The sequence below is a fragment of the Pangasianodon hypophthalmus genome, chromosome 8, assembly GCF_027358585.1.
Source record: "Pangasianodon hypophthalmus isolate fPanHyp1 chromosome 8, fPanHyp1.pri, whole genome shotgun sequence".
NCBI lineage: Eukaryota > Metazoa > Chordata > Actinopteri > Siluriformes > Pangasiidae > Pangasianodon > Pangasianodon hypophthalmus.
Genome location: NC_069717.1, coordinates 13,413,219 through 13,525,153, shown reverse-complemented (window position 1 = coordinate 13,525,153; position 111,935 = coordinate 13,413,219). Strand labels below are relative to the sequence as shown.

Here is a 111,935-nt window from a genome sequence, read left to right as displayed (position 1 = left end):
TTACTGCCAAGTGAAACTAAAATGAGTAATTAGGAAATGAGTTCTCACTTTGCTTATCAGCATCAGCCACATCAGTCTCTGTTTCATCATCTGAGGTTAAAATCACTCTTGGCATTTAAACACAAGTCTCATCTTTGTCTCTTCATTTAACTGATCTCTGTTTGCTCTGACATTGATGGGAAAAAAATCGCTAATTAATTCATTCAGTTCTGTACTGTTGGCTAAATGTCTTGTTATTAATGTCTTTTGAAAAGTTCATTTAAAAAACATTGTCTGCTGTCATTTGTACAGCGTGTGTAAGCACATTTTCATTACGTAACTGCTCAAGAGCAACACTGACATTTTGACAGTCAGTATCTGAATTGATTACACATATGTCTGTTTAACTATGGCATGTAACTATCCAAAAACCTGATCAAATTGTGAGAAAATCACACTTAGATTGTGAGGTTTTTGACATCTTTAGGCAGACTGCCTGTTCTTACCACTGCGTTTGTGAAAACTTCTCCTTAAGACATGATCTTTGCAGGCAGACTGCCAAGGCAAGATTAGAAAATATCTAAATAAAACCATGTACTGTTTTGGGAAGATATTTTTATGTTTTCTTGAAGTAAATATGTCAGTGTATATTATTGGCATTAAAAACAACTTTTTTGTCATGTTTTCCAGAATTCAACCACAGGAATATCTGAATGGTTTCCCCAGCTGCAACACATATTATATTAACAGTTATTAAAAGCAAGATATGCCATGGTGTTGCAACCAGAAAGATACACAAGTACATAGAAGAAAACTTTGTCTCTTTCTCTATCACTGCAAATTGAAATTGATATAAGTGATATCCAGTATTAACATATTTATTAAAACAATAAGGCAATAACTGTAAAATGACACTGGTTAATTTGTATTAAATTGACTTATTTGTTTTATGTTTTGAGAACAGAATGGAGATCTCATTTTATTTGCACGATGGAACACCAGATATCAAATACCAACCCCCTACTACCAATAACAACAGAAACCAAAGCAATCAAAAAACAGAAATGATGTTCAACTAACCGGTCACCCAACACCAATATAAACTCAGCCGTGGGCTCTGTGGTCTGAGTAAATTACCACAAAGTGAAGGAATATCAGAGAAATCAATACCCTATGATACTTTATATCAAAGGATGTACCAGTGGTGAGAAGATTGAAGATATGATACGAGTTATACTGTGAGTTAAAGGTGAGCGAGTGAGAGATGGAGAGAGAGAAGGAGCGCACCCGGGAGAAAGGTAACAGGGGTGTTTTCGTTTTATTAGTTTACGCGTGATAATCTGTGTTCCTCTGCACTAAGCTGCTGCAGGGATCACAGTTGGCTCAGTAAAATGGTTTTACCCAGAGTGCAGTGGTGCAGAAGGGTGGCATAGGGATGGAGCTAGATAACAAGATATCTGCAATTCACATGGGGGACACCATCACATCTAATTTACCGTGGCATTGCTGTAGGTAGACAGGGCTCTGTGAATAATGCTTTGCTTTAGTGGCAAGGTGGAGGTGCAAGATATCATCAGCTCTACAGCCTCTACCCACACACACATCCCATATGATATGAGGACACTTTTTTACACATATTTCTGGCAAGATGTAAAATATCTGCAGGGTTTTAGTCTGCAGCCAATTGTCCCCTGGTTAGAGATCCATTCCTCATGAGCATGCAGGTCTGGCATGTGCAGCAATAAAGTGCACTGTGTGTGTGTGTGTGTGTGTGTTTGTGTGTGTTTTAATATATTCTACTAGCACACAAGCTCCTGCTCTGGCAAACAGCAAGCAACAAAGAGTTAGAGTGCCAAACGGAGGCACAGGTGATGGATAGAGAGAGAGAGAGAGAGCAGTAAATGTGGGAACGGTAGAGAAATGTAGGAGGGGGTAAGGAGAAGAAGGAAGGTGGGAGGGAGAGAGAGAGAGAGAGAGAGAGAGAGAGAGGAAGGGAGCAGGCTGCTGAGTATTGGCTGGTACTGCAGTGAGAGGAAAGAGAGAGGAGAGAGAGAGCTGCTGGAAAGCCATAATGGTCTCTGGCGCGTGCAGCGGTGCTGATCTGCACACTTTATGTCACTGAGCTGCTCTGCCTTCCTCTCTTTACAGACACACACACACATGTACACGTCGTCAGCACTGCTCTAGCGCAGCCTAAGAGGATCCGTCTTGTGGATTACTGCTGGACCGTCTGTCTTCTGTCCTGATAGACTGCACACTTGATCCTGATTTTCTCTCTGGAAGCGCTTCATTACCCTACGCTGGATTACATTGCATTTCAGAGCTGCATAAGGAAGAAGGGAGGACGAGAAAGATAAAGAGGTGGTGGCTCATCACCAGTTGCCTTTTCTCTGCCTAAAGGCAACCGGCTTTCTTCCACATAAAAAGGAATACACCCTGGACTTGGGTTTGTCAGGGCTTGAAGGAATATGGATACATCTCACACATCTCACATATCTTGTTCATTCACTAGTAAACCATGACTGAGCTTCAATAACAATCTTGCTATAAACGCCATTATTCATTCTCACCCACTGCATCGTATCATGCTTTTCATACGACTCTCTGTTACACAATGAACTGTGTATTTGATGCCGTACACACCAAAGGAGTTAGTCCTAAATCTGTAGAGCCATAAAGAGACAGGGAGTGAAAGAGATAGAGAGGAAGAGTGTGAAAGAGGGAGTCAGGGGGGAAGCAGTGGGGGACTGCCTCAGACGTGCTCTGACAGGTGCATTCACTCATCCAGTCTCTGGCATGCACACTCTGCAGTTAGTGAGAAGGAGAGAAGATGTGATTGCTGAATGACAGGGATCTGTATTGAAGAGAGTCAGAGTGTGGAACAGAGAGGGCATTCCATATTCTTAGTTCAGAAAGAGACATCTTTAATTGCTCTATTGGCACTATAAGAGATGCTTCATGAAAAAAAGCTTCTGAAACATGTCTGGAAAAATGGACAGTATATTTGCAAAGGATAAGTAAAGCAAAAGACTAAGAAAGTAAAGCAAAACTCAACAGGTCACGTGCTATTCCACTGACAGGTTGTAGGACGTCAATTAGTGAAAGGCGACATATACATGCTATAGAAACATAATAGACTGCACATAACTGGACTTTCTGATAAAAGCACAATGAATCCAAGACAGCAGTTATTTCAGCTGGGAATTCAGAGATCTGGCTGGTAAACACAGCATATATTGCAGGCAGTATTAATATCTTCTTTAACTAAACAGATTATGAAGTGTGAGTAAATGCACAAGGGACTTGATATGGATGCAAACAAAATTTATAACCAAGATATAAGTTGCTTGAAGCATATTGTTATATAATAAGGGTTTGCCTCAAGGACTTCATTTCATTTCATTTCATTTCATAGTATTCAATCATTTACATTGCTATGTTGACAGAAGGAGACAATAAATCATGATATAATGGCAAAAGCACAAATACACTACACAACCACAGTGTTTTTGAGTGCCTGGATTTAACCAATACACTAAACCACAAACCATTGCTTCCATCCTCCCTGCCCAGTCCTTCTACAAGAGACTTGACTGTCACTCCTGGACTTTTCTGAAGGCATTCTCTCATCCTGCCTTGCCGTTTGGTATTCTGACTGAAGAAGAGGAACAGACTGAGAACACAACTCCAAAGGCTTTTCATGGAAAGCAGAGTCTTAACCTGTAGGGAGAGATCTCCAGAACTCAACTAAGACCTTGTTCCTTTTCATAGCAGAGAACCAGAGGTTAAAAAACTCAACTCAAACCAAGATGGGCTGTAACATGTGTGTAGTAAACCGACCCGAGGAGCAGTACAGGATTATGTTCCAGGTGAGAATACACACGCTTCATTAGCGGTACTGTCTTTTGCAGCCGTATTCACACTTGACTGAGTTTCTTGAGGGAATAATGAATTGAAGCTGGCTGGTAAATAGGAGTTTATGGGCTTTCTCTCACATTTCTGGATAACACATACACCATTCAGCATTGCTCCAGGCTTGATATATCCAACACAACACATTTCATTCAGTGCTTCATTTCAGAAAATCAGCTTCGTATGATCAAGTGTGAAAAGTCTATGCAGTATCTCTTCACATTAATGGTTGTTGTTTTCTTGCTTTATAACTGAGAGCCCTTGTATATTCTCAATACCATGTGAAATGAAGGTTATTGGTAGGGTATGATTTAAACACTTATCAAGTCCAAAAGGCCAATTCTAATACAATACTTTAGAAACAACATGCTATATTAAAACAAGAATGGATATTTTGAACATATTACTCTCCATTTCCTCCATTTAGACAAGTATTATTATAAAGGCTAGAGTTGGCTGTTGATTTTTTTCTTTTCCTGACAGCAATTTTCACCCTCGCCAGCCCATGATCTTTTGGTGGAATTGTGCTATATATAATTTGAGAAGGATCTGCTGCTAGATCTCCAATATCTCCAATACAATTTCAAGAGCTTCCTTTATACTTCCCTTCCACTGCCTGAGGTGCCTGATGTGCTACGTTCCATAACTAGTTTTTCAGCATGAAACATGGAGCCCTCAGCATGTAAGCCCCCTTAAAAATGATGCTCACTGATGAGAGGAAGTGCTCAGAGAGCCCTTAACTCTTTCCAACCAGACGGCAACAACGCTTGGAGGCATTCTGAATCATGGAAATTAATGAAATACTGCATGTATATGATATATGTGTTCTCTGAGGTATGGTGGAGAATGATAAATGATCTCTGTAGCTGAGACCACCAGGACCCACCGTGTGTCTTTATCATGTGGATGTCTTCCTCAGTGTTTCATCACAATGTTTCTATTCACATTTCTGTTCCAGATGAAACCATTTTAAACAAAACACACTGGGCTGATTAGATCAACTCGTGTTGTCACATACAAGTTCGGTGACGTGATCAAGCATGGAATACAAATGTGATGACAAAACCTGAAAACCAAACATTTTTCATGCATTAAATGCTTTAATAAATCAGGTTCAGTGTATTCGTGGGTAGACAGCCACATCGTTAATCATTCTTTGGATACATCACTTATATAGTTCCAGGTACCATGACACTCCTCAGTGATCAAGGAGACAGAGACTTCTAGCTTTGCACCTTTTCATGTCCTTCAGGGATAGACATCAGTCACGTACACCGGCTCACACTCTACAGACATCACTCACTTCTCCTCATCCCCTCTCTCTCTCTCTCATGCTTTGTGAATCTGCCTGAGTGCTTGCTCTTCTCTCTGACCCATAGTGTGGCAATATAGAAGACCAGAAACAAGCACGGCCTACTGTCATCATCAGGAAATGTGACCATTTGGTTCTGCTAGCAAAGCTCACAGGTTACAGCAGCCAGCAGTGAGGCTGATGTCATTTATTTAACAGCTGTTTTTTGTGCTAACAAGCTAAACTAATTGCTGCAACACTTCAGGCATGTAATGAGGTTTAAATGCATGTGTCTCTATTGAAATCCATTGAATTGATGCTGAATACTGAGCTGCTCCAATATGCGTCAAGTATGCTCTTACTTTACTAATCTTTTATGCAGCCCCACCTTCCATGTCTAGTCGGTTTCGCAGTTTTTCTCTCTCTCTCTCTCTCTCTTTCTCTCTCTCTCTCTCTCCCCGTCTCCCCCTCCCCAACAACAAGTTCTGTCAAATGCATCTCTATGGGATGTGGTTGCCATGGCAACTGGGGTAATTAAGAAAGACTTATACGCTTTTTCACCGTAGTGTTCAGGCAGAGACGCAGCACCACACATCCAAGTCTCTTTCTCACACACACACACACACACACACACACACACACACAATAACACAAATGAACACAGTCCACTCATGCTATAGAGATATATTTACCTTTGACTCTGCTCACCAAGGCTAGAAGAGAAGATACAATACTCTTCTCCACCCTAGCACTGTTAAATACAACTAAATGAGAATAAATGATGATATTAAGACATCAGTAACCTTTGTTTACAGCCCTTCCCCATTCCCAACACAGCCCCTAGCCCTGTACAAATACAGATAAAACAACCATCAGGTTCACACCTGTCTGGTTCAAAGTACATCAATAGAACCTAGCCATTAATGGAGGTTAAGGTTCATTCTATGCTTGAGATAGTGAGAGACACAGAGAGATAGATAGAGATAAAAAGGTGAGAGAAAGACTGGAATCTCCTCTGAATTGGCAAGGCAAGAAAGGTTAAAAGAATGAGAGAGAAGCATGGTTTGTTGAACAATAAATAGTGATTAGAAAAACATGACCTACTTAACCAAAATGTGTCCAACCTTTATAAAAATACATGCTTGACATATAATTGGGTCAAGAGCACTGTGAAGAGAATGAAAATTAAAAATGGAGCATCATCCATTTCAATAACTAGAAAACCCAAACTCATTTTTTAGCCCCCTCCACTGGAAATGACAACATAGCAACTCTTATTTGCAGTGTTGTAGATAGAAAAGTATAAACAGAATACAGCCAGCAATGGAACTCTTCAAATTGTGATTTTGTCACTGACAGTAAGGAATTAGGTGAAAGCCATTGTGAATGCTAATGTCTGTATTTGGCAGTCTGCTTCATTAGACATGCAGTTATTCCGTAGGGGTAAATATAGTGGGTGAAGGTCAATAAAGCGTATTAGGTGATAAAGAGAGGTAATTGCTGTCTCTTGGCTTTGTTTTGACAAACAGCCTTGTCCTGGAGTACACTGTGTCCTATTTAATAGAAGAGAATAAATTTCATCACAGTGAATGTAATTTGTAGATAAATATATATCTATCGATCTGGCCAAACACCTCAAAAGAATGACTGCTACGCTCATAAATTCACATCTTTAAAAAAAAGGACATGCCTAGAATTTAAAAATTCATATTGAAAATATTCAAATAATCAAATGCACATTGAAAAAGGAAGCTAAAAATACCTGTTCATCACAAGTGTCACAAGCGTATATATGAGAAAACTATACCATGTCTATCAGTGTAGTCTTCCACTTCATCATGCTCCAGCAACAGTGTGCAAACCAGCTATTTTTAATCAAACCCAGCGACATGATCAATAATCCTACATACACACAGGGATAATAAATGGATTACTCTCTCGTTTGGACAGTCAAAAGCATCGCCTCAAATACTATGAAGGACTGAGATGAGGTCCAGTCTCCAGGGGTCAGTTATGGTGAGCATGAGCAGAACCAGAGTAATGAGACGGAGGTCATGGCAAAAGTGTCAGCAGGATTAAGCCTGTATTGATTGAGGACTGCACTCCTGCAGTATAAATCGACTGTATATCTGAGATATTTTGATCAGGACTGAGAGAGGGTGTTGGGGATGAAGGCTTGCATCACTGAATTAGTTAATGCATACTCCAGTTGGTTCTTCTGTAGAAAACGAACAACTTGGCAAAGAGTCAATGTAGTGGAAAATTGAAGAAAAAAAAATATGACAGTAGAGAGATTTGAAACAATGCTGAAGATGCAATTTGTCTGGATGGTATATATGTGGTGATGTTATTCGTCTGTTTGGTCACATTTTCAATAATGACTTGTTCAACAGAAATCTATGTTAATTATTAACATGTAATTATAATCCCATATAAAATATTGCAATGTATAAATGATTCTTTTTTCCCCTGTTTCACAAACATTAACTTGGGTTTATCTGTTCTTTTCAACAGAAGGGCAACATGATGCGTCCCATTGATGCTGAAATAAAGGTTGAAGTATAAGGTTTATATGACTAATATAGAATTGTAAAATAACGTATTTTCAAAATAGGGATCATTCAAAACTACCTTATAGGTAGTTTAATACATGTATGAATGATGAACTCAGTGTTATATAGAAATTATAATAGAATAGAATGTCTCAGGTTCTCTTTGACTAGTCATTCATTTTGCTGACTATTATTATGTGGCTATTGATTATTAAAACCAGACACCATGGGCAGAAATGGTGATTTTGCTTGTTTTTCTCTCTTCATATTAAATCCAGTATTGTTGAAAAGCTTAGTTTCTAAAACAGATTGTTATGTATTCCACACAAACATCCCCTTAAATGACATAATGATTTGTCCTGAAAGACAAATGTCCTGAAATCATTGTTCCAGGGACTCTATTGGTTACTAATGTTACGTTTATCAGACGTTTTCTCAGAATGACCTATGCTCCATGAGCCAAGTGATTTTTCTTAGCCTATAAATGTGAAAAATCCACATAATTTTACACAATTTCATAGGAAATCTCTGTCGAAAGGTTAGTTTTATGTAATTTTTTTCCTCATTTATGCTGTTATCCATTTAGCCAATCATGTGGCAGCAGCACAATGCAAAAAAATCATGCAGAGTTCCCATAGACTTCCTGCCTGATCATTTGTCTCTTGTTGTTTGCACCATTCTGTGTAAACTCTAGAGTTGTGTGTGAAAATCACAGGAGATCAGCAGTTTCTGAAATACTCAAACCAGCCCATCTGGCACCAACACCCATGCCATGATCAGTCACAGAGATCACACTTTTTTCTTTATTCTAATGTTTGATGTGAACATTACTCAAAACTCTTGACCTATGTCTGTATGATTTTATGCATTGTTATACATTGTGCTGCTGCCACATGATTGGCTGATTAGATAACTGCATGAATGTTCAGGTGTACAGGCGTTCCTAATAAAGTGGATGGTGAATGTACATGTTGATATAGGTAAAAGAGAATATAAGCCTAGAAGATTGTGGTACCTGGCCTAAATTTTTATTTATTATTTTTTTAAATTGAATTTTATTGCTTTGTAAAAGGTTAGATCAAACAACCATTATATAGTCATCTACAAATGATCCTCCTAATCACTCGTACCTTTTAACCTTTCTTCATCAGCTTAAAGGTAGAAGAACCTCTCACCTATCCCAAGATAAGGATGGCCATTCCCATGATCCCCTGTTGCTTCAAGTGGTCCGGAAGGGACACAGGAGGAAAGCAGGAACTGCCACAGGAAGTGCCAGACTTATGGCCATCACAGACTGTGTGGACAACTCCACACAGACAGACATCAGCTTTCAGAACTTTCTGGGTGCTGGTCGAGGGAACTACACTGGCTGCAGCTCTCCGAAACCCCCTCCATCTCCTCCACTGCCCCCAATGGTGGAGTCATACCTGCTGAACGACCTGTGAGTGCATTACATAAATACTGCTAAATGACCTTTAGTCTTGTGGAATGGAAACTGTAGGCATGCTGACCTGGAGGTCTGGAGGATGCAGAACAGCTGGAAGCACAGCTGATTTATACAAGCCAGCTTTCCTATTGTGAGCATCGTTCAAGAGCTATTCCAGCTTTGTATGTTCATAATGTACTAATTAAATTAGCAAATAATATGCATCCAGCTTGGGTAGGGGTTCTGATTAAAGAGAGTTTACTATCCATACTTTTAAGTGGCTCGATTTAAGAATGGACAATTTTTAATTTATTTTGGTTTAACCTGATTTTATCTCAGCGTGTGCAGACAAACTTTCATTTCTGCTCATGCTGCTCTCAGGAGTAATCCCACTTTTATTACTTCTTTCGCTGGCTCATGTTCTTTCCCTTGCTTGCATCGTCAACCATAACACAATGTTATCCAGCACAAAAAAGTAATCTGCATGACAGAAAAAAGTGGGATGATGCAATGAAAAATGCAGTCTGTAGAAACATGGAATCACAGACACATTATAAAGTATATTAATTCTACAGAGAACAAAACTGCAAAGTATGCCTTGGTCTCCACTGGCTTCGCATTTATGAATTTTAACGTAACAACTACAATGTAATATCTTCCTTTATCAGCATACAACAGCTTCAGCGTCAACAAATTACCATAAACAAACAGCTGTATATGTAGTTAAATCAGATACTTCTAATGAGGTTCCCACAAATATACCATAAAACACTTAAAATAAGGCTGTTATATACTAAATGCTGTTTTGAGGGCTCTTCTGTGACTTGTCTCCTGCATAAATTCTGTCCTAAACAGCTCATTAAAGAGAAAAAGGAGAAGCAGTATGTGGAAGAGCTGCCTACAGTAACATATCATTGTTAAATTCAGGTGGGTTACAGTATTAAACGACTCTCTTTATAGCACTCTGGAGCATGACTCTGCTGATCCCAATGACTACCTTGATGTTGTAAACCATGAAGTGGATCGACAAGAAGAGCTGGAATATGAGGTTTGAATGCAGCTACCAAATATTCAATTACATCCTAATATTCTATCAGCATGAGATTTAATTGCTTCTTTAGATATCAGTCTGTGAAGCAGTGTGTTTGATCTGTGCCCTGCTATGAGCTTCCCTTTTCTCGCTGTTAGGAAGTGGAGCTTTATAAGTCCAGGCAGCAGGACAAGCTTGGCTTGACAGTGTGCTACCGCACTGATGATGAGGAGGACCAGGGTATCTACGTAGGGGAGGTAAATGAAAACTCAACTGTAATGTGATTGATATTCAGCCTGCAAGTATGCAATTTTCACTTGACTGATCGTTTCATTTTCCCAGGTCAATCCCAACAGTATAGCTGCCAAAGATGGACGCATCCGAAAGGGTGACAGAATACTACAGGTAAGTGTGCACCAAATGCGAGATGTTCAAAATGAAAGTATTATAAAACAAAGAGATTGGTGAAGAATTAATGAAGAATCCTACACTCAGAGGATTCAACAACACCTTTACAGCTTCCCCTAGTGGGACAAACCAGAGACTCGGTTAAGGTGACAGATGGATTTTTTTTTTAAAGAATTTGGACTACATTACCCCAAAATATATCACAGCTCCAGGGTTCCTAGTTCAGTTGTGAGCTCAGGTTACTGTCTGTGTGGGGTTTTTGTGCATGTTCTCCCTGTGTCTACGTGGGCCTCCTCCGGGTTTTCCAGTTTCATCCCAACTTCCAAAAAAACATGCCAGTAGGTGCTCCTGGGATAGCCTCTGGATCCACTGTGACCCTGACAGGATAAAGCAGTTACTGGAGATGAATGAATGATGAATGACTAAAAATTAATTATTATTTCTGAAGCACCTGCCACAAATTGCCAAGTTTTAATCACCAGCAGATCCTCTATAGGTCCATAGCACTGTTGGAGCCTATTTTTAGTGTGAACATGTGCCACATTGTTCAGTGTAATTCTCAGCTACACTGAAGACTTTACTGTATATGACGTTAGGAACACTCTATTCACTCTGTGTTGATCCCATGTTTTCCAGATAAATGGAGTTGATGTCCAGAATAGAGAAGAGGCAGTGGCCATCCTTACCCGAGAAGACAGCACAAATTTTTCACTGCTACTGGCCAGACCAGAGATGGAGGTAAACACAAATATTGACATAGAGGTGGTTCAATATTCCACATGTATGCATACATGCACACATTACACTCACACCCACTCAAACTGTCCATGACAGATGCACAGCTAATACATCTACTCCATCGACTACTGACAACAGATCCCAAAATTAATGGCTTATTTTGCTGATGGGAGGGAAATGGAGCACTCACATCAGTCATGACTGAATCATGTGATCACTCTTAGTGATGTCTGTCAAGGCTTTAATGCAGTTCCATTAACGCTATTCCACAAGGAGAAGATGAAGAGAAAAAAAACTGTAGAGAGAAAAAACGCAGATTTTTAGTACAGACTACAGATAGAGTCATTAAAAAGACATGAGGAGAGGACAAAGAAGAAAAGGAAATGGACCTGATATAGAATATAAGACAAAATATACAATGATAGCACACAGTGGGACAGATTTTATCCTTGGTACGTTTTTTAAATTTTTAAGGGTATGAACCCCGCCACTCATATTTTAAACTTATGGTATAGCTGGAAAATAACTGGAAGTTGTAAAAAAAAAAAAAAACGGGCTCTGTTTGTAAAACTAACCTTTCATCAGGACCTAGCCTACACTTGAGGGGCTTTGCATTTAAAAAAAGGCAAATAATTAACAAATACTATAAAGCAAAACAGTAAGGTAGTGTAATGCATTAACAAGATTTCAAAAGCAACAGATCCTCTCCTGTTTCTATCATCTCCAGCAAGACAAAAGATCAAGTAATTATTGATGGGATGGGGTAAGGAAGGTAGTTGCCAAATCTGAAGGGGAACGCAGTAAGGAGGTGGTACACAGAGAGACTGAAAGATTGGAGAACATGTGGAGAAGAAAGAAGGCAGAGATTAAAGGCTTACTAAATAAAGATTATGAGAGAGAAGGTGCAAGTGCTTGAGACATGGCAGATAGTGAAGATAATCAATACCTCTTTTCTTGCAGTTCAGAGTACCAATCGGATGGTGGTGCAATCGATTACCACTTCAACAACCTCAGAGAGAAATAGTCAATTGATTCCGAGCTACATGATTCCTTAAATAATCAAGTTTTCAAACAATAATGTTTCAAATATGTTTATGGACCTATATTATCTCAGTCAGAACATGTGATATTGAATACTTGAATCCCAATATCTGTAGCACTGTACATTGATACTGCCATCTAGTGTTCAAATGTGTTACTGCATGCATTTGCTCAAAGAGCTTAAATAATATTTAAAGTTTTACATCTGTTCTGGCATAACAACCTTGTGCTATTTTCCTCTGTTCTTTTTTCTCTCTCAAACTACTACCACTGTTATTCTGCTACCATTCACATTCCTGTGACACATAAAAACGTAAGATGGAGACTCAAATGGATCCTGAGGACCTGGATTTCGAGTTACCAGTAGGCATGAGTGTGGACACTCTAAACAGCTCGCACTTATCCAATCTATACCATCATCGGCAGCAAAGAGCCCAGATGGGCATTCATGAGGTCCCACTACACAGCGAAACACCCTTGCTAAGCCTGACCACCCTCAATAACAGCCAGGAGCTGGACAGTGGCGTGGGCCGCACAGATGAGAGCACCAAGAATGAGGAATCATCCGAGCATGATATACTCCTTGGCGACGAGCAGACCAGTGCCTCCAATACCAACACCACTAATACACCACACAGCCTCCGCAAGTTCAGGCCTGGCAGGGGCAGTGGAGGTGGGGGGGATACTCCATCACCATTACTCCATATCAGAGAACTCCACTTCAGCACAGACTCTCTGGATTGTGGTGGCGCAGGGGGAGGATACATCCATGATCCAGTGAGTGCCATGATGATGCCCGGCCTGACTGAAGAGGAGTGTGAGAGGTACCGAGAGTTGCTAGAGATCAAATGTCGTTATGAAAGAAATATGAAGAATGGCAATGCAGGGAAAAGCGCTGAGGAAAGAAGGAAGAGGGAAGGAGAAGGGGAGGATGAGGAGGAAGAAGACAAAGAGGTATCTTTGGATGAAAACTCTAATGAGAGCCTGACTCCACATGAGATGGCACTCTTGGAGGAGGAGCTACGGCACCTTGAATTCAAGTGTCGGAACATTCTTCGTGCACAGAAGATGCAGCAGCTACGAGAGCGCTGCCTGAAGGCATGGCTGCTGGAGGAGGAGGCTTCAGCAAGGGGGTCTACTGACCTACAGGGCTCCTCACACCATGAGCTGTCAGATATCAAAGAACTCCCTGAGAGAGAGCGATCAGACAAGGACACCAGCAGTGCTTACAACACTGGAGGAGAAAGCTGCAGGAGCACACCTTTGGTGAGTGATCACCTCTCTCCTGTTGCTCAGATAGACGAGTCTGGTTGTCCTCTGCAGGTAAGGCACAGAGACCGACCCAGCTGGAGTGAGAGGGGTCGTGGCACACTCAGTTATTCACCCAATAGCTACAAGAAGTTCCACATGAACACCAATATCAACCAGAAGTTCCACTCTCTGTCTCGGGAGGGGACCACTCGTTCATTAGCGGATGGTGACACACAGGGCAGGAGCTCGAGAGCCAACAGCATTCATGAAAGAACTGGTGGCCGTAGTGCTGAATCTAGTCCTTACTTTACCCGACGACATCACTCTAACCGACCTAAGCCTGAGCGCTACCAGAGCTGCATGCAGCTAGGCTCCTCATTCACAGAGAGCACTATGGATAGAACTGTGGAAGGGGAGAGTGAGGCTCCAGTTGGCAGTAGTGGCCGGGCAAGCCCTATGAGTTTAGCAAACAGCACTCTTAGCCCCATGCTTCACACCAGCCCAGTAAAACACTCCTTGGATTTGCCTCTGCCACTTCCACCTGCCTCACCACGCATGGAGTGGAAGGTGAAGATCCGTAGTGATGGCACACGTTATGTAGTAAAACGACCTGTCCGTGATCGCCTACTGAAGGCCCGTGCCATGAAGATCTGTGAGGAGCGTAGTGGCATGACCACTGATGATGATGCTGTAAGTGAAATGAAAATGGGGCGGTACTGGAGCAAAGAGGAGCGAAAGCAACAGTTGTTGAGGGCTCGCGAGCAACGTCGACGACGTGAGTTTATGATGCAATGTCGACTAGATTATCTCCGTAATCGAGGCCAAGACCCAGGAAAGGATGGCCAACAGGAGTCAGGTCAGGCCGCTACCTCCATTCTAGAGATAAGCCAAAAGAAGAGTTCAAAGAAGCGCAACCGTCGCATCTTGGACAATTGGATCACCATCCAAGAGCTCCTGGCTCATGGTTCTCGCTCTCCAGATGGGACAAGAGTCTACAACCCCCTTCTGTCTGTCACTACTGTCTAAGAGAAAAGCACAGAAAAAGCTTGAACAATCTCACAAAATTCTCTGTAGCACATCACCATTACATAAAAGCAGCATAAAAGTAACAAGCACAATTTTTAGACTACATCTCTGGTGCTCTGCCAGTGTTGATTTCAACCAAGCCTTGATTTGGGGTAAATGTGCTTATTTTCCTAACATGTAGATGCTCTGGTTTTAACATCTAGCTAGCTGGCTATTTTACTTATTTAATTACTTACATAATATCAAACATAAAGCCTTATGTTTTGCTTCCTTTAGACTAAGAATATGCTTAGCCAATAGTCTGGATCATGTCTTTTATGAAACTACCAAAAACACAGGAAATATTAGACCTCAGCAACACCTTAAACATTTATCAAAATATGCTTTATTTAAGCATGTTACAGATGATACAGCATGTCTTAACTGGAGCTGTCTTGGTGCTACTTTCTAAGCTAATTTCACTAAGCATCAACTCCAACCTCAAAATAAACTGCAAAGTGACAAAACATGTAGTAGCGTCTACACACATATATAGTGACGCTGGAAAACTGCTTAGCCAATTTTATTACCCATGAGAACTTAAAATTATAACAAACGCTTGTAGCAACTAAAAATTCATTTATTAGGTTCTTATTTTAGTCATATCATATTTAATGGTATGAGGGAATCTGGAATCTAGGCACACTGGTCTGCTAAAGATGGCATCAGGTGCTTCTAAAATAACTTTTTCAAACTTTGCAAACCTTTGGATGGCAAAGTTACTCCGGCACAAATTTTATGACAGCACAATGAATACCCAGGCACAGAACCAGTACCTGTGTGTATTCTACCTATTACATACCCTCATACGTAAACTGTTAAGACAAAGTAAATTCTGTAACTAGACTGTTGTTTTGACAAATATCTGTGGTTTCCATCAAGAGAATGCCAAGTTACAACAGAAAAGCACACAGCAAGAAAGATCTAAATTCACTCCATGTTTCGTGTCATTATACAAACAATTACAAATTGGAGCTCCTTAATACTGTAACTATAGAATCCTGTAATGGTTATTTAACTACCCTCAAAACCCATAGCAGAAAAAAAGGAAGTAAATACCAGTTCGTGCCAGAGACTACATTTGAGAACCAGTGAGGTTGCTGAGACAACATGGTGCTAAATCGGCATGGTGCATGTTGGAAAAAATACAGCCTATACCCTATAAACTAGGACAAGGTGAATGTGCTTGAAAACACCAAGACCAGCGTAACATGGACACAACGGAGCAACGCCTTTTTTGTTCATTCAGAGTAAGGTTACACAATATGATTATATACACAAGATTATATTGCTACATATTGTGACTGTGGTATACCTTGCAATATGTTAAAAACACTGATGAACCCTTAATGTGACATAGTTAAAGCCTTGAAACACTGGTGTGAATTATTAACTATTTATGATATTGGTTGGCGTGATTCTTCACACTCAAACAGAATGGTAATATTGGTTAAGATAATCACAGCAGACAAATAAAATAGGAATTATAGGGATAATTTCAATGATATCAGTGATATCATCTGTTATATCAGTATAGAAAAGGCAAAGATAATATTAACAATGCGATACACTGTGAGTGATACACTCACTGGCCACTTTATTAGGAACACCGGTACAACTGCTCATTCTTGCAATTATTCAATCAGCCAATAGTGTAGTAGCAGTGCATAAAATGCACTGTATTTGCATAAAATACTGTGCAAATACAGGACAAGAGCTTAATGTTCACGGCAATTGTGAGAAAGTGGAAAAAATGTGATCTCAGTGACACTGACTATGGCCTGGTCTGAGTATTTCAGAAACTGCTGATCTTCTGGGATTTTCCCACACATCAGTCTCTAGAGTTTACACAGGATGGTGCAAAAAACAAACAAACAAAAAAAAACCCCAAACACATCTCCTAAGCAGAGGTTCTGTGGGTGGAAATGCCTTGTTGATGAAAGAGGTCAGATGGATGGTCAGAATGGCCAGACTTCCAAAAGCTGACAGGTGAGACAAATAAACACTCTTTACGACCACACTGAGCAGAAAAGCATCTCAGCACACTGAATCTTGAGGCAGATGGGTTACAACAGCAGAAACTGAACATTTGGAGATTGAAAAAAGACCAGGCAACCATCTTCAACTGTCCTGTTTCCACTGTAAACTCACATTGTTGTATTGGCTGACAGGACTGAAACTCAGCGTGGTCTTCTGCTGTTGTATCCCATCTGCCTCAAAGTCCGATGTCCTGTGCATTCTGAGATGCTTTTCTGCTCACCACGGTTGTAAAGAGAGGTTATTTGAGTCAATGAAATCACATTTTTTTCCCCCATTCTGATGTTTGGTGTAAACATTAACTGAAGCACATGACCTGTATCTGCATGATTTAATGCACTGTGCTGCTGCATCCTAACTGGCTGATTGGATAACTGCATAATCGTGCAGGTGTTCCTATTAAAGTGGCCAATGAGTGTATATTGTGCAGCTCTAAATGGAAGGTGCTGAGAATGGGTGTACAGCCATGTTGTCTAATACCTACAGCAGACATGACCAGCTGCAACAGCTAAAGCACAAGACCAAAAAAAGGCCAAATCTGTATTTATCCAGCTGAGTGATGCCCCACAGATCGATGAACCACAGCAAGAGTTAGGTGTTAATTTGTAAATAATTGTGTGAACAAACAGGACAACAGCTTTGCTTATTATTCTGACCACTCTCAACCTATCCACTCTATGCGTACAGAGTGACTTTTCTGACTTTTGGACTGTGAAACATTTTTGCATGATTTTAATGAGAAGTATAGCACACATTAACAGAAATATTCTATGGATTATATTGATGTATATCCATTGCTCAGTATAGTATCTATGTGATCAGTGTTTCTTACTTCAGTTTCTATTGATTTGTCGGTGTGTTAGTTACAAGTAGATTTCTATTATATTGTTAGCGCAGTTGGTACCTGTTGATTCATATCAGTGGTCCTATTTACACAAGCTGTAACATGCATTCGATCTTAAATGGTCATTTCAGTGTGCTGTTAACATGGTCTTAATCCATGACATTTTAGGGAAATAAAACCATTTTGTATTGCTTAGTATAAATGAATTTGTCAAGCAGATTATTTTTGATCATTTCGCAATGGGATTTGAGGCAACAGAAAAAAACCCACTCATACACACGCAAACACATACACAAATCAACGCACACATGCTCAGTAAGTACCGAAGTAACTGACTCATACAGATGACAAAGCAGAAAAAACAACAATTTCCAACAGCAAGAACATATTTTATAGAATAAGCGCAATAAATAATCACATAGAATTTCTCTGAATTAGGTTGTGATGGAAACGTCATACATATATACAAATAAAACTTCATACAATGTCATCTCTTTAAATATAATTACTGCTCTGAAACACATACTGATACATTTACAGTTACATTTTGTTCCCCAGTCCCTAAAGTGTAAACAATAGCTCATCTCCCTGCTCCCAGCCAGTTATAGACATTATAACACAGCCCATTCCAGAGTAAATACAGAGTATTTATATTAGCTTATATGTACATTCAAGTTTTTATACAGCGTCATTCAGTTAAGTGCAGTAGAACATGCAACACATTGGCACACTGGCGCAAGACATCAGCATATCCAATCAGGAGTAAAGACGCTTTCCAAAACTACTGAATCTACTTTAATAGGTCTGTTAGTCGGCTGTGATTTGTTTTTGAACCTGTTGTCCTTCAGGTCTCATGACACTTAATGCAAGCACAAATGTGAAACAAACTAGCTCAAAAGAGGATCAAGGGTGATGGGAGAATGCTCAGAGTTGTGCTCAAAATTTAGACGGCATCCTACAGCCACATAGTTCACACCTTGTTGAACGTACGTCCTTTGCTAAACAGCCCTGTAATGACTAACTGTATCGTATCCCACATTAGATGACAGTCTAATGTTAGATTCCACACAGTGATACGTAATAAACTATGAGAAAATAAACGTTAAAAATCATATGAAGGTAGGTTTGCTGGTTAAATGTTTTTCAAAAACTTCTAGAGCCATATTCAGAGTTGCCGCTAAATTAAAAATAAATAAAATAAAAAAAATCAACAGATACACAGGAAAAATCCTTATACAGACTTCATCTAAACAGGTTCTTTACTTGATTTTTTTTCAATTCATTGAAATGACCTGTTTAGTGATAATGCCTGGGAAGTTCCTCACTTGTGTCTTGGTCGCTCCCTTAAAAACACGTATAAGCCTTTAAGCCCAAAGAAAATATATAAATACAAAAAATATACAAAGTCAAATAAACTTCGAATAAGTCAAATAAGCTGTAGAGCAAAGATGCCTTCAAAAATAATGAAATTAAATATTTCTACATTTAAAAAATACTATAAAGAGCAGTAAACAGTAATAAATGAAACAAAGTCAATATTTGGTGTGAAGACCCTTTGCTTTAAAAAAAAAAAAAAAAAAAAGTTTTATAAGGAAATGAGCTGTAAGTTTTACTGAGCATCTTGCAGAACCAGCCGCAGTTCTTCTGGAGACTTTGACTGACACACTTGCTTCTTATTTTTGCAGCAAAACCCAGCAGCCTTCATTATGTATTTTTGTCTGAAAAGTGTCTCTTATGTAATATGCTGCTTTCTTTACTGACATACAAACATTTTTCTGTAACATTTAATTTTGTGCTGGAAAACTAACGTTTGGAAATCTAAGAGGTTTTTTTGTACTGACTTGATAATATAGAAATCATAAAATAAAAATCTATAACAAAGTATGTACTTAAAAAAAAAAAAAAAAAAAAAAAAAAAAAAAAAAAAAAAACATTAGGGTGCCTCAGACTTTTGCAAAGTACTGTATATATATCACATAAAAATATATATCACATATTTATGGGTTTAAATTTCCCCTTAATTTTGCATCCCATATTTTGGTGTGTGAAATTCCTCCAGGGAAAAAGAACTGTCCTGAGTCATGCAAACTCTGATAATTTGATAATTAGATGATTCTGAAGTCTGAATACTGCTGTGCTCAATTTCTGTATTAACTCCTTACAACACTAACTAAACTCTGAATATGGCCCTGTATTGAAATAGCGACAGAAAGCCAGAGAGGAATGGGGAGGTGTACCTGTTGTGTGTGTTTGGCGAGTGTGTTTGTGGGGATGTGTTTGGTGTGTGTGTGTGCATATATTGGGGTGCTGGAGACGGGAGATGATCTGCTAACAAGGCACTGCACTTGTAGGCCTTGAGTCTTTGTGCGCACAAACTAAAAGCTCTTGTTTTGCACCTAGAGCAAACACTACAGAAATGTAAAAGCAGCATACAAATAGATGCACTGACAACCAAGTGCGAAATGTATTAGCTGGTGTGCACAGATGCACCAATCATATTAGCATGCTTTTCATATATAAACAAAAGGGCAAAGATATGTAACTTGATGTAAATTCACATTCTTTAAAAGAGTGACTGGCTTAAGTACAAGTGTATGGCTTCTGGCAATGGGTTTGGTGTAAAAGACCGAATTTTTTTCCAAGCAAAACTAGCTCCTGAAATAGGTAGCCCAGTTAAGTTCCGTTTGTACACATGAAATACCACTGTGTTAGACTGAAAAAAGGCTAATAGAAAACAAACCAGCACAGAAACAATATCCATATTAGTAGTAAGTGTTACATCAAAATATCAAGGATAATATCGGTAATATTTGACATCATAATATTAATAACGGAAAACACACTTGAATCATATCATTCTTGTAAATTGTACTGTACAATCAATGCTAAGAGAATGTCTTTATCTATTTATGCTTATAATTCAGTTCAAATGACCGTTGAGTAAAAAATAAGTATTTATACAATTAATTCTGCAAGATTTAAATTAAAGAACAATACAGTGCTCGCCTTGCCAGCACTGTAAGTATATCACTTATTTATTTATTTATTTTTTATTTTTTGGGAAATTCAGTTGCTGCACATTTAGGATCAATTGATCCTAAAACCTTACATCAGGCACTAAGGCTATGCAATAAGTTGCCAAATACAAGTAATTAGCAAGTCATATGAGCCTGTTTGAGTACTTACTGATAGTTCAAAAGTGTGTTAAAAAGAAAAATAGTCATTAAAACAGAATTACTGGACAAGTCAGACTTATCAAGTAATTTTGACACTTACATCACAATTACCTAATTATTTCATTCTGGAAAAAATAAATATAATTGAAACATTATATAATAATTATAATTATTATATAATAAAAATATTAAATTTTTCACCTACTCGTAGACACAAATCCATGTCATTAAAAAAAAAAAAAAAAAAAAAGCAAAGCAAACTGAACGGAAAGAACTAAAGAATATTTAAGAATTGAAACTTTTTTTGGTTTTTAAATTAGTGGGCTACGCCTAGATTTTGCAGATTTGAAATTGAGAACACAACTACATACTACATATGATGTTCTATATTCAAATATTTCCCCTTTTAGACTCCAGACATAGAATTAAATACTGGAATGCTGCCTCCTGAATGGCTCTCTCTCCTATAATGGTCTCTTTCCACTAAAAAATGTTTTATTACAAAAAAGCCTTTAACATAAACAGGATGTGTTGTGGTTCAAAGTGTGTGGCTGAGTCTTTTAAAGCTGTGAAGCTGTAGTCCAACATTGACAGCCATTTAGTCCAAGGCATGGGAAGGAATGTGGAATGTATCACTAAATTCTGTTAGAAAAAAAAAAAAACACAAAAAAACAAACTTGCCTCGACCTGGAATGATTGTCATTTGACGTTAAAAATTAAATGCTGAAATGGAGAAAACAGGATTTCCATGAAACCTCAGTTGCTTTAATTGTCCATGCTTTTTTTTAGTGCTGTTCATGGAAACTTGATGCTTCTTTTGTGTTCTGCACTCTCCTCAGGCTGGCTGGTAAAGCTCGCTTCCTGATCTCCTCTGTTGCAGGACAGTTGGAACTCTTAAAATTTTGAGTCTTTGTCTCTCGCATTGTAGGTTGGCAGCAACCTCTCACAATTTCCACCTTTGGCAACACTGCACTTCCAGCTCATACGTCAACTTCCGAGGAATAAACGAATCAGCTCTTCCTTCAACTCTTATCTCCTTCAGCCTCCTGATTTTGCATTGATGAATGAGTTTGGATGTTATGAGTACCAGCATGACACGACAGCAAATGGCGTATGCATTTAGTAGCCCATCTATAGGTTAGCCTCCATCACCCTCACTCTACACATGTGGGAAGCGGATGTGGAAGTAGCAAAGTCGGACCACAGTGTGTTTCCGCTTACGTGGGCTTCGGCTCCTCCTTGGGTGAACTCTTGCCCTGCGAGCTCTGCCGCGTCTCAAACCACTGTACTGATGCGGCTGATGGGCTTTGACTTGGAGCTGCCGCTTGTGCTGGCGCTGCCCCCTGTGCTTCCTGCTCCGGGCCCCTGGTTGACCACCTGTGGTGGCAGCGGCGAGAGAGGTGTAAGCGGTGTAAGAGGGGTGAGGGGGGAGGTAGGAGGGGGTAAAGGCGAGTGCGGCGGAGGAGGCGGGATGGAGGACAGGGGCGGGTACTGAGGCAGATAGTGTACGGGGGCCTGGGGCACGTGACGTGCTGTGATGGCGGAGGGGGCCTGTGGAGGTGGGGCGAACACAAAGTGAGGTTGATGGGCGGAATGGTGCAGTAGTGGATGGGGACTGTGGATGTGGCCGATGTGACTGTGGGTATGAGAGAGAACGTGGGAGTGGCCGTGAGGGTGGGGGTTGGGCTGGGAGTGAGACAGTGTCAGTGGCAGCTTGGCGGGATGTGGCAGTGGGGCATGAGTGTGGAAGAAGCTGAATGGGTTGATGGGTGAATGTGGTGAGTGAGGAGACAACGGCGGAGGGGTGCAGCCCATGCTGGAATGGCGGCCATGCTGATGCATTGCATGATGGGAGTGTTGCTGCTGAAGTGGAGCGTGGGAGGGTATGGGTGAACCACGGCGGGGAAGTGAGCTGCGCTGCAGAGTGTGATGCATAGTGTGTGGATGGCCAGCGGCTGAGTAACGGTGGTGCTGATGATGGTGGTATGGAGGTGGAGGTGGGCCAATATTGTTGTGGCAGTACTGTGCGTGCAGCGCCTGGATTTTGGAGGGCCCGCCGAGGTCGGACTGACTGAGGGAGGAAGGCGAGGGAGGAGGCGGGCCACCGGTAGTAGGCGGGGCCACGGGAGCAGGGTACGGCGGCCCTGGGGGAATAAGTGGGGCCGGGGGTTTGGCACGCTTGCTGCCAAACAGAGAACCCAGGAAGGAGCCGGAGCTGCCCCCTCCGGACCCTCGGTCGCCAGTGTTGGGGAGCGCTCCTGCCCCAGCGTTCCCTACGGCGTTGTGTAACTGCCCCGGCCCACCCCCCACCCCTATTCCGGGGCTCAGGATGGGGCGGTGAGGCCGGTAATCTTCCAGCCCATAGCAGCTGGGAAGAGCGCCCCCCATAGGCAGACGCTGATGAGGCCGTGGGCTGTTAATGATGGATCCCTATAAACACAGGTAGCAGGCCAGAAATAAATAGTAAATAAATTCTGACTAGATTTCAAAAATGTAGCAAGTAAGAGAATGTACTAATACATGCACTCACACTTACATATTGTACACATACAGTTTTCTGATGGAAACAAATCAACAAATAATAATCCTAAGACCCTTACAGAGGACACCACATTATGTAAAAAGGATTGCACATACCACTACAAGTTGTTTGTTTTACAAACAGGAGACAGTGAGGACAGAGCTGTGTGTTTCACTCAACCACAGAGACCAGTACAGATATCAGACAACATTAACGGAAATGTGGCACAGGACAACATACACAAAAAAACTCAAGCAGTGCTGTTTTAGGAGCCATGCAGGGAATTATAACATTCGAATGTAATAACGGGTGGAAGAAAATAATTTAGGACGCCATCAAAAACTTACTTCAATGGTACTATCCAAAGAGCCAACACTGTTTCTGCGGCCCCGCTTTCCTGTACCCAGTCAAGAAGAGTAAAGTTGTGTGTCACAATTATAGTCTGCTTTTTTATACACTCTACATTTTCACACTAAATCAGTATTTGTCTTTTCACTAGTCGACTTTTCTCTCCAGGGCTTAAAGCCACTTGATCACTGTGTACTCATCACAGTCTCTATTTTACTCCTGATAACACATAGCATTTTTCACATCCTAATTTTCACCCCTAAAAACAGATTAACAAACACCTTTTCAAACACCTTCTGAAAAATCAGGATGCCAAGTACGCTAAAGTGTAGTCTGAACCACACTGTAATTTTATATCTGTGTGTATGATAAAGAGACTGTGTGTCTGTCTATTAAAAGAAATCACTATTTATTATAACAATTTTATTTATAAGGAAACCTGTTAATGCATGTTATTTGTGTGCTTTCGCGTGCTTTACCTGTATCTGAGAGATCTCTGAGTGATGAGCTGAGCGCTGTTCGCTTAAGCCCATCCCCTGTGGCATATGTGTCATCGAGGCTGGGCCTACCCAGCGTGCCATTCACTGCCTCAGTCTTTATTCCATCCACCCCACCACTCACATCTCCACTCATGAGTCCAGGCCGCATAATGCCTTTCTGCTTCTCCAGCTCCGCTGCAGAGACACACATAGAGAGAGAGAGAGAGAGAATAAGGGAATAAGGGAAACTCCATACAGTCTCAGTACTGGTGTAGACACACAAATAACAAAATTTACAAATTACTACTGCCTAATATTCAGCAAATGGTAATTTATAATCTTTGGTGAGAATGACAGCGAGAACTTGGGTGCATAAGGACCATTTGGAAAAGCAGAGAAAAATTCTGGCTCACACTCTACTCGATATTTTTCCATATCTTGCACTTCAGCAATGCTCTCTCTCAGGTCACTGACAAAACGTGTCCGATCTTGCTGACTCGGTGCTGTGAAGACAATCAGGACCTTACGCTCCCCTCCTGGGATGGCTGAGGTTAACCGAATACCATGAGGATAGTCTGAGAGAGAGAGAGAGAGAGAGAAGGGGAAGGAGGGAGAGAGGTGGTGAGGGATGTGAAAGATGATACATCATGAGTATCATAAATAAACCACACTCCATACACTTGAAAGCTCATCTGAGGAGACAGCATGATTGATCATAATGAACTGTGGATTAGAAAAAACATAAATGCTTAATGAGCTTTTGACTGTATTCCAAGATAGTATACAATCCACCATAGACCATAGAATTCAGTACAAATAAAACATGCCACCCAAAATATTTCCCTGTTATACAAACTGCAAAACACAGTGAACCAATATATAAACAATAACAAGACATGATGAACTGGATCTTTTTTTTTTCTTTTCCTTATCTGTCATCAGCAAATGCACAAGGGCCAAGAGAGTGTGGCTAAATGTCACACTGAAGCACAGAGCCAGAACGAAGTGATAACATAAATAAAGAAGGAGGGACAGATGGAGAGACAGATGGAGTAATGAATATACTTACAGGAGTTTTGGAACATGTGAACCTGCATCTCCACTAGAGGAAAAGACTGTCTGAAACTGTATGTCACTGATGTCTTCTTCTTCTGGAAGATCTTCGTGACCTACACATGGAGACATGTAGGTTAAATCTAATAAAGCTATTAGATTTAGCTTTAATAACTGAGATATTTAAAGGGATATGTAATTGATTGTTGGATAATATGGTGTTGGGAATAATAAGGCCAGCTATATAAGCTGGCATAATTACTAAAAGATTCTTGTGCCTGTTTGAGACTGCATTCTTTCTGAAAAACCTTACTTGTAATGTACAAAGCTGCCAATCAAGCCTAAATGCCCAGTTTAATCACCATGTGACACTGCGTTTTTCCCCTTCATACATATGCATTTGAGGAAGGATTCTACAAAATAGTGGTAAATCAGTGTAAAAAAGGGTATGAAGAAATAGGACGTGATTACATTTTCCCTTTCTTGTACTAAATATGTAAGCAATTAGAGCCATCCAATTTGTGAGTGATTTTGTACACCTCCCAAAGCTAGCTGTAAATCAGTGCTATGTATGTTGCTTGGAGTTGTAGTGTAGTCAGTGTTTCCAGGTGCAGGTTTTGTGCAGATCTGGACTAATTATGAAATGCCATTGTGGGACTGTATTATTAATTCCAATTTAGAACACTTATGAAGGAATTCTGACCTGTCCTGCAGTTATTTCTGTTTGTACAACCCCATGATGCTTTCTAATGAACTTGGCTAGTTGTATTTCCCAAAACATAAAGAGGTAACTGATTTAAAGCACAGCGACCCTGACTAGTAACAAGCAGTTTCTGAAGATGAATGAAAAATGAATGCATGAGTAAAATCCAATTTACACCAGATGTGGTAAAGATACCGTGCAGCATCACAAGAGCACCACGAGAGCACCGGCCCACATCCATTATGCTCCCGTGTTAATCAAAGTGGCCTTTCTCTGGCTCTGAGTGACGTGTCAGAATAACGTTTGCCCTATCGATGGTATATAGCATGTTCAAATCTCGACGATGCCACAGCCGCCTGTCGCCAGGAGTCCAAGAGAGCAAAACTGCCCATGCTCACTGATTGGAAGAGGTGGCATTAGGAATGGAGTTAGCACTTTCCTCTGATATGTATGTGTGTACATTTATGTATAACTGTTTTTTTTTCAGCGTTGCATCTGTAGGCTATAAGAAAATACATATAGAGTTCGTCACTCTATGTACTGATTTTCAGAGAAGTAGAAAAATATTCTTACCACCAATAGGTCATTAAAGAGAAAGACTTCTCTCTGATGAACTCCACTCCGCTGTGGCCTGTTAGGATCAGGAACCTCATAAAGCTGGCAACAGCACACCAGTCTACGGTGGGGCAGAGAGAGCACCTGACCACATAAAACACAAACACATCCGCAAGAAAATGGGTAACTACTGTATAAATACCACAAAGCATAATCAATTAAAAGATCCTAAACAAAATTCAAACACTTTTGTGCACTTATTCACACAAGGAAGATTTCTGAACTCACTGGTTTTTTGCCCACAATCACTCTCTCCACTGCCTGCACTTGAGACACATGATCATCATTGGTCCTCAGCTCCCATTTCTGAATACGATGGTAGATTCCTACCAACAGGTCCCTCGGGATGTCCTGTCCATTATCCACTCCTAGCATGCATAAACAGAGAGAAAGATATTGAGAGCAAGAGGGAAAGATTTAGGTAAGACCCTTCTACTTTAATTCCAACCTAGCAGTGTTTATCAATCACTGGACGTTTTACTTTGGATTGCCACCAATCATGATTCTATTTAATCATATTTTAAAAGTCCATCAATACATAAACCACTTAACATTTTTCTAAAGTTGCCCTGAACCCAAAATGTGACGTTTGACAAAGCAACTCCTTCTATGTAATTGATTCTACACCATTATGTGTTTTGGGCCAAATATGTAAGCTTTGGTTCAAATTAAATTCATGCAGTTATCCAATCAGTCAATCATGTGGCAGCAGCGCAATGCATAAAATCATGCAGATACAGGTCAAGAGCTTCAGTTATTCAGTTTGAGTATTTCAAAAACTGTTGATCTCCTGGGATTTTCACGCACAACAGTCTCTAATGTTTACACAGAATGCTGTGAAAAACGATTCTGCGGGTGGAAACACCTTGTGAGGGAGGTCAGAGGAGAAATGGCCAGACTGGTTCCAGCTGACAGGAAGGCTATGATAACTCAAATAAGCACCCTTTACAATCATGTGATAGACTATATGACTATATGGTGTTCCACTCCTGTCAGCCAAGAACAGGAATCTGAAAGGCTACAGTGGGTACAGCCTCACAGAACCTGGCAGAAAGACCAGGCGATGTTTCCAGTCTTCAGATGTCCAGTTTCAGTGACCGTGTGTCCACTGTAGCCTCAGATTGCTGTGCTTGGCTGACAGGAGTGGACGCCGATGTGGTCTTCTGTTGTTGTCTATCCGCCACAATGTTTGATGTATTGTGCGTTCTGAGATGCTTTTCTGCGTATTATTAAGCAGATCAAAATTGGATGTTTATTGTTTTTATAAAGAATTGTTGCGACTTAATTTTAAATTAAGTAAGCAAGCAAGTCAAGTCTCAAGTTGTAAATAACAAGTTCCATTACAAGTCAAGAAAATCACAACTTCAGCTGAACTTAAGTCCAGGATTTGAGTACCATGTTACTGCTCTCATTCTGAAATAAAATCCACCTTGTCTTTAGAGGCAAACAGTAACCGCTGTACATATGAAAATTCGGTCTTTTTTGAGGAACTGGTACCTCTTAAGTTCTTGATAAAGTCATCCAGCTTCATCTTCCTCTCTGGTTTGACGTTAGGGCTGTACATGTCTGTGTTGAGAAGAATGATTGCGAAGGCCAGGATGAAGATGGTGTCAGGGTTCTGGAATTGCCGCACCAATGCAGGGTTACACACACAGTACCTCTGACTAATGGAAAGAAAGAAAGAAAAAAAAGAACAGAGAGTTAATACTATGCCCCCTTTGAAACCATTAAAAACAAATACACAGGTATTTAAATTGCAAATTGTAACACTAGACAGTTTATAAAGGATAATCTGAGGGCACCTGAAGGCTTCCACCAGCCTCTCCACTTTCTGTGCTTCTCCTTGGACCTTAATCTGAGCCTGGAACTTGCGCAGAGCATCATCCAGATCCATTCCGGAGAAATCCATCTCATCCAGCACGCAACTGAGGAAGACAGACCACTTATTTATCTTATTATTTAACCTCCTGCATGCATTTCAATATTTCATACTTTAGCATATATACTCTGACTCCTTTTTAGAATTGTGCAACTGAATTGTATTTCAAAAGGAGGCAGAGGAGACTAGGTACAGAATTATGGCTCCCTATGAATGTTAAAGCCTAGTCCACCACTCGCTGTCTCTCCATCTATAGGTCTGAACCCACAGTGCTAGCTGCTGTGTGCCTGTCCAGAGGCTAGCATAGCTAATGCTGCTTGGGCCATCAAACTCAGCATGACCCTGGCTGAACTGTTGGGGTTCCAAAAACTCAGGGTGTGAACATAGTAGCACTCACTCCAGCACATCCTTGTTGAACTGCTTCTGTCGGTTGCCCAGGAACTCCCCGATCATCTGACGACTCAAGCCTTTCCTCTCCAGGATAAAGCGTGCAATGCCCACAGGGGTGTCAGACATAAAGCCCCTCTCTATCAGGTACTGGATGCCCTTCTCTGGCTTCCTGAAATAGAGAGAGAAAGAAACAGATAAACAGAGATATAGAAAGGGGGGGAGTTAGTGATAGGGGGAGAGAGAGAGAGAGAAAACTGAGAGGCATGAAAACATTGCCAGCCAAAACACTCTTCACACTGAATGCCTTAACACAAAGACACTGATAAAATTGTTTTGTGTTTTTTTGTGTGTTTTGTGTCTTTATCCCATCCCTCTTTCTTTGCTTTCTTTGACCTACACTGGCAGGTCTGCTTGGTGAGTGCGGGTAGCGATTCCCTCAAGCTGTCCCGGGAGGATGCTTAACTACAAATAGCCTTTTTTTAAAATCACTACCCAGCTTTTCATCTGCAAGTGTTTTGATATTGTTATTGATATTGCTTTGATATTGTTTCTGCAATATTTATTACTAAAGTGGTGTGTCTAGCAATTCATTACTCCTGTAAAAACTGAAACTGTTTTAACCATTCATATCAGATCAATACTAAGAGGTTATTTTACTGAAGGGGCTAACACAGAAATTACAATGAGTGTTACGTGATCATGAGATCACAAAGGAACAAAAGTGTGGAGCTTTAAGCTGTAAAGTAAGGATACCATAAACCTAAAATCTTATTGAAATTTAATTCTATCTGGAAAAACATATGATACCTATGTCTCTGACAGACATGATTTCACCCATGCTCCACGGCCCTTACTTGTTGAAAAGGTTGAGACCAATGCGGTACTGCCTTCTCTGCACCACGTCGTTGTTAAATGCGGGTGAGTCCCAGCTGTGGCGGCTCTCTCTCTGGTAGGTCTGCTTGGTGAGTGCGGGTAGTGGTTCCCTCAAGCTGTCCCGGGAGGATGAGCCTGAGCTGCAGTTAATTGTCTCATTGGAGTTGGTGGTGGAGTTAAGAGAGTCATTGTCGCCATCAGATGGCTCCAGGCCAGTAGAGGGCAGCGGCGCTGATGAGGTGGAGGAGAGCGGTGTCAGCGGGGGTTGGGTAGGTGATACAGATGAGTCCGGGTATGGGTGGTGAAGATGGGCCAGTGGGTGGTGGTGGTGATGGTGCTGCAGCGGGTGATGGAGGTGTGGGTGGTGCTGTTGGTGCAGCAGGATTGCATGGTGTGGTGGTATGTGTGTGGGCAGGGGTGAGGGAATAGGGCGACCCATAGGGCGAGTCTGGCCCTGAGCTGGGTTGTGTTTGAGAGTTCCCTGGGGTGAACCTCCTCCTCCTCCTCCTCCACCTCCGGCTGGTTCCTGCTCATACAGCAACTGCCTGCTGAGGGAGCCTCGGTCCGAGCGGTCACTCATGTCCACGGAGCTGTCACTGGGCGGCTCAATAGTCAGAACGGGAAGGTGGGCGCCACGGAGCCGATGGTCACGGCACTCTGTGCATGGTGTGCTACGCCGGCTGTTGCTGCTGCCTCCACCCTCTGCATCTCTGCTGTCTTCTCGTCCTACTGCTGTGCCACCTAGCCCCCAGTACTCAGTGTCAGTGCTGCTGGGTGCACGTTCCATGGAAAGCGGAGATGAAGGCATGCCGTCTTCCATGTAGAGAGTTACGTCACTGTAGGATGTGGCTGTGCTGTCCTCATGCATGCCCCCGAGTGTCCCCGCTGTCCGCTCTCGCTCACTCGTCGGTACTCCACGCCGAGATGGGACCTTGCTGCTCCAGACGCACTCGCTGAACTCCTCACCTTCGCCTCCACCATCACCCTCCTGGGAGTCGCCACGCCCAGACTGACATGTTAGAGTGTCATCCATGGAGTCTGCCAATGATGTCACCTGAGACACACATACACATGTAACATTTAAGGTGGAGGAAACACCATTCCAACTTTACTCGGCTTTTATCCTGTATCCTACTTGGGAGTTTCTTTTTAATGAATTTTGTCCATACTAATTCTTCCTTTTTGAAAGTCAGACCCACAAAAACTCCACCTCACCATGGACCCTGGCTCCTCCTGATCATTATCACCTGCACTTGATCTTTGTTCAGTGTTCATTATTTACATTTACCTTTATGGCATTGGCAGATTCCCTTATCTAGAGCAACTTACATTTATCTCTTTATACAACTGAGCAGCTGAGGGTTAAGGGCTTTGCTCATGGGTCCAGCAGTGGCAGCTTGGCAGTGCTGAGATCGAAACTCACGATCTTCCGATCAACGTCCAACGTCTTACAAACGCCTTTAAATTTTCTGTCCTAAGAAAGCTAGAGTGACCCACAAGGTTTGAAAACAGCCAAATTCCACTGTGTCTTGCCCTCAATATCTGCTTATGCTATACCAACAAAAGCATTTTTATTCGCACTATCAGTCGCTTATCAATCTTCTACCACTGGTCAGATGTTTTCCTTTATCATACAATGTTTTTAAACAATTAATAATTCTCAATACCATATCAGAAACTACTGTCAAAAATCATAAATGTACTATATGTCTGATTTAAATCCTGTCTTTAATCTACACCACACAGAGAGTTCTCACTTGTTTGGTAAAGGCATCGTCTGCGTGTGAGTAATCCTCCCGGTCAGAAGGGCAGTGCGAAGGTGATTCTGTCTCCTGCTCTGTGTCAGCCGAACTCTGCTGGCCGGCCATGGCCAGGGAAGAGGGATGGCGAGGAGGGTAGAGCTGCTGCTGTTGTTGTTGGGGTGTTTCAGGCTGCACCTGTGATACCAGCATAAATAATATTGTATTTTTTACAGCAATGTATTGAGTTTCACTATATTGTGCCTCTCAAATAAGGGTTAAAAGTAGGGTATGACGGCAATGAGATGATGCTATATCGTACAGTCCATAAAAGCAGCTATGGCTATGGTCAGCAGCAAGCAGGAACTGGAAGATTCCCCCACATCTTTAAGGTCTGGCATTTGGGAGCACTTCTGCCTCTGTAGGATTATCTATGGGGCTGGACATATTTGTAACTGTAATCTCAAAATGCCATTTCTGGATGAATGCGTTTGGATTAGGTGCTCTCTAAATAACAGGGGAATTAGTGTTAGACTAAAGTTGAGCTCCTGACCATGGTGCATAATAAATTGCCCAGAATGAGGTACCTGAGGCTGACGCTCGTCAAACGAGTACTGCAAGCGCATATTAGAGAGGATAATACGGCGCGTCATGCGGTTTTCTGAGGCGGAGCTACGCAGCCGCTGGAAGTTCTTATTCATGCGGTACTGCCGGAAAGCAGTCTGGATGGTGCGTGCTGCTCGTCTGCTCAGGAAGGAACCACCATATTTCTTCTCCAACATCTCCACCTGGCAGAAAGAGAAGAGAATCAGAAAGGTTATTTCCAAAAGACATTTCCTATCCTCACTACACCTAAAGATGTCTAAGAAGGTTTCATCTGTAAACCAGTGTGAGTTTAAAAAATGTTTCTGTAACTTTCTGTAAGACAATCTTACATTCTGAGACAACTCACACCATGTAACTGAAAACATTAATTGTATTGATTTTTCCATAATTCCTTGTTTCCTTGTCTTAACTCCTTGTTTCTTGTCTTGTTTTTCATATTCAGATTTGATGCTCATATTACTGAGGACCAAAGCATGTTTGCGGAACTGAGAGAACTGAAACTCCACTCCATGATTGGCTCGTCATGTTTTTTCAATGCTTTAGGAAAGCAGAGAATTCTGGGTGTTACTGGAATGCAGTAGAGCAGTTTGGAGTGGTAAGACTAAATGATATGCTCTGATCAAATTATGAATGCTTTGCTCTTTGATGAGAACTGACAGTTAGAGACAGTAGGCATATACTGCCAACTGCTGTGTAGGGATGGACAAAAACTAGTCAAAACTGTGAGTATTTAAGGCATTATTATTTCAAGGTCAAAACTTATAAAATCCTAGGCAAGGTTTGGCACGGTTGGCACTGCCAAAATCCTGGCACGGTTTGCACTGAAGATCATAGAATTTATTTTTCTGTTTATTTTTCTGTTTCTATTCGTGCATTTCTCAGGTGCATTACTACTACGTAATATTAAAAATTTCCTAATTTATATTAAGATTTAGGACTTTCTTGAATAATTAAAAAATATTCATTGATTCATCCTAAAACAATGTAAATAAACACTTTTAAAAAAAATTTTTTTTTTTTACATTGGTTATGTGATCAAATGTAAGGTATGACAAGATTTAACAACTGTCAGTAAATTGAGTGCATTAAATAGTATTTGACTGCATTAGATAACATTTACTGATAGACTGCATTTGAACTGCTTGAATTAAAATTCACTCTGAATCAAAGAAGCACTAAAAGTTCTCTCATGAAAATAAAACTGTTTGTTCTGAACACATAAACACCTTCTTATCTTGCAGGTCTGTGGAGAGCTCATAGCTGTCTGAGAGTGCTTTGCAGCGTTTGTTCTCCTCCTCTTCCTGCTTACGCAGAGCCAGGCTGGCAGGCTGGAGGCGTGTGCGCTGGGCCCAGGCCAGGCTCGCTGGGCTTGGAGGGGCCACAGGAGGCCCCTGGGGGCCCAGAGGCTCTCCTGTAGCCTTCCCGTATCGGTCCGAAATGGCCAGGTACGGGCCCTGATTGCAGGAGCTGTCTGAGAAACTGCCTGTGTCCCCACAGTGAGGATCCCCTTCCACACTGAGATACACATATACAGAGTGAGAGAGAGAAATGAGGAGAGGGAGAGAAGAGTATAAACAACACTTTAAAAAGCTTAATCAAACTGAGAAACAGAATGACTACATGTGTCAATTATGCCACCATATTGCCAACAAAGCAAGATCAAAACAAGACCATTGACGAATCACAGTGTGTAAACAGCCATATTAGCATGCTAACACAACATTAGCCCCACAAACACCCAGAGCTCAGCCATCTGGCAGAAGAAAAACCAGAGGAACCAGAGAAGATGAGGGAGCGAGAAACAGGAATGCAGAGAGGTCATGGTGGAGAGCGAGAGAGAAACTGAGACAAAGAAGAGAGAAGAAGGCAGGAAAAAACAGAGCACCATGTGTGCCACTCTGTCATGTGAGAGAAGTCAGGCACCATGGGTAGCGACAGCTTTGCAGCTCTGAGTCACTCGGCGATGAGTCAGAGAAAGTGCGAGTAGGAGAGAGGAGAGTGAGAGAAATACTGGACAGAGTACAAAGACAGCGTGAAGAGCCATTCCACTGTACCTGCACCCACTCTGCTCTCTGTATTAGCTAAAACAGTGCAGCATGAATGATTCGTTACTAAACACTGGTCCTGCTCAGCAGCTCCCACTTTCATTACAAATCACCTACATAAACACACCCAAACCACATACCTTCACAATGACCACATCACATTACATACATCGCATTTCTGTGTTCAGAGTCTGTGGCTTAAGTCCAAAAGTCCCATGACGGAAAGTTCCTTGTATTCAGAGATGGGTTACGCACATGCTTAAGTTAAATGAGAACATGAAATCAAATAAACACCTAAATCTTGACAATGTATTATTGCATGAAGAGCCTTAAATGTAATTATCAAATTAATTACTACATAACTGGTATAATTTAACAATATAGCTTCCATCTTCTTTATTCATATTAAAAAAAACACTTGATCCAGCATATTCTATTATTTTGCATTTTATTTTTTAATGTTGTGTGCTGAATATCGATGTGCACAGTTTTAGTATTTAATCCTCACTACAGCAGTTAACTCAAATATGGCCTATAGTGTATAAGTTAGGGGACACAACACTCTATATTTCTGAGCTGCTGTGATTCTCCTTGACAATCCTGTAATAGTAATTCACAGTCAGAGCTATGTCAGGGGTGTCGGGTCAGAATTGGCAGGAAATTTGTTATGAGTATTTCATATGCGATCTCAGATGTCAAATGACATCCTACCCCAACTTCAGGCATGAAAACTGTCAGACTCCACAGTGACAGCCAGGTACAGAATCAAGAGACTGAGCGTGTCCAATATAATCAAGCTCTTATTGCTCTTTCAGTTTTTTGTTCTCATAACATTTCTGTAATTCTGAGGAAATGGCACCAGATAATTATATCCTCAGAGTCAAAAATACTTGGAAAGCATCCCAAACTGCATACTACCATACTAAATAGTACACAATTGTATTGCACAGTATGCTTTTTGGAACACAGCCCTGAATTCTCATTGAATGTTTATTGACTTGGCACTCACAAATAGGAGGCTAATCCATGGGGTGGAGAAACACTGCAAAAAAAAATGGCATCTTAGCAACCGAAAATATCTCGAATATAGTCAGATTTATCTAATATTTACTATTATAAGTTTACAAATATAAGATTATTAAACCAAATATAAGATTACTTTTTTGCAATGAAAGTGCAGCCAGTGAACATGCAGACTAGTGCTTACACAGAAATGCTGGTTATTATATTTAACATCTTATAGCCTATTCATTTTTATAAACAATGCCCTCCAGAATTACTGTCGCCCTTCATGAATTGTGAAAAAAGAATAAGGAGAATGACACAATCGATAAGTGATATTTAGAGCTGAAACATATAGGAACTTTGCATAGTTTTATATACATGTATTTTCAAAAGCTTTTATAAGTAGTGCAATTTTCTTCTACAAAACAAAATTATCACCATCCTTACAATTAATATTTTGTGATACCTGCCCTGGAAATAATAACAGCACTGAGTCTCTTCCTATAATATCTAACAAGGTTGGAGACACTGGTAGAGGATCTTGTTCCACTCCATGCAAAACATTTTAAGCTACTTTTTATTCTAATCATGATTTAATTATAGTTGTCCTCATAAATTATTAACTGATATTGGAATCTAGTCTAGGACGTAATTATATCACCATCATAAAAACGCTATAATCAACATAATAAGCATCCACAACAATCAGATATGATCTGATGTAATTGAGTTTCCTTAATCTTTAACTGCAGCAATTTAACAGATGATGAATATCACATTATCATCCCATTCTATTGCAAATCTTTGTTTCTCTCTCTTTCTCCTTCATACTCACATGTAGGCTTGCGCCCTACGTGGGAGTTTCTTCTTCCGATGGAACCACATGGCTCAGGACACACACACTTAAACGCAGTCACAGCCCCAGCTACCTCTGTGGCCTGGCATACAGGTTAGATATGGATGTATACTGCATGGTGGAAACTGCAGGACTTAAAGTCTTGAGCCGTGCTGGATATAGGATCATGCTGGATAAAAACTCCTGATGACTCGTCAATCAGCAATGATTGTAATGTGGTTTACCTGCAGCTTCAACACTCTCTCACTCAAAAATAGCTCCACACAGTTCTCAACCTGTCTTTTCTATCTGATTCTCCTCCTCTCTCTATGTCCTTCTTATAGCGTTGCAAATCTCACCGCACAGCTAGCGGCTGGTAACCACCAACACAGCAGCACAGCATTAGCAACCACTAAATGCTTCAGACAGCAACAACAAACAAAGCATTAATAAACCCGACCCATTTAAAAGGAAAATGCAAAAATCTTTACAGCCACTGAACTCTACTGGTATGCTTAGCCTTCTTCTCCGATTAGATGTCTAATGAGTTACATTCTGAATTACATCCAAATTCATCTGCAACTACATTCTCTCTCTCTCTCTCTCTCTCTCTCTCTCTCTCACACACACACACACACACACGCACATACACACAAATGAGAATGCATGCACGTGTGCACGCCAATGACACCAGAGCAGCTGCAGCAACCAATCATATGGTTGGGGTGTGTGTGTGTGTGTGTGTGTGTGTGTGTGTGTGTGTGTGTGTCTCCGTCCCTCAGGGCAGCACACGCTGAGATAAGACCTAGGTCAACTCCACACACACAACAAGCAGAGTACACAGTCTATTTCTCTCTTCAAACTCCATGATCCTGTCGTCTAACACAATGTTGTGTTGTAATGAGCAGAGAAAACAGCTACAAAGAATACATTTAACAGAACAGTAACAGATTTTTAAAAAAGTGCAAACAATTGGTAAGGCTGCAACAAACATAACTATTTGGACATTGGCAAATGACCTCAAAGTGCACACCTTCAGTTTTAATTCAAGGGTAATAATATCCAAGTCAGGTCAACAGTGTAGGAATTATAGCACTTTTAATATGTGGTCCCTCCCACCACTCCTTTTAAATGGCCAATCAGAGAGAAAGCCAAAACATTAGGTAGGGCCAAATCATCTATTTAGTACATTCTTGAAAAGAAAGAATGCATGGTGAACCCAAGAACACCAAAAGGCCCAGAAGACCACTGAAAACAACTGTGGTGGATAAAGAAAATGTTGTGTTGATGTGTTGAAGAAAAACTTCAGAACAGTTGACCAGATCAAGAACACTCTCCTGGAGGTAGGCGTATCTGGGTCAAAGTCAACAAGAGAAGACTTCACCAGAGTAAAGAGGGTTTATCACAAATAAACCAGTGGGAAGCCTCAAAAACAGGAAGACCAGATTAAACATATAAAAAGCCTGTACAGTTCTGAAACAACATCCTATGGACAAATGAGGAAAAGATCAACTTGTACCAGAATGAGTAGTGAAGAGTATGGAGAAGGGAAGGAACTGCTTGTGGAACTGGTTCCTTTGTATTTATTGATTATTTGACTGCTGACAAAAGCGGTAAGATCAATTCAGAAGGGTATAGGGCTATATTATCAGCTCCGATTCAGCCAAATGCTTCAAAACTCATTCATTCATCACAGTGCAGATGGAAAATGACCCAAAGAACACTTAGCAATCAAACACGTTTTTAATGCAAAGAAGTGGAATGTTCTGCAATGGCCAAGACAATCACCTGACCTGAGTCCAACTGTACATGTATTTCACTTGCTGAAACTGAAGGTAAAATGGACTAAGAACAAGCAGGAACTGAAGACGGCTGCAGTAAAGGCCTGGCAGAGCATCACCAAGGAAAAAACCCAGCATCTGGTGACATCTACGGGCAAATCTGTTTTAATTTATCAATATGGCTTCCCCACTCATTATTTGGCAACTTAGCAAATAGCACATTGTATTATTTTGCATTTAATCTTTTATATTGCTTGCCATATATGCATGTGTACAGTTCCAGTATCAAATCCTCACTACACCACTTAACTCAACTCTGAATACAGCCCACAGTGCCTTGGAATTTTTGTTAAGTCAGGAGAAAAACACTTTAGAATGAGCTGTTTTTGAGGTTCTGGCAGTCTCCCCAACAATCCTGTAATAGTGATTCACAGTAAGCACTGTGTCAGGGGTCGGAATTGGCCCGAAAGTTATACTCCAGCTCAGATGTCAAATGTCATCCCAATACCAGGCATGAAAAAATTAAATAATTAAATTCAGTTAGATAATGAAATTAATTAGAAAATGGTTTAAAAAAAATTTATTCAAAAAAACCTCTAATTTCCATAGGCTTCCAAAGACTTTTTCTAACTTCAAAGTTTTTCTAACTTCTTAATGCATGTGGTGCCTGTAAAGTCTCTTTCCTCAAAGCTGTCAAGTTTTTATATTTCACTAAAGGTTTGTCCACCTGAAAATGTGGAACAAAACCACATGGAAACTTCCAAAGTTTGAGGAAACTGTAACATTTAGTGCAGTCTATACAAACGCGAATTAGCCTGGCCCAGCAGCACAACCTGCATGAGTGAGCTGCCGAAACATCAAGTGCGAATGATTCTTCTTAAGCTGACCTGATGACTGTTAACAGCTATTATTAATATACCAAGTGGTCATGTACTAAGTGTAGATGTAACAAATATTCTTTGATAAATTTGTGGTGAAAAAAATTAATGTTAATTTAGTCATTTATAATTTTATTGACATTTTTATTACAGCTCTCATTTTATTTAAACAATCATTTTGGTCTGCCTTGTTTATCATTTTAGTAATTGATATAAATTCTATTATTATAATTTCTCTATTATTTACAGAAAATATACAGTCTGCTGTGAATAAGTTATGCTTTATAAGTTTAAGTGCTGTATTTAGATGTAATGGGGTGATGTGCCACAGAAGAGTCTTTAACATGATTTAAAGTTGACTAACGATTTTCTTTTATTTAGCCATTAAAATTCATCTTGAGTTTATTAGTATTAGACCACAGTGCGGTTAAATTCTCCACTCTGATTGGTCAGAAGGTGCTGCTTATTTTTCTGTAACAGTAGCTCTGACAGTAGCGTCGGCTGTAATTCAAATGGTAGGTTTATATTATCAGATTCTAACGGTAGGTTTTAATACATTATCATTTCTATAGTAACAACTTGGTCACGGGGATTTGTATGGCAGACACACTACAGGCTAATAATAAACTGATTAAGAATCACAAGTTATTTTCCAAAGAAACTTGTCTATTCGTTGATATGGTGAAGCTTTCTGTAAGGAGAAGCGTATTTAACATTTTTGGAAGTTGTCTCAGGTGTCAGCACTTTGTTCTGTGTACGTTTTGGTTCCTTGGTAACATGACAAGCTGCATATTTTTGTCCTACTAACTTCAAGGGAGAGAAAGAGAAGCTGGTGATGGAAATACTGTTTATAGCTGATATAATGTAAGTCATAACAGGAACTAACGTGTCTCGTGGATGTTTCACAACATTAAACATGACTATAAATGGTTAAAAAGTATGACGTGTCACTGACTAATAAATTAAAAAGTGTAATTATTGCCAAACTGCTGTGGTATAAAAGAAGTAAAACACTTCTGGATGGGCTGTTACTGCAAAACTATAAACTTTGGGGTTTGCTGCATAACACCAGGTCGAAGTTCATTATTTTCCTCTAACACCACTCCCTGCTAATGTTTTATACCTCACACATCCTTATAAAAATATTCAAATATTCAGGACAGTATTCAGTAGAATATTTGAAAACCACAATAATCAATAGTTGCCCTAATAATTAGCATGCGCTATGAGTGCATGAATAATCTTCTACTTTACAAGAAACAGCTCAAATAACTCACAATGTAGGCTACCTTTCAAAATCTGTCCTCTACATATTCATGCAACATTAAAACGCTCCAAATTCCCACTAGACTCACTCAAAAGAAACATGCAGATATCTCAAACCTTCAGCGAGCACGACATCCATCAGTAACGCCAAGAGTCATGTTTCTGGTTCCCTTATTCATGCTGTTCTCTAATAGGATATTTTTCTGCTTCCCCACAGAGCCTCATCTCAGAAACTATAGCAGCAACAATGCAATTTAACTCAAAACACAGAATCTCAGCTCAAATACCTCAGCTGGAACTCTCACTGCAGAACCTGGGTCTGCAATGCAGAGGCATGGAGTTAATCCCACTTTCACTTAGATGTGGAACAATAAAGAAGGACTTTCAGCATTTTATCCCAGCTAGACAGTGAGGGAGCAGCCTTGGGCTACACTGAGACAGAGTGGAGGAGGTCTAACCCTAACTACCCCAAATGATAGAGTCTTGTAGCATGTCGTTATAATTTCATTAAATCATCACTGACCTGAAAAAAAGGAATCAAAGGTTTTTTTTCCCCCTCACTGACAGGATGAGGTGAGAGTCAATGTTCATTGTACAATCCATAAGTAGTGTCTGTATGAAAGAATGTGTGTATGAGAGAAAGAATCGAGTGAAGATGGAGGGAAAGACAGAGAGAGCCGTGATTTCACAAGGGCACAGGCGGTCAGTGCTGGCTATAATTAACAATCCTGTGTGATTAATGGAACGGCTGTTAATTAAAAGTGCTGCTCAGACTGCTGCTGAGGTTTCTGTCCACAGAGCCTGGCAGAAACCACCCAGCTTGTTAACCCACTACTCAACCTATAACGGATACAAACCTTCATCAAAAAGTTATTTATAGATCTGGTCATAACAAGTGGGCTACACTCGCTTATACAACTGTATCATAACAATACAAAATACTAAAAATCCTGTTCACTGTTTATACTGTTGTTAATTGTTATAGAAAAAGGGTAAGAATGTGCACTAGTCAGATTCAGTAATTCAGGTAATCGAGTAGCAATTGTAATAGTAGTAGTAAAGTGAAGAGAGAATATTCTCCTTAATGTACTTGATCAGCCAAGATATATTTGGTGTCTGAAGGTCACTTCTTTTTTTTTTTCTTTTTTTTTTTTAAACACTCAGGCTATGTGAGGAAAATCTCCAACATTCAAATTTCTCACCCACAAATTTCCCCCTAAACTACATCACTACATCTGGGAAACATTATTTAAACTTAAGGTTTGGGGCAATCCACCATCACATTAAAAACTAAATTTATATAGGAATAGGAATTTTAAAGGAATTTTAAAAGTAGACAACGAATTGAGCAAATATATCGTCACAAGCCACAACATTATTGCACTATTCATCCTGTCTTTGTTAATAAATAAAAACAGCAAATGTATTAAAAACTGTAATTGTACTGTTTCCTTATATTAATATCCGCATCAGATTCAAAACTCTCGTATAGCATTGACCGCAACAAAATGTGCAAGCTACTACATACATTTGTGGCATTTATTATACAAGAAAAGTAAAAGAGAATGTATCTGTTAAGCTTAAAGTTGGATCACTATCTGTAGTCAGACAGACAGAACGACTCATTGTAGAAGTCTGATTCCATCACAGCTCACTGTAAGTCTATATACCATATAACAGCTTTTCTCTTTTTCTTTTTTTACAACTGCCAATAAACATTAGTCTCTACCAAGTTCACTTTTTCAAAACTCTACACTCTTTCACTAATACACTAATTCAACAGTGCTCTAACTGTAAATACTTTTTTTATTGTATGAAACAAAATTATTATAAACTATACAAGCAAAATTATATACACTATATAGCCAAATGTTTGTGGACACCTGACTAACACACCCATAAGTGTTTTTGAACATCCCATTCCAGATTTAACTTTGCTGTTATAATAACCTCCAGTCTTCTGGGAAGGCTTTACACTAGATTTTGGAGCATAGCTGTGGGATTTGCTCATTCAGGCACAATAGCATTAATGAGGTCGGACACTGATGTCGGGTGAGGAGGTCTGGCATGCTGCAGGCCACTCAAGTTCTTCCACTCAAACTTTGGCAAACTATGTCTTCATTGGAGCTCATTTTGTGCACAGGGTCACTGTCATGCTGGAACATGTTTGGGTCCCTTAGTTCCAGTGAAAGTAACTGCAATGCTACAACATACAAAGACATTCCATACAACTGCGCACTTCCAACAGTTTGGGGAAGGTCCACATATGGGTGTGATGGTCAGGTGTCCACATACTTCTGGCCATACAGTGTATCTCTAGAAAGCAACTGTGTCAGATGACATTAATAATTGATTACATTCAAGTTCAAAACCAAATGTATAGGAGATTGGATGCCAAATTAATAATAGCTAGCTAAATAATAAACAGTATATTAAACTAAATCAAAACCCTGTAAGCCACAGTGAATAGTTTGAGCACAGTGCACAGTACAACAGCACAGTGTGTGTGCAGGAATATTATACCACAAATCCTGAATTGGCTCGTACAATATAAAGTGCCTCATTTCATTTTTGGATGACCTCCATGGAAGAAAAACATGCAGATCATTTGCATAGGACAACAAGGCATTTATTTCCCCATCCTCATGCAGTCACACACTAGTTTACAGTCCATTCAAAAATGCACTGACTTTTCCTTCTATATTATTTACTACTAATTAACCACATAGAAGAGATGGAAAGCATATGATCAACTATTGATTCTGCTATGGTTTGATTTGGTTTCTTTTATTTCTAGCACTTCAATTATTTGTTTTTCCTGTTTTTTTTTTCCCGTGTTGTTTTATGGTATACTCGTTACAATCAATATTCTGTTTGTAATCAAAAGATTTTATTTTTATTTTTAATTAATTTATTTTAAAAAAAAGAAGTGCTTTTCTACCAAGCAAGGGAAATTAGTTACAATACAAAACAAAGTAAAGAAGAAAAATACAATTTTATCAATATGTATAGTATATACATCATAGCACACAAATTGTAATACATATTGTAATAAAACACAAATTAAAATTTTGCTCTCTGATAGAGTTTCCTTGTTAGAAGAAAAGTAGTGTTAGTCTTTTGATAAAACAATTTATTTTGAGATGTGGGGGTTTTTTTTTGGGTCATGAAATGAACCGATGTGCTAAGCTGTGTGTTTGTACAGAGAGAGGTATAGTAAGTTGAAAAAGAAAAAAAAAAAGGGAATTTGATACTGACTAATGCTCGTTAGCAATTGTATAAATAAATAAATAAATAAATAAATAAAGTGTGAGTGCCACTTTGCCACCTCACATTTGAATCCATAAACATAACACAAAATCACCCAGCCGTGCCGTGCGTGCCATGCCATACAGAACTATAAGGCACTGCTTGCTGGGTAAGTAGTCTCAGCTCATTTATGTCATGTCATTTCTAACACTTTCAGCTCATGTTGTGAATTAAGACAATTCTGGATCAATAGATAATCAATCTCATTAGCAACAACACGGTAACTATTCATGCCAGTGCTCCAGCAGGTGCTTTCTTTCCATTTCATTTTATCTTCATTAGCCCACATCCCTGCTGGCTCATTTAGCAGACATGATCATGTCCTGTGGTGTACTGAAGAAATGACTCAGAGAATTCTAAAAATGTTGGCTTATAAATGGAAATAAGAAATAAATACCTTTTCCCACCAGAAAGCCTCAAGACACGTGTTCGTCTCACTAGAGTCTAATTTTAGCTCACATATTTTAATCAATCCCCTGTTTCAAAAACAAACCTGTGGGTGTGTGTGTGTGTGTGTGTGTGTGTGTGTGCATGTGACAAGTACAGACGTGGCTATATATGCATGCGACATCAGAGGCTAATTCTATATTGTTTCCCTGCAGCACTGTTTTTTTAATAGAGAAACAGTTAGGTATGCCTTTAATAGCAGGAAATGCTGCATCATGCCAGGACACTAGAACCAAATCAGACTGTTTTTTTTATTCAATATATTTCAGAGAAGAAGCTGGAAAAGCAAGCAGTGACATCACTGTACCTGTATCCATCTGATATAGCCAGAATAACTGGGCAGCATGATGATCTACTAGCTCATCCTCTTCAAAATTACAGACAAGTGTAAAAATGGCACACCAGCCTGGAGCGCAGAACCAGACAGTACTTGCTGGAGCATAATATACGTCTACACGGCTGAGTCTAGGGACATGTTTATAAGAGTTGGTAGAGGAAAGAAGAAACATTTCATTTTAGAGTGACCATAAGTCACTCTAAAATAAAAGAGGGACTATGGCACAGAGTGACTGAGACAAGCTCAAAAGCAATACAAAGGCAAATGTACTTTGACATATTTCAGGTAACTTTACTGACCAGTGACAAACATCTTTTAACATTACACTGAAAAGGAAAAAAAAAAAAAAGGTCACTGAATTCAAATGCGTACATCAGTTTCATGTGAATAAACTGAGTTACATTCAAACAACTTGTTTTCGTATATCCACCATTATTTGATCTTTGTATTTTCAAAGTATTTATTTTGTTTTCAGAACCAAACTCAGGACACTGGCGGTAGGAAACAGCAACGTTGCTCACTGCGCTATCATAACATACGTGATTTAATCAGGTTAGTTTAAGACTATAGTTATTTCTTCCCATCAATGCCAACACCCTCATGAGATTTTATAACATAAATGGATCATGTTAATATTACGTGAACTGATCACACTCACTCTACATAATTCAAACTAGTAATTAGAAACTTGTTTAAATTTATTATAAGCAATGAAATCATGTTTTGATGAGAAACGAAATATTTTTATATAAACTGTACATAATATGTTCTCTTAAATCATCATATTATCATATTTAGCATTTGCTATACAAGTTAAATTTCTACAGACTTAACCCCAGGCAGATCAGGTTGTGTTCACTGGTGGTGATGTTTCTCTCTAGCCGCGGACCTCAGTAACCCTGAGGTGACCACTGATCCTATGATGAGTATAGGATTATCCTCTCCTAACCAGGTTTCTAATGTAACACATCGTGTTTGCACCCTTGACAAAATCAGCAAGTTGCTGGTCAGTGTTTCAGATATGAGATGTACTGTTCTGTTCTCATATCGCACATAAAAAAAGCAGGGGTGGAAAAAGTACTGAGAAATTATAGATACCTAATTATAGGTACTTGAAAGTATAGATAATGTGTCAAAATCTTCCTAAAGTGGAAGACAAAAAATTGTACAAGTGAAAGTAGAAAGGATGTTAGTTTTATATGTATACTTCAAAAATATTAAAAAGTAAATGTTTTTAACGGATGAAATTAAGTAAACTCGTGTTTTCATGTTAAAAGTAACTGTTGCTTATCTAAAACTGTTAGATAATGTTCATTTTTAAGCAAGTACACTCTTGCCGGTAAAATATGATGGAAATAACCATTGTTTACCACTAGCTAGAATTTAATTGTTAGCTACTGGAATCAATGCTAGTCTAAACTGGCATTAGTAAAGAAAACAGGCTAACTTAGTTAAATATAGGCAGTTAATGTTAGCAAATTAGCAAAACTTACCTCAACATGCTTTTTCAAATTAGATGCAGTTCATGAGGCAGGAGGATGAGCAGCAATCCTTGACCACCCTACTTTTTGTTTTCTTAAATTCCAGATTTATAATATAGGACTACTGTAATGTGAACGTTTTATTATGTCAGTAGTATATGTATGTGTAATGTGTAAGTTACTAAAATCCAAAGAAACATTGCTTGTACTGTCTTATCACTCTGGTGGGAGGTGTTGAACCTGGCTTATACTTGGGATGCGGTTTTGCGTTAGACGGCACGTCAGATCCAACAAGTCCTGTCCGTTGGATTTCAAGCAGTAAATTGTAAAATGTTTACCGATTTTACGCACAACGACGTTAAACACACTGAGCTCTGTCTCTCTTAATATTTTCCACCATGGTCATGATTGTTGTCATGGGCTGCATCTTAAATCAAAAACTCTGACCTTAGACTCAAAAGTATTTACTAATCTAGAAAAACCAGAAGATTTATTATGCAAAACAGATCTTTAGCTAGGTCTGAAGGCTCCATGAGATCTTTCTAAAAATAGTACATAGGCCTAAGCATGAGATTTAAGACGCAATGCTAGTTTGCTTAGCGGAGGTAGATGGATGGGGAAATCTGTCAATTTTTATTGCTAAATTACGCTAGTGCTGTGTGTCAGGATAGTGAAAAAGACTAAAATATTCAATTATTTGTGGCTTACTGACAGTGACTCCCAGTTACATGTTCAAATAATATTACACAAAATTTGTCTCTGATATTTCTAATATTAATTTGTAATATAAATGAACGAAACAAAAAAAGACACTGCAAATTTCTCTCATGATCCCATTTGTAAATCAAGTGACCTTTCGTGGGGTCACGACCCCTAGTTTGGGAACCCCTGATCTACAGTCTCTTTACTGTTCTATAATCCTTGCCAAGAACTGGACACTTGGGGACACTATATTTAAAGTTTGCCTGTACCCTGCAGGTCGCCGCTTTCGGCTAGATTTTTTTTATGGATTTATAATTTAGGACTTAATTCATATTCAACATTTTGACATATTTTTATATTTGTTTTCTTGGCATCTGTTTTTCCATTGAGTCAGAGTCACTCAATGTTGCTGAAGAAACAGTGGAGGCAGATGAATGGAGAAACTTGTTTATTTTTATTGCGTAACTGGGTTAACTGTGCTTAAGCATGTCAGGATAGTGAAAAAGACTAAAATCATTAAATGTGCACTATTATTTTAAAAAAAGGGCTTGTTTAACAGTGATTCCCAGTAATCTGTAAAATAGTTTATTAAAACAAAACAGGAGATTGTGAATTTCTCTTGCAACCCCATTTGTAATTAAAAAAAAAAAAAAAAGAAAAAAGAAAAAGCTTACTTTGGGAACCCCTAGACTAAAACAATAAACTATCAGATTTGTTGAATTTGCAGATAACTTAGCTCCTAACAACTAAACACTAGTGGTTCACTTCCTGCATTCGATTCAACAATCAAATGGTTTTCTCCCTACAGTAGAACCACGCTAGCATTAATCTGGAACCAGACAGAAAAATCCATTATGCTATCATTATGTAACTTATCTGAACTTATGCTCCCAGAAACAACCAAAATATACAGTGACAGAAATACAAAATGGTAAAAATCCATCACGGTATCATAATAACTCTAGGTCAAGTGTGCAACCGAATGTGCTCTCTGGGATGCTTATTATATTGTGTATTGTGGAGATTTCTAGACCTACTTCTTGTTTGTGAGAGTGTACAGAGCTCCGAGGCCCAGCTTGGAACCCTGGCAACAAATGGAGACCCTCGGGGGTTTGTGTATGTGTGTTAGTTGGCAAGGTTTGCCTCTGATAAATGCAACTACTGCCCTTAGATTGGATAATATACTGCAGTATTTGTGCCTACACATGTTTTGTGTACATGTCTGTGTGTGTATGTGTGTGTGTGTGTGTGTGTGTGTGTGAGAGAGAGACAGTCTTAATGCTTAATTATGACTCCTTAATCATGCTGAGCATCATATGCTTTTAATTAATTCTTAAAATAGTACAGTAACCTGTCTGAGTCATCGGAGTGTTTAAATCTGAAGCTGAATCTCAGTGTGTGTGAATTGCGTGTGTGTGTAAAATCACACGATGCCAAGTGAGAAAGCTGGGTGTTGCACACTCTCTAATGTATTGCAAGTATAAGTGAGAGACAACACACAAACGTGTCGATTGCTCTTATTTTGAAGCAGACGAGCATGTGGCTCACCATTTCCTAATGTCTACCCTATCTCAAAAAGCAGGTATGGATCTTTTTCTGTACAGTATAGACTTTCATGGAACAAATACATGTATGAATATATGGAAAAGAGCTGTGAGAAGCAAGAAGAGGAATGCAGAGCGAGTTAGCAGAAGAGAAGAGCAGTAGGTGGATTGTGCATTTTAGGTCAAGGCCTTCAATTCAGTCTATGCCAAAGAAGCTATTTTAAATAGATGAGAGTGTGATGCACCACCACCTCAAATTAAAAAAGGATACGGGCGTTCAACAGCCAGTATTCCACCAAGAAGGCACACAAAATAACTACTTAATGTCATTCTAAACACCTAAGCCAATAGAGAGCAGCAGGAGTGTAAAGCAATAGTCTCATTTTATGAGATTGTGTGTAATATGCCAATCGTCCTCTCGTGCCCCCGAACTATTGCAGACTGAATAGTATCGCCTGTGGCTTTGAGGGGGAAAAGATGCGGGCGTGGCCAGACACCAGTAACATGTGATGTACATGGTACTTCATTACAGCAGATAAAATACTGGAAGTATTATGAGTCGGCTGAAGCTGCAATCACAATTAGTCTTTTTTTTTTTTTTTAAGTACCTGTTAACAAGGTCAGAAATGCTTACAAAACTGAAGTCAGGTCTGTAAATAAACCTAACAAGTTAGCAGCTTTAACTAAGTTCATTATTACATTTATATAAAATGACAGAAAGTTCGCATGTATGTGCTCTGTGTTGAGCAACAGTGGAGATACTTATTGAATTCTTGCACAGTAAAGTAGCCCTGATAAACAACACACATATTATCTTAATTTAAACTCCACTGATGTTTTGCAAGTGAAGATATTCAGCAGCACAGACAGGGGAAACTAAGATACATCAGAGAAAGAGGTTTTGTTGCCCTGCTCCAAAGATAAACAGCAGCTTATTAAAGTTCACGTAGGATACAAAATAGGAGAAAAGGAAACACATATTACGAGACACAACACAAGTTATTTTTATAGATCTTAAAGCTACAGGCACCACATTTTCCGAAACATTTAACTCATCCAACTTGATAGCCATGGTGATTCCTGATACTATCGTCAATCGTCCCAAGCCTAATACAGCCTACAAATGTTATTTTAAGAGCTTGTAATTGACTGTACGGAAACTGCACGACTGTGTGAATCAAGGCTTTGTAGATGGCATTCGGTGATGGCATTCATTTGCATGATTACACACATTGTGCACAAATGAAACAATCAGGTACCTTAGCCACAATCACTGGCTATTTTAATAGGTAAACCAATCAGACAGAAGCATTTTGTATACAATTACTGACTGTAGATCGCCTTTAGCTCTGCACAATGTATTAGCCCCGCCCCTCTACTCTATCAGACGCAGGGATTTTTAAATTCATAAATACTGTCTGGACTCAGAGATCTAGCAAATGTTTCTTTTAGAAAGAGAAAGCCACATTACCTCCACCATTTTGTTTTCACTGATTAAAGTATATACAGGAGCAAATATACAGGGGCATACATGTCAAAACAAAACTATGGAAACTAAGGAAACTTAATCGAGCCATGGAAGTAATCTTTAATAACATGTCTACATACAAAGCTAAGAAAGACAGTAAAGGAGAAAAAGAGAGAAAAATGAGAGAGAAGAATTAAAGCAAATGAGCAGATGAACTATGATGATGAAATGTAGGAGGAAGTTGAGGAGGAGAGTCATGGGTGTGATCTCATTAAAGTACACAAGGACCAGTCAACCGCTGTTATTGGCTGGAGCACAGGACGAGCAGACAGGTGGCCAAGGCAGAATGAGCGGAGGATGCCTCATGCAGCGAGAGAGAGAGGGAGAGAGAGAGAGAGAGAGAAAGAGCAAAACACATGCCTGAGATCATTTCAGTATTTAAACAGCAGCAGTGAGAGCATCAGAGCTTGTCCATTACATTTTAAGTTATGCAAATTGGAAAACTAAAACCTATTTCCTGCTTGTCATTTTAATAAAGAGATGTAATAGACAATATGGTGGCGCTAAAACACACACGATTACATTTCCAGCACTGAACTATCAAAGCAAACGATGCAAATGAATGATATAAAAGTGAATTGCAACATTTTGTTACACCAAGGAGCTCAGCTATGAAAATCGCCCAGCACACTGAATCACCACATTGTCCTCTGCAGAGAGATACTCTGACATTGGACTAAAACCAACACTGAGAGCATGCAGACAGACTTGGCAGTGTATCCACAGTCCTGCTGCCCACATCTGGACCAGAAAGAGAGAGAAAGTGAGGGAAAGAAAAAGGGAGAGAGAGAGAGAGAGAGAGAGACAAAGAGACCCTCTTTGCAATCTAGTTTAGCTACCATAAATTACTTCTTTTTGTTTTGATGATCTCAGCCACTCACCATTATTAGGCTCTTCAAATCAGAATATTAAAAAGATTAAACCAAATCTGCTGTTTGGAAGACCAAAGTAAAGACCACCATGGGCTCTGGCTTTGTTGAACACTAACTTCACTTAGCTTAATCACAGGCTCTCATTCTTCTGCTGTTTCACTCTATTACCCAGAAAACATCTGAAGTTCAGTAAAGATACCTTTAAGATACCAACGAACCTGTGCTCTGGATTCGATCGCCCAGTTCATCATAGATCACGATTTTACAGATTGAGCAGATTGAATGTTCCGGTGGTATTGTCCGGAATACCACCAGACAAAATAAACAAACAAACAAAAAAAAGCCATGCGAGATTTTTTTTTACTTTACTACTGAGCTTTAAAGAACAGCCAGATATCAGCAAACTTCCCACTACAACTATTTACTGCATAAACACCCCCCCCCCCCCCCCCAACCAACTTTTGGTACTGACCACGCCCACTTTTCAGTTTAAATCCGAATGTGAAAACAGACACAAATATTCTGAGCACTAAATAGATACAGATAATGGCATTTCCTTAAACTCCTAATAGATACATTACAGAGTAGTAGAGGTTCAAGATATTTGGAAGCAGGCTTGTGCAATATAAAGATTTAACTGTCTTTATTCAATTCAATTCAGTTTTATTTGTATAGCGCTTTTAACAATGAACATTGTCTCAAAGCAGCTTCACACAAAATAAGAAACAAAAAACATGCAAACAGAAACAAAAACATGCAAACAGTCCTAGGTGTTAGACAAAATTATACATCTTTACATGAGATTACGTTGCCACAATAACCAGTGAAATTTATGCCGATTATATAATATAATACAAGACTGCCAACCTCGATCCACAATGTAACATTTATAGTATGTTAGTACAAGTTATTACTCAAAAATACATTAAAATAACAATCTTTTTCTCCCTAATAAAATAGAAGATGAGCGAATCGACAGTAGGAATGTGGAATGAGTTGCACAGGTTTTCTGAACTCTATTATTAACCAACAATTACAAGTATATAGTTAACATCGGTTACTTATATTTACTTGAGATGCCACTGAAAAATTGTCAAAACTGGCACTTTTGGTTTTCAGTCGAAAGAGAGAGAGAGAGAAAAAAAAAGGTTTCGACCTAAAATGATTAAATAGGCCTACTTTGACAAAGTTTTCAAAGTAATGTTAATGGTGATGATAATTAGAAAGTGATTAAATACAGTAATTTCAGATGCGTTCAAACACATTGAGCAGCAGCATCAACAGTAAAAATGCTGACCATGTGGACATTAGACAACTGAATTGTAAAAAGATATTAAAAATAAAAAATTACTGGTATTTTTTTTTTTTTTCTGTTTACTGCACATCACTGCATAATCACCTAAAAATCCTCCATCCAGCTGATGTTTCACGATTCTCGCAGCTCCTGACTGCACGGCTGATGAAATTAGTACGCCTTCTCCTACTCTCCTTAAACCTGAAATGGTGGAAATGCTTGTTTTCCATCTAGATGATTCTGGAGGATTACATTTTTTTCAAATGGTAAATCATGAGCAGGGAAAAATCAGTATAACACAAGCCTAGTTGGACGACTAAATCCCAGCACTACCAAACTACCACTGTCCTTAAGCAAGATCCTTTACTCTCAGCTGATTGTGTTGTAGGTTATACTCTCATTTGCAAGATTCTTTCGATAAATGTGTCTGCAAATGAATATAAACATACAAGATAAATTACTTCAAATGGATGATGGCTAAACTGCTCCTAGCCTGAGCTTCTCTAGATTGCTTACTTCATCTAGTTGACTGAGTTAGTGCACAGATTAAGTGTAGACGGCAATAAGGCTAGTCACAGCTGAGCAATCCATATTACACTGTTATTATCTACGTTAACATCATTTTAAAATGACCATATTTTGAGCGTACAGATGCGTCTTTCATTATAGTGTCAGTCTTCAGCTGATGATGAGGGGTATCACATAGACATCACGTCTATAAGCCCTTTGTTTCGTACTGGCAATGGGCAGAAATACTCTATTAGAGTATAAGGGGTTGCTTTTATGGGTCCTCCAGTTACGTGTTTCAATGGAATTATATTATAAATCCAATATAACTCCATGGAAAACGCTGGCCTAAGTGCTAAAAGCTTGAATGATGTAATAGCAGAGAGAAACAGTTGCTAAGCAGTGACTGGATGGCTAGGAAAATAAGGCATTCAGTCAATAGGTTAATTAGCAGTCTTAACAGGATCAGTCACTAAAATCATGTCTGATCAGCTTTATACAACGTGGGCACTGAGAGTTTATTAATTAATTACCACAGATCCAGTATCAAAGCCATGAAAACCCTTTGCATCATCCATTGATATGGATCACTTAAGTATCACTTCAGTAAAGCAGGGTGCATTATGAATATGACACGCTAGCTCATAAATCATTTCTATGCACCTCTGCATGATGCACCTCTGGAGTGAAAATGACAAGGAAGTACTGCTAAAGCCCGAAACATAACTTGGCAGTACACCAGGGCACCTTCCATCCCTACAGCCCTCTCTGCATGACAAGTGCACTAATTCAGAGCGGCCTATAAAAGAGAAATGAAACGTCATCTGCCGTTTGATCACATGAAAAGTCTTTCGGAATCAGACGGTCCCCTGCTAGGAAGACGACAGAGGGAGAGGGAGAAACACTCCAGTACGGTACGTTCAGGATGTGCATCCCGCATGTAGTCACACTCAGTGCATGCAGTGTTACAGCATTTGCGCTTCAACACAGCGTGCTTCGATTGCAAAGTTATAACACAGACAACAATGTTACAAAACATATTGACACTGCACAACAGCACAGCATTTGGATACAAATATTAAGAAACATTACATGTCTCATCTACACTGTAACAGGCAGCAACAGAATGTCCTCCACTGCTATATTCAGCAGCACAGAAAGTGGATGGGTGAAGTCATACGTGAAGGGGGGTAGGGAATAAAATAAAATAAAAAAAAGACATAAGCCCTAATTGGATAGGATTTAGTTTCACAGGGCGTGTGTTATAAAATATCTGCAGGTCTCCCTCGCATCTAGACAGCACTGTATGAATGGGCTTCCAGTGGGTTGCTTTTTTTTTTTTTAATAAACCTAATGTTTATAGAACCTATAATTACATTATAAGTTTACATCATTTATACACATAAAAAAAAGTTTTTCAAAGTTCTTTAAGGGTGCATTGGATAATTAAGTGTTCTTAACTTCCTATTTAGAACCCTTTCTCTCAGGGAAACTCTTTTAAAGACAACCGAAGAACCGGAAAGAGTTCTACATTTTCTAAGACTGTAGAACACTACAATCTGCATGATATTCTGGCATATATGAATATAAAGTAAAATTTAATAACTAGCTGTCATAATAACAGAGCATTTAATCAGCCTGTAACATCTTCTTTGATGAACTTTGATGATTCTCCTTCTAATGAGCTCTCGGCGAAGACAGTAAGGAAACGATGTGATAACAGCCATGCCATCTACACTTTTTAGACACTCTTCAAAAGCAGCCCTTATTTTTTGATTGCTGAATGTGATTGCCTTCCTTAGATTTTGGGATGGGTAATATTACAATATATCATGAATATCATGCTAAGTTACAACACAGCACACTTATATGTACACTATTTATATATTACAGCTATCAATAATTCCAAATCCATTGCTACTCACAAAAACACAGCTAATTGGATGTTAATTGAATTGAAAAAAAATAAAATAAAATAAAATACACACACACACACACACACACACACACATATATATATATATATATATATATATATATATATATATATATATATATATATATATATATATATATATATATATAAAATCAATAATGATGGACTTCATTTTTCCTCATTTTTCAATTTTTTTTTATAGATGTTAAAAGCAACCTTAATATCAAAAACCAGCAACATGATTCAAATAGAATGGAAATAAAATCACTCAGTAGCACACTGTAAAAAACAAAACAAAACGTAACTTAGCAAGTGAAAATATCCAGAAGATAGGCAAATGTATCTAATATTTCTTATTATGAGATTGTTTCAAGTCAAATACAATATTATTCAGCCTGTTTTTAGATGATTTTACACATTTCAGTCTTTAAATTGACTTATTCTATTGGCAGATAATCTTGCTTCTTTCTAGAAATAAATGCTTAACATTAGAATAATTAGCCTACTTGAAATAAGACTATTATTTATTAAACTTGAAATAAGAATTTCAAACTTGAAATTAGTAAAAAAAAAAAAAAATTGTCTAGAAATGTGTAATAATCATATATTTGGTTGATTCTAATAATCTGACTATATTCCTGATATTTTCATGTGCTGTCATTCTTTGCAGTGTGGACTAATGTAAAGATACTGCTTTCTGAACAAGGCTATAAACCCAATATTTTGACAGCATCAGTATTAATACATTGTCAGTGATGTCAAGTCCATTTACGAAACAGTGTTGGTGCACATTACAGAGAAGCAATCACACTGAGATTAAAATACACACTGCACAATCTGCAGCACTGAATAAACATGCTGGATTAACACCTACAGTGTTGGATTAACACCAGGAGTGTTCGCTTTACACCTACTGTGTTTAAATCCAGATGGACCAGTGAGACTGTCAAAAAAAAAAATAATGCACTGCATAACAGCGCAGGACGTGGACACAAAAGATCACGCATGTCTCACATGTACGGTTACACACACCTCCACTTCATTATACTGTAATTCAAGTTTTAACAGCACATCAGTATTACAGTGTTAGTTCGAGCATGTCCATTGCTGTTACTGCCGAAAAAACGAAACAGATGCCTTTGTGCACAGAGAACTGAATGAACACTGAAAATTTTGAACTCATCCATTTTTTTATACATCATTAACGTTCAGTAACTGCTTTATCCCGGTCAGGGTTGCAGTGGATCCGGAGATTACCCCGGCAAGAGAACACTGGGCAAGAGGCAGGGTGATAGGACTCCAGTCTATCACCTTCACACACTCATTCATACTTAGGGGAAATTTAACATAGCAAATCCACATGCATGTTTTTGGGAGGTGAAAGGAAACTGGAGAGCTCACACAGACACACAAAGAACATGCGAAAGACAGCACCTGGACATGCACAGACAGTAACCCCAGCTCTGGACGGAACCGGGGACCCTGGACCTCTGAGGCAGCAAAACTACCCACCGCACCGCCATACTGCCCTGATCTTATCCCACAGCTGTGCGTTCAATCCAACCGGACAACAGAAAGCGTATTTTTATCATTTCTGTATTGACCTAACATCTAACATGCCACTGATGTTTTCACACCTGTTTTTTTTTTTTTTTTTTCGCCACAGTTGCCATAGTGCGTTCTGTTCACTGCGCATAAAGCTTACAATGTGATTCAAATGTCATGTTCCCACTGCATGGATTCTTCATGCTTAAGTGATATGATGACAGCCTGCAGCTCTCCCAGTGTGCATGTGTATGTGAGCTGATTGCACACATCCTCTGTGTCTGAGTAACAGCACCACAGTCCACCAGACTAACATCGACATAACACAATATCACATGCTGTAAGTGCTGCATTTACATGTGAACCTCCCTGTCAAGCTGTCCTGTAGTGTAAGGAACACTGGAACACACAGCACCACCACCAACACACACACGCTTACTTGTTTTGCAGTGCGTGCGTGCGTGCGTGCGCGCGCGCGCGTGTGTGTGCACAAACATTGCTGTGACGCTGTGTCCTTTTCCAGCTGCTATTACACCACTTACACAGGAGATGCCAAGCCGTAGGATTACAATTACTACCTTAATATAAGACCAATTCTGATAACAAACCAAAAATAAACAAAACTAAACATAACGAACAACACAGGCGTCTTACCAGTAAACAAGCTTGTTATTGAGAATAGCAGGAGTCTTATCCGACGCGCAGTTGATGCACCACATTGTTGCTAAAACCGTTCACGCGCTTTAACGGCTAATGATTTAGCATTCATTTGTCTCCGGCGTCCATTACAGCGCGGGTTTGTGATCTGAACTCCTGCCAGAGAGCTGAGGGGAAACGTCAAAGCATCTCTCTCTCTCCATTTCTTTTCCTCTCTCTCTCTCTCTCTTTCCCTCTCGCTCTCTCTCTCTCTCCCTCCCGCGGTAAAATCTGGCTCGCGCGCGTTCAGCGTGACACAGCACTCATATCAGTTGTGATGTACAAAATGATTCTTTTTATGAATCAAAAAAATCGGTTCAGTTAAATGATTCGACTCATTGATTCGTTCAGGTAAAATCCTTTCGAATAACGCACTGCCAAATTTCTAGTCAGTAACAAAATGTTTAGAAGCCTTTAGCATTTAGCCTACTACTCAAAGGTACTAATGTATTCAACAAATAATAATAATAATAAATATATAAATAAATAAATAAAAAGTTGGGGTTAATGGAGGTTACTGGAAGATACACTCTATGGCCAAAAGTATGTGTGGACACCTGACCATCACACTGATATGCGCCCACTCCAGAACCGGTCACTAACACAGAGTTTGCTGTTATAACAAGCTCCACTCTTCTGGGAAGGCTTTCCACTAGATTTTGGAGCGTGGCTATGGGGATTTGCCCATTCAGCCGCAAGAGCATTAGTAAGGCACTGATGTTGGGTGAGGAGGTCTGGGGTGCAGTCAGCGTTCCAGTTCATCCCAAAGGTGTTCAGTGGGGTTGAGGTTGGAGCTCTGTGCAGGCCACTCGAGTTCTTCCACTCAAACTTCGGCAAACCATGTCTTCATGGATCTCGCTTTGTGCACAGGGACATTGTCATGCTGAAACAGGTTTGGGTCTTTCAGCTCCAATATATATATATATATATTCTTGTCTGAGGTGCCATATAAAAGAAACATATAAATGAAATCTTTAGCAGTTGACCACCACATGCAGACAGAACAAGAAACTTTCAGCATGCTTGTGAAGAGAAAATAGGCTTGTATTTGGATTATTTTTATATGCTGTTGTAATGTTCCATGATTGTGCACATATATGATATACCCTATTCAGGAATGACTGAACATTTTTAAGCAAATGCTTGACAAAAGGGAGAAGTTTAGACAACAAATGTTTACAGTTAGTACACTTCAAAAAGTCCTTTAAAAAAAGGTTCGATCATTCGCATTCCTTACATTAAGTCAGAAATGATCACAATGGTGCAGCTTACTACTATTTCTCTATGCTCTATTTCTCTAAGGAAGCTCAATCATCATCTGAGTCACACAGAGTCATAGCTGAACCACATGCTAGTCTGAGTGTTTGAAGTTTTTTCAAGGCTACTCAAGTAAGCCACACACAAATTAATTAATCAATTTTCAGTGGCCTTGTGCCAGTGCACTTAGACCAATGAAGCACATTCAGAACGCACATCCCTCCCAGCAGGGACACAAGCAAAATCACTGCCTCTCCTCCTCACACTGGCATTCTCATTATGACAACGGCCGAGAGGACGCATCAACCTCCATCTTTCATCCTTGTTCCGGGGTAGCTGTATAATTCTGCATTAACCTCCATTTTGATGATGCTTCCTTATTCCATTAATTTTAATATTTGTATACATACAGATTAATTACATTTACGTTTATTAATTTGGCAGATGCCTTTATCCAAAGTGACTTATGGCTTTTTTTATATTATAGTGTATTGACTACAGGACAATATACTCTATGTCCTGATATACAGTATATCTAATGCATTTCAAGCAGTAGTCTTTGGGAGCATTTACAATCTCCAATGAGTTTCATACCTAAGAGATGACAGCCTAGAGAGTTTCCTGTCTTTCAAGGGTTTTATAACCTAAAGCAAAAAGCAGGAGCCTAATACAAATGTACCTCTACTTTATCACACAATAATAATATAGATGTCCTTAAAATGAAAAGCTTCTGTGGACATAGCAACTCTGAGTGGAAAAAAAAGTCAGCTGGCTTTAACTGAACCATGTGCTAAACCGAGGGTTCCCAACCTTTTTTAAAAAATTTTTTTTCAGCTGAACCACTTCAACCTGAATTATTTGCCTCACATATCCACTGAAATTTCAAGCAGGTTTACTTCAAGTGAAACATTTGCTTGTTGAAATTTTTTTAGCTGCTGTTTTAAGCATTAAACCTTACTTTGAAACGTGAGACTGGTTTTGTGGGTTTGTGGCCAGGTTTTCATGTTTTGTTTTCAAATGCTTTTTAAGAAAACTGGCTTACTGCTTTCATTAGAACATTAAACATTTCATTAAACATTTCACACACTTGGGCAGGGGTTCAGCCTTGTCACTGTCCATGTGCGTAAATCCAAATATTAAACATTCCTCACTGTACTTACAGAACACTTCCCACTTTGGAACTTTTTCTGTCTGATTTGTGCTTGGATGTTCCTCCTCTTGTGATTTTCTTTTACTGACAACATATCTGTCCATTTTAGGAGATTTTTAAGGATTTGTAAAGATCCTTTTAGCCACAAAGACTGAATTAGCTAGCTAACACCCTAGTTTACGTTTAAGAACTATGATCACATGAACTATGATGACATGAAGAAATATTACTTGTTTTAATTAGATAGTTTTTTATTTGTAAAGATGTACACTCATTGTCAACTTTAATAGGAATGCCTGTACACCTCATTTATGCTCATTTATACAGTTATCCAATCAGCCAAACATGTGGCAGCAGCACAATGCATAAAATCATGCAGGTCATGAGCTTCAGTTAATGTTCATGTCAAACATCAGAATGCAGAAAAAGTGTGATCTCTGTGACTTTAACTGTGGCATGGTTGTTGGTGCAACAAACTGTCTGTCTGGGATTTTGACAGACAACAGAGCCTACAGTTTACACAGAATGGTGCGAAAAAAAAAAAAATTGCAAAAAACATTGAGTGAGCAACAGTTCTGTGGGTGAAAGCGCCTTGTTTGATGAGAGAGGTGAGAGGAAAATGGCCAGATTGGTTCGAGCTGCCAGGAAGGATACAATAACTCATATAATCATGCTTTACATCCACGGTGAGCAGAAAAGCATCTCAGCATGCACAAAATATTGAACTTTGAGGCGGATAGGCTTCAACAGCAGAAGATCACATAGGGTTCCACAGCCAAGAACAGGAATCTGAGGCTGTCATGGGCCCAGGCTCATCCAAACTGGACAGCTGAAGAATATAAAGTCACCTGATCTTTTTCTAGTCTTCAGCTGTCCAGTTTCGGTTGGCTTCTAGTTAAAGTTTACCTTTACAAAGTTTACATCAAAGAAATGTTACTTAACACCACATAAACTGGACAAAATAATAGCCTATCATATAGCAAGAACTATTTGTTAAATCAGCTTATTAAACCCCTACAATTAATCTATACTATGTCAAAGATACTGTAGAAAACTAACACAAAATAAAAATACAAATAGGGCTTGATGAACAATAGAAAATGATAACATGGACCATGTTCTCCCATTCCTTACTATTTATTTCCTAATATTTATAATTAATCTCTCAGCATTTCCTTTCTCCTTATTTCTTTAGTTTGCAACCATCAATTGTAATTGTAATCTCTTCCTCCCTCCTTCTTGCATTTCTACTTTTTATATCTCTCCTTCCATGGCTGTCACTCTATCCATCCCTTCTCTTTCGTCCCTATGTTGTCATTCTCTCCTAATCAAGTCAGACTGGAGAAAGAGACAGAGAAATGGAAGAGAGGGGGTTGGGGTGGGGTAAGGGGTTGCTTGGTAACGGTTACCGAGTAACGGATGTGGGAGGGTGCAGCGAACCGGAGTCGAGAGTGGTGTTGCTGTGGCAACCAAGGTTTCACACTGTCTTATTGAATTTGTCGCAAGATAGGAGGGCTCAAAGTGCAGATATTCCCATGCACATTCACATATGCTCAAACACACACACACGCACATATGTGCAAAGCCCCCTCCACCCCATGCAAATACGCAAGTGATTCCCTCATAATACACACACACAGGGATGCACATATGTGCAAATTCCCCTACGCCCCATGCAGAAAAAGTGATTCCCTCATACTATACACACACACAATATATATGTATATATATATATATATATATATATATATATATATATATATATATATATATATATATATATATGTGTGTGTGTGTGTGTGTGTGTGTGTGTGTATTTATTTATATACACATACACACACATATATATACACAGTAATAATAAGCCATATAATATACCAACAGTAAGTGCAGAGTTTCTGAGAAAGGGAATTAATTAAAGAGTTAGCACCATGCTAAGACCCCAACAATTAACTTCAGATTTTTTTTTTCCAGCATTTTTATCATGGTGGTAGGTAAATAAAGAGTTACATGTACTGATGGGTAAGAGGAATAAAGTTCTCTACGTGCTTATGAGGATCTGTCCAAGGTGCTGAAGAAAGCCAAGGTGAAAATGAGATCACATTAAACTGGCTATATATATACACTTATACAAGAATGTGAAAAATGGAGCTGGATGTCATTGAGATCTTGGCAATATTTTTAGTAAGAAGGTAAAAGAATATCTAATAATATGTTAACATTGCTAATATAATAAATGAAATGAATAAATGAAAGCTACTTTTGCGGTTAGAGGCCAAGGTTCTATACATAAGGTGATTAGTTAATATTATAAATGTTATTTCCATGCCACTGAATATATGTGAATATAAGTTGTCCAGCACAATACTGCTTGAAAGTATAACATAATGAAAGTCAAAATGTTAAAAAGCATAAGACTGTCATACTGTTTATTTTTGGTGTCTGTATGACCATGGGTGCAATTAGTAACAAAGCAGAGTGTGAAATAAAAAGAGCTGGTTTTGTGCGTAAGCACACGGCATGGCAACGGAAAAAGGTAAACAATCCTTTACCAAGTGCGTGCAGAATTCTCACAAGTCACTCGAGCACGGAGAACACAGAGTCCGTACTCAATAAATTAGTTGACAATTAAATTAAATCTAAATTAAAACATTTCATGTGATGTCAGCTTTTATTTTTTTGACCGAGACCACCTTGGTCATGTGGTATCAGACCGATCATTTGGTGTATGTGCAATCAACCCTTACAGAAATCAACAAGTATGAAGAAAAACCTGAAAAAACCTGACAGACCTGAAAAGCTCCTCTTTCCCTGCTAACTCATACATACTGTACATTAGAGCAGTGGAATCACCCTCAAATTCTGCCTGGGGCTTTTAAGGGCCATAAACTAAAACTATTACATTTTTTTAATGTATTATTTTCTTTTCTATTGATTAACAATGATAGCCGTGGTACAATAGGATGATTCTAATAAAAAAGAAGGGCATCAGGTGGCAGAGACGGTGACAGTTATGGAGAGACATGCATAAAGTCAGGCGATGAACAATCAGGATATCAGAGATCAAGAGAAAAATCACAAATGAGGTAAACAATCCAGAATCAAAACCATAAGCAGTAATCAGAATGAAGGCTAGAGCTGGCTGTATTCTTCACAGCAAGTATATGTTTAGAGTGAGCTTATATAGAAGTGAATGGTAATAGAGTCCGGGTTTATGCAATCAGTAATCAGGTGAATGTATACATGACATTGAGGTGTGATATGTGGGCATTGTAGTCCAAGGAGTCAATGTTTATAGTTTGTGGTGCATTCTGGGATATGGAGTTTGATGCCGAGTCTGGCGTAGACATGACAAAGGGCTAACAAACTATCCACTACCAGATAACAGCCTTTATTTTAGTAGCTAAAGTTTTTAAAAATATATATTAGGGGGAAAAGCAGTGTGGAAATGTTGAGTAGTAGCACACTATAAGCTGTTTCAATATTAATTTCACAAGACTGTATGGACCGAATGAAACGGGCACAAACCGCCTTCCACACCCAGTTCACCACAGCTTAATGGCTTAAAACCAACCAAATTTTGAGTGAAAAAAACATATAACTTTATATCAAGCAGGGCTAATAAAGGAAAGTTTCAATAAGCAGATGTATTTAAGACATGTCATCAATGCAAAACGTATCACATCACACACTGCGGCATGCTCTCTCTGATCCTCTAGCACTGCTCGACTGGTCCCACCATCTCTCAGGGTACAAGGCATGCATGCATCGAGACTCTTCTCTGTTCTGGCACCTAGGTGGTGGAATGAACTTCCCCTAGATGTCCGAACAGCTGAGTCACTGGCAGTTTTCAAAGACTTCTTCTAAAGACTTACCTCTTCATAAAGTACTTAAATTAGCACTTTATTAAAAAAAAATCCTTTGTATTGTCTGAGTGCTTCTTACTATATTACCTCCCCAAAAGAGTTTCTGGTTTTCTGATAGTATTCTTAGTTTGTGACCTAGCGAACCAGTATCAGAATGTATTTATTGATAGAGACTTCAAAGTACTTTTGTAAGTCGTTCCAGAAAAGAGCATCTACTAAATGCCATAAATGTAAATGTAAATGTAATGCAAATGCTTATTAATATGCTCTAAGATCAAGAACTGAATATTAAGCTGAGAGTTTAAGGGGTTAATGATAAGATCTTTTCTTGCAAACAAGGGCTGAACACTGTTTTTGTGGATGCTAATGAAGGGAGGCAAAGTAAGCACAGAAGTGGGTGGCTGGAATCTGTGCTTTCTATTTCAGCAAGCACTTTACAGATAAATGACCTGAAACAGGCACTGGAATAAAATACCAAAGGAATTCCTACACTTTTCATAGTTAATTAGCTTTGGTGTTATTTGTATTTTCAAATATTTAAAAGACTGAATGTATTTATACAGCAAGCATGACAGTTCTAACAGCAGAAGTTGTGTAAGCAGCCCTTCTGAGTATCTGAAGCCCAGCAAAGCTATTCAAAGAGAGCAGTTCTTCTTTCAGCAAAGAGTTATATTAGATTAAATTATCTTCAAGCCATCTTTCCCTTACAAGAGGTGTTCATTTTAACACATTTCAGTTTGTCTACCATTTTTCTGACCAAAGCACTTTTAATGCGTGTTCCAAATCCTTACCTTCTTCTGTACCTCGTACCATCAGTTCTTATTTTGTCTCACTTCAAGCATTAAGCATTTAATACCCATTAAAAGCCTTTCCAGTGCCTGGAAGGCTGACATCACATAGAGCTGACCATAGACATTATATCACTATTCTTGTAAAAAGCACAGCGTAAAAGCCAAATCAGAGTCAATAAAGAGCTTTTGAAATTAATTAGTTAATTTAGCTTATTCAGATAAGGGATAAGAGTATCTGGAAAACAGCCAAATGGGAGAAAACCCATGGCTCCAAACCAGGGCCGTGCAGAGACACTTAGAGTTGAAAAAAGGTCACATGGATCAAGATTTTAAAACACCACCTACAGCATAACCTGCTGAGCAATAGCAACTGATATTCAAACAGAACATTACAACCCACACTATATATGATTAGGCTGGCATGTGTGAAGTTATATAATTATTTTTTTGCTACAAAAGCTAGATAATATACTTCAAAAGCAACGGCATGGAACATTTTATTTCTAAACACGTCCGCAGTATGCAACCATGCTAGCAATCAACGATGTATTTATTTAGTTAGCTCTGACTTCACACTGTGTAGCAACCGTCCATTCAATCCACACTGCGTGTGTTCCACATGTACTATGGCTATGACAGCACATTTCTTTTATTTTATCAAGAAAACAAATGCCCAAATATATAACCTTGTAAGCTTTGGGGAAGGGGACAGGCAAAGTTGGCAGCTATAATCACAATACAGCTCAATAAAAATGTGACAGTGGGGCAGAAAAACAGTACATGCATCACGACTGTCCGTGAGTAACATGCCCCTACAAACACTTTGATATGCAAGACCAGTTTGCACAAATGTGACATATATGTGTGTGTTTGTGTGTGTGTGTGAGTGTAAAGGGCAAAGTGGCAGGTACTTGAGCACACAGAGGACCCCTATCAGGACACTCTCAATACCCTTGCACAATAGAGTTTGCTTTGTACTGTATGAACTGTTTGTTTACAGTATTGTTTATAGTATATTGTATAGTCTGTATTTACTGTGCTTATTGACAGTTGCACTGTGTCACTATGTTACTAAACCTCTTGTCTGATATCGTTTCATGTTAAGTACAGCACTGTGAACAATATTTCATTCCTGACATTATATCTGTCTGTGATGAAAGGAATGACAATAAAGCCTGCTTGACCTGATTAAAGTGCGTACTATGCTGAGCACATTCAAGTTCAGCATCAGAGTCTCCAGCACTAAGTGAGCAAATAGATTCATTTTAGTGTAAGTAAAAATTAAAACTGAAGGAACAGCCTAAACATGGACAAAATGACATCTACCTGCACAGGAAAACACATATGAAACAGGTAATTAGTTGGCTAGCCTACCAATTGATTAGCTTAATTACTGCAGTATAGCGCTAATCCATTTTAAGACATTAAGTTTGTGTTAATATATAAACTCAAGTTTATAAAATTCATGTTGTAGTAGTGACTTTGCCTTTCTGCTGCACTTTTGTAGAAAAAGTATGCATTTCTCATGCTGGTCTGACATACATATATTTTTTTTTAACCAGAGGCAAAGTATCCCCTTGCATCACTGACAAATCAAGCCCTACCTGTATTAAAATTCCTCAGAGTTTGCTGATGTGGCCCAGTACTATTTCTGGATTTTTTCTTCTGCAGTGAGATTGATGTTTTCCATTCATCCCTACACAAACTGGATTACATAAAAAGAATCTAAATAGTCCAGCTCCTAATATTGCTATTTATATACATGTCCTTACATGCTCTTGCCACAGCTATCATCACTGCTGTCATTTCCTCCTTTTTTTCTATATTAGCAGCTATAGGGAATATACACAGATCAGCCATAACATTAAAACCAATGACAGGTGAAGTGAATAACATTGATTATCTCGTTACAGTGGCACCTGTCTATTGGTGGGATATATTAGGCAGCAAGTGAAAAGTACTAAAAGTTCACGTGTTGGAAGCAGGAAAAATGGGCAAGCGTAAGGATCTGAGTGACTTTGACAAAGGCCAAAATGTGATGGCTAGACTACTGGGTCAGAGCATCTCCAAAATGGCAGGTCTTGTGGGGTGTTCCCAGTATGTAGTGGTTCGTACCTACCAAATGTGGTCCAAGGAAGAACAACAGGTGAACTAGCAACAGGGTCATGAGCACCCAAGGCTCACTGAAGCACGTGGGGAGCTAAAGCTAGCCCGTCTGGTCCGAACCCACAGAAGAGATACTGTAGCACAAATTGCTGAAAAAGTTAATGCTGGCTATGATAGAAAGGTGTCAGAATACACAGTGCGTCGCAGCTTGCTGTGTATGGGGCTGCATAGCTGCGGACTGGTCAGAGTGCTCATGTTGACCCATGGCCACCTCCGAAAGTACCTACAATGGGCACGGACCATAGAGCAATGGAAGAAGGTGGTCTGGTCTGATGAATCATATTTTCTTTTACATCACGTGGAAGGCTGGGTGTGTGTGCATCACTTACCTGGGGAAGAGATAGCACCAGGATGCACTATGCAAAGAAGGCAAGCTGTCGGGGCAGTGTGATGCTCTGGGTAATGTTGTGCTGGGAAACCTTGGGTCCTGGCATTCATGTGGATGTTACTTTTACTATGAGTTACTTTGTACCACTCACCTAAACATTGTTGCAGACCAAGTATACCCCTTCATGGTAATGGTATTCCCTAATGGCATTGGCCTCTTCCAGCAGGATGATGCGCCCTGCCACCCTGCAAAAATTGTTCAGGAATGGTTTGATGACAAAGAGTTCAAGGTGTTGAATTGGCCTCCAAATTCCCCAGATCTCAATCTGATCGAGAATCTGTGGGATGTGCTGGACAAACCAGTCCGATCCATGGAGACCCCACCTCACAACTTACAGGACCTTAAAGGATCTGCTGCTAACATCTTGGTGCCAGATACCACAGGACACCTTCAGAAGTCTTGTGGAGTCCATGCCTCGATGGGGCAGAGCTGTTTTGGTGGCACATGGGTGCCTACACAATATTAGGCGGGTGGTTTTTAATGTTATGGCTGATTGGTGTATATCTTGCTCGTTCATCGTTGTTTGTATGTCTGGATGTAAAAGTCCCACAGGACTGTAGCTCTGTTGTTTTTCAGCACTCCCTGTGGTTCTTCCTATTAAGTTTTATCAAGTGGGTAACCTGTAATCCTTGCAGATGTTCCCTGTATGATCCATACATCTTTATTATGCATGTACACTATGCCAGTAAGTGTTGGACATGCACTATATGGCCAAAGGTATGTGGACACCTGACCATCACACCCATATGTGGATCTTCCCCAAACTGTTGACACAAAGTTGGAAACACAATTACACAGAATGTCTCTGTATGCTGTAGCATTAAGATTTCCCTTCGCTAAGGGAACTAAGAACTAAGGGACCCAAACGTGTCCCAGCATGACAATACCACTGCACAAAGCAGTGTTTGCCAAGGTTGATGTGGAAGAACTTGAGTAGCCTGAAGAGAGTTCAAATCTAGAGGCATCTCTATTATGACAGCAAAGGAAAGACTACGTCTGGAATGGGATGTTCTAAAAGCACATATGAGTGTTACGGTCAGGTGGCCACAAACTTTCGGCCATATAGTGTAGTTCCCCTTGCATTCATTTTTCCTCCAATAATCCATTTAAAATCTTTTCATTTCCTGACTTTTTATAACATATCTTTATTTTCAGTTTCAGTTTATTACTGCAGTTAATACTATTCCAGGAAATGAAACTCTTAACTGGGACTGTGCTTTGAATGTGCAGCTTTCACCTCTTCCTTTCCTTGAGTCTTCATTATGCGTGTCCTTGCCGCTTCGTTCAGTGGCGTGTTTATTGGTCCTACAGAATATCTGATTCACGGTAGTCACTGGGTTTCTGCACAGCCCTAAACGTGGCTGATAAGGATGAGTGTCCTTGGTGTGTTTGTTGTTTTTGTTGGCTGTCAATCAATGCGTTTGAAGGCTTGATAATGTACCAAAACAAAAACAAAGCTGCTATATTTGCTCAGGCGTGGATTTGATTTAACATCATAATGAGCCTCCTATTCTGGGTGTTTTCTGTATGACCAACTACAGCGGGGTGTCAAAACTGCAGTACTGGAAGGTCAAACATGGCTGACTCAATCAGACTTTCATTAAATGACTTTAGTATGCTAGAACAGGAAACCAATCTCTGGAGGTCTGCTGCCCTCAAGCAATGGTTCTTTTTATTATTTTTTTTCTTACAGCAATGGTTCTCAAAGTGGAGCTCAGGGACCCCCAAGGGTCTGTGAAGAATAACCAGGAGGTCTGATTTTTTTTTTCCAGTCACAGTGGTGGAAATTATAAACTACTATTATCAAGGTTATTATATTTAGTAATGAGCTCTTCTAGTTATTAGCCTATTCAACTGTTCTCTTGAATTCAATGGGTTTAATTAAAAATTTAAATTCAATAACTTAAAAACAATTCAGCCTATAAATATGGACCGAATATGTCCTGTCGGTAAAAATTTCAGGAAAAGAAAGCTCTGTGAATCTGAAAAAAAAAACAATAGTTTTGTACACATTCAAATAATGTTCACAAAATAAATGGGACAAGTATACTGACCCGTAATTTTTAATTTCTGATCTATAGCACTGACTGTACAGTTCATTGTTTTGAGGAGAAAAATGTACATCACTGATTACAGTTATCTGGCTAGCTTCTTGCTAACAAAAGATGAACAGAGAGGTATTAGACTCTGTGGTTCAGAGGCTATATGCTGGGGATTTCAAATACACAGTTTTTTTTAAAATGTTATTTTAATCATTTTTGCTCATTTTTAATAATTTCAATAATTCTGGAGGGCACTGCATGATGTGGTTTGCACAAATCAGTTCAGTAATTAGCTTTTAGTAATTTATTTATTTTTTAGACACAAGTTAATTGAATCTTACTGTCATGGTGGAAAGTTGCCATGGTAACTCTTAAGGGTAGCTGAGCACTTTTCTACTTGCATCTTGTGTTGGATGTCTCATGTTATTCCAGTATTTTTTTAGCGACTAGTAGAATTATATATATATATATATATATATATGGAGAATATAAATTTTAATTTGAATCTCGAACCGAAGGCCATGCTGAAAAAAAAAAATCCAGCATGATCTGACCAGCTACCAGCTGCAAAAACACAGGCCGAGCTGGTCAAAACGGTAGCTCATCTTTGCCAGATGTTAAATAATTTTCCAGGTTCCTAATTGCTTGACTAAACTGATCAATAAATGTTTGAGATTTCCAAATTGCCTAATTTTTGTTACATCTTTGATGTAGCACTGGAAGTGGTAATTCAGAAATGTTTCTTTTTTTTCAACACTTATAAGCTGGAAAAGACGGTCTACCCGCTAGACCAGCTCGGCCTGTGTTTTAGCAGCGAGTAGCTGGTTAGACCACACAGGATTTTTCGGCAGGGGAAATAAAGTACTGTGTTTCTTCCAACAAACATAAAAACGTTATGTTTCTTGGAGCAAAGAAGAGAATAAAAACTTCCCAACATAGTGCATACTGCACCAACAGCCTCGGTGGCTTTGATGTGTGTTCCTTGATCTGCTGCTTCATTCCCTTTCATGACTGCCTGACAGCCAAGGCTTAATCAGCCGGATTAACCTTCCATGTACTCACTTCTTCCAAAACATATTAACAAATTACCACTTCACAAATCCATGCACAGCATGGTCTTTTAATCCTACACAAAGTTCCTACACACTTTAGTAGAAAGGGAACCATATAGTGTTGATTATTACAATTACTGACAACACGCTGACTGCCTTTGTGTGTTCTAATGAATAGCTATAAACATGTACCGTCAAAAACGCACTCGAATGATTGTGGAACATTAAAAAATTAGTGACTAGGAGCATTTTTGTGTCTTAAAAACATATATGGACTTTAGTTCCATTATACTTTTGCTAGTAACTGTGTGGACTCAGGCTCAGATCGTTCACCCATAGGTCACTGAGCTTCATACAAACATTTGAACATCATGCACTGTTTCCCACAGATTTACAGAAATATATTTGGGTGGTGCTCAGAGGGGACAGTGGGGTGGAGACTATCTCTCTCTCTCTCTCTCTCTCTCACCCCCCACACTCTCAGCTCTTTCAGCTCTCCTCTCAGTTGGAACAGACAATAATACATAAAATGTTTATCCTTTCTTCCTCTTTATTTGCATTATTGACTGCAATTGGAATCTAATTAAACAGTTATACACAGAATAAAATTGAGTTTTTAAATTTTTCTTCATATTAACGACTATATACTTAACAATATATTAACTATATATTATGTTTCCTCTCTTACACCCATCCCCCTTTCATTTCCTCAAAGACCCATTTATACTGGATCATTTCCTTCATATCAAGTTTATATCTGAATAGATTATCCATATCAAAATATAAGTTTAAATGCACACAAGACTCATTTGCAACAGATTTAAATCTGATCGCCAAAACCACTTCAGGAGGTGGTTTAGCAATGTGTAAATGCATTCGTCTTGTCAAACTACATTTGACGGTCAAAACCCCTCCCAATAGGTGACACACATGCTCCATTACTGCTGATGTTTGTGCTTTTAAAACATTAGCCAGATGAAAAAAAGGTCACTATGAATCACTATATTTGGTTCAGCCACCATCTTATTCATAAAACAACGAAAAATGACAAACAGTGGAAGCTGGTGTTTGAAGGTAATGAGCTTATTTGCATATTAACGTGCAATAGGGCTATCAGATCTCAGTCTGCCTGCGCAGGGATGCACTGGTCTACAAGTGTGAATGCATGTGGTTAAAAGCTTATCAGGACACAATCCAGACACAAGATGCAAAAAAAAGCAGGTCTAAATAGGGTCAAAGGTTCCTCTTGATTTCTCATCACTGTATTTCTCTAAATGTCCTTTCATCACTGTCTACCCACAAACTGGAGAAGGAAATAAAACCCACAGTGTATAAAAGCATTATTGATCTGTTTCTCCTTCTTAACCAATAACAAGTTTCATTATTAAGGAGATGAAGCTCTCTTTAAGGGTACCGTAATGATGTGTGCCATCTTTTCTGTGTTCTTCCTACTGTTTTCCTCAGCATCAGTGCAATGAGAATTCAGTAAAAGAACATAAGCAAAGTGAGAGGAGGGAGAACATCCTGCTCCTTCCGTTTACCCTCTACCCCCACAGCAAGCACCAAAGCAGGCTTGCAGCTGCACAGTGCTAGTCCAAACTGGTAAATTATTGAGCGTTGCTTCGCTCCGGTACATTACACTTCACTTCGTTCAAGCCCTGATGGGTTCAGGGTTTATTTTCTAGCAACATTTACATAAAGCCTTCCATAAAAAACTCATATTGAGATAAAGTACTCAATAAACTTACCTACAAAGATATAGTTAGAAACGATAGCCATTTATGATTTCGTAGATAATTAGATATACAGAGATTTACAAAGACTCAAGCTATGATGATAAAAAGGCAGAAAAAACAGAATAGAGATATAATGCTGAAGGCCTTTACTGCTTTGCTATTAAAGCTGTGCTACTGCTACAAAGCTGGAAACTGTATTTGGAAGTGTCCCACACACGGACACTAAGATATCCATAGAACAAGGCACATCTTGTTGATATGTAGTCCACAATATACCAGAGTATCACTACAGAACAAATGTACATAAACAAATGACAAGAAATATTATATATGCTACACTTCTACACACACACATGCTTACTGTAAATATTACAGTACAGAGATTCTACCAAACACAAACAGAGTAAGAGCATGGTGTATTCTCAAACAGCAAACATGCAGTTAGATAATAAATAAATAGGACCTTTACCTTTGAGAGAGGTGTCCCAAAAATTTTTTTTGATCTTATATATCAGTATACTGGAGAACAAGCAATCCCTCTCTCAATCCCCTTAACCCACTCATTCCCTTTCTCTCTCTCTCTACCTCATTCATTCCTGCTCTGACACTCTCACTCTCACTCTCTCTCTGGTGAAATGCATGACTGCATTCCTCTTCACTCTTCTGCGCACACACACAGATGTGTGAATGAGCTGTGAGCTGTGCATTGCATGTGAAGGAACTACGGAAATGAGACGAGCATGCTGTCATGCCACAAATCAGATCAAAAGGCATGGTGCACATGAATCAGGTTAGAAATGCTTGACCACATTCCTCTAAAAGTGTGCATGCAATTCATATTGCATCATTCAGCACTGTAATTCAGTACTGAGCCAAACCCATATTCTTGTTTTTTTTTAATTTAAAAATCTGCAGCCTATGCCTCTATTAGGGATGTAAATGAATACAAATACATTAATCGCAATTGAACAGATTCTAAACAGATAGCAATGAAGTTATGAATAGGAGGTGCACTATTCATTTCCGTTTGCATTACACATTTCACTTTCATGCATCAAAGCATGTCAGAAAGGTTCACAGGGAATCTGGTTGAGACTTTAGTTGTACATAAGGACTGTACATAAGGTTGCATATAAGGACTGGGATCCCATGGGACACAACTAAAAAAGTCTTGCAAGCAGGAGGATTTTACTTACACGTAGGCGTGAACGAAGCTTGAGGGACAAACAAAGACCATGTTTATAAATGTGATGTACATTAATGTTAATATGATTCAATGCATTTATAGTATCCTTAGTAACTGCCTGGTCAGGGCCGGAGAAGTTTAAATTAGATTACTAGTTTGTTTACACTTTAAGAAATAGAACCAACTAAACTCATTAGAAAATTCTGCAGGCAGGTACAAACAAAAATAACAACTTTCTGTAGCTTCCAGCTTAGGCCACACCTCACTTTGGGTTTAAATCCAAATGCAGACACAGATACAGAGAGTGGCATTGTGTTAGACCCATTGTCTCTATATGACTGAATCTAAAATATTAAGAAACGAAGAACATTCCTATTTCAGATGCCTTCCATGAGCTGCATGTGAAATAGATGTGTATATACGCTATATGGCCAAAAGTTTGAGGACACCTGACCATCACACTCGTATATGGATCTTCCCCAAACTGCTGTCACAAACGTGGAAGCACACAATTGTCTAGAATGTCTTTGTATGCTGTAGGTTTAAGATATCTCTTCACTGGAACTAACGGGCCCGAACCTGTTTCATCATAACAATGCCCCCTGTACAAAGCGAGGTCCATGAAGACATGGTTTGCCAAGGTTGTTGTGAAAGAACTCGAGTGGCTGCACAGAGCCCTGACCTCACTAAATACTTTTGGGTTGGATGAATTGCAATGCAGTGTCCATGGATTTGGAATGAGATGTTCAACAAGCACATACGGGTGTGATGGTCAGGTGTCCACAAACTTTTAGCCATATAGTGTACATGTATTTGACCAAATTAGTAGGCATATTTGAGATCCTAAATTGCTCTAAAAGCGATATAAAATCTAAACATCTTTCATAGACTTGGAACCAGGAAAGGAAAAGCAGAAATTGTGGCACATCAGCATTACATATCTCATTTGTCATAGCTAATAACAGTTACTAGCATTGTAACAACATGCAATTTTAAAGGCCTAGTTTGCAATTATGAAAAACAATTAAAGATCTGTGTCATATAGCTTAAAAAATACAGTAATCTGCAATATTTCCACGCAACTGATTTTGCTAATTCCTTTGTTTCATTCTTCAATTTACATTTTTTCAGGCCTGGAAATTAGCTCTATTACAAGCTGGAACAAAGGCGATCAGCCATGGCCCTTTTCTGTAACAGATATACATAATTACAGCAGATGGATTGAGCTAGCTAGCAGGATGGGAGGGATCATCAGTGTTTTCATTACAAGTGTGATTTACTTTGTAGGTAGCAGAGGACATTGCAAATTAGAAACTGCTCATTTAACACTGATGAAAAGCTGGTGTTATTTTCAGCACATATGTGGCTAAAAATTCATGGCTGCAAAGACAGCGTTTTCAAAAAGCAAGAGTTTTAGATGTGTAATAACTTACATTCAATGACTTATGAAACCACTGGGTGAATATGAATGTGTTGAAAGAACTCAAAAGCACATAATACAATTCACAGACTTTAAAGCATTGAACAATTTTGAGATATAGGTACGCAACTAGTAAATAGTCATATAGTAAATAGTCATATAGTAAATAGTCAAATAGTAAATCCGCCAGCCAAACAGAAATCCCATGTACATTCAGATTGTGTGATTTAAAACCTTGATAACAAATGTCATTAGAAAGACCCCCTAGGTCTGCTTGTTTGTTTGCTGACGGGAGCTCATTCACCAAAACATGGGGTTGATAATCTGCTAGATAAAGTGCACCTGTGCTCATTTGCTTGCATGTTCTCAGAAGATCACCTGCTAATTGGCCACTACCACCATAACAAATGCTCGCTAAAACACCTTTAATTAGCGCTTAGTAAATATTGCCTTAATGGGCAACCAAACTTACTACCTGAAATGCGGATCATGAAAACCGTACCATGATTTCCGGAAGTGATTTTCGTGCATGTGAAACTTACACAAGGACGAGCCCCCTTTGTCCGTGAAGGTTTTCAAAACAGTTACATTGACCCATCATTTCTAAAGGTTTCTGTACATGCTACACCACTCCACTCTCAAAACTCTCTCGATCAGAGACTAAATTTGGAGGAAGCACAATAAATACCAACATAGCTACATTGTAACTGTAATAACTGAACAGAACATTTACTAGGAATATATTGTTTGTTTCTATACTTGACCTAAGTTCTAGAAAGTAAATTACTTCTCAATAACCTCTGTTTTGAATACAGAATATGCTAGTTATATATAAAAATGTAGTTCTATTAACACCGGAAAACTGCCAGGGTGGTGAATATCACAAGGATACCTTCTTGTGTATTTGTCCATGCATGCTGAAACCTTCAATAAAGTCACAAAGTGGCTGTATGATGTAGTATGTGATATAAATATTGCTGTTATACAGCCATTGTTTCCCTGGAACCTGGACTTCCCACCGAATCGGCACTGGTTCCCAATGACGGGGAACCCTGGCCGTTATTTGGCGCAGATATACGTAACAAGCATTCAAGCAATTCACTCCTCCTTACCACCAGGAACAAGGAACATCATCTGGACAGCATATTCCACAATGTCATGAGGAAGCGACCCACCATAGGATGAATGTAAAGGTGTTTGGAGATAATCACACTAATGCCACTGGGAGTGGCGATGTTAACCTTACAGAACCTGGAAAAGGCCCATGGTAATTCCAAAGTAGTAGCAGTAACGACATCCTGATGACTGTGGTGGTTTGAGTGTGCCACATGCCAAGACCTCCTTTAACACTTTCTGTAAAAACAATTTGACACCGTGGCATAGTGAAATGACTGGTGCTGTGCAAAAGAGCACATGCGCTGCATGACTGCATCCAGCTTAATTCAGACCCAGCCATTTTGAGATTGATTAGCAATGGAAGGAACCACTGAGAGAGGAAGAAATGGCCCTGGAGAGAGAGAATGAGGGGTGAGTGGAGGAAACCCAACTCTAGCCTTGGTATGTTGTGTTAGTAATGCAGCTAATGTTGTAGGTTTGCTATGTGCAGAGACCTCAATATGCTAGCATTCCTTAGCAACATGCCCTCTTGGTTGGCTAGACAACGAGGTACATAAAAATAAATATAAATAAATAAATAAATAAATAAAAGCCTGAGGGGGGATGCAGAAGGAAACCTGTGACGATGTCATAAGTTACCCTTAGTGTTTATATGTTCTGTGTTTGTTTGGTTTATATTATTTGGATAAATGTTGTTTTCCTTTGTTTGTTGGCTTGAAAATGATTGCGGTTATTTTTTCTAGTCTAAGGTCTACATTATACTGAAGAAAAGACACCAAGAGTTTCTTTCTTTGTTTTATTTAGAGTTTATATCAATTCCGTTTTCTTACCTTTTGTCTCTGGGTTCATGGCTGCAGCATGGTTCCAGGGGTGGGGTTTAAGAGGATGTGCGGCCTTCCTGTTCCCCATTTTATGCTATCTTGAAGAATTATGGGTAGTGTAGGCCTAGTCTATTAAGCCTGTGCGAGCAGAGGGAGGGGCCATTGTTTTATTTTGTGTTTATTTTGAATATAGTTTACGAAGATGTATTGTTTTATTATTTCTGGTATTTGGTTTTTGGAAATCTTGATGTTATTTTGACTTATTTTGAATTTTAGTGTCAACTGTTACAATATGTATATATGATTTCCATTCCCTTATGCATGTGAATTGGTTTGACCCCTGAGATAGAAAGGGTGCATTTTGTCTGTTTGAAGGCAGTTCTGGAGAGGCACCTCTGTGAGGAGGCTCAGAGCTAGTGTCCCTGCTTAATGTTTTTTTTTGTTTTGTTGATTTTTGTTTGTGAATGCAAGCTCTGGGGTCAATAAATCTTTTATATTGATTGCGAGCAGTGTCTGCTGCCTTTTGCTCTGGTCATGTCTCCACAAAACCTTACCTGCCGAGATGAAAGAGGGTGTTTTAAGGGAGACTCTTAATACCCGCTCCAGTAGTAAGTTCAATAACAGGCAGTATATCGAGAGAGACTCACTTGACCATGTTGGTTGTACTTAGTTAGAGACTGCAAATGCTGGGGAACTGACCCAAAGTGCTAAGGAAGCCCTCACTTGGTGGAGATGCATGGGAAATGGCAAGGAAATCCAACTGCAGCCCCTGTATGTGTGTTAGTGGATTCAAGGTAACTATGCAAACTCAGTGAGGGTGAGGGAGGACCACTCAATCATGTGCTCTCAGAACTACAGCTCTTTAGATGGCTGGCAAAGTGAAAAACTCAGAGCGCCAAGGAGAAAAAACTGTTCGTCACTAACTCATGGATAGCACAAGAGTGATAGTTAACAAGGCTAGCAAGCCAACTACTGTAGGTAACCCAACTGAAGCTAGTAGCTAGAGTTCCAAATTGACTCCAAAAAGTACTAAATACACTCACAAGCTGTTAAACAGATAGCTAAAAAGGTGTAGATGAGGTCTGGTATGTGCATGAGCAGAGAAGAAAGGGAAACAACTGCTGTATAACAACAGTATTTTATATGAAATACTACATCATACAGTCACGTTATGACTTTGGTGAAGGTCTCAGCATGTGAGAGCACGAGCACAAGAACGTGTCCAGGTGATTCACACAGCCCCTAGTGCTTAGGAGCAGTGAAACAGAACCACAATCTTTGAATAACCTTTTTCATTTTTAGATAATCAGCTATTTATTTATTTTAAGTGCTCTTTTATTAATAATGTCTTATGAGTGTTTATATGACTATACCACATTGTGACTGCAGTCAGAAGGTGTTGATTAATTTTCTATAAAAGCACGACTATGACAATAGCGCCAGCTGCAGCACAACTCACAGGTTTATGATGATGTGCTTGTTCTAATTAACAAGACCTCAAAATATGTTCTTTAACAAGGAAACATGAGATATACAGTACTGTGCAAAAGTCTTATGGACCCTGTTTTTTAAATATTAACTTTAATATCCATATCTAATATGTTTATTTTATGACTTCTGCATTATTGGGTCTATAAAAACATCTAGATTTCCAAACATTACTTTTCCAACCAAAATGAAATGTTCCAACATATTACATAATAGATGACTTTTCAGACAAAAAAAAAAAAAAAAAAGAATGGTGGATGTCAGGGATTACCTGCAAAACTAGAAGCAAGCGTGACAGTCAGCGTCTCCAAGACAACTTTAGCGGATTCTTAGAAAAGATGTTTAGAAATACCTAGCAGTCAATTTCCTTATAAAACAACACAGAATGTACTTGAGACTGCTGATGCATTTTTAAAGACAAAGGGTCATCATGCCAAACATTGACTTTGTTTAGCTTAGTGCTGTCTTTATAGAAGTATTTTTTTTTCTGTAGAAAACGCTACATTGCATTATTTTTGAAGGCATCTGTGTTTTACAGCTTTTCTTTACATGTGCCTAAGACTTTTGCACAATACTGTATGTCAGAGAATGTTTGCATGTATATGAATGCTCCTGAGAGCTTCAAAATTTATAGTTGTACTAAATTGTTACGTTATTTTATAAGTTATAAGTTATTTTATCAGGGATTAACTTTCTTCTGATAAATGCAGAGATGCAAAATTTATAGTTGCAATAAATTGTTATGTTATTTTATAAGTTATAAGTTATTTTATCAGGGATTAACTTTCTTCTGATAAATGCAGAGATGCAAAATTTATAGTTGTACTAAATTGTTATAAGTTATTTTATAAGTTATAAGTTATTTTATCAGGGATTAACTTTCTTCTGATAAATGCAGAGACTACATCTCATTCTTTATCAGGAACTATAACTATTAATGGATAAAAATCCCAAGACCTTGTTCTATAATGAGGAGGACCATGTGTTCATTTGCAGTGGTACAAGAAGGATAAAGCAGTACATGCAGTTACAGGAAAATAATCCACTCTGGGGTAATGGCTGCATCAACACTGAAATGCCATACGACCTGAGGAGGTTTTAGTGCAGAGAATTAGAGAAGCTCTAAAACCAACAAATTTTGAACCTTGGAATTACATTGACAGAATTTTCATATTCATAATATCCACACTTTTTTTTTCTTCAAGGTCTTCAAGACCTGTCAGAGTATCAAAAGCCTTACACACACACAGGGGATAAAGCAGTACAGGTGCACACGTCATTAAGAAATAACACAAACACACATACAAACACACACAAATGTCACATTTTTTCCAGGTTGTTCCCAGGGTGACTAATCTACAGACAAGAATTTAAGCAGATATCTTTATATTGTATATTGAAGATTCAAAACAAATATTTTTCAGCATGTCAGGGCACAGGCTGAACATAAACTGCATTTCCCTGCAGCACAGTACAAAGTTCAATCAGTGTAAAAGTGCAATCAATACAATATGTACTCAATAATAAATCAGTAAGAATAAATAACACCTACATGCCACATTTGCACACTTGTCCCTCTTAGAATATCATTTGTTAATGTGTTATTGTAAAATATACTGTTACTGCGCTACTGGATTATTTTTAGAACTAACTAACTTGCTATGATTTCTCTCCAGCAGCAGTGTGGGATTGGGATTGCCTAGAGGCTGATGGATTGAGATAAGCTTGGTTTCATTAACTCAGTTTCCAGTGCTTAGAGCCTCAGCAAGCATTAGCAAGGATGAGGAAAAGAATATCTTAATGTGATTCACTGATATTAAAAAAATCTAGCACACTATTAGGAATGCATTAGGCACAGGAAGTAATGCACTCGACATGCATGTTACAAAGCTTGCTTATTTGTTGGTATCAATGAAAATGTTTGCTGTCATGTACTGAGATAAGAGCATAGCAAAAATGACATAAAATAACTTGAATATAGTCAGATTTATCTAGCAGCTCCTATAAGAGAATAAGAGTACAATAAACCAAATATAAGAGTACAATAAACCAGATAGAAGATTATTCAACCTATTTCTGGACATTTGTTACTAGTTTCAAACTTGAAATAGTCTTGTTCTATTGTCAGATAATTTTTGCTAATGTTAAGCATTCATTTCTAGAAGGAAGCAAAAATATCTGTCAATTTAATAAGAAAATTTAAAGCTTGAAATTAGTAACATTATTGCCTAGAAATGGGTTTAATAATCTTATATTTGTTGTTTCTGTCTTATAGTTGTTTATTGTAATTTAAGTAATAATATGAAATACTACATAAATCTGACTATATTCAAGCTACACTATAGGACCAAAAGTTTCCAGTTTCACTGGAGCTAAGGAACCCAAACCTGTTCCCCCATGACAATGCCCCTGTGCATAAAGCAAGTTCCATGAAAACATGATTTGCCAAGGCTGGAGCGGAAGAACTCGAGGAGCCTGCACAGAGCCGAATGGTCAAATCCCCACATTCCAAAATATAGTGTGAAGCCTTCCCAGAAGAATGGAGATTCTTATAACAGCAAAGCAGGGACTACATCTGGAAAGGGATATTCAACAAGCACATATGATTGTGATGGTTAGGTGTCCACACCTCCTACTTTTGGCCATATAGTGTATTTTCACTTTTTAATGTGTCATCATTTTTTGCAGCGAGGCCTGATTTTGCAACCAAACCCACAAGATTGCCTGCATGGCTTGATGATTTTCCCTCTGTAATGCATCTACTTATATTTACAAGTTAAAAAGGGAAATGGCCAAACTCACAAGTATCACCAAGAAATCACTCAGAACAGTGTGTTTTCTGCAGCAGAGTCTGTGTTTGATTAACAGCTCTCGTAACCTACCTGTGACAGGCTTCATCTGAATGGAGCAATAAAAAAAAAAAAAAAAAAAAAATCCAAAGTCTGGACACATGCAGCCCACAACAAATATTATTGCCCCCTCTTTCTCTTCTCTGTACAGACACAGCCACTTGCTGACAAGCTGACACTATTATTTCAGACTACTCAGTCCTGTCACCACTCTGCAGGCTATGAGTGACTGAGGCATGCCCAACAGGACCGCAGCATGTCTGTCAAGGCCCTTTTTTCTGTACTTGTTGTCCATCACACACACACACACACACACACACACACACTCTGTCTGACTTATGATGCTTGAGCTAAAAGCCAGGGGGTTATTCTAAATTACATTCCTCGAACTCAAGGTCCATCCCAATACAGCTCGCTATATCATTTCATTCAGCTCACATGAACTTTTCTCGACTTAACATTTTTTCATTACTAGAATTTTCACCAGGAACGTAGAACAGCGGTCACCTGCGTTCTGCCCACGACGCTGTACAGCGCGGGAGGGTGTGATGGGGTGAGGAAATATACTAAATATAATCATGCTCCTTTTCATGATCTGTACAATTAAACTGAGATGTGTGAAGCCTTCATTCATCTTGGGTGGATGCCACACAGTAATAGGAGCAGTGATGGCAAACATCTGTTATTTAATCATTTAAGACACGATCTACCGGCAACCAGTCTCGCCATACTAATAACCTTTATCACAGTTCCACTGAAAATGATTCAAATAACATGATGATAACTAAAAAAAAAAAAACCCCAAATCTACTCTTCTTTCCTAAACATGGAAGAATGGTAATGATGACTTTGTTGACCTTCATTTATAAGCAGCATTGTAGTGCAATTATTTGATCTGTATCTATTCAGCTGCACTGTATGTGTATGTTAATCTCCCAAAAATAAGCATTCGGAGCGGTCATAAAATATTTCAGTTTGATTTAAACCCCAAATCCCTTCTTCCTCAGCTGTGCCTCTGGATGTTGGCCTTCAATGTGATTCATTGATTGATTCCAAAACCAGAAATTTATCTCCCCGTGTAGAGATCTAAAAATATGTCTGAAGACAAGAGAAATGTATTAGAGATAATCCCATGCGAGTTCTTAAATCTGGTTCTTAATGTTATACATTTCCAATATTTAGAAAACGGATATATATTTAAAAAAAACTTTAATCAGTCTAATAAATGTTAATTTTTTAATAGCTAATAGTTCATACATCTGAATAGTTTATGCTAGCCCTTCTTTTTCCTAGAAATGTCCTATTGTACTATCAGAGCCAAGGTTATTGGCTTCAACTGATATAAATAATAATATGTTTAAAAATGAACTGCCTTAGATTATGGCCCTTCTAATGCTCACAAAAATGCTGATGTGGCCCGGGCAGAATTCAAGTTTTACCCCTGTGTTCTAAGTCAGGGGAAGTATTGCAGACAGCTATTCCGTACACCTGGCACGAAAAGACTATCTGTCCTGGAAAGTGTCCTTTCCTGATGTGCTCTTTTTTGAGTTTGAGTCTTAGTTGTGGACAAGAGAATCAAAATAAGTATGAGAATAAAGAGAATTAAATAAGTACGACTTTCTGATAGATATATTAACAGATATATACAGTCAGGGTGATAAATATGCAGACATTGACAACTTTATTGTTAGTTTAGCTGTCGATCACGGTATATTGGAGTCAAAATTAAATAATACGTAGTCAAAGTGCTTTAAGGTTTCAGCTTTAAGTTAGTTTAATCTAGTTTATTACAAGATGTAAACCACTGGTAAGCCTCATAAACAGGAAGAACAGATTAGAGTTTGCCAAAAACACCTAAAAAAAAACCTGTACAGTTCTAAAACAACATCCTATGGACAAATGAAAAAAAAAGATCGACTTGTACCAGAATGACAGGAAGAGAAGAGTATGGAGAAGGGAAGGAACTGCTCATGATCTGAAGAATACCACCTCATCTTATGGCGTGGGCATGTATGGCTGCCAGTGGAACTAGTTCCCTTGTACTTACTGATGATGTGACTGCTGACAAATGTGGTAGGATGAATTCTGAAGTGTATAGGGCTATATTATCTGCTCGCATTCAGCCAAATGCTTCAAAACTCATTGGACAGTGCCTCACAGCGCAGATGGACAATGACTGAAGCATACTTGAAAAACAACCCCAGATTTTTTTTTAAGGCAAAGAAGTGGAATGTTCTGCAAGGGGCAAGTGAATCACCTGACCTGAATCCAATTAAGCATGTATTTCACTTGCTGAAACTGAAAGCAAAATACCCCAAGAGCAAGCAGCTGCACTAAAGGCCTGGCAGAGCATCACCAAGGAAGAAACCCAGCATCTGGTGATGTCTATGGGTTCCAGGGTTACACTTTTCACCTGACTTGGATGTACATACCCTCTGTGTAAAATCTGTACTTTGAGCTCATATACATGAATTAATTTAATCTCCTATATACATTGGTAAACAGCTAAAATAACAATAACTTTGTCAGTGTCCAAATATTTATGGACCTGACTGTATGGGAGCCATCATAACTTGTTATATAATTTTAAATTATAAAGCGAATTACTATTATCTATGATTAAAACCCTTAATAATAATAGTGAGAGCAAGACAAGTGCACCTTGGGTTAAGTCCTTGGTATCGATGCTTCTTCTCTTTCTTATCTTCATTCTTCTTTCCACATTCTAACAGGAACAATCTTCTGCACTGTTATAAATGTCCTCATCTAGCAGTAGTGCTTTACTCTGCTCTCGCTTCCTCTCCCTTTTTCTCTCTCTCGGTCACTAAGACTTTAATCAAATTATCCCTGCCTTGACCTTGTCTTATAGAGTGACTTGTGTTCACATGTGCACGTGTAGCCTCACGTGCAGGAGTCTATATCACCGATCAACCAGTCGCCACATATGCAGAGACACACAAATGTGCGAGTTTTGAGTTAACATTGTGCTTATATACTTTTTTCAGAGGGTTAATCCGACATGATGCATTTTGCTACAAAGAAACTCAAACAAATTGTATAGCCCACTCTTACATTATCTGAATAACTGGAGCTTTTATTCATTGTCAACATCATACCCATCATTAACATTCTCATAGAATTCAGTAAATTATATTCTTTAATGGTTCAATATTATATAGCTGTTATCATTCATGAAATATACAGACATCAATGAATGGTCCACCTCCTTAGGTAACAGGAGTAAGAGCGTATTTGTATATACAGCACTGCAATGACAGATGGAAGGGGAATAAAAATAGTAAAGAAGGACTCTTTCATCATTCATTCCCTCTGTAAGAATGTGCTAAATACAGATAATATGGCAACCCTGCGCTGTTTGCAGTCCAGGCCACGCTTTCCAAATCTCCCTGTAGGGTCCCAGTCATCTTCTGTTATCTCCTTGGGTCAAATGCCATATTTTTCTCTTTTCATTGTCACAACCTGATCCATGAAGCTCGACTGCTAGCAGTGATGTGTTCAGTAGAGGAGAAACAGTTTCACGTTCAATGTCACGGTCACTCCATGAGATTGGTGTTTGATCTAGAGGGCTCTTAGTTTAGTCACCTAGTTATGACCTTCCCTCTAGCGAAAAGCTTTAATTGTTCAGTAATAAATAAGTTTAAAACAAAATTGCATTCTGCATTTCCTCTTGGCTTATTATTTTGGAAATCCTATACATAAATCTCGCCAGAATGCTGGAATTAAAGTGTTAAACTCAAATAATCCCAAAGAAGAATCCACGACTTCTATATTTGGGAACATTTCTTGTATCTGAGGCAGCATGGTGGCAGGTAAAGCAAGGACAGCCATGGAAATCAGTCATTCATCTAAAATTTGGCTATTTTCGAAATGTATTACATGTTATTACTGTTATTACTTTTGCATTATTAAAAAAAAAAAATCATATTCCTGATATGAATCGAAAGGTTAAATGGCCAGATGGAGCACAGCAGTTGGGCTGCTGGGCTGGAGAATGGAAAAAAATCAGTGTCTCTAATAGTGAATATTGTGTCTATATTTGTTTTTAACCTCAATTTGTATTTGCAGATTTGTTCTTACAAAACCCAATTTGTATTTGTAAAAGAGTCCTTAAATTATTTTGTTAGTCAAGAAACATTTTAATTTCATAACAGAGCCCCAACACTGTTCTAAGCACTAACTAAGGATTCCAGCATCACAGGCAGGATTTTGAAGTGGATGTGAACAAAGTCTAGGATTCCAGCCTCTAGCAATTCAAATTCCAATACAAAATCCAAGGTCATAAAAATACTCAAAATATTATGTCATATGGTCAATGCCTGACACTTAACAAGGGATTATTAATAATTATTAATTAATAGCCAGTAAGTTAGTATTGTCTTTTTGCATAAATAAGAAATGCAGTTGATGAATTCTTGTGAAATAAAAAAAGTCCAAATCATGGAAAACCAGTGGAATACTTTCTACCACAGCCATTAAATCTATATGTCAAATTTATATCTGTTCCTGCACTTTTCAGAGGCTTTAACTGACTTCACCTAACAAACAGATACAGACAGCTGTCAGAGCTGTCTCCAAACAACTGAGAGAAAGATGGGAAATGTGAAAATTGTCCCTCAACCAAAAACGCCTATATAGAAATATGAATAAACCTTCAGGCTGAGTAAAATAAAGCTTACTGAGAAACAAGATAAGAGCTGGATGTGTTCGTGTTGGCTCTGCTCCACTTAAGCAATAACGTTAAAAAGCACCAACACAAATGTTTCATCGTAAAAGGAAAGTGTCTGTTAAAGAAAAAAAAAGTCACAATGATGAAAGTCTTCAGCAATGAGTCTGCAATTAAAGAAACTCACGTTAATATTTTTGTATAGTTCATTTTACGTTCAGCTACTCATTATGTGCACGTTAACAGTAAGGTCAGTGTTATTCTGGAGAGCTCTCTTCAGTGCTGAACATAGCCAGTCAACATGCCTGTGTGTGTGTGACAGAGACAAACATTTAGAGACAGAGACACGACAACATAGCAATAGAAACTGAAGATGAAAGACAAAGAAAGAGCTCAATTCGTTGTAATAAGAGGTGAGTAATTTTGCAGCGATATAACTGTTTTCCTTTACAGAAACCTCTGTGTTGTATGACATCACGCCGCCTATTAAATGACATCAGCAGCCATATCAACGTGCACAGACAGATTAGAGTTGATTAGAGAGAATAATTAGCTTTAAAAACTAATGGTTTGATTTACAAGAATGCTAAGTACTGGATTTATGCTTGATTTGTATACCTGAGGTGTGGTTTAAGCATTATAATACAGTAAAAACTTTAGATATTAATATTACATCAGGATTACTTTGATCCAAATGTGTGCACAAAAATGTTGACCGTTAAGTAAGATTTAATTCCTCAGTCATGTTGTAAAATTAATTTATTTATCACTAGGTCTGAAGTTTAATCTAATCATATGTAATCACTGAGCTCCTCTCAATAATCAGCATATTGTCCTGCACTGTATTATGTTTTTATATCCACATCATACTATAGAAAGTACCATATATGTTATTAAATTAGTTTGGATGGTATGATAATGAGAAGTAGAAAGTCCACCAGTTTTGGCCTGCTCAAATATACTGTGTATTTCATTCACACATCTTCAGTAACCGCTTTATCCTGGTCATGGTTGTTGATCCAGAGCCTGTCCCAGGAACTCTGGGAGACAGGCAGGAATACACTCGGAATGGGACACCAATCCATCGCAGGGCAGCATGCACACACATTCACACCTAAGGGCAATTTAGAGTAGCCAATTCACCTACTGGCACGTCTTTGGGAGGTGAGAGGACACCAGAGAACTTGGAGGAAACCCACAAAGACACAGAAGCTACGCTCGGACAGCAACCCAGGCTCAGGATTGAACTGGGGACCCTGGAGCTGTGAAGTGGAAATGCTACCTGCTGCACCACCTTGCCACCCCCAGTGTATCTTCCAACATGAAATGCCAACATGGTGACCCGATTGCAAATTCATAAAAATTTCCATATGACGAGTTATGCTTAGAACAAGGGGCAGAGTTAGCAATAATGGATCTTCTTACATCATCAATGAAAATATGTCCATTTGTTATAATTCATATGAATTTTGTCTGAGGTCAGGTTGCAAATACATGCCAAGAAACTTAGGAGTGTGGACCAACAGCACAGCAGAAGAGAGAAGAGAGTGTCCAGGAACAGGAGAAAAAGGAGGTAGAGAGAATAAAGATGCTAAATACTGAAGTCGTACATTCAAATATGGCTTTAGGAGAATCCCCATGTCACCTGACCCTATAGTCGACCTGAAACACTGCACATCAGTGGTAATGAAATATCGACCCCTTCTCTTCACTTTCAAGCTTTTTCTTGACAGTTTCTTTGACAGTGAAGTTGATGGCTGACATATTTTTCCTACTGAGAAAAAAGGAGAAAAGTAACACACATACACACGCATATTTTAACAAATAATGTGAGAAGCACAGGACAGCACAACACAGATGACACTGTAGCATCACAGTGGCTTGGTGGACAAAGCAAGAGTTTCTAGAGAGTAGAATAAAACAAAAAAAAGCAGAAAATACATGAATGGGACGTGGAGGGTAAGGGCTCTACTGTCCCTTTTGTTGCTTTTTCATCCCTTTCAGCTCTGTCGCTCCATTGCTCATCCAGCTTGTAACAGTCTTTCTTTCCTCACATTTTTCATCTCCTTTTCATCAGCACAAAGAAAGGTATCTGTCCATGTCAGAGAGGTGGTAGGATGCAGGTGGCATGCTAGTGCAAAGAAAGGAAGTGTTTTTGTTGATTTGTTTCATTAGTTTATGCTTTCAGTTCAGTCAAAGCACGTTTTAGAGTCAACCTGCTGAGCACTGAGTTTGAGATCCAACATCCTGCTGATGAGCATTTATCCACCGCTTCCTGGTTGAAGTAGATGGTGAGAGAACAAACTGCAGACCAAGGTGCTGCTGGTTACCTAGACGAAGGGCTACTGCACTCAGAGGCGGGGCAACAGAACTGATGGGCGATGTCATCATCATCCTCGTCTCTACCAACCAACAGGAGGATGAGCAGAGGAAGGCAGAGATTCAGGAAGAGATTCAGATGCATAAAATGGATAAGTGGAGTAATATGGTGAAAAGGAGATGAAGCATGGACCAGAAATGAATGTATGAGAGAAGATGACAGCAGAATGGTCAGTGCACTCTGATTTGGCCTAAAGCACCCAAATGATTTCTTCCTTTTAGATTTGCCGTGATTTTGCCACGGTCAGAGGACACTAATAGCATAAAAATGTCATCAGAATATTCAGATAAACGCACAGTATTTCCCAATCCAGTGCTCAGGGACTTCAAGACAGCACACAGTATTTAAATGTGCTAGAAAAATTATTTTGTGCTAAAATGAAAAAGATAACCGTCATACTGTATCTGCAAAAGAAGTGCGTGCGTGTGTGCGGGTGTGTGATGGACATATTTCCATCCAAATATTTTTTCCTGTCTTAATTTTTAATGTACTTTCTGATTTTTGTTTCTCACACTTTGAGCTACCGTTTATTCTGAAGTGATCATGACTATGCCCTACTCCTTCCAAAGGCTCCACCCTTCACAGTGAGAACTCTGAAAAGGGTCGAAATTAATGGCCATTTGGAACGCACCTGCTTTTTAAGGACTTTTATTGTTGCACAATGACCGACACTGATGCAAACAAGAACAAGTATCACAATTTAATAACGAACAGATTATTAGAAAACCCAGGCTGACACTAATTTCATTTAGGAGCTGCGGTTCACTAACTAGTTCAGTTTGTTAATTTGCAGAGGCAAATAACAGTGATGAAAATATGAACCCTACATCGATTTGCTGCGACACTCTACATTGTAGCGTTACAATTTACTCTACGATAAATTTAGTCTACTACAATGTATTTATTTTTAAATATAATAATAGTTAAGCACGCTGACATTTTTTTCCCTTTATTTTCATCATCACAATGAATCTTGGTTAAAGTAATTTAATGTTGTTTCACTTAAGGTTGGAATGACCCTACAAATGGCTTGTATCACGTGTATTGGGGTGTATCATATCAGAATGGACCGCAAACTGTGTGTGTTATTTTGAACAATCTGAATTTCCCATCTGTCTATGTGTCATCTCAAGCTAAAATATTAGACATTAGAAAATTTGTTCTTTTTTTTTTTTTTTTTTTTTGCAATGATATAAAAGCTATATCTCAGTGCTACAATTTTTTTTTTTCACATTTTTGCTCTCTCTTATCTCCTAGCACTACTGTAGCAGGCAGTCAGCATGTTTCAGTGAATTGTCGAGCTGGCACTGAGCCGATGTCCATGATCAGTATCGGGCTGATATCAGCAGAAAATGCTGGATCAAATTTCAGGGGAAAAAAAGAACGAATCTGATTCTGTAACAAATCTAGCCTGAAATATTACCGACATTTGCTTGTGATGCAATGTAACATAATGGCAACATAAATTAGGACATGCAATAATAACAGTAGCCACCTAAGTTACCATAACAATGGAGAGTATCTAGCTATTTAGCATGTGTGGGAGTCGCTATCAAATCAGCTGTAGAGAAAAGCAAAACAGTAGACTGCAATGTACGTAAAACTAGTGTATTGAGCGGTGGAACCAGCATTAGAAACCTTAACATGACCGAACTTAATAAACTACTTACAGAAGCAAAATGTTAGAATGTTATCGGCTGATACTCGAGGTTTTGGTATCGGGATCGGAAAAGTAAAAGTGCTATTGTGCCATCTCTAATAAACTGATCGATCTACACAGAGGCACATTTACTTTTTAGCGAAGTAGGTAGCTAACTACAGTGCCTTGCATAAGTATTCACTGACTTCTCTGACTAACACCTTCCTTACCTGCTCACTGACTTTTACTGCATGGCCTAAAATAGTTGCAGTTGTACCATATTCTTTCCAATCTCTAATAATGAATTGTGCTCCATGGAATATTCAGTTTGGGATGTTTTTGGGGTCTTCATGATGCTGTTGTTTAGGCATGTTCTCTAACAAGCTCCGGAGTCTTCCAGGAATAGGTGTATTAATATTCAAATCACCTGACACTTTAATTGCACATAGGTAAACTCCATCCAACTAATTATGTGACTTCTGATGATAATTGGTTGCATCCGTACTATTTGAGGAGTTTCACAGCAATGAGTGTGAATACCTAAACTATAACAACTTATGTTTTTATTTGTAAATAATTCTGTGTAGATTCACGATATATAATCCCAAATAAGTCCATTTCATTTCCAGATTGTTATACTACAACATGTGGAAAGGTTCAAGGGAGTGAATACTTATTCACGGCACTGTATATTGTATATAAAGAAAATATAGCAAAGCAATATCCATCATTAATAAATGGAGTAGTTAGTGACATTAATACTCAACATGACAAGTGTTATATTTTCCAGCTGTTAATTATTTAATTGCTGCTTATATTTTTAAACAACAGTTCCCTTGAAAAGGAAATCGTCATGCGACTCGGTAAAGTCCTGCTCCTGAAGTGAAGTTATGTCAGCTTGTTCCTACTGCTCTCTGAGGGCTCGTCTCTAATGCACTTCAATCGAGCTGATACAGTAATGACACAGCCCGTAAGATGAACGCTGGATTCTCCCCGAGGGAGGATGGGTAAGTACATGTGGATGATTGTGTTGTAAACAGTAATGACGCACAAGGGCTGTTCTTGATTGCTTTGTTTGATTTTGTTGGAAGGTGGAATAGAGAAAAGACATGGATCATTAGGGATCCCATGGACTGGATTTGAAATCACTGTTAGAAGATGTTAATGTGTTCCACTGCATGTTTTTTTTTTGGCAGTGCAAAGCTGTGTTAAGTATCACATCCAGCAGGTGGCAGTCTTACATCATTAGCCACTTGAATGCCACTGAGCTCCCCTACTTCTTCCCACAGCTGCTCGAATCTGAACCCCGAATAACTAAAAAAATTCTACAATTAATGTAATTACTAAAATGTTTTCAGCTGTATTTAAATATTGAATATAGTCTCTACCCAAAATGCATCCAACACAAATTTAGAAATCAAGTCGCGCTCTTAAAAAAAAAAAAAAAAAAAATATATATATATATATATATATATATATATATATATATATATATATATATATATATATATATATATATATAAAGAATTACATATTTACATATTTATAAATCACTGATATAATAATAATAGGCCAAATAGAGATGCCCAGTGTGGAAATGATTAGGGGACAGAGACAGAGAGGGGATTTATGACTGGATGGGTCATGCAGTGAGAGCATGTGGGAGAATTCAGAGTGGGCTGGAGAATGTGTGTGTGTGTGTGTGTGTGTGTGTGTGTGTGTGTGTGTGTGTGTGTATGTGTGGGAGCCGGGAGTATCATGTCTGTTGTGATCTGGATCTGTGTGTGATTCATGCCTGAAGCGGTGGGAGGTATCGTGTTCAAGTAGCTGGTATCAGGATGTAGGCATGTGTGCTCGAGTGTGCATGTTGTTTTGCAAACTAATTTGGTCCGGTGTTATTTATGTGTGGATGGAGTAATTGCACGCTGGGGACCGGAGAGACTGAAGTAAAACACTGAAGCGCTCATTAACAGAGAGGCTCACCTCAGCATCTTCATGAAATCAGAGGAAGAGAACAAGAACTCAGTGTCAATCTGGATATTATATAACAAAAAGTGCCTCTCTTAGCTGTGAGCTTTAAAGGAAAACTCCACCCTGAAACACAGTAAATAGGTTTACATTGAAATAACTGTGATACGTCCAGTGACTCTGGTGCTACTTGGTTGGTTGGTGCTGTATTTTCGTTGCTGCTCTGAGAAGTTAGTGGTTGTGTACAGAGGAATATTGCTAGCACAGTTACAATAGAGCCAGAGCTTCTTTCTTATTCACTGTTTTCCAGCAACATTCAGTGTCATATTAATGAGAAATGCATTGTAGGATTAGTGGAGACACCAAACATTGGACTCAGAGTTCCAGAATGCAATGCAGCTATATGACACAACTGTGCTGAGTTACAGTGAGACTCTCCTCAGCTAGTTAGTGATCTACGGTGCTGTTAGCATGAAAGCATGCATGAAGCTTTGGAAACTTATCTGTTTGGGCAAAGTATAGAGATGAGTAGGTAACAGAGCTAGGCAAAGGACTAAAGCACTAAAGTGCTGCTGCATCACTCTCTTTAGATGGACATTAAACAAGGGCTAAATCCCACTGGTGCCACTATCAGCAACTAGCTGAATGGCATTATGTAATTGAAGTACACGAAGTTTAAACTAAAAAGGCTTGTATTACAAAATAAATCTTGGACTCCACTGAACATCACATGTTAAATATAAAGATTAAAATGGAGGTTGTTCAGGGTGGAGTTTTCCTTTAAGTATGCTCATTTTACCATGATGAAGGATCAAATACACAAATAGTATTAATTCTACTTAATGTTAATAGTAAAAGAGGAGTAATAGTGTAAATTTATTTCTATTATCACCTTATTATTGTATAATAATAACTTATCTAAATTAATATATATAATAAAATTTTTATTTTACAGTTAGGGTTGAGGTCAAGGTTCTGAAAATCTGGTAAATCTGCTTAAAAGTATATTACTAAATGTCAGTTATAAGTAAAATTGCAGTGAATCAAATAAACTGAAGGTGAACTCGACAAACAAATGGGGTTGTAACTAACATAATATCTATTTATATCTAATCTATCAAAGTTGAGTATTTCACTGATTTAATTTGGGTGATATACAATGCTTATGAAAGTCTTTAACTGTTGAAATGAGCTAGTGATGTGTTATAAAGTAGGAATTTCTTTTCTCTAACTTATCTAATATATATTTAGTGATGGGAGAGGACTCTGGGGTGATCAGAAAGGCACTATGGGTACTGTAGATCTTAGTGACTGGCAAGTCTGTTGTACATGATCAGAGGAGGAAGATGAGGAGTGAGTTTGTAGGCAGGTAGATAGAAAGATGCAGGGTGTAGGGGGACAGAGGGGTTGAGTTTTGGGGGCTCTGGCCCTTACCTTGCCTGCTCCGGATGCCGGGCAGGGGGGAGGGCATGACATGGCGGCTTGGGCAGGAGAAGCCGCGCGGGGCAGCAGTACTGGTGCTGGCTCGTGTGGCTGTTTGCGCTCAGACTGGTGTGGAGAGAGGTAGTAGTAGTAGCAGGAGGAGAAGTAGCAGGAGTGGTGGTGGTAGGATTGGTACAACTAGTAGTACAGGTGGAATAGGGTGGTGACCTGACAGAGAGAGAGAGAGAGAGAGAGAGGGAGAGGGAGAGAGAGAGGGAGAGGGAGAGTACAGAGAAGATGATAGAGATAGACACCGGAGAAAAGAGAGAGAAAAAAAAGAGAGAAAAAAAGTCAAGAAAGAAACAAAAGGAAACAGACAACAAAGACAGCCACATGCATACAATACAAACACTTTAGCAGCAGCAGTAGAAGCACAGTTAGGCAGCATTATGTAGAGTTATGTAGTATTATGTTATGTCTAATGTTTTAATGGAGTTATACAGACGCAAAGTCACAGTTATGAAGTAGTTATGTATGGTTATGTAGGATTTTGACCTGGAGTAATTGTCTATGTAATTACTGTACTTCATATACTTACTTAATATACTTACATTCACCACTATTGACCACAAGAGAGCAAGTTAACAAAACTCTACAACCGTTAAAATTATCATAAAATCGTGCATTAGATAATAAACAATGGATGGAGGTGCAGTGTGGTATAAGCAATAATCCAATAATGAATCAATGCACTGAGCAAACTAATGAACTATTTCTCCGGAAACACATCTATGAATTCTAAGGCACATGTCAGAGAGCTTACACTGATAAAGATACAAAAAAAGTATAAAAGCAAAAAAGACAGCGTTCATAACTACAGTAAGGAAAATAAGAATAAACTCGTTATTAATAAATCATGAAGAAAAGTATGGTATAAAGTGTTAACCAAGGCTCAGGTTGAGCAACGTAATTACATGTTTATTTAAGGTGCACAGTAATTACATTCAGACACATGCACCCACACCTCCATGCAATTATGCATGAGCTCAGATATACGCAGAGCGGCCTACAGGAATTAAGTAATATATTTCTCATTTCAATAAGCTGTTTCTCAGATAAAGCACAGAAGCATCTATAAAGTGTGGAGAAATTATTTACTTAAATTATAGTTAAAACCAATTACTTTATTGAATAATAATAAAACTGCTTTTTTGGTGGGATTTAGATGAAAACCTGTACTTGGAGAAGTCAAACCTCTAGCAGCTGACCAGTGTGTGTGTGTGTGTGTGGGTTTATTTTGACCAGCTGTTTGCTGGTGTAAAATTAGACCATTAGCCACAGCCACTGTGTGTACCTTTCTAGTAATGAGACAATTTGCCTGTCAAATCTACCAAGGCTTACATTTAATACACAACTGCTGACCAAAAGTATTTCTATCCTTTTCATCATCTTCTTTGAAGAAACCTACTGGTCATAGATTATCTAAACTATTAGGCTCACACTGAACAAGGACACATCAAATACAGCAATAGCGGCATCAATAGCTAAAGCAGACACAAAGACACACAACACAGGAGGGGAGAGGGGGAGAAAGGGATGCCAACTTAAACCTGGGACAAAAGCAACAGAAATATAAACTAATAAGAGAGAGCACTGTGGGGGAGAAGAGTAAGGAGAGAGGAAGAGAGAGAGAGAGAGAGAGAGAGAAAGGAAGAGCAGGAATGGGGGAGTGAATGGACACGTGTTACAGGGAGGGAGTGATGACTGGGTGGGCAGAGGGGAGAGATGGAAAGATGCAGGAAATGAGTGTTCGAGTGTGTCCAGGCTGTAGAAGTGGGACATCCTTGGTTCGGCTTGTGGAGAGAACAGGCAGGAGGTGTCAGGTGAATAAACAAAAGGATCTAGAGGAAACTAACTGCCCGTTTCATGGAAGTGTTTTCAAATTATTTGCCACAAATTACAGTACTTCCTCAAACAGCTACAATACTGCCGTGGCCATTCAGCCATATTCAGTTCATGGAATGACATTGTCTCTTGTGGGTTTACGTTAGAGGACCGTCCTGGAGAAATTAATGTCGTTGCGGTACTTGAACAAAGTGAACATGGGAGCAAAGATTTATTGAAGCGTTCTTTTTATAATTAGCAAAATCTGCCTTTACATAACATCTAACAAATGTTCTGACCGACTACTGACACACATACACACACAAAATCTGCCGTCTACCACAGGGAGCTCTCCTCATGACCTCGCAAAATGAGAAATTGGGAGTTCAGACAACTGCGGTGCTCAAGCATAAAAACTGTTCATCATTTGATGCACAGATCAGAAATAATGGTCCTTCTTAAAATCTTCTTCAAAAGAGAGCTATCCATGAGAGACCGCCAGATGTCACACGTTACTATTAATCAAACATGATTTGAAAAGGCTTCGCTGCTTTCGATAAACGCAGCCTTTCCTACAAGTGCTGCTTTTTGAAGACAGGTTTTGATGGCAACAGGTGTAGCCCCTTACAGCACCCACAAACATTCACACAGAGACGCACAGCGCATTTAATATTTCGAAATGCTCAGTCTGAAAAGCCAGGTAATGATGTTGTGACGATAACTGTGTAGAGCTGTTGTGTATAAATGTCTAGTTGCTGGTGTGTATACATGCGTACTTTCCCTTTCTTTTCACTTTATTTGTCAAGCTATCATTATCCTCCTTCAATCTCATTATCTCACTATTCCCTGCCACTCCACATGCAGAATTCCTTGCCCATTTTTCTCTCATCACTCACTACCATTCCCTTCCTTCTCTTCTTTCTCTCCCTCTCACTCTCCATCGCCCACTCGCTTCTTCACGTAAACGCACTTGTGATAACTCTCCACGTTCCCACAGCAACCAATCTCTAGCTGAAACCCAGGAGAGAGCGAGAGGCAGAGGAAGCCAGAGAGGGAGGGAGAAGGTGAAGAAGAGAAAGGGGAGGCAAAGGAGAACTAGAAAGATAGGAAAAGGGAGAAGCAATGCCGCTTCCAGATCTCAAATATTGGTACATTATTCAACTACATTTATGTGGAATAAATCTGACTTCCTTTTGCTGGTGGTATCATCACCACTGAAATGAAAGAAAACTGCTTTTTAAGGCTGGTACAGTAACAGAATGCATGACACCATGCCATTCAGACCGCCTTCCAAATCAGCTAGGTCCGATCAAAATGATTTCACTCCAATCCGCAGCCTTTTTGCTGGTCAGACACAATGTCAAACCACGCTGTGGGAAAATGTCAGCACTGTTCAGGTGACCTGTCAGTTTCACTCCAGCAAATTTAGTTGGTGAACGTCTAGAAGAGTTTATCTACCATTTTATCTCTGTCTGATCTTCTTTGTTCCATATTCATATGACACATACACGCCATCATTTATTTATGTAATGCTTATTGATGTAATCTGATTAAATCACATAAGTGCACACAAACTCACCAAAGCATATGTTAAGGTATGTGTGTCTATTGGCACCTGGGTAAAAATAGCTCTTTTTTGTAGCTAAAAAAAGCTTTACAGAGTTGCCATGCGCTTATTTAGAAAGATTAGCTAAGCCTGTCAGTTACCTAAACTCAGTGCTGTAATAATGCTACATGCTTAAATAACATTACTAATATGGATATAAAATGTACGGGATCTCATTGGTGAAAGATATTGATCAGGAGAGAGGTACGAAATAATTTTTCACAATATTAGATGTACCATGGAACACTGCTAAGGCCATCATCAACAAGTGGAGAAAATGGGGCACCTCAGTGACATTACCAAGAACAGGCTGTCACTTCAAAATTGACAAAAGCCTGCTTATATCACCCCAAACCATGTGGCAAAAAGTGTTATGGTCTGATGAGACCAAGGTAGAACTTTTTGGGCATAATTCTAAAGATATATTTGAGACAGCTTATCATCCAAAGAACATCATAACCACAGTGAAGCATGGTGGTGGCAGTATCAATATGGGGATGCCTCTCCAGCTGAGACTGGGGCTCTAGTCAAGATAGACAGAATCATGGATGGTTCCAAATACCAATCTATTTTGGTACAAATCCTGCAGGTCTCTGCTAGACAGATGAAGAAAAAAAAAAAAAGTCACCTTCCAGCTAGATAATGACCCAAAACACAAATCCAATTTAACAAAGGCATGGCCCAGTCAGAGCCCAGATCTCAATCCCATCAAAAACCTGTGGAATGACTTGAAGAGGGCTGTGCACAGACTCTCAATTTGACAGATCTGGAGCATTTTTGAAAAGAAGTGTGGAATTAAATTGCCAAATCAAGATGTGCTTATTTGGTAGACTTTTACCCAAAAAGGCTCAGTGCTGTATTACCTGCAAAAGGTGCTTTAACATGTATTAGCTAAGGGGTGTACACACTAATACAACCAGGTTATTGCAAGTTTTTTCTTTTTTTCTCTAAATTATTTCTGCTTGTTTTTCACTTGAATTTCATTTTCATCTATATCACATTAAAGGGGGAATGATTTATTTTGGTTTCATTCACAAAAACCTGCAATTTTAACAGAGGTGTGTAGACTTTATATTCACTTTATACCCAACATTAGGCTAACGTACTTATATTGCATCTACCAGCAGACAAGGATGTTAGAAAACTAGCTTATCTTAGGCTAACAATTCTATTGCTCGAAAGTGTTAATCCTCTGACTCCCAGATTGGTGACTATAGTGCAACAGAGGCAGACAGTTTCCTCTGCCTTCTCAGCAGCTAATGATCACGATCATCAAATCAGCTGAGTTTGAGCAGCAATTGCTAAACTAGGAAGTACTATGATTCTCCATGACAGATAAGAAGCATACAAGAAACCGCGATTAGGTCAGTTTTGTGTAATTACAGCAGTCTTTTAAGATGAATAACTGTCACACTGCACAAGATGATCCCAGTAAAATCTTGGCCGAATTCTATAACAGACTGTGAGATAACGTGTTCTCCACGTCAGATTATATGATGAAGATCTTCTAATTGTAGACCTGTGATTAAAGAAAATGACTACATTCTGCTTTACGTCATCAATCAGAGCAGAAAATGTTGCATATTCTTTAAAGTGAGCTTGAGGTAAATTAGGATATTTTTCTACTTCATTTACATTTGGTCATTGCCACTACTGTATTTGTAGCTGTCCCGCAAATTTCACGTAATCCTATGTCGTCCTGCTATTGGCGGCTTTTAGATGAGCATCTTAGCAATGATCACACTCTGAGATTTTAATCATGACACTATCAGAAATTCTTTTCACCATCAAGAATTTTACATTGTGTGATTTCTGCCTAAGTCAACAAAATCTGGCCAAAAATTGTATAATGTAAACCCGGCTATAAACAAACGTCAGTACTGCTACGGAACACAATACGTCACACTGTGAAGAAAATATTCTTAAATTTAAATTCAATCACACCAACACCCTCAGAGGCCATAGCCCTGGCCAGCAAACCCTCAGAATAAACTCATACAGCACATTTTATATTATTTATATTTTATAATATAAAAGCGTTTATGACACCTTATATTTAACTCAATAGACATCTGACCTCTTGTCATCCTTCATATTTACTACTACCATGCTATGTATACATCATGCCTAGCTTTGCAGATGTGTACTATATCATAATACATATAATCTAATGTATTTGAATTACACCTCAATTCTGCACAGAGCCCACACTCTTATAATCATATTGCACATGTATTCATTAACGGGATGTCGTAACATTAAACCGTTCATCATATCTACAGTTGCAGCTACTGAATGGCATCTAGAGCTCTCTCTCATTCTCGCTCTCCTTTCTCACACAGACACACACACACACACACACACACACAATCTTTCTTCGCCGCCCTGGCTTGGACAGAATGATGTATTGTTGTGGGATGACTGCAGTTGCCTCTGTGTTGCAATGCGAAGGAAGCAGAGGGTAGGCTCATATGAAGCCTCCCTCTCTGAGCTATTTTTTGCCCCGATAGCCAGTGGAGAGCGAGCATACTCATATAAAATCACATCCAGTTAAGTAGGGAATGGCAGGATAAGATCACGCCAGCAATTTCATTAATCACTGCCGACCCTTTATTACATTCCTTTTGTTCATAATAGAGCGCAAAGTGTAATTCAGACTACAATGGCAGAAAATAAAAGACGTTTATGCAGACAAAATTGACGACGCTCCAATTTATTCTAAAACACTGTTCCTGAAGAGAACAATTCAATTTGCATATCAATATGAGCACAAATGAATGGAGATCCAAGGACGACAACTGGGTGGGGCTAATTATTTTGAAAAATGACATCATTTGTCCTTGTCCTTAAGTGCATGTCCTAGACTTGTCCTACTGCCATGTATGGCAAGAACGTGTGCTGCACAAATAAATTGTCCTGGGGATGGAAGACTCAGACGCACACGCGTGTAGATGCTCACTCTCAGTCACCTTCTCTCTTGCACATATGCAGAGAAGGGAGAACAGCGAAGTATGCATGCAACTTTTTTCTCTTTTTTAAGCAATGCAGTTCATCTGGAGTTGTTGCTATGACAACCCATCATTTATCCTTCAGATGCATGGTTCATTTTCATCCAATTGAGCTGTCCTAAACCTATTTCAGAGCAAAGTTACCCAGAGCTATCCATATTATACTTTAGCTTCATCAGAGCAAGGTGCAAAAAAAAAAAAAAAGCCATAATGCAATGGTTGCGCCAGAACTCCAAGTGATCATCATTCAATCACTGACGTCTTAATTATGCACAGAATTAAAAAAACATCTAGCCTCTGAACATCTTAGATTCCACCTGACATTTCATCCATAACAACCACCCCCACCCCCCCAAAGCTGTATAATAACTGATGTGTCATATTGAGTCTGCAAGCGTCAGTGCAGGTTCAGCTGTACAAATATATACACATATTTTTACTAGGCATCGATCTCTACAGCTAATAGGGTGTCTCATAAATGACACACAAGCTTATATGATACCTTGGCAGGTTATGTAAGTCTTAGTCTTTCAAGCTTCTGGCACTAAATTCTTGTAATGTGTCAATATGACTGTGACCTTCGGGGCCACAACTCATTACTCCAGCCTAGATGAAGGTGCTCCAGCATAAAAGTTAATCAGTCATTATAATCAATGTCTCATTCTGACTTAGGGTTAGCCACTGCAAATCTGCCAGGAGTAATAGCGCAGTCCATCTTCCTACAGATTAACATGGGTCTAAATATGTGTCATCCAGCAGCATAAAGGCTACAGTCTACAATCTTGTCTGCACAGTACAAGAGGAGGAAATGAGGAACGAGAGAATTGAAAGGGTCGTTACAGACCTGTGTTTGTTGAAGTCTCCATCTGGCCTACAGATCCAGCAGGGTAAGTGGTGGTGAGACAGACAGAAGAGAGAAAAAGAAGCAAAGAGGGAGAGCCACAGAGAAAGAAAAACACAAAACATGTAGAGATAAATGCAGAGAAAAGGGTCAATCATTAAACACAAACAGGACAAGAATAAACATTTTTAGCACCATGTGCATCTGATACCTTTATCATCATATACAATGCACCGATAACCTCACTCCATTGGCATAAGCACATGTGACCACGTGCATTAGACTTAAACCTTATCTGACAGAAAATTATGGCTTTATGAAGTAGTACAAATAAATTGGAAAAACAAGTTAAGAGTTACAATACTTTTATCATTTACAACATTGGACTTGAGGTATAACACAGTTATATGGATCTGTATGGATCTGTTTAATGCTCCAAAATGTCCATATCTGTACTCAGCTTTAAGTGAGTGTGGCCTTTTCTTTTTAAATTAAATATGAACCCTACCACTACGCCCCCAGAAACACTAGAAACCACTCGAAAAAACAAAAACCACATGTAGAAATGCCAGCACTATCTGCATTGTCTTTGAATTCTGGATCTGACAATTCCACAGCCTCAGCTACATCAGTCAAGTTCATTATGTGTCTTAACTTCCTGCTTGTGCAGTTATTATGTTTTTTGTACCTGCCTGCAGTATTTTTAACAAAGGTTGTAGGCTCTCTTTCCTAAAATATAAACAACATAGCTTAACATAGCTTAATTTAAACCACCACGACCCTGACCAGACAGCTACTAAGGATGAATGAATGAACGCAATAAATGCATCGCACAGAGCCGCACATTCATGTTAATGAACCTGGTCTCTGTTTATCCCAGAAGCTTCACCTTCGAACACTCACTTGTGCCTGCAAGAAGTGAAACTTTTTCATTGCATCCTGTGGGAATTACAGTCTCGTTGCACACCTCTAGTCTCAACACTCAGTTTTGCCTCACAGCTATTAGATTAAACTTGTATTTAAACAAACCCTCTCTCTAAAGAGGATAAGAATGTACTGGCAGCTTAGTTACAATGACACTTATTTCATTGTTGAACTGACTTGAGTACTTCGAGTGTTGAATCTGAATAGCAAAGTCCCTGATTTATATGTTCCATTAAGGGCTTATTATGACAATATCTCCAGCACTCAAACCTCTGACACCCCAGATATTACTCACTGCCTCCTATCCATGACAGTAATTGCCACCTATCAATTGGACAAATGTAATTAACACAGGACATGCTAATTATTCTCCTACTCAAAGTAGTAACAAAACTCACCATTATAGACGCATAGTGAGTTTGCTGTTGAAACAGTGGTCTTCAAAACACGGTATAGGAAAATGTACATATTTTCGAAAATCGACTAGTCGGTGAATTGCTTGAACGGCTAGTCGACTAATCAGCTCAAGCAAGCTTAGCTGTGTATAATTAGGCTGGCTTAGCATCATGCTCACCCCAGACCAGGCTAACACATTTCTTAGAGTGGTATGGACAAAGTATAGAGACTTTTAGTAACTAACATAGATCTGTCTTTTCATCTATTAATAGCTAAACCTTTTATTGTGCTAGATTTAGCACAATAACTAGAACGTTGTTCACAGAACCTGAAGTCTGACAAGAGCTGCCTTAAAAATTTGCTGTTACAAGACCAGGTCTTTGATGGTAGTAGAGGTTGTAATTAATTATTTAGAGCTCATTTCAGCAACAGAAGCTGTTAATTAACAAAAGCTATGTACAGCACATAGCTGTACACAGCCATGATTGACTTGTCAAGGAAAAAAAAAATTGCTTGAGGCAGAATGGCTACTGCCAGGTTTTGTTTATGTAGCGGGTTTGAGAAACACATGATCTAAACCCCAACATGTGAATACTGATACTTCTTCTTTTGACTGCTCTCATTAGGGGTTGCCACAGAGGCTCATTGGTCCACATATTTGATTTGGCACAGATTTTTCCCCGCAAACCTCCCCGATTTTATCCGGGCTTGCGACCAGCATTGGGTTCCCTGGCCTGGAATTGAACCCGGGCCACAGCGATGAGAATATTGATACACATAAAATATATTAGTATTGACAGCAATTACAAATACCTTAAACTACAATTCTCGAATCTCATTGGTCAGAAGGTGTTGATTAATTTTCTATAACAGTAGCTCAACCAGTGCTGGTTGTATTTTAAATGACAGGTTTATATTAATGAGCTCTTAAAGTTATCTTTTCTGTAGTAACAACTCATTCACAGGGAACTGCATTCCTGACACTCCATCTAATCTAAGCCTAATAATACACAGATAAAAGAAACGTGCTGTTATTTAACAAGAAAATCGTATAATAAATGATTATACATTTAATGGAAGGAGTCTCCAGTGACAGCGCTTTGTAATGGTCTGTAAGTTTTCTGCTACAGGAAAGTTAACTTTGAGGTTTCTTGGTAACAAGACAAGCTGTATTTTTTGTCTTATTGAGAACAAATCGGCTGGTGAGGGGATGACTGTATATAGCTGCTAGAATGTAAGTGTTAATAACACAACACAATGCTAAATGTCATTATAAACAGTTAAACATAAGACGTGTCATTCGTTAATAAATAAAAATTGTAATCGTTGACAAATTGCTATGGTATAAGAGGAATAAAACACCCCGGGACATACTGTTATTGGAAAATAATCAACTTCATCTCTAAAATAAAGTATAGGACCCATCAAATTAAAAAAATTATAGATATAATGAATAACATCATGTATTATTCCTGTTATTCACCAAATTCCACTGTGTCTGTAGATTAAGGCCTTTGATTTTTAATGACACATGAAATAATAAGCAGATTTGTGACACATAAATTTCTCTCTGGTAACAACTTTATCCTGCCCAAGGTGCTAGTGGTGGATGCGGAGCCTATCCTGGGAACACAAAATGAGAATATTCCCTGGACGGGACACCAGTCCATTGCAGAAAATAATAAAGCAGTATTAAACCGTATATGTCAAAAAGATAATAATAGTAAGGTATCAGGTTCTTAGTGATCACAACTGTATTGCTATCTTGTTGTATTCTTAGCTGCTATTATTGTGCCCAGATAGTTGTGTCACCCTGTGTCTTTCAGAAACGTCTGCATTTAAACTAAATTAAACTGTGAAATTAAACTCTGGTTCTGCTCAATCTATCTGAAAAAATATTAGAAAAAAAAATGACTTATATAAATCCTTTTTGTTGAGTAAACCTATCTAAACAATCTAAACCTAAACAATCTATTCAGCAAGTTCTGTTGTTTTTATTTTAGCAAAAAAGAGTTTTTAAAAGATGACAACGTAGTAAGGTTTTACAGTTTGCAGACTCGTTACATTACTCAAAATATCTGATTGACGTGGCAGCTGATTCTTTTTTCATGTTTACTCATTTGCTTTATTCTGCAACAGAACTGCTGAGAGCTTATGGCTATTTGACCCCATCTTTTTTTCCAAGAGCAAGGAATATTTGATTGCTTTGATAATATGATAGTGCTCTGTCTTGGCTTGTTGCCTGTATCTTGGCTCAGCAACGGTTTTCTGAAGATCATTCTTGGAATATGAGGGTCTTAACAAGCAGCTTAGGCTTGTAAAAGTGTCACATTGTAATGGACAATACACATTTTCATATTACTGTGATCAACATGGGGGAAAAGACAGAGAGAGAGAGAGAAAGAAAGAAAAAAAGAAAGAAAAAAAAGGGATGATGTCCCCTATGAGTGTAATGCAAATCAGAGAAAAGGATCACATGGAACTACCATCTGCTCAGTACAGAGGGTGGGATGAAGGATGGAGAAAGGAAAAGAACTGAAGATCAAGAAATTATGTTTAAAAAAAACAGCATTTTTCTTCAATGGAGAGGCCAAACCTCTGCACAAATCCTATCCAATAAGCAACGAGGACAGGTTAGGATTTACCATTTACCATTCTGTGTGTTCAGGTAATGCTAATGCTAGCAGTGCTACAGCTAAAGGAACAGATGGACACACCAGCACACTGACTGAGTCAGTCCTGGACCGTCTTTGTGTCTGCTAGCTCAAGTAACGAGACAACGATATACAGTATGTAACTTACTACTTACTATGCTAGGCTTCCATCAGAGAGGTAGAAAATAGTATACATTTAGCTAATTCCTAGTGCAAAAAGAGACAAACAGAGAAAGCAGTGGAGTGTGTGGATGGAAAAACAAAGGGAGTTCAGATTGAAAAAAAATCTCTCTCTTGACCTTTCTGGCATTCTCTTACAAACAAATGCTCACTTACATTCTCTCTTTCCCTCTGTGCTCCCACACAAGCACAGTCCACAATCTGACACTGCAGCGAATATTAATCACAAACTCTCCTACACAACCAGCGCCATGCTTCATGCGAAACCACAAAATGGCCCCACAGTCCTCTTGAAGAGCAAAGCCTCAGCTTCTTCCTACAGACTCAACTATGCACTGTGCCCAAAATACACTTAAAAGAGCATGAACTACAAGCAGTAGTGATCAAATGATGGAGACAAACTGAACAACAGCTTGGGGGTTTAAGGCTTGAAAGCAAAGCGAGAAGTCTGGAGTGACCAAGATAGCACTTTGCCTTCAGACATTCAACCTGCTTATGTGTCTGAGAATTATAGAAGAGAATTCTTACAGTATTTTGACAGCAATTTGACCTAACAAACTTTTATTATTTCGACAGCAGAGAACACACCAACAGACATCTGAGCTTTCCAGGGCCACTTATTTTAAGAAGCCCAGGAAAGCTCAGATGTCTGTTGGTGTGTTCTCTGCTGTCGTTTTTATCGAACTTGATTAAACGCGCTGAGCATCAGCAATGCCATCACATACACTGATCCTCTTTTGACTTCTTAGTTAGCTAGCTAATTAGCTAGTGAAAATGTAAATTAAAGCACAAGGAGGATGGAGACAGTGAGATGTTAGTGGACGTTGACAGTAATAGGAGTTCTGCTGCTCAATATTGGTGTTGAATCTTCTAGTTTGAAGTAAAACTACAACGAGGCTGAGTGTTTATACAAAAACGTAAGCAGTTTAACATTAGCTGTGTCTAAGGCTAGCTAGCAAGTTATGTGTGTCTGTGGCAAGTCATGTTACATTATCTAGCTATTTTTTAACCATGCGAAAGGTTTCTGACCAACAAATATGACAGAAGCAGTAGCATTTGTTACTAGATAGGCAGTTAACTTCCATGAATTTCTTGTCTCGTGTATAGCTTAGTAGACAGTTTTAAGGCTGTCCTCTGAAAGTCTGCCTACCTGCTATCATTCATTCACCTACAGCAAACGCCTTATCAGAATCACAGTGGCTCCAGAGCCTATCCCAGGAACAGTGGGAGCGAGGCGGGAATACACCCTGAATGAGACTCCATTCCATTGCAGGATACTGTACACACACATTCACACCTAGGGGCAATTTAAAGTAGACAATCTACCTACCGGCATGTTTTTTGGGAGGTGAGGCAAAACCAGAGAATCACAGAAAAACTGTGTGATGTAAGCACTATGAAAATAAATCGGAGACAAAAACTGTTTTTTTTTTTTCCCCTAATAAAAGGTGTGGTATATCATTCTAGCCTTAATCTGCCCACAACCTATCTGAAATAATCTCATTAGAGATTTTAGTAATCCCAACACAACTGTTTCTGTATCTAGCCTGTATGATGTAAATCCCACTGCAGCAACACATGATTTTATGGATTTAGGTGAACTTTGTTTGACTTATGCAATCATCAGATTCGTCAGCATTGCCATCTGACTCAGCTGATTTAGAGTTTTAAAAGATATTCAGAAGGTGAAATCAAGTGGTGGCATTTCAATGTGATTGTGATTGGAGTCAGATTTGGCTTCAAATCTGAAAGCAGCTCAAAATCAAAATTTCTGATGCGCAATGCTTTCACCAAATATGGGTATGAAATTCAGCTTTCTGGTTGCCATGGCAATCAAGTGTCCACCTAAATACACTCTACATTACAGACTCGGAGAGCCCAGTTGCTTAAAAACGTTACATAACTCTATGCTTAGCTGAAACAAAATCACACTTATATAAACGCACGCTTTCCTAGCCTCCACTGAGGGCTGAGGAAGTTCCCAATCTATCTGACAGCCACCCAAACAGTGTTTAAAGTCACACTGGTTATACAGTAACCACAGGTATGCAGCAGAAGAGCCTGCATGCTTATACTCACTGTCTCTGCAGATTGGCGGCCATGCCGGTGCTGATACTCTCTCTGTGTCGTTCTCTGTCCCTCTCATTTTCTGTTGGGTTGGACCCGGTGGACAGGCCACGGCTCAGGCGTGTGTGTGCATTGACAATACGCCGGTCTCGTGGAGGCACGGGTGGAGGAGGGGGAGGAGGGGCCGGGGCAGATGTGGGGTTAGGGCCTGGCACATTGTTGTGGCTCTGGATGGGGTACACAGTGGCGGAGTTCTGCACATGTGAAGGGTGCCCATGGGTCTGGTTGGAGGCCCCTAGTGGCGGCGGTGGTGGGGGTGGACATGGCTGCCTGTCCAGCCGGAGGTCCTTGTTCTCCTGGTTGAGGCGGTCCAGCTGCACCTCCAGCTCCTCGATGCGCCGCCGCTGTGTCTCCAGCAACTTCTGCTGGCTTTCGATGATGTTGTTGAGCTCCAACAGGTACTCCACAGCCCGATTGGGGCTCTCCGGGCTGCCCTGGCCCGTGTCCATGCTTAAGGAACCTTGTACCTCGGAACAGCTGTTCACTGCTGGATTGATGGAGCAGTGGGTTTACAATCACCCCAAATATGGGAGCTCTCCCCCCCACGTGATGCTAGTGGGGGGGGAGAGAGAGCAAAATAAGTGCTGGCTGTTGGAGAGGAATTCAACAGATACACGCTGTTTTTACTCTCCTATTGAAGGACAAGAAGAATAATTAGAGTCAAAGTGTCTGAATCGTTGGATGATCCAAGATGCAAATTTGCATAAACATAGAAGAGAATGGATGGGAATGTCTGAGTCAGCAGATTCTCAACCTTTCATAGGGTTCACCATGCAACTACTTAGACAATACATCTGTTGAGATAAATGCATTCGCCCTCTGCAATTCAACGATTCAGCATCTTACCAACATGTCCGATTCCAATAGCAGAGGGTGACGAAGAAAGTGAAATAGTCTTGCTTTCATCTGTGTCTCCAGCACATACTGGCATCTCCTTTCCTTCTCCAGCGTGGAGCTGAATGTCAAATGTCGCAGCAGTGCAGATGCTTGCTCGCCACAGAGCCTTCATGACTCATAGCGTGGAGAAGAGGCTGGGAGACATTTTCTCGCTGAGCCATTCCCCCAGAGATTCTGAGGAAAGGAGGGGGGGTTACAAAAGTTGAACCTTTACACCGCAGTGCTAAATTGGTTGATGTGCGCATGTCTTAATGGTACCAAGTCAGCTTTGCTCTTCTCTCGCTTCTCCTCACCCTCTACATCATTCGAGTCATCTGCGTTAATATGTGCTGGGTCTTGAATGCATGGAAAAGCGCTGAGAACAATCATGTCAATGTCCATGTCCCATGTCCATGCATTGCAGTCTCATACAGTGGCAGATTGGCCACACACTCAGGAACAGCTGGAAGCCCTATTCCTCACCTCCTTTGCCCTATAACCTACCTGTCACTACACATGACTGTCTCTGCACCAACAATCTCTGCAGATTCTGACTAACAAACCCCTTTCAGTTTGAATGATTCTTCCTGTCTTTGCTTTCACTCGCCTGAGGATTCTCGTTTAGCTCGAATATTCCTCGTTCGTCTCAAAACGGGTGACAAAGACGCATCTTTAACGTGTCCAAACGCAACGAAATACGCTTCGTTTCTTTCTCCGTTTCGTCGTCAGTCATCCCTGAAGCTCCTTCGCGTTTGCCGAATGGTTGTTTTGCATTAAAAGAAGAGCCTTGCTGATCCAGTCTTTCTGCATTTCCAGGCATTTTGTAGAGCAGCCGGTATTCTCTGTCCGCCGGATTTCTGATGCGTTACGGAGGTGGAACGACCTGGCTTTAGCTATATTCCTCCATCAGCTGATCTCTGTTAACACATTCGCCTAGTTATAACACACCAACCCGGCTCCATTAGGATATACGAATATGCATTTGGCAAATATTCATCCAGACAGCTTGTAATATATGGCAGGATTTTAACCAACTTCGCCTCCGGGTGTATTTATGACTCGCGCGCAGCTGCTCATGGGTTACACACAGTGCCCGAAAACACAGCAAGCTGGACGCGATTCATTTCAGCATCTAGTGTCTTACAGAGCCTGCGCATAGTAACACATTCACCTCAGCTTCGGCTGAGCAGTGCTTCTGTAGTGTGGCTTGATTCCCTGGGATGTGCTGTGGTCTGCGCTGCACCTGCCGCCTGTTTCCGCCATGCAGCCTCCACCATGCAGCCTCCACCGCAGTGTCCACGCTGTCCACATGCGTCAACGCCAAAGTCTCCCCTCCCAACCTACCTTCTCTTACCTCACTGCCTCTTCCCAAGCGGGTTCAAATTCAATTTCAAGTCCCACTCTCAAAGCAGATAAACAGTCCCCTTAGCTGAAGTTCCGACGTGTGTAATGTGTAAAGCTATAGATACATACTGAGGGAAACTGGGCGCTCTGTGACGGCCATCTTGGATCCAAAAAGCCGTTTGATTCGGTGGTGAAATTTCTCCTCGGGCAGAGCCGCAATGAACACAGTGACACACACACACACACACACACACAAACCACTCAAGATGCGAGATGCGTGGTGCATTGATTCTGCAGAAGAGAAGGCAGTGGTTTGAAGTAGAGCAACCTGATCTGCAGCTATGTCCTATACCTAAACTCCAATTATTTGAACTACTTGATCTAGCTGAACTGTCTGATCACAAATTGATCTAGGGACACAGTACAAATTTTGGGTCCCCTTACAAGTTAAGTTGCGCCTTGCCATTTTTTTCTCTCCTGGACAGTTTTTGTTCCTTAAGGTTTCTCTTAGGCTCCCTGTGAATACTGTGAAAGTTTGGACATTGCACCATGTGTTTGCCCATGTGTGGACTGACAAGTAATGATTTACTCAATTACAACACCTTATTCATTTTGTGGAAAATCTACTTTGAGCAAAGTTACATATTGTCATAAAGCATTTCAACCATTACTAATGAGTTGTTAGTCCTCTCCACTCTTTATTCTGCAAAGTAACTGTGTGATGTGAAGAGTTTGATTAGCCCCTTAAATCCTCATCTTATTTGGTGATTCATTTACAAGCTAATAAAAAAGGTATGTAGTTTTAGTAGTGAAAAATATAAGTGAAGACATAATGATAGGTCCTGGGGCATGCTTAATTATGCTGTGGTTTAATCACCTCTAGTGTCTGCATTGTTGGCACTAGGGATTATGTTAAGGTTTACTGTGTGATTATATCATTTGGCATAGGCAGCATGTATTAATCTTCACACTTTTCTGTCTCTGCAATTCACTAGGCCAGAACAGTGTCTTTTTTCACCTGCTTTCCCTTTCACATAACTAATGACAAATATGTGTGTCCAAATGAAGGACAAATTGTGTTTCCTTTGTCTTTAGACTGAGAATAATCCAATATCCAATGTGTGTTTATGTAACAGTGTGAATATGGGCAGAATGGTAAGAGTGAAAGAGAAAGAGAGAGAGAGAGAGAGATGAAGAGAGCAATTCATTTCTGATACACCCACACAACGGCCTTAATTATTCAGCTGCAGCAAAAAAAAAAAAAAAAGGAATCTCGTTGATTCGTTTTAATGTCCTTTTCCTGGATTTGTTCATCTGTCTGTCCATCTGGCTGTCAGCCTGTCTGTCTCTATGTCTGCCTGGTAGAAGGGAAGGGCCAGTGTGAAAATATCTGCTCTGATATCTCTCCAGTACTTCTCTACAGAGAAATAAGTGTGCTTGTTCTCCCACTTCTCTCTGAATTAACCCCTTAAACTCCCAGGATTTGTGTGTGTATACAGGTATATACAGTCAGGTCGATAAGTATTTGGACAGTGACAAAATTTTTGTAATTTTGCCTCTGTGCACTACCACAATGGATTTGAAATGAAGCAATCATTTCAAAGATGTAATTGAAGTGTAGACTTTCAGCTATAATTCAAGGAGTTTAACAAAAATATTGCATTAACCGTTTAGGAATTACAGCCATTTTTTTCATAACCATTTTCACAGGCTCAAAAGTAATTTGACAATTGACCGATAACCAGTTTCATGGCCAGGTTATTTCATAAGAAATTAAGGAGATAAAAGGTCTGGAGTTGATTACAAGCGTTGAAATTGCATTTGGTAGCTGTTCGTGGGAACTCTCACTATGTGATCCAAAGAGGTGTCGATGCAAGTGAAGGAAGCCATCATTAGGCTGAAAAAACAACATAAATCTATAAGAGAGATAGCAAAAACCTTAGGTGTGGCCAAATCAACAGTTGGGTACATTATTAAAAAGAAGGAATGCATTGGTGAGCTCAGCAACACCAAAAGGCCTGGAAGACCACAGAAGACAACTAAAGTGGATAAATGCAGAATTCTTTCCTGCTTGAAGAAAAACCCCTTCACAACATCTAGCCAAGTCAAGAACACACTGGAGGAGGTAGGCGTATCAGTGTAAAAGTCTACAATCAAGAGACACCTTCATGAATGTAAATACAGATGGTTAACCTCAAGATACAAACCACTGGTAACACTCAAGAACAGAAAGGTTTAGATTAGACTTTGCTAAAAACCTCTAAAACAAGCCTGACCAGTTCTGATGCAAGATTAACTTGTACCAGAATGATGGGAAGAGAAGAGTATGGAGAAGGTAAGGAAAGGCCCATGTCCCAAAGCATACCACATCATCTATCAGGCAGTATTACGGCATGGGCATGTATGGCTGCCAATGGAACTGGGTCACTGCTGTTTATTGATGATGTGACTGCTGGTAGAAGTAGCAGGATGAAATTTGAAGTGTATAGAGCTATAATTTCTGCTCTGATTCAGTCAAATGCTGCAAAACTGATAGGGTGGCGCTTTACAGTAGAAATGGATAATGACCCAAAACATAACGCAAAAGCAACACAAGGGCTTCTTGAGGCAAAGAAATTAAATGTTCTTAAATGTCCAATGACCTCAACCCAATTGAGCATGCGATTCACTTTCTGACGAAAAACTGAAGGCAGAAAGACCCACAAACAAGCAGCAACTGAAAGCAGCTGCAGTAAAGGCCTGGCAAAGCATCTCAAGGGAGGAAACTCAGCATTTGGTGATGTCCATGGGTTCCAGACTCCAGGCAGTTATTGACTGCAAAGGATTTGCATCCAAGTATTAAATATAATCCTAATATCTATGATTACATTAGTTTGTCCAATTACTTTTGAGCCTGTGATAATAAAGGGACTCTGCAAAAAAATGGCTGAAATTCCTAAGCAGTTAATGCAATATTTTTGTTGAACCACTTGAATTAAAGCTGAAAGTCTACACTTCACTCACATCTTGATTGCTTCATTTCCGTTGTGGTGGTGTACAGCAGCAAAATTACGAAAATTGTGTCACTGTCCAACTACTTATGGACCTGACTGTATATACATACACCGGTCAGCCATAACATTAAAATCATTGACAGATGAAGTGAATAACATTGATTATCTCATTACAGTGGTACCTGTCAAATGGTGGACTATATTATGCAGCAAGTGAACAGTCAGTTCTTGAAGTTGATATGCTGAAAGCAGGAAAGATGGGCAAGTGTAAGGATCTGAGCAACTGTCACAAGGGCCAAATTGTGATGCAGGAGTGTGAGGAGAGTGCAGCAGTTTGTGCATGTGGTACAGAGGCCCACTGTCACAGTATCCCCTCAGCTCTGTGCCTAATGCCAGCGTTGTTTGAGCCCAGAGTCCATACCTCCATGAGAACCCATCTGCATTTCCGTGGTGGACCCCAGCTTCATGTTGTACCTGGAATGAGACGTCCTGCAGTGACAGAACCCACAAGGTTATTTGAACATTACTGTCTTTTGCCTTTGCCATCCACTGAAAGAGGCATGGTCCTTGACCAGAGTGAAATGTCTACCAAAGAGGTAGTATCATCAAAGGCCCATTTTATAGCCAGGGCTTCTTGTTCCATTGCAGCATATTGTTCATGAGCTGCTGGAACATCGCAGGCACACCATGGAACCCGAAGGAGAGATCTCAGTACTACCAGTGGCAACTGAAGGTGCTGAACGCAGTCTTGGGTCTTGTGTTGGGGGCTAGGGCTAACTGCCAGTACCCTTTTGTGAGGTCAAAGGTTGAGATGAACTGGGGTCTCCCAAGGCTTACCTTAATGCACCAGACCATCTCACAAGACCTCCTCCCCTTCATCACTACTATCATTAATGGCTCCATAACATGTGGTCATGTACCAACTGCATTCAAGAGAGCAAGTGTTATTCCCTTCCTGAAGAAACCCACTCTGGATTCCTCAGATATCAGCAACTACCAAACCATAACTTCTTCTTATAACTTCTCCCTTTTCTTTCAAAAATCCTTGAACACACAGCCAAAATGTCAACAGTCCTCATCCTCCTCCAACTCTCAGCAGCATTTGACATGGTCAACCACAAGACTCTCTTGTCCATCCTCGTGAGTCTTGGAATTCATGGCACAGCATGGCAATGGTTTGCTTCCTACCTGGAGGGTCGGTCATATCAGATAACGTGGAGGGAATCCACATCTGCTTCATGCAGACTCAATACTTGGTCCTCTTCTGTTCTCCCTCCATACTCAATGTCTTGGTGAGATCATATCCTCACAGGGATTTTCATACTACTGCTATGCAGCTGACACTCAACTCATCCTCTCCTTCCCTCCTTCAGACAGTCATATTTGCACTCAGATCTCAGCATGTCTGGCAGACGTCTCATCATGGATGGCAGCTAATCAGCTGAAACTTAATCCCAGCAAAACTGCTGTTCATCCCTGGACAACTCTCAGATCTCACCTTTGGTCACTGCAAATAACCTTGGCGTAACCATGGACAATCCCTTGTTATTTCGAGACTAGGCTACTGCAACTCGCTCCTGGCAGGTCTGCCTCTGAGCACCATTCAACCTCTGCAATTGATCCAGAATGCAGCTGCATGACCTGTTGTCAACCTTCCTAAGTTCTCCGACACCACCCCATTGCTATGCTCCCTACACTGGCTTCATGTAGCTGCTCA

At 39.3% G+C, this 111,935-nt stretch overlaps 2 protein-coding genes across 5 annotated transcripts; one reads left to right on the top strand and one right to left on the bottom strand.

The window, feature by feature from the left end:
* The first annotated feature begins 1,963 nt into the window (after positions 1-1,963).
* Positions 1,964-16,585, top strand: pdzd4 (PDZ domain containing 4). The gene is made up of 8 exons (XM_026930085.3): positions 1,964-3,848; positions 7,697-7,735; positions 8,886-9,175; positions 10,121-10,208; positions 10,349-10,447; positions 10,533-10,595; positions 11,235-11,336; positions 12,696-16,585. The coding sequence occupies exons 1-8, from the start codon at positions 3,789-3,791 to the stop codon at positions 14,652-14,654; spliced, it is 2,700 nt and encodes an 899-aa protein (XP_026785886.2). The 5' UTR covers positions 1,964-3,788; the 3' UTR covers positions 14,655-16,585.
* A 1,318-nt stretch (positions 16,586-17,903) lies between these two features.
* On the bottom strand, positions 17,904-107,543 carry LOC113527348 (IQ motif and SEC7 domain-containing protein 2). 4 transcript variants are annotated; one of them, XM_053235922.1, is made up of 17 exons: positions 105,852-107,543; positions 104,958-105,636; positions 98,728-98,754; positions 33,183-33,471; positions 31,938-32,138; positions 31,369-31,548; positions 29,593-30,665; positions 28,746-28,907; positions 28,272-28,394; positions 27,967-28,133; positions 26,698-26,837; positions 26,428-26,553; positions 25,168-25,267; positions 24,512-24,673; positions 24,099-24,293; positions 23,619-23,668; positions 17,904-23,180 (listed from the first exon to the last, which is right to left on the bottom strand). In XM_053235922.1, the coding sequence occupies exons 2-17, from the start codon at positions 105,452-105,454 to the stop codon at positions 22,026-22,028; spliced, it is 4,647 nt and encodes a 1,548-aa protein (XP_053091897.1). In that variant the 5' UTR covers positions 105,455-105,636; positions 105,852-107,543; the 3' UTR covers positions 17,904-22,025. The 4 variants fall into 4 exon arrangements, with proteins under 4 accessions (XP_053091897.1, XP_053091898.1, XP_026770879.3 ...); XM_053235923.1 differs by having other exon boundaries at positions 104,958-105,557; XM_026915078.3 differs by lacking the exon at positions 98,728-98,754 and having other exon boundaries at positions 104,958-107,543.
* Between the last annotated feature and the right edge of the window lie 4,392 nt (positions 107,544-111,935).

Coding starts and splice junctions, on each gene's coding strand:
- pdzd4 (XM_026930085.3), top strand. CDS start 3,789: ATGGGCTGTAACATGTGTGTAGTAAACCGACCCGAGGAGCAGTACAGG. Junction 10,596..11,234: donor AGGGTGACAGAATACTACAG/GTAAGTGTGCAC, acceptor CATGTTTTCCAG/ATAAATGGAGTTGATGTCCA. Junction 11,337..12,695: donor TGGCCAGACCAGAGATGGAG/GTAAACACAAAT, acceptor TAAAAACGTAAG/ATGGAGACTCAAATGGATCC.
- LOC113527348 (XM_053235922.1), bottom strand. CDS start 105,454: ATGGACACGGGCCAGGGCAGCCCGGAGAGCCCCAATCGGGCTGTGGAG. Junction 30,666..31,368: donor ACGATGCCTTTACCAAACAA/GTGAGAACTCTC, acceptor TGTGTGTCTCAG/GTGACATCATTGGCAGACTC. Junction 23,181..23,618: donor CTTTGGATAGTACCATTGAA/GTAAGTTTTTGA, acceptor CTGTGTTTATAG/GGATCCATCATTAACAGCCC.